We start from the raw sequence: 121,896 nt of genomic DNA on the forward strand, positions 1-121,896 counted from the left end.
CTGACAAACTACACAGCTGCACACATGAGTATCTCTTCATAGAAGAGAAAGAGTAACTCAGAGAGTGGAATCAAGAGCCCAAGGGGTAAAGTCAAAAGCCGTGGAGAATCATTCCCAGGCAGAAGTAGGACTGAGCCCTAATCAGGGCACTTCTAACACATCTCTAGAAGGATTTTTAGGACTGTTATGGAACTCCAACTCTTCTGTGCCTCCTATCTTTTCTTCTTTTTGAACAGGAGTGTCTGTACCAATTATCTGAAGCTCGTCCCACCATTGTATGTTGGGAGGCATTCAGGTGAAAAGGAGGAGTGGCACATGGGAAACACCTGGGGCTTCCTGGGTAGCTCAACCGGAAAAGAATCTGCCTGAAATGTGGGAGATCCTAGGTCAGGAAGACCCCTGGAGAAGGGCAGGGCAACCCACTCCAGTATTCTTACCTGAAGATTCCATGGACAGAGGAGCCTGCCGGGGTGTAGTCCATGGGGTCGCAGAGAGTTGGACATGACTGAAGCAACTTAGAACGCATGCATGGGGGCTCGGAGAAAAGAGAAGTTAATTTCAGCTGGAGACTGACTCACAGCCTAAAAGTGGAGAATTATATTTTAACCAGCAGACTTACTGAGGACTTAAGCAAGGGATGAATGAGTGAGTGCTAAGTCACTCAGTTGGGTCCGACTCTCTGTGACCCCATGGACTACACCCCGGCAGGCTCCTCTGTCCATGGAATCTCCAGGCAAGAATACTGGAGTGGGTTGCCATGCCCTTCTCCAGGGGTCTTCCCGACCTAGGATCTCCCACATTTCAGGCAGATTCTTTTCCGGTTGAGCTACCCAGGAGGCCCCAGGTGTTTCCCATATGCTACTCCTCCTTTTCACCTGAATGCCTCCCAACATACAATGGTGGGACGAGCTTCAGATAATTCGTACAGACACCCCTGTTCAAAAAGAAGAAAAGACAGGAGGCACAGAAGAGTTGGAGTTCCATAACAGTCCTAAAAATCCTTCTAGACATGTGTTAGAAGTGCCCTGATTAGGGCTCAGTCCTACTTCTGCCTGGGAATGATTCTCCATGGCTTTTCACTTTATACCCCTTGGGCTCTTGGTTCTACTCTCTGAGTTACCCTTTCTCTTTGAAAAGAAACTCATGTTTGCAGCTGTGTAGTTTGTCAGTCTGCTTCCTGTTGTTAGAACTTCAGGGTCCGCAGTCCAGAACCTTATCATCTAAAACAGGTCTAGGAGTGGATGAGGTTCCTAGGGGGTGTGTGTGTGTGTGTGTGTGTGTATGTGTGTATTTGTGTGCACTAGTCACTCAGAGCACACACATACACACACACACATACATGCAGGAACCTCTTCCACTCCTGGGCCTGTTTTAGATGATAAGATTCTGGACTTTGAGCTGATGATATAATGAGTTAAGAGTTTGACGCAACTTGGGAGGAAGTGAACGTATTTTGCATTTAGTTCAGTTCAGTTCAGTTCATATGTAAGAGAGACATAAATCACTAGGGGACAAAGGACAGAATATGATATCCCACCTTAAAGATGCCCCTGATTGCCACCTCTTGATATTCATGACCTGCACAAATAGTCCTCTCTATAACTAATAGTCTATGTTGGAAATGATTTTAGACATTAAATTCATGTCTGAATTTAAACGTTATAAGACATCCCAATATAAGACATTGCAGGCACTTCCCTAGAGTTCCAGTGGTTAAGACTATGCTCCCAGTGCAGCGGGCATGGTCCATCCCTGGTTGGGGAACTAATATCCTGCAAGCATGTGGTGGAGACAAAAAAGGAAAAAAAAAGACATTGTATCTTTCACCTTGTCCCCTCTTGGATTATTTGCTTTGGGAGAATTTACCTGCTATATCATGAGGACATTCAAGCAACCCAACAGAAAATGGCAAGGCTTCCTGACAACAGCCATGTGAAGGAGCCATCTTGGAAGCAAATCCTACACTTCTAGTCAAGTCTTCAAATGACTACAGCCCCAGCCAACATTTCACTGAAATCTCTTGAGATACCCTGAATTGAACCACTCAGTTAAGCCACTCCTATAATCCTGGCTCAGGAATAAGTGAAGTGATAATTGTTCATTGTTTTAAGCTGCTACATTTTGAGGCATTTTTATGCAGTAATGGATTATAGTTTATGGTTTATAATACGTTTCTGTCTCTACATACACCCAAAGTTTCCAATTCCTGTGAAATCAGACCATTCTGATTTCTGTGCAGGGGGATACAGATGGCCCATCTTGTGAGTATGCCATATTCCATCTCCAGAATTTTATGAAGTCCCTTTTTAACATTTCCATTAACTTCTGTCTCTAAGACCCTCTCACCACAGAGGACTCCAAAAAGGCTTGTCAAGTGTCAGATACTGAATTATATGATTCTTTAACTTTCTGTCAGACAAAATTAAGAACAAACAATAATGATGATAATAACAGTGAGCATGCATGCTCAGTCCTGTCCAACTCTTTGTGACCCCAAGGACTGTAGCCTGCCAGGCTCCTCGGTCCATGGAATTCTGCAGGCAAGAATACTGGAGTGGGTTGCCATGTACTTCTTCAGGAGATCTTCCCAACCCAGGGATCAAACCTACCTCTCCTGCATTGGCAGGCGAATTTTTTACCACTGTGCCACCTGGGAAGCCAAATAATGACAACAAAAGGCATAATTTCTGGAGAAATGAACTGTAAAAAAAAAAAAAGAAATGTGTATGAAATTGGAACAAAACGAACCTTTGGATTCCTCAAAGCAATTGCTTTGAGGTTAATAAAACAAAAGTTTTTTTTTCAAAATAAAATCTCTGACAAAAGCTGCACAGAAATTAAGCATACATCATAGATACAGGTGGAGAAGGCAATGGCAACCCACTCCAGTAGTCTTGCCTGGAAAATCCCATGAGCGGAGGAGCCTGGTAGGCTGCAGTCCATGGGGTTGCAAAGAGTCGGACACGACTGAGCGACTTCACTTTCATTTTTCACTTTCATGCACTGGAGAAGGAAATGGCAACCCACTCCAGTGTTCTTGCCTGGAGAATCCCAGGGACTGGGGAGCCTGGTGGGCTGCAGCCTGTGGGGTCACACAGAATCAGACACGACTGAAGCGACTTAGCAGCAGTAGCAGCAGCATAGGTATGGGTATTAAAAATTATTTTAAATGATTTTTACACCACCCCCCAATCCCCTGGCATTTTTGTGAAGATCATCGAGAACTCCTAGCTCAAATGTATCTAATTGAATCAATAAAAGACAGACACCATCCCAGTTCCCTTTTTTCTTCTCAACTATCTCTCACTTTCTCCCTGGACTAGATCAACATGTCCATTTCCACTCCCAAATAAACAAATCAAAAGCTCTTCTAAGAATGGAGAGACATATATATGAGGAAGAGGTGAGGAGTTGCTTAAAACAGCAGCCAGCCAAAATGTGTTAAGGGTCATTATGTGCACTAATTATAATTTGTGCCAATAACAGTTAAAATATAGTGAATACTTCTATAAGGCAGGTACCTTTACATTTCATCCACAAAAAAGGCCTATGAGTAGGTATTACTATTATTTCCACTTTGCATATATATATATAATGGAAAACAGAATGATCAGTTAACTTCTTCATAGTTGCAAAGCCAGTGAGTTGTAGTACCAGGATTTGTGGGTCCTTGGGCAGTGGCTCTTCCCAACTTGGCTTTTAAAGAGCCAAAAAAGATCCAGCTCAATTCCTGGCTCTTACAGTCTTTGTTCTTTCTCCAGGAACCAGTCTGAATCCAGATGGTCTCCTTACATAAAGGATAATGACGGCATGCTAGAACTCTCACTCGACAAATACTGTCTCTCCCTACCTACTTTCACTGACATCTCAGCCAAACCCAAGGCAAGCTCTCAAAAAAAGGCGCAGAGGCTACCATTCTAGAGTTTTGGAGCCCCTAAGAGAGCAAGAATGCAAACAGACTTTGCAAATAGACAAAGCATAGTATTGCTTTAGATCGAAAATGTCTGTTTGCTCATCCTGACCCCGATTCCCTGAGCCTAGAGGAACAAACACAGCCTTTCCCCCCGGTAATCCCAAGGGGTCAGGTTCAGTCTGGTAAACAACACCGTTCTGGCGCCTTGCAGAACTGGCAGCAGCGGGGGCTGAGACGGTCAGCAACAAATTCGAAGGAAGGAGGCTGAAATGCACCTGTACACCTGCCTAGTGACCTGAAAAAGTCAGGTTGACAGCTCCAGAGAGCGAGTGGAGGAGGCGGGGCGCAATTCCCGCCTCCAGAGTGAGCAGAGTGAACTGGACACCTCTTCCATCTTTCCCCTCCTTCCGGGGATGCTGAGCCCCCGCGGGAAACGCAGAAAAGGACCATCGCCACTTTAAGTGACTCAGGAAGTGAAAGGAGGCCGCCTGACTGGGGGGAGGGGGGAGGCAAAGTGGAACCGGGGCGGCGCGGAGGCCCCGCGGCTCCGCGATCTCGTCGGGGGCAGCGGGAGGCCGAGCGGGCGGCGCGGCGCGGGGAAGCCGCGCCGGAAGTGCCCCAACCTCGGGAGGAAGCGCTGCTGCCGCCGAGCTGCTGAGCCGGCGGGAAGGCCCTTCGCTCCTCCGCCGGACGCGGGCTGCCAGGAGCAGGCAGCAGCGGCCCCGAGGCTGCGGGACACGGCGCGGCCAGTCCCCGGGACGGGCCCGGGCTGGGGTGGAGGCCGCGAGGAGGCCACTCTGAGGCTAGACGGCGAGATCGGTAGCCCCGAGACCCGGGCCGCGGCAGAGCCTCCACATGGCCTCCGGAGGGGGTGCGGCCTTCGAGGAGCTGCCGCACGACGGCACGTGTGATGAGTGCGAGCCGGACGAGGCTCCGGGGGCCGAGGAAGTGTGCCGAGAATGCGGCTTCTGCTACTGCCGCCACCACGCGGAGGCGCACGGGCAGAAGTTCCCCAGACACCATCTGGCCGAGTACGTTCACTGCGCTGCCCAGGCCTGGACCCCGGGAGCCCGCGGGGATGGGGCCGGGGAGGAAGCAGTCGAGGCCCCGGTGGAGAATGAGAAAGCCCTAGAAAGCGAGGCGGGGGAAGGGAGCGAGTCCGAGGAAGACAGTGAGCCCGAAGAAGAGAGCGAGACAGAGGAAGAGAGCGAGGATGAGAGCGAGGAAGACAGTGAGGAAGAAATGGAGGACGAGCAAGAGAGCGAAGCAGAGGAGGACAACCAGGAAGAAGGAGAATCCGAGGCCGAGGGAGAAACGGAGGCGGAAAGCGAATTTGACCCGGAAATAGAAATGGAAGCAGAGAGAGTGGCCAAGAGGAAGTGTCCGGACCATGGGCTTGATTTGAGTACCTATTGCCAGGAAGACAAGCAGCTCATCTGTGTGCTCTGCCCAGTCATTGGGGCTCACCATGGCCACCATCTCTCCACCCTCGATGAAGCCTTCGAGGAACTAAGAGTAAGTATTGGTCATTCGGAGCATAGGCCCAGAGGTCAGGACACATGGGTTTCAACTCAGGTGGCCTTCCTGTGGCCACATTCACATTCACCATATCCCTAAAAAGCTGGCCTGTTCAACTTGTTGGGACCAGGGCTTAATGGCCCCTTTTTGATTGAACTCGAGAATCAGATGAAAGTTTTGGACTCTGACCTGAGAAAAATTAATGTACACGCAAAGTCTAGGGTACAGTGTCTGGAAAATGACAAGCCTCTGGTCTTTGGATGCCATTCCTTGGGATTTTGACTCCATTTAAGCCAGTTCCCACAGCACACCATTGTTGAGACGAGTGCCTTGACTTAAAGTTCTTGATAAGGCAGTCATTTTGCCTGCTTGAAAACGTGGCAAACCATAGTTTAGCCAGAGAACGGAAGCATGTGGTTCCTCTATAGTGAAGAGACTCCCTAAGGTTAGGTTTTGATGATAACTTCATGTGTATTCCTGAGGTCCATTTTAGTTCTTCATCTTTGATACTTGTTTGGAAAAAAGAATGAGTGGGTGGAGGCAAAATTTGGCTGGGAGTGGGGGTTCCCCTGTCCTTTATCTTTTGCAGGAGGGCAGGGCCTTATTTATCTTGAACCGTGCTGGTCCCCTGGAACAGTGTATGGAAATATTATAAATATTAATAAATATTTGTTGGATGAATGAATTTGAAGATGATTTGCCTTTTATTTATACTGTGGATGCTTACAAATCAGTGAGAGAGACATCTGGAGTTAACCAGGCAGGAAAGTGAGTGATCAGTTCATTAAGTGATTAATTCATTAGCTTATTGTCATTGTGACATCTTTTGTTTCTCTAAGCAACCTTGCAATTGCTGCCACTGGGATGGGAAATAACTTTGATAACGAAATCTGCTATATTAGGATTTTTCCTCTTTTTTAAAATTGTAAAATGCACACTCAAAGTGTATAAAAACATGCACAGTCTAACAACTGTAAAGCAAATACTGATGTAAATTCCACCTAGATGAAGAAATAGATTATTAGTAGCACTATTGAAGCCTAATGCCCTTTTTATAATTTTCCAGTTATAGCCATCTCCCTTTCCCTTAGGTAGCCATTATCCTGATTTTTGTGGTGGTAATTTCCTTGCTCATCTTTATAGTTTTACCACATTTATGCATTTCTAAACTTATTTGAACTTGACACAGTTGATATTGCTATTGTACTGTTATCATGCATTCTTTTGGAATTTGCTTCATTTTTTCAACATTGTGTTTGTGAGATTCATCCAGTGGGTGACTGTTCATATTCACTGTTGTGTAGAATTCCATTTTATAAATGCCACAAGTTACCTGTTCTGTTTAGGAGGAATATCTGATTTCCAAATTCTGGAGATTCTGTTTATTGTAAATAGTGTTGGTGTGAGCATTCTTGTATATATCTCCTGCTGGACATCTACATACATTTAAATGGAATATCAGCCTTTTACTATGCATATCTTCAGTAATATTCGATGTTGCCAACTGTTTTCCAAAGTTGTACCAATTTGCATTCCCATGAAGGGTGTAAGAGAGTTCCTTTTTCTCAGTATCTTCACCAATACTTGTTATTACAGAATTTTTAACTTTTGTCGGTCATATGGATGGGTCATGGTTTCTTCTTGTGGTTTAAAGTTTAAAGCTACTTTGAATGTCATTTGTGTTTTTTCTTTTTTTTGCAAACTACTCATTCAGGTCTTTTGCTCATTTTTCATTTGGGTTATCTTTTTCTCATTAATTTACAGGAATTTGTACACACACCCACCCACCCACCCACACACACACACACATATATATAACTAACTTCTTTGTTTTATGGATTACAAAAATCTTCTACCCTCTTTTTCTTTTCATTTTTTAAAAAATTATGCCTTGAACAGAGAAGTTCTTCATTATAAGTTAATAAACTTTATCATTAACTTCCTTTATCATTAGTTCTTTTTGTGTCTTGTTCCACTTAGTATTGATTCTTTGGGCAGTGGAGGTGGGGACTCAACCTCACTTTTCACCCAGTACAGATAGCCAGTTGCTCTAGCATTTATTGAAAAGCCTTTCCTTTCTGTACTGATCCGCTGTGCCACCAGTCATCTATCAAATGCCCGCCCATATGTGTGCGGTGTGTTTCTTGGCACTTCTGTTTTGTACCATTGATCTGTCAGTATATTCCTGCATGAGCAACATGTTTTCTTAGTTACCGTAAGTTAGTAACATGTCTTAATATCTGGTAGAGCAAGTCTGTCCACTTGGTTCTTCTCAAAGAGTGTCTTAACCGGTCTTGGCCTTTTACATGTCTTAGAATCATATCACGAAGTTATATATTAAAAATAAAAAGAGTCTGCAAGACTTTTTTTTTAACATTGTATTGAAATTATAAACCAATACAAGGAGAATTAATGTCACTACAAAATGTAGTCATCTGATCCATTTTTTAAAGTCCTTTACATTGCCTCACAATAAAGTTTTATAATTTTTTTTCTAGGCGATCTTATACATTACTGGGAAGTTTATTCATGAGTACTTAACAGTTTTATAGTATTGTAACAAATGTTTTTAATTTTTTCCCTAATTGTATATAGGAATATGATTAACTTTTATATACTGATTTTCATTTAAACTTACTATTTTAATAATAAATCTGTAAATTTATTTTACACACATGATCATATTATTTTCAAGAGGGACAGTTTTTGTTTCTTTTCAGTCCTTAGGCTTGTTTTTGTTTCCTCCTTGCCCTGATGCTGTGGATAGGCCTGCCAATATAATGTTGAATAAAACTGATGGTAGGTATTTTTGCCTTGTTCTTAATTGAGGGATAATTCATAACATTTTACAAGTGTGGTGTAACTTTTTTCCCACAGATACATTGCATGAGATTAAGAAAATTCCCTTCTAGTCCAAGTTGAAGGGTTTTTCTTAGTACTGAATGGATATTGAATTTTATCAAATGCTTTTTCTGCATCTGTTGCATGTCATGTGATTTTACTCTTCTGCTGTGCTGATGTGATGAATTGCATTAAGTGATATGCTTAATAATTTGAAAATCAGTATTATATTCATATGTCTCAAAAACCTCTTTTTCACCTTTGGTAACTGCTTTTATTAGTTTTTTCACTTATTGTTCAAGTGTTTGTTTCTTTTTGCAGATATAGGTGTGTACATATATATAGTCTTATTTTCATCCCTTCATTATTATTATTATATTTTTCAATTAAAACAGTCTGCCATTTCTGGGGTAAATTCAATTTGATGAAGTATCCTTATGTTTTTGAATTTAACTTATTAATAATTTATGTAGGAGTTTTCATTTATATTTATGAGAGAAATTGGCTTGTAAATTTCCTTTCTTGTAATGTCCTCTTGAGATTTTGCTATCAAGGTTATGTTGGCTTCATAGTATGAGTCAGGATGTATTGCTTCTCATATATTTTCTTCCTGTTTTAATGCTCTGGAAGTGTTTGTATAAGATTGGAATATTTCTTCCTAGAATGATTGATAAAACTGACCAGGGAAGCCATTTGCATCTGAAATGAGAGAGAGAAAGAATTTATTTTGTTATTCTTTTATGGTATTTTTGACTATGGATTCAATTTATTTGATGGTTATATGCCTGTCTAGGTTGTCTATTTTCCTTTGATTCAATTTTGATAAGTTAGATTTTCCTAGAAGTTGGTCCATTTTGTTTAAATTTTCAAATATGCTAGCATAGATTTATGAATCATATCCTCTTGCTATCTTTTTTCATACTGTTGCTATCCTCTTTATTCCTTTAAGAACAATAAGCATGTTGATTTATAATCTGTCACTGATATTTCCAGTAGGTGAAGACTTTGTAGATCTCTCTCTGCTAACTATTGTTTTTGGTGGTGATTAGCAGGTTTCATTATTTCCCCCTGTGCTTGTTATATTTGAGTAAGTTTCCATTACCATTAAAAAATTTTTTGGGGGGATTTCCCAAGCCTTGGCATGAAGCTAGATTCTTCAAAAGAGGATTTGAGTTTGCTTCTGCTAAGACCTAAGTGTACAGCTTGTTTAGGACCCCTTTGTTGTTTTCCTCCTGTCACTCAGTTCTGTCCGACTCTGTGATCCCGTGGACTGCAGTATGCAAGGCTTCACTGCAGTCACTATCTGCAGTGATTTTGGTGCCCTAGAAAATAAAATCTATCACTGTTTCCCCATCTATCTGTCATGAAGTGATGGGACCAGATGCCATGATCTTCATTTTTTGAATGTTGAGTTTTAAACCAGTTTTTCACTCTCCTCTTTTGCCTTCATCAAGAGGCTCTTTAGTTCCTCTTCGCTTTCTGCCATAGGGTGATGTCTCTTGCATATCTGAGGTTATTGATATTTCTCCCGGCAATCTTGATTCCAACTTATGCTTCATCCAGCTTGGCATTTTGCATGATGTACTTTGCATGTAATTTAAATAAGCAGGGTGACAATATACAGCCTTGACGTACTCCTTTCCCAATTTGGAACCAATTCATTGTTCCATTTCTGGTTCTAACTGTTGCTTTTTGACCTGTATACAGGTTTTGCAGGAGGCAGGTCAGGTGGTTTGTTATTCCCATCTCTTTCAGAATTTTCCGCAGTTTGTTGTGATCCACATAATCAAAGGCTTTAGCATAGTCAATGAAACAGAAGTAGATGTTTTTCTGAAACTTTCTTGCTTTTTCTATGATCCAACGGATGTTGGCAATTTGATCTCTGGTTCCTATGCCTTTTCTAAAACCAGCTTGAACTCTGAAAGTTCTCAGTTCATGTACTCTTGAAGTGGCAGCCCCCTCCCCCCAACATCACTTTCTGCCTATAATCAAATGCACATCCCAGTTTCTTGTGATCAGTAAATGTACTCAGATCAGTAGAGCTGTTTCTTATATTCTGCTTATGTTAACAGTGGAGCAGTACTACTAAACCTTATTAGAATTTTTTCATCAGTTTTTTCTCTGATGACTTCAGTACCAGGGTCCTCTTGCCATATTATATTTTTTTGTTTTTGGTCATGATAGTTTTGAGGAGTGCCAGTCAGGTATTTGGTAGACTGTCCCTCAGTTTGGATTTCTCTGATGTTTTTTTCATGGTGAAACTTGATTCTGGAGCAATAGAAATTCTCTTTAATGTTTTGCTTTCTTTCACTTAGTAGTATGTCTTGGAAGTCACTCCATAGACCTCCCTATTTATTTATTTACTTACCTATTTCAGCTGAAAATACCCTAATGAGTGTCAGTCATTAATTATTTTTAGCTTTTTGGAAAAATCTTTTTTAATTGGCAGATAATCACTTTACAATATTGTGATGGTTTCTGCCATACGTCAACATGAATCAGCCATAGGTATACATATGTCCCTTCCCTTTTAAACCTCCTGGTATCTATAAAGATGGTATGATGGTTCTATACGCAGGGCAGGAAAGGAGACACAGACATTAAATTCTTAACTTATGGTATTGTTTTTCAACTCTAGAGCACCTATTTGGCTTTTTTTTTTGAAAGGTCCATTTCTCTCCATCTTTGGGGGTCTGATTCTTGATTATATGCCATATTTTCATGATTTTTCATCTCATGATTTTTCATTCAAAGTTAGACACTCTGTTTAAAAGAACTCTAGATACTAGAGTCATATTTTAACCCCTCACAAAGGGCATACCATTTGCTCCATAAGGCAGCTAGGATGAGGGGCTGATCATTTCTACCCAGTAAAAATTTGAACTTGGTCAGAGCCGATTGCAGCATTAATTAGCTTCATTTCATGACTGGTTTCATGTATTTTGAGGACAGTGTACATTTTTCCTATTGACAAGAGAGTAGGTCTCTTAAAATATTAAAAGTGTTTTGGCATGATAATGGCTAGAGAAGAGAATCTTTTTTATGCTGCATTTATTCTTTCACCAAATATTTACTGAGCGTCAGCCGAGGGCGAGAGCTTTCTAAGCGCTGGAAATATAGCAAGATGGAAAAAGTCTACTTCTGCTGGAGTATACATTGTATTGGAAGGAAATAGAACAAATGGGCACATAAGCATGTAGTAAGTGATATAAAGAAAAAATGAAACAACACTGTGGGTTTAGAGAGGGACAGAAGTGTCCTAGTTCTGCCACTGGCTTTTAGACCCTGGACAAGTTACTTAACAGTTGGCTGTGTTTTTATATCTCTAAAATGGGTATAAAGTTAAGAAATAGTGTTTTGTGAGAGTAAAATAATCTAGTTTGTGATAAAACTTTAACAATGCTTAACACATTGTAAGTGCTCTTTAAATGTTAGCTGTTGTCTTTGTTATTATTATAGGAGGAGTCTTGCTAAATGTATGAGTTTAGAGTTAAGAGGAATTTAAACAATATATGTTTTGAGATCTCAATGCCAGACTAGACCGTGAGTGGCTTATGCTGGCAGTAGAAGATCAAATTGTTGCCAAGGGCTAGAGTGAAGCAAACTTAAGAGTAGGCAGGCCAGAATGGTCAAAAAACCAGGGTGATGGTAGAGCAAGAGGGGATCTAGGCAAAGGCAACCTGAAGGCTATGCCAGAAGGACTAAGGCAAACACCCTGAAAGGATAAGTTTAACCCTTAATCTCTGAAATGACTTTTGAAGTCTTGCCTTTCCTCCTGTGCTGTATTTCCAGTTTGGCTCCAGAGGATTTGGTCTCCAAAGGATTCTGTGGGTCCAAACTTGTATTGAGCCTGTGCTCCAGCTTAATCATAGAAATATAGTTACACAGCCCTTATTATGACCTCTCATCTGGCTCAGAACCTCTCATCTCAGATATGCACGTTTCTCTTACTGTGACCATAGTTTCTAATTCTGAAAATAGGTCATGGAGTCTAACAAAGGAGCTTGATCTGGTTCATGGATATTTTCATATGAAAATTATGTTGCCATGGGAATTTGCATTCATAGCTATAGTTAATGAATTGTTTTGGTTGAACAATGTAAGTGCAATTACATATATTCAGAACTCTAGACCAGCAGGTTAAAAAATTATTTTGAACATAACTTACAGTAGGGGAAATATAGTTTACATTGTGATCTAGTTTACACACACATACACATTTAACTAACACAAATGGAACACTGTTAACCTTACTGCATATGATATATTCTGCTCTGTTTCTCTTCTTTTCTGTCCAAAAAAAAAAAAAAATTCTGGATTCTCCCAATAAATTGATTTCATTGCACATTAGTGGGTCAAGTTCTATGGTTTGAAATGCACTTGTCTAGTTCATTCTAAGATCACCCGAAGGAAAGGTGGAGTCATAAAATGCCAAAGGGGGAAGTGATTGACAGAATCCAGCAAGTACTTACAAGCATCTGTGGGGTTTTTAATGTTGCTTTGCTATGGACAGATCCAAAGGTTTTGAAGCCACTCCCTTTGTCCTTGGACATGTCTTTAAGATGGATGGACATTAGGAGGGAAGAATGTTTGGTTAAGTGGCAGTGGGAACAACTGCAGGGGGTAGCCCGGGTGGGGACACTGGTAGCAGGTGGTTGGGGGGATTTGGGCGCACGCTCAGAACAGCTGTGACTGGCGGGGCTGGAGGTGGGGGCATGCCGCTGCTGCGTCTCCTGAAGGCCAGTAGCTCTTCCTGTGTAGTCAGCTCCTAAGAAGCAGCTCTGGGAGGGAGGCGAAAGGTTGAATTTCTGCTGTGATGTCCCTATTTATAGTTCTATTCCTGACTGAATGGATTTGGGGTATCTTCTAATAAAACCATAAAACATTGGCTATACAGTCCTTCACTCAGTGTCATTTATTTGTATGTGTGTGCTCAAGTTGTGTCCGACTCTTTGCAACCCCATGAACTGTGGCCTGCCAGGCTCCTCTGTCCATGGCATTTCCAGGCAAGAATACTGGAGTGGGTTGCCATTTCCTCCTCCAGGGATCTTCCTGACCCAGGGGATCGAACCAACGTTTCTTGCATCTTCTGCATTGGCAGGTGGATTCTTTACCACTGCACCACCTGGGAAGCCCCATTTATTTGTATAGAAGAAGACACAAGAAGACGAAAGCTAAGACTAAGGTGAAAGGGGATTCAGCCCTCACGGTGGGTGGAACTTCATTAGAGAGAGCCTAGAGAGCTTCTGTAGGGTTAAGTGCAGGGGAAAAGCCATCACATTCTGTTAAGGGTATGACTCTTCCCCCAATCTTTATTATTAAAATGACACTTATAGTCTAGGAATTAAGAAAAAAGGTAGAGGTGACCTTGGGGTACTGGAAGGACAGCAAGAAGGCCATTCTGGAATGAAAGATGAATAGGAAGTAGCTTGACAGGACGGTGTGTTCCTCACCTTGTTGCCGCATTCTGGAACCACCTGTGGAGTGGGGTTCTCCAGAAAGTACCTGTGACTGGCCTCACCCCAGCCTAAAATCAGAATCTTCGGGAATGGTCAGGTATTTTGTAGAATGTCTTTCTCTTGAGATTTGTCATCTCTTCATCTCATGGTTAGACTGGAGTTACTGGTTTGTAGAAGGAAGACCGTGGAATTAAGGGTACATACTGTCAAGGGGACTCTTGTGAGAAAAGATCCAGACTTCCCTCGCATTCTCTCCCAGGAAGTGCCCTCTTTTTCTCTGCCCCAACCTTTCAATCAGGATAGAGTGGATTAATAGACATACTGTGCTATCAGACGATTGCTTTTCAGGGTCAGTTTGCTAATGCAGTAGGTGTGTAATTCTTAAGCCACTCTGGGGATAAAGGACTATGTGCCTGTGGTGTCACCTTTTCTTGACATAGCCCACAAACGGACGTTGCCCTGTCTATCCACTGATAACATCCACCTTTTCTCTTCCCATGCATCTCACCCACGATTGAGAAGCTAGAGACCTGTTGGTGTCGGTGTGTCTTCTGCTTGAAGTTACAGTTCAGTCTGGGATACCTGGCTCAGCTTCACGCTCTTGTTTCTGTTGTGTGTTTTAATATCCAGAGCCAGAGGCTAAACCCGTCATGTGGCAGGAAGGAACACAGATGCTCATGACCTCTCGGAAGGGGAGGCAGCACAAAGAAGGGGTGAAACAAATACTCTAGTCCAGATATGTGGGGTAGAGATGAGAATCTTGATGTGTGTGTGTGTCTGTGACTATGCTAGGGATCAAGCCAATGGGTGTGTGTGTGACTATGCTAGGGATCAAGCCAACATGATATCAGGATTAAAAAAATCAATATTGATGCCCTTTACAGATCTCAGAAATTAATGAAGAATGAAAAAAATAAAACCAAGCAAGCAACAGCTTCCAGTTACACTGCGTTAAATCCATAATTTATGGCAAATAACCATATGGGCAGTGACTCTGATGTGCATTGTGTTATGCTAAATTGTTCCTGTTGAACATGTATTTATAAATTAAACTCAGGTCAGATATATTTAGCTAGTTTTTGATCAGATAGAGTAATCTGCTTTTAACTTCAATAGAATATTAGAGAAAATATATCCAGACTATAACATATAGTTAGCTTAATTGTCAAAACCTGGTGTTTTTAAGCTGGTTTTATTTGTGTGAGTTTTGGAGCACTTAGGGTGAGCCATGTGACAGATACTGAGAAAAAGAAAGGTTCCTGACATCGGAAAGCTCATACTCTCTTTCACATGCCTATTTGTGTGTAAATATTAGAAAAGAGGTACAAATTGGATGTCACGGGGGCAGAGGAGCCCGACAGACCACAGTCCATGTCGCAAAAATCGGACACAACTGAAACAGCATGCACGCATGGGGGCTCAGAGGAAAGAGAAGTTAATTTCAGCTGGAGACGTAATCAGCAATGCTTTCTTAGAGAAAGCGGTATTTGAGGTGGGTATTTGATGGGTGCGCTTTTACTGGGTAGATACCACTCAAGTGCTGGGCAGTTGACCTCTGTGTTCCCATAGCAACAGGCTGTGCACAGTATATTATATCAGTATTATTTCTTCCCAACATGCCTGTGTCCTGTGTTACCAATTCTTCTAGGGTTAGGACTGTATGTCATCTTTCTCTCCTTCCGCCTAGCACAGTGCCTGCTGGAGAGTAGATGTACATGATATGTTCTGTATATGTATGATATGAAGTATAATCTCTAATAATCACAGGGCATCAAAGAGACTTGCATAGGGATTTGCCACATCAATGTTTACATTAAGTTCAACCTCATCTAAAATGGTGAAGTAATGTGGAAAACTCCAAAATAATGGCAGCTCAAACAAGACGGATGTTTTCTCTCTTGTATATAAGGCTGTCTGAAGCTGGTATGGAGGAATCATGAAGTTACTAGGCATCTAGGCTGTTTCTACCTCTAGGGTTTAGTCCTTGTCATGGACCAAGATGACTACTGGAGGTCCAGTCAATACATCTGAATTCCAGGATGGCAGGCACAGGAACAAAAGAGAACCCTTTATTTTAAGAGAACCTTCCAGAAGTTGCACACATTGCTGTTTATATTTCAGTGGTCAGAGTTCAGCCCCATGGCATTATCTAGTTGCAAGAGAGGGTGCTAGGAAACAGTCTTTTTTTTCAGGCCAAGGTGTGTCCAGCTAAAACTGGAGTATCTTACTAAGGAGAAATGGCAGGATGAATATGAAGGACCAAGCTGTCTTGCCTTAATTGGCATTACCCTCCATGGGTTTGAATCCTGGCTCAGCTGCTTGTTACCTCTGTCATGCTGGAGAATTCATCCTCTCTCTCTCAATCTTGGTTTCATCATTTGTAACATGGCCATAATAATTACTTCTCCTTTTAGGGCTGTAGTGAAAACAAATAATACACGGAAAGATCTTAGCACAGTGCCTGGAATATTATAATCCCTCAGCCATTAGTGACTCTTCCTACACCTACGGAGCCACTATTCTGAGCTCAATTCCAGACCAGTGAGTCTGACAGAAGTAGAAGTTCGGACACCAAGTTTCTTTGGGTGGAAACTGGTCAGCCCCCTCTCCTTCTGCCTGCTCTGTTCTGGTGGGTAGAAAGGCTGGTGAAAAACCTGTCTTCAGAGAAGAGGCTCCTGTATATTTCAGTGTCCTGCTGGGGCCTTATGCACTAGCTAACCAAAACACAGCTGGTATGTCTAATTTTAGGTTCACAAGTCTTGCTGGTTGTCCTCTTTAAATTCTGTTTTACATTCTGAACTGTGGGAAATTTTTATAGAAGCAGAGAGGAGGCAGGGGCAATACACCGTTTTCTTTCTGCTTAGAAAATAGCCTCCGTTTTCTTTCCAGTAGGAAATGGGGATAAGTCGGGGAAAGCCATTATAGGCACCCCCATTGTCCTCCCCTCCACCCTTTGGGTCTGTGTGAACCCTGGTGGGGTATAACTTGTGGTGAATGATAGACTCTGACTTCATGTGTGTGAGGAATGGAAGTCATATATATCCTTTTATATTTTAACCTTTAAATTTCACTCTGTTGCCTGTGTGGAGAAGGGACTGTACGGTAGGTGAGGGGAGCGGTATTGCTTCTTGGACCTCAAACAAGCAGGGAGTAGTCGAGATGGTAAAGTGAAGTCGCTCAGTTGTGTCCGACTCTTTGCGACCCCATGGATTGTAGCCTACCAAGCTCCTCTGTCCATGGGATTTTCCAGGCAATAGTACTGGAGTGGATTGCCATTTCCTTCTCCAGAGGATCTTCCCGACCCAGGGATCGAACCCAGGTCTCCCGCATTGTAGACAGACGCTTTACCGCCTGAGCCACCAGGGAAGACTAAAAGAGTAATTGAACTTGGCCTAGGTTTTAGAGTTCGGTCTGAAAAGATTTGGTGATAGGTTTTCTCAGACCCAAAAAATGATTTGGGGTCTGAGCAACTGTGTAAAGGTGGTTACCTAACATAGGAATGGATTTGGAGTTGGAAAATCGAGTCATGTGAAGAACTTGGAAGAGAATTTTTGGACATGGTGTGGTGATACTAAATTCGGTTTAATTTAATTTTGTCAGGACTTTGCTTTATGGTTGGATTCCTTAGGAGGACTTCTTATACCGTCTATCTCTCAATCCTTTTCCATTGTTTCTCCCCAAAAAAACTTTTTGTGAAAATGATAGAAAGTTAGATTGATTTTTTTTTTCTTTTTCTTTTTGAAAGCATGGTACCAATGCAAGGCCACTGGGATAGAAAAGAAAAAAACGACAACAACAAACAGGCAGCCAATATTCTTTTGCAACCCAGCATCTTCTGATTCTTTGTAATACAGAATTTAGTATTTAGGAGCCAGTTTAAGATACTAAGTGATCTTTACATTTCTAGTGACACATGACTTTTCTTTTGGTCCCCAGGTGGTAATAGGCTTTAGACTAGACTGACTCCTCTGAAAGTATAGAGACTGGTTGTCAACAAACACTTCCTGTTCTGATGACCCCTTTACCTGCCATATTCCACCTTTTTTCTACCTCTTGCCCATTTTTCGAAGAATGTTTACATTAGAATGAACTATATTACTTCTGTGTTTTGGATGGACATGTATTTATGAGGTATTCTGAATCCCTTTGAGGAAAGACATGCCACCTTTCTTGGTGTTCAAATACAAAAACCCTTAGAGGTAAAAAACTCTCTGAGTTGCTGCTAAAGGTGGCAACTTCAGATGTCTACAGGGAACAGCAAGGTAATATAAATGAGAAGCCATCCAGGGTAACTGCGACGTACTGAAGGGAGCTTGCCTCGCCTGAAGTGGGTAGTTGCTACTCAGCTTCGGCCAGTTGCTGCTGTGTGGAAAGGGAACCCAGTACAGTCAGACCTTTCAGATTTTCAGAAGAAGCTAGCAATCTTTATGATGTCATATCTCCTTGTTTTTAAGTGTTGGCGATTAATTTTAAATTGCTAGCATGCTAGTGTGGGACAACACTCTAAAAACAAAACAAAAGTTGTGTCAGCTGTGACCTGTGAATTTGTAGGTTCTGATTTGGCCCCTTTTCCTCATTTACAAGTTGAGAAACAGAAACTCTGAGATATAAAATGACTTTTCCAAGCTCACATAGCAGTTAGTAGGAATGAAGCCTGATTCTCCCTTCTCTTTATGCAGTGCCCTTTACACTCGGAAAATTAGACTTTGGGGGATCTTTGAGGAATGCGCCAGTCCCTTTTCATAGAATAGTGCATGTACTTTCCAAACCTTGTGTATAGTTTGGGGATTTCAAACTCCCTGAAATCAATATACGAATCCTAGGTGGAGAATCTTCTCTTATACCTTTGGTTCATGTTTGCTGCAAAGGGAACAGTGCCCTGATATTTATACTTAGGCAAATTCAAAGAGAGAGACACTCAAAGCAGAAACTCTGGGTCAGTCTTCCCTTCCTCCCCCCTACTCCTTTTTGTGTATTGAATCCTAATTAGACAATAGGAATACATTTAAGTAAGTCTAAGACTCTTCCTACCAGTATTCCCATTACCAGTCGCCCCAAGTCATTGCTTTTCTAATCTTTTACATACATATGTAACCCATAGAATAGTTTTATATTTCTTTAAATAAATGATATAGTATGCCTTGTTTGGCAAGTTTTTTTTTAAAATTCAGCATTGTGCATTGCCATGTATATACCGGTCTACATCATTCTTTTTATTTGCCATATCAGACCTCATTTTTGATTCCATAGTTTATTTAGCCACCCACAATTGATGGATGCTTAGGATATTTCCAGGTTTTTACTATTAAAAACAGTGCTGCAATAATTATTTTTGGGCATACCTCCTTGACACATGTTAGTGTTTCTCAAGGGAAGAAGGTGAAAAATGAACTCCCTTGGCATGTGATTTCAAAGTAGCTTTGTTATATCAGCAACATATGAAAATTCCCTACCTCCCCAAAGTCTCTCATCGCTTGGTGTTATCAAATCAAAACTTTTTTTTTTTTGATTTGGATAAGTATGATGGATAAGAAATGATATCATAATTACAAGTAAGTTTGAGCATCTTTTAACATCTTTTCATATGTGTATTAGCCATTTCACATTTCTGTGATGTTCATATCCTGTGTTGGGATTTCTTTTGTGCTTATTTGGCTTTTTCTTATTTGTAGGAATCCCTTATGTATTTTTCCATGTGTTCCTGATACCAGCCTCTTCTCTTGTATATGTGACAAATCTTTGTCATTTGGATCTTTTTGATCCTGATTTTGCTGCTGACCAGCTCTGTAATTTGAGGGGTGGGTGTCGCAACAGAGCACTTGTCTTATTTTAATCTACACTCTTCTTGGGGGAGGAGAGAGGTTCATAAACAAGGATAGGCTCACATGTGGGAAGGAGGTGAGGAAGAGCAGCGTCAGGAGACACTCACTTCATCACCACTCACAGTGCTTGCCCCAAGGACTGACATAGTAGAATCTGGCCATTTATGGATCCACATGTGTCCAAAGTTAGAATTCTTCTGACTTCTCAGTTAGAACACAAGTTTCAGAGGTACCTCTTCCATTCCACCACAGTAGGGAAGTATGTAAGTATGACCTATTCCAGTTAGCTTTTGACTGATGGGTGCCCTCAGCAAACTATTAAAATACAATACCACGAGATGCTTTGGAGACACTCATACTCAAATACCACCTTAGGCATAGACAACCTGTGCCCCTGCCCTGTGCCTTAGAGGGCCCTTCTTTTGCCCATGCCTGCCCCCTTCTAGTGGAGAAGTAAATGGCAACCCACTCCAGTATTCTTGCCTGGAGAATCTCATGGACAGAGGAGCCTGGCGGACCACAGTCCATGGGGTTGCAAGAGTCGGACTCAACTTAGCGACTACACCACCACCACCACCCTCCCCCCGCCCTCCCACCCTTCTAGACCACTCTCCTAAGTATCCAGAATCCAAGAATTACCTAATGAAATGTCCTGACCCTGCTTTCAGGGCCTGCGGAGGCTTTTTCTGAGCCCATCCTCCAAAAGATGAATCAAACCAATAGACCCCACCCCTGATAAGTGCATTCTTACGTTCCAGGTGTGGCCCAGGGTGACTGTTTGAGAGAGATGTTCCCAGAACTTGGGGGTACTAGCCAGGGCATCTGTGTACAAGGCTTGTTGAGGTGCAGGAAGGGACCGGGGTGTGTGAAAAAAGAAAGGCAGTGGCTTTGGGGCCAGGGTAGTCCATTTTAACTCTTGCCTCAGCCCTGCAGCTGTCAGAGGAGAGTCTCCCAACTGCTTATTTGGGAGGGAGGGTAGTTGTTTTTTTTTTTTTTTTTTTTTTTAAGCCATTAGGGACTTTTTTTTTTTTCTCTCACCACTCATTTAGAGGCTGGCTCCATATAGACCCCAGTTATCTTTGAGAATATTCTCAAAGAGAGCGGGGTGGGGAGTAGTCTGGGTGAATTTCCTGAAGGAAGGGTCTCTGCCTATCCTCTATCACTTGCCTGGCAGGCAGTGCTGCTATTGCTTTGTGAAAAGGAAGAAGGATTCCGCTGACCCACTGGATTTTTATGAAAGAAGTCTAAGGGTTCCCTTATCTCCCCTCACAAGGCACATCTGCCGGCAAACAGGCTGTCTGCTTCTTAGGGATTCCTTCATCATCCTGCTTCTCTTCTGAGTGTTTTGAGACACAGCTTAGTGCATTCCTTTCTGTTCTCTAAGCTGTGGGGGGAGGCAGGACGGTGAGGAAGTCATAATACATCAGCGGTCTTGCTGAGAGCTTAAAATGGGTGCTAGCAGCTGGGATGTGGGGGAATAGAGCTTTCCAGGGACAAGTGACCTGCTTGTTCAGCCAATGAGAAGCAGGTTAGAGGAATGATATCACCAGACAGGCGTTATTGTCTGATCATCTCATAAAAGCGGGATTGTGTCTGGCAACTTAACCCTTCTTTAGGTACTTTGGGTCTCACGCACTTCTTGGTATGTGACCTCCAGAGTCCTTTTTCCACCTGTCTGCTGTGAGACCAGAGATTAAAGATTTAAATTGGTGATGAAATTTGGGAAGTGATGTCATCATCTTGAAAATATGAACTAAAGCTTAGAACCACAGTTAGGGTGGGAATGTCAGCTGCGTCTGGAGAGCACATCTAAAGCAGATATCCATCTTAGGTTACATCAGACTTTTACTGTAGACTTGGGAGAGAATGGAGGGTAGAGAGGGGGAAAAGGATTTAGGCTTTAGTCTATTTCAATCTATATGATGGAGACTTACTAAGTATGCCCTGTTTTGGAGAAATTGGAATTTTCCTCCCAAATTGGGAAAATATCACTGAGTCTGAGGCCAATTTTGAAGAACAGATATTTGTCATGTTTGATTATATTACACTTATTTATTGTTCCTTACCCATAAAAATGACTTGATTTTCTCATACCTCCTTTCCATCACTGGTGAAATGAGGGTAAAGATCCTGTCCTATCCCCAAGGAGTTGAGATAAGAAAACAAACTAATTCATGTGACTTTCCATCCCATGCTATACACATGTATTATTATTAAGGCATTTGTATCTTAAGATTGCATATTCATTCATTCATTCATTTGTTCAGCATACTTTTTAAAATGCCTTGATGCTGGACGCAGATACAGAGAAAAGATGGAGTTATTACCTTTAAGGAGTTTTAAATATTGTGAGGGAGACAGACAATAATAATAAACACGCCTCATACATCCATTGTCTTTACCACGTGCCAGGCCCTGTTCCAAGTACCTTGATGTATGTGAGCTTGCTTTATCTTACTACAGCCCTCTGAAATGGGTGCTGTTATTAGCTTCATATTAGAGAGAAAGCAGCTGAGGCTCTGAGAGGCTATGTGATTTGCCTGAGGTCACGCAGACCTAGTGGTAGATTTGGGACTTGAACCAGGCAGTGCAGCTTTAGTCTGTGCGTTCAGTCTGTGCTAACCAGTGCAGCGATCACTAGCTATACGTGGCTTTAGAGTACTTGAAACTTGGTGAGTCCAAATTGAACTGGGCTGTGTGAAATACACACTAGATTCCAAGGCTCTGGTATGAAAAAAAAAATGTATAACATTACCTCATGTTGAAACCACATGTTGTGGTGATAATATTGTGGGTATACTGAGTTAAGTAAAATGTATTCGAATTAAATTTCCGTTTTTGTTTTTTTTTATTTTGACTACTTGAAAACTTATATACGTGCCTTGCATTTTTGGCTTATATTTCTATTGGACTGTGCTAGGCTAAATCATTATAATGCAGTAACAACAACAATAATAATAGGGGACATTTATTGAGCTCTCACTTGGTGCTACATGTTATGCTCATGCCTTTACAAACACCATTTCAATTAAGCTTCAAAATAACCCTTGTTATAATCTTCATTTTGTTGAAAAGGGAAGAGGTTTTGAGAGTCAGTAACCTGCCTGAGGTTAGTTAACTAGTTAACGTAGACCCCCGAATTTGAAACGTTTTATGTCTGACTCCAAAACCTGTGTTCAACCAGCACCCTGAAATGCCATTTCCAGTTAAATCTTGGGGCATTTTTTTGGTTTGTTTTTATTTTTGTAAGAATATTTAGTATTGCATACATCTGTATTTGTGATGTAAAAGTTTAAAATCAAAATCGCTTAGTCATAAAATAGACATCTTGGATAGAAATCTCTTGCAAAGCTTTGGCCCTCAGGGGATAATGGCACGGTTGAGCCCTGAGATGAAGCAGTGAGTCACCCTATACAAATTGTGTTTAATTTTCATTCCAATTGTTCTCTCAGGTCACTGGGCAATTTATGTCCCAACCGCCTTTGTCCATAGAGAAGAGGAAAAGGGGCAACACAGCTTTCCTTAGTCGTTTAGTCTTCTTGCTGATAGGAAGGGAAAAAAATGCCTTCCGTTTCATTGTCCCTTGAAATACTGTTTGTGTTCTAGTGAGTAACAAAGTGCTGTCTAATGACCCCTGACTTTCCTTTCTTCTAGAGCAAAGACTCAGGCGGACTGAAGGCGGCTATGATAGAGTTGGTGGAAAGGTTAAAGTTCAAGAGCTCAGACCCTAAAGTAAGTATTGTTTTGGATTTAATTGGATATTGGTACCCCAAGTATTTCATTCTCCTTGGGCTAAATTCGAGGGATGTTAATGACAGTCTGTCTGAACATTGCATCAAGATTAATTAAGCCTGCCCATCAAAAGCAGTGTTCTAATGTGCCTAGAGATAAGTCATCTATTTTTCCCCTTCTCTATTTTATGACTTACAACACATAATCATTAATTGTTTTCTCTGAACTGCAGACAAGTGCATTTTTAATCTTCCTTTACTGGGCCTTTGAGACTACTGGTCCCTGTGTCCATTAAATCCAGCCACAGGCATCAGAGATACAATCAGCTTAATGCTGGGGACTGGAATAAGCTCAGGCCTATGCAGTTGGTGTTCAGTACTAGCGTCTTGTCACTCTCCCACTTACAGGAACCAGCTGCCACAGTGAATGCCTTTGTCCTCATGACCTGGAGTCTGGTCTGGGAAATGGTTTAAGCTTCCCAGCTTTCTTTGCGAGATGTTGGGGGTGCTCTAGGATTGGTGTTCCGGGAGGTGCCATACCAGGGTTTGGGGGTGGATGGGGAACTGAACATGCCTGAGGGATTATGACTCATGCAGCCTCCCTTCTCCTACCCAGACGCTTGCTGTGGCGCTCCCGGTACTGGTGCCAGTTGGCTTTGCCTGAGAGTCAGAGCCTCTCACAATTTAAGAGAGAAAGGAAGATGATTTTACTTGACTTTCTGTATTTTCTTTTTTTTTTAATTAAAAAATTTTATAAGAGGAATTAGACTAGCATTTCCTGAGCACCTACTAAGAGCCAAGCACTGTGCTAGGATCTTTACATACCTTTTTTAAAAATTGTGGTAAAATATACAAAATGAAACTTACCATTTTAACGTGTTCAGTTCCATGACGTTAAGTACATTCATTTTGTTATGCAGCATCACTACTCTCCATCTCCAGAACTTTATCCATCATCCCAAACTGAAACTGTGCCATGAAGCACTAACTTCATTCTCCCTCTCCTCTTACACACTTGTGATCATTGCAGTAACCTTGCACATTAGCTTTTATTCCCATTTTATTGATAAGAACACTGAGGTTCAGAGAGAGGGCCATTAGCCCCAACTAGAGTATAATTTAGGGCTGAGATTCAAAATCTGATTCCAGTGTTTGTGTTCTTTTTTATTATGCTGCAAGCACTGGGTTTCATCTCCATTCTCCTATATAATCACATTATGCTTCCATTTTCTATTGTGAAACACTGTATGAGGCAGAGCCGCAGACAATGACAGGCTCCTCAAAAGGTGTGCAGTCACCAGTCTACAAAATAATTTTCATTTTATACAGCATTGAAAGTTCTTGGGACATCAGTAACACCTCTTGCCTTCTGGTGTGTTTAGGGTTCCAGAGCATCTTAATACAAAAACACACCCATGGAGTAACTTTTGTCAATTTTGGTAGCTCAGAGTAGAAAGACCCCCTCAAAACTACTTACATTAGTTTTCCTTTAGTGAAAGTGAACCAATTAATTATTAAAGATAGCAGAAAGCCTTTTTTATTTTTTAACCAAATTTCTCTGGTTTCTGGGACAACAGCTATCCTGAAGGAAACAAATGTATTTCCTCTTTCTGCCATACCCACATGCTTATAGGCAGTGAAGAGCAAGAAGATGTGTACCGATTACACTGAGTGGCTTCTGTGCCTGATGACAATACAGGTGAAGTGCTTTGGGATTCTTTATGATGCATATAGTGCATCTGATGGGAAGCTTGCCAGAGCTTAAAGGACTGAGTAGTCCCCTGCGAGCAACCCACAGAAGCCTTGGGATTTTCCCACGATGCATCATAAGCTAAAGGACATTTGTTAGGACCTCGCTTGATCTTGAGGATATTTATACACACTCACCTTTATCTTCTCTTTATCTCATCCTGGATGAGTTCCCGCCAGTCTGTTTTATTGTCAAGCCCCTTTCTCGCCCACCATCTGTGTGTGCCGTTTTTTACCTGGAGCCAGCTCGAAGCAGGACCAAGGTCATTGCAGAATGACTGTCAGGTCACAAAGAGGGGATGAAAAATGGGACACTTAAATACATGATTTCTGCAACAAAGAAAAATTTCCCAGAAATAAACTGGTGCCTTCCAAAAGAATCCGTGCGTTTTTAGTCTGTTCTGTCTTCCCTCCTAACCCTACCACCCCTTTCTTATGTTGGCCTATTTAAGAAGGGCAAAATCTCTCAGGCTTTGGGACCTGTCATTTCCGGGTGTGGCAGCTTTACGTAGAAGCACTGATTAAGTCATGGAGCACTGAGCACTCTCTCTGCCTCACTTCCTCAGGAATTCCCTAAAGCCTCACAAAACTTGATTAGTCCAGACACTGAGGTCTGCTGGGGACTGAGTTAATTTTCACATCTCAGTTTTTCCAGAGAGAAGTGGAAGATGCCTAGATTAACCTTTTTTTTAAAAAAAAATAATAATATATGCTTATAGATTAAAAATACAGATATTCATAAAGGAAATTAAAATGAATTTCCCTCAAGTTAACCACTGTTAACATTTTGCTATGTAACCTTCTAGACCTTTTTTCATGTAGAAATAAACGTTTCTAGGATATTTTACAAAAATTATACCATAGCTATGGCTTAAGACACAGAATGTCTAAAACATTCTTCAGTGTCAGTAATATAGACTTCTAAATGAGATGCCTCATTTTGTCCAAAATATTAGTCAGACACCCTCTTTTCTTCCGATTAATGGTTCTTAAACTTCAGTGTGCATGAAAATCACTTGGAGGACTTATTAAAATATAGCATACTGGACCCAACCCAGAGTTTCTGATTCAGTGAATCTTGGGGGGACTAGAAACTGTGTTGGACTTTCCTTATTTTCCTGCCCTCTTGTGTTTTTTTTTTTTTTCATTCTTTTCTGCAAATAGCCAGAAGAGCCCTTGTAAATAAGTCCAAATGATTTCAAACTTGGAAAAAACGAAATACATAAAAGTCTAGGCTTAGAAAACAAACTGAGCTGAGGCAGCAAAGGAGTAAGAGAGGGGAAGGGAGGTGAGCTGAGTCATCAGCTCAGGCTCCCTGAGAGGACAGGGTTCCTTTAAACAGTTATGTCCAACAGGGAAGCAACAAAGCCAAATAAAGGGGAAAGGAGTTCTGGTCAGGAGTGAGGAAGGATGATCAAAGTGTCATGGTCTAGGAGTGGGCTGAGTTCCAAGACCAGAGGAACAGCAAGAGATATCAAATCCCAGCTACTAGGATTGAGCCTGAGCATGGGAAAGAGCACTGGTGATGGTTGGTAAAGAAGGCAGAGGTCCACGTGAGGTTGTGTGTCTGTGTGTTGCTGGGGTGAGCCTAGTTTTAAAGGGGACAGACCTCCAGGGATCCAGAACTTGTGTACAGTGGAAAGAAATTATTTTTAATAGCAATCTATATTATGTTTAATTGGAAGTTGTCTATCAAGTAATTCTCATGTGTTTGACATGATCCAGTTTGCAAACATTTTTTTGCAGCCAAACTTTTCAGAAACATCTGTTGCACAAAGCAGGATTTTAGTCTCTAGATTTCTTACATTTATTCTAGACTTTAGGGAAACTAAAAGATGTAGTTAATTAGGGGTTTGTATGTGTGTGTATGTCCAGGCTGGATTTTTAGGAAATTTAAAGCACATGAGTTCTGTCACAGCTTTCCTTTGTAGTGACTATGCAATCATCTTTCATAGTTCACCCAGGGGAAACCTGAAACTTAAAAAACACATCGATTCCTTTCCTTTCCTTCCCTCTGTTCAGTCTCCCAGAAAGCATTGAATCAAAAGTATAACATGCTAAGCTCAGTGTAACCAACCTCTCATCATGCAGTTAATGATAGCCATTTTCTCCATTATATATTGATTACTTTTCTTTCCATAGAAGAGGCACCATTGACTGCTTCCTATAGCTGGTGTGCTTGAAACAAACAGTTAAACCATGTTTGTGTATCTAGAATTTATACTAATTTATTAAGAAGTTATCCTCAAAAAAGCATCTTTAACTTGAGCCAAGTGGCTCACATTGTTCTCTCTTAATGGAGTGGAATTAAACATGGGATCTAATCATACTAAGACTGTCTAGAATACAATCAGGTTCTTTTCCTTTTTTCTCTGATCTCTAAAGTTATTCTTACTGAAGTGTGAAACCAAAGAATTGTCTAGCAACATGAAATTAAATAGAACTGAGGATTGTTTTCTTGTTTTATTTTTATTTAACATTTACAGAGCATTTTATAATTGAAAGAGGACTTTATGGTACTTTTTAATAGCTGATGTCATTGACATAGAACATAGCCCAGACCTTCACTCCAGTGCTAATCAGACTATTGTTAAAATGATAGGTTTTGCATGTACAAATGGTAATGGATAGAAGCCAAACCGAACTTGAATTCTTAGTGTCTTGTTATCAGCTGGGTCAAGCCAGGCCTTGTGCCAGTCCTTGTCCTGCCACAAGATAGAAGTATTCACTGAGGCAGTATTTAATCAACCATCTGAAGCAAATAATTAAGATGCCCCAGTTATTAAATTTCTAGACAGTCAAAAGTGTTTCCTTGGTTGGAGGGTTATTAGAATTGTTGACCTAGTTCTTCAGTTTAAATAAAAAAGTTATAAATAGTAATCTTGGAAGACATGAATTGTGTTTATCTCTGTGTCCTCAAGCCCTATGAGCATGGTACCTGGCACATGGTAATAGATTTTCTTCTTCTTGTGCTTGCTCAGTCACATCCGGCTCTCTGTGACCCCATGAACTATAGCCTACCAGGCTCCCCAACCATGGGATTTTCCAGGCAAGAACACTGGTCTGGGTTGCCATTCCCTTCTCCAGAAGAGCTTGCAGACCCAGGAACTGAAACCATGTCTCCTGCAATGGCAGGTGGATTCTTTTACCATTATCTACTACAACAACCATATGGAAAGAAATATTATTATTTCCCCTGTTTTATGGACATGCAATATAAGACTCAGAGGTGTTAAACAGCTTGCTAGTAAGTGATGGGAATATAGCTTAACTTCAGATTCATCCTGTTTCATGTTACATACCCCATACTATTGTTGAACCCATGGATGAGTTGATATTTATACACATAGCCTGTCTAGTGATATGACTCTTCACTATTTTTCCCTCACATCCTTCTTTTACCTTCTTTCCCTCTCACCCTTCTTTTAGGAAACATACCAGTGCTTTCTCAGGTCCAGTCTAGGCTCTGAGGCATAGAAATGACCCAGAAGAAAATATGGCCTCTTCTCATCACATGTAGATACTGGGGCAGTGAAAAAAAGAGAAGCAGGCTCTTTGCCATCTTTCACCAACTCCCTGCCTTTATAAAAACAAAACAGTTTCCCCTTTTCTCATCTGCTGGTTATAAAAAGTAATACATGTTCTTCGTAGAAAAATATGGAAAGTACAGACAACTGTAATGAAAAAGGGAAAAAGTCTGCCAGTCTGCTGCTGCCTGCAGTGGTTTGTAAGCTTTCAGTACTTTTTTCTAAAATTGAGGATTCTTGAGCCTCACTCAGAACATCTAATTTGGTAGTTCACAGTTCTGCTTTTTTAGTATGCAGCCTGATGCATGCCGTCAACTTCAAAACACACCAGTGAAAAAGCTGGTTAATATTGTGGTGCTTGGCCTTTTAGATAGAATAGTCCTATTATTCTATGTACAGTTGACCTCTGAACAACATGATTCGAACTGCGAGGTTCCACTTATTTAAGGATTTTTTTTTTTCAGTAGTAAATACTATAGTTCTACACAAGCTGCAGTTGGTTGGATTTGTGCCCACAGAACCCAGAATGGCGGGTATGGAAGAATCCTGTATGTGGAGGGCTGACTCTGAACCAGACAGGGACCTTCAGCCCAACTTCAACAGAGGGTTGCCCACAGCACCATTTAAGAGACAATGGTATATATACCTGTTAGAATTCTTTGTGTGTGTGTGCGTTTATATATATGTAAAACTATATAGCTGTATACACACACACATACATACCTAATTTGTATCCTGCTTTTATCTCCTGGACATTATTCCTTATAAGTACATATATTTTATCATTTGAATTCACTTCTATCTTTGAACCCCAGTTTCAAAAGCTCAAGTCCTGAATGCCAGTCTGCCTTTATTGCCAAATGGAAACTTTACCTAATAAGGCATTTCTGTTTTCTCCCTAAGAGTGTAAGCAGATTCTGTGAGTTTATTTGTTTTTTTGAGGCAAGCATAATAGTCACAGTCTAAGGTTATTCAGGCACAATGGAAACTGAGTTAGTGCAAAGCCAGATACACAGTTGGGTAGTCAGCTCCAAGCTACCTGTTTCACAGTATCTGTCTCTGCACTGGTCAGGCTGTCTCCCATCATGGGGCTGAATGAATAAATGCAGAGCACAGTGGGACATCCAAGGCCATCAGCTCCAGTCCCTCCACTCTGTAGATGAGAACACTGAGGTGCCAGGGGAATAAAGGTTCTTGTCCAAGGTCACCCAGGCAGTTACAGCAGAGTGAGAGAAGGCTGACAGCTTTTAGGACTACAGCTCTGTAGTTTTCCAATAAAGAGAAGTTTTGTCCATTTGACAAGGATGTGGAAAAATTAGAATCCTCATAACTTTGTTGAAAGTGAAATTTGCTCAGTCGTGTCCAACTCTTTGCAACCCCGTGCACTATACAGTCCATGGAATTCTCCAGGCCAGAATACTGGAGTGGGTAGCCTTTCCCTTCTCCAGGGGCTCTTCCCGACCCTGGGGTGGAACCCAGGTCTTCCGCATTGCAGGCAGATTCTTTACCAGCTGAGCCACAAAGGAAGCCCAAGAATACTGGAGTGGGTAGCCTATCCCTTCTCCAGGAGATCTTCCCGACCCAGGAATCAAACGAGGGTCTCCTGCATTGCAGGTGGATTCTTCACCAACTGAGCTTTCTGGGGGGATATAAAATGGTATAGTCACTTTGGAAAATGGTCTGGCAGTTACTCAAAAGTTAAAACCTAACAGTTGCCATGTTATCCAGCAATTCCATTCTAGGGTATAAACCCAAGAGAGATGAAAACATACATCCACACAAAAACTGCACACCAGTGTTCATAGCAACATTATTCATACTGTCCAGAATGTGAAAACAACCCAGCCAGTGCATGGGTAAATGAAATGTGGTATGTCCATACAGTGGAGTACTATTTGGCAATAAAAAGAAAGCAAGTCCTGACACGTGCTGCAACAAGGATACTCCTTGGAAACATGTGGAGTGAAAGTCAGTCACAAAAGGCCAAATACTGCATGATCACCTGATTCCATTTATATGAAATGTCTAGAATAGGCAAATTTTTAGAGAAGGAAACTAGACTTGTTGCCTGGGGCTGAGGGAGATGGAGGAATGGGGAGATAGTGATTGCTAAAGTTCTGAAATTGATTGTGGTAATGATCACACAATTCTGTGAATGTACTAAAAAGCACTGAATTATATGACATGTGAATTATATCTCAGGAAAGCTGTTGAGAGATTATTGTCTGAGTCACTCTTTTTTCAGCCCTTCACTTGAAATGTCATCAGTGAATAGTCTTTTTCTTTCCCCTTTCCTCTTCTAGCAGGAGTGAAGGTCAGAGATCTAACGTTAGCCTCTGTTAGGGGAGGCAACACTATATAGTTACTAAGAGCTCCCTGGGACAGATGCCTTGATAACTGCAGTCTTGAGTAGATCCTGTGTTCAACCTCCCCATTTCTCAGGGGTTTTATTTTGTTGTTGTTTTTTCAGCTGCAAAATAGAGAATAATAGTACATACTTCATAGGGTTGTTAGGAAAATTAAATGAGGTAATCCATTTAAAATGCACAGGACAACATCCCGTAAATGGTGGCTGCTGCGAGCTGTCTCCTAGTCTGAGAACCATCACTGTTTCCAGCGGAAAGGCAAGGGTTCACGGTGGGTGTAGATTCCTCCCTCAACCCCTCCAAGAGTTCAGAAGACCTTCTGATACTGGTGGAGAGAAATAAGCCACCTGTTTTATAACTAACTGGATTCTGCACTTACGTCAATTAACACTTCCCAGGATTAGTGACACTTACAGATTGCAGGTTTCAAAGGGCCATTGCTACCTCTTTGAGTGATAATAACATGCAAATAAATTGAGTTAAATAAATTGAGTTGAGACCGCTAGGTGTTGTTGCCTGGCTGGCTGACTCTGTGGGCTTTGCAGGGCGACCTTGCTGGTTGTTGACTCAGTGTCTATTGCCCATTCAAGTCAAGGCAAACATATCTGCCTCGGGGAGTATGTGACTGTTTGTCCATAGATTCCCAGTAGAAATAAGAAATCAATGCATAGAAGCAATTATGTTTATTGTTATGAAGCAAACTCTAGTTAGCATAACTATCTGGTGCCAAATTAAGATAGAAATAAAGAAATTAAGAGCCACGAAAGAAATCAAGTATGGCATTTGAGACATACTAGGAAATATACCCCACTTTAAAGTAAATACCCCTGGGATACTGGTTCCCTCCCTACTTCCCCTTCCCCTTCTGCCTTACCTTTTGACTGTTCTCTTTCTTATGGAGCACCCGAGCTCCTAACTGAAGCACCATACAAATCCACTCCAGGCTTTTTAAAACTAGGTGTACATGGTCTCTGAGCCGCCCAGGGGGCTGGAGCAGTGTTAGAAATCAAAGGAATTGAGCTTTAAATGGCTTAATAAAATTAACACATCATGATGTCCTTCTCCCCCCTGCTCCAGCTCCTCTGCACTGGCAGGAGCCTTGATAATATACTCTCTGCCAGAGCTTAAAAGGCCTATTACGTGGCCAATGAGAAGAAGGCAATGGAGCTGTCAGGACTCTCCCACAGCAGCCACACTTCACGTTTCCAGTGCAGGATTGTATTTGACATTTAATTTAGGAGCCTGGGTATCTAGATATAAAACTTTACTGTGATAATAGTGATAAAAAACCACCCAGAGTTTTATTTAAGGGCCTCTTCCTTTCCTGTCCCCCTCCCTCCCCTTTTCCTTTTAGTTCAACCAGGGATCGAACCTGCGTCTCCGGCACTGCAGGCAAGATTCTTTAGTGCTGAGCCAGTGAGGAAGCCCCATAGATGCTTGTTTGTATACACGAATGTAAAATTTGAAAACCGGCCTCTCCCCTGGTTGAGACCTGCATTTAGGCAAAGGGCAAAATCCATCAAGTCTCTGAGTCTCTGTGGTTTCGTGGAGAACTGTCATTCAACCCCATGATCCAATAGATGACCATCCCATGGTTGAATGGCTTTTGTTTTACTTCTTTAGTAGGTGAAATAGATTCTATGATATCACCTTAATTCCCAAGTCAATCTGATTAAATACACATTATAATCCCCATTTTACAATTGAAGAAGCAAATATGTAAGAGGTTTAATGACTTGTCCAAGGCCACAGGGCTGGGGATGGCAATCAGTTGCCTTTGTGTGATTGCTATACAGAATTAGCATTAATTATAGGAGATATTCACTTTCATGCATTGGAGAAGGAAATGGCAACCCCCTCCAGTGTTCTTGCCTGGAGAATCCCAGGGACGGGGGAGCCTGGTGGGCTGCTGTCTATGGGGTCAAACAGAGTTGGACACGACTGAAGCAACTTAGCAGCAGCAGCAGCAGCAGCAGCATTAACTTTTTGCTTATAGAAGATGGGTTGGGAATAGTATACAAATACAGTCTGAGTTTGTACAGACTTTTAGGGGAAAAGTTAAATCAACTGTGCCATGCTTTCCTTTACTTTTATGGCAAAAGAGCACAGATATTAGAACAGGATGATTTTATTCAAGCACTGGAACTTAATTACCTCCCTCATTTAATTTGACTGAACCTTCAGTTTAATTATGAAGTGAGACTAATCATAGTTCATCAGGCACCCTGTCTATCAGATCTAGTCCCTTAAATCTATTTCTCACTTCTACTATATAATCATTAAGGATTCGATTTAGGTCATATCTGAATGGTCTAGTGGTTTTCCCTACTTTCTTCAATTTAAGTCTGAATTTGGCAATAAGGAGTTCATGATCTGAGCCACAGTTAGCTGCCGGTCTTGTTTTTGCTGACTATATAGAGCTTCTCCATCTTTGGCTGCAAGGAATATAATTAGTCTGATTTCACTGTTGACCATCTGGTGATGTCCATGTGTAGAGTCTTCTCTTGTGTTTTTGGAAGAGGGTGTTTGTGACATTGTACAGGAGACAGGGAGCAAGACCATCCCCAAGAAAAAGAAAAGCAACAAAGCAAAATGGCTGTCTGAGGAGGCCTTACAAATAGCTGTGAAAAGAAGAGAGGCGAAAAGCAAAGGAGAAAAAGGAAAGATATACCCTTTTGAAAGAAGAGTTCCAAAGAATAGCAAGGAGAGAAAAGAAAGCCTTCCTTAGCGATCAGTGCAAAGAAATAGAGGAAGACAATAGAATGGGAAAGACTAGAGATCTCTTCAAGAAAATCAAAGATACCAAGGGAATATTCCATGCAAAGATGGGCTCAATAAAGGACAGATATGATATGGACCTCACAGAAGCAGAGGATATTAAGAAGAGGTGGCAAGAATACACAGAAGAACTGTACAAAAAAAGATCTTCATGACCCAGATGATCATGATGGTGTGATCACTTACCTAGAGCCAGACATCCTGGAATGTGAAGTCAAGTGGGCCTTAGGAAGCATCAGTATGAACAAAGCTAGTGGAGGTGATGGAATTCCAGTTGAGCTATTTCAAATCCTGGAAGATGATGCTGTGAAAGTGCTGTATTCAATATGCCAGCAAATTTGGAAAACTCAGCAGTGGCCACAGGACTGGAAAACATCAGTTTTCATTCCAATCCCAAAGAAAGGCAATGCCAAAGAATGCTCAGACTACCACACAATTGCACTCATCTCACACGCTAGTAAAGTAATGCTCAAAATTCTCTAAGCCAGGCTTCAACAATACATGAACCATGAACTTCCAGATGTTCAAGCTGGTTTTAGAAAAGGCAGAGAAGCCAGAGATCAAATTGCCAGCAACTACTGGATCATCGAAAAACCAAGTTCCAGAAAAACATTTATTTCTGCTTTATTGACTATCCCAAAGCCCTTGACTGTGTGGATCATAATAAACTGTGGAAAATTATGAAAGAGATGGGAATACCAGACCACCTGACCTGCTTCTTGAGAAATCTGTATGTAGATCAGGAAGCAACAGTTAGAACTGGACATGGAACAACAGACTGGTTCCAAATAGGACAAGGAGTACGTCAAGGCTGTATATTATCACCGTGGTTATTTAACTTACATGCAGAGTACATCATGAGAAACGCTAGACTGGAAGAAACACAAGTGGAATCAAGATTGCTGGGAAAAATATCAATCACCTCAGATATGTGGATGACACCACCCTTATGGCAGAAAGCAAAGAAGAACAAAGAGCCTCTTGATGAAAGTGAAAGAGGAGAGTGAAAAAGTTGGCTTAAAGCTCAACATTCAGAAAACAAAGATCATAGCATGCGGTCCCATCGCTTCTTGACAAATAGTTGGAGAAACAGTGTAAACAGTGTCAGACTTTATTTTTGGGGGCTCCAAAATCACTGCAGATCGTGACTGCAGCCATGAAATAAAAAGATACTCCTTGGAAGAAAAGTTAGGACCAACCTAGACAGCATATTCAAAAGCAGAGACATTACTTTGCCAACAAAGGTCCATCTAGTCAAGGCTATGGTTTTTCCAGTGGTCATGTATGGATGTGAGAGTTGGACTATAAAGAAAACTGAGCACTGAAGAGTTGATGCTTTTGAACTGTGATAATGGAGAAGACTCTTGAGAGTTCCTTGGGCTGCAAGGAGATCCAACCAGTCCATCCTAAAGGATATTAATCCTGAATGTTCATAGGAAGGACTGAAGCTGAAGCTGAAACTGTAATACTTTGGCCACCTCATGTGAAGAGCTGACTCATTTGAAAAGACCCTGATGCTGGGAAAGATTGAGGGCAGGAGGAGAAGGGAACGACAGAGGATGAGATGGTAGATGACATCACCGACTCAATGGACATGAGTTTAAGTAAACTCCAGGAATTGGTGATGAACAGGGAGGCCTGGCATGCTGCAGTCCATGGGGTTCAAAGAGTTGGACACAACTGACCTACTGAACTGAAACTAATCATACTATGTTTTTATTGATGCTTTTGAACTGTGGTGTTGGAGAAGACTCTTGAGAGTCCCTTGGACTGCAAGGAGATCCAACCAGTCCATTCTGAAGGAGATCAACCCTGGGATTCTTTGGAAGGAATGATGCTAAAGCTGAAACTCCAATACTTTGGCCACCTCATGCAAAGAGTTGACTCATTGGAAAAGACCTTGATGCTGGGAGGGATTGGGGGCAGGAGGAGAAGGGGACGACAGAGGATAAGATGGCTGGATGACATCACTGACTTGATGGAGGTGAATCTGAGTGAACTCTGGGAGTTGGTGATGGACAGGGAGGCCTGGCGTGCTGCGATTCATGGGGTCACAAAGAGTGGGACATGACTGAGTGACTGAACTGAACTGAACTGAACCCTGAAAACAGGAACTTTTGAGAGGCAGATAAGAAATGACGAAGTTTGGTTTCAGGGCTTTTGGCCGCCCGAAAATAATTCTCAAAACTGTAGTTATCTAACAGGCCCTGTGGTTCTTAGGTTAGCAGATTGTTAGCTGCTTGAGGAGGTGTCGTAGGGTTTGAGTCAGCCAAAGAGAGCAAACGTGATAGAGGCGAGCTGTGACCTTGAGCAGCTGACTCTACCCTCAGGCTCTGTGTAGGTGCTGAGGCACAGAGTGTGACCTGTCCTTCCTGTGCTTTCTGTGCTTTGCGTCCATGTCATGGAAGCAGATTGTATCTAATCTTATCAAACTAGAAAAGGCTCGTGACAATTTGACCATCTCCTGAAACTGAGGCAAGGAACCTCTGGCTTGACTCCATCCTCTTCAGTGCCTAGGGTCTGTGGGGAAGTCCTTCCCGGGTTCCTGTGGGAAATTAGAATCTACTCCCAAGGGTGTGGGCTCTCTTTCTCTGGGAGAACTGACTGGAGCTGTGTATCTGTGAGAGCTCAGTGGGTACCAAAGGAAAAACCCACGATAAATGTTGCCACCAGGCTCCTCTGTCCATGGGATTCTCCAGGCAAGAATACTGGAGTGGGTTGCCATGCCCTTTTCCAGGGGATCTTCCCAACCCAGGGATTGAACCCAGGTCTCTGACATTGCAGGTGGATTCTTTACCATTTGAGCTAGGCAGGAAGCCCCTACATGATCACAGTTACTGTTAACTGGGCCAGCAGAACAGTTCTGCTGGTACATCTGGGTTCCCAGAAAGTGCTAAGTTCTTCCCATGTATTATTTTGTATAAATGTCACAGAAATGTCTATGAGAGCCATATTATTAGCCCTATTTTACAAATGAAAAAACTTACCCCTTTCTGAGCTTCAGAAGCACAGAGCAGGGCCAACACTAAAAGCTTTCTTTATCATCACAGACTCCACCAGCTTTACCATTCTGACCCTCTATAGCAAAGAAGACCCAGAAAACAGGAGCCCTGCATCTCAGTGTCCTTTCCTGAGGGTTCCTGGTAGCTCGGGTTGTGTTGGTTTGTTGGTCTCTATGGCATGCGGATAGCCAGGCATTATCTTTGCAAGAAAGATGTTTGGGTAGAGAACCAGAATGGAGGTGATAGGTGGGTCTTGTTTTGAAATTGCTTTCAATCTTCAACAGATAAAATAGGCTTTATTTGTATATTTAAGTCTAAGAGGTTTAAAACTAGTATAATTTTTGTTTAGTTGCCCCTGAAACTTTCAGGGTCAGTTCCTACCTCCCATTTCCTAAACAATGACTCCTGAGACAGAAGCCATCTGTCTGGTTTCTATATACGTTAAGGTAGAAATAAAGCTGAAAACAAGGTGGAGTAGATGCTCTCACTTGTATTCACATGTGCTAAAGATCTCTGGGGACCCATTCTTCTACTTTCACATTTCTGCAGGGGGCACCCAGAATTTTTTTCTGTCCACTCAAGCCAAGTGTTCCTCAGAAGCTCATGACTGCTTTCTCTGTTGCCACCCTGGAGTCAGGCAGAGAGAAGCATCTTAAGGGCAAGCAGCAGTACCATTCAGAGAGAGCCCAGCATCCCTCTTGAATTGTTCTCTGGTGCATCCAGTTCAGTGCCATGACACCAGGTTCCACATCAAGTTCTCATGGCATGAAATTCACAGCAGCCGACAGCATGAGCAAGCAGTCCTGGGAGGAGAGAACACTTGCATTGATGCCCTAACCATGGTGGTTAGCTCTCCATCTCTCGTGTGGGGCTGCTTGTTGGTCTGCCCTAACTGTGTCCCTCAGATGACTAGAGCACACAGTTGCTGTCCATTCCACAGCTGATTAGCAGATTCAGGTGTTTATTAGGATCTTTCCAGCACCAAGCCTTTAGAAAACATAGTCCTGAGTCTCTAACATTCTGTGTATGTGTGCGCTCATGTACACGTGTGTTTATGTATGTTGAGGAAAAACCACGAAAGGGAGGATATTCAGAAGAAGCATATTGCCGGGTCTTATACATGAAGCTGATAAAGAACAATAGAGTACTTAGGCTCAAGCACCAACATTTATAATCTCAGGAAGAAGCACTCTGGCAGAAATAGAGGAAGGCTGGAGTATTCCAGCTGAAATGTGGGGCTCCTATCCATGAGAATGTGATTCTGCAAGTCAAAGATACAAGCCTAGCTGAAGATTCTGTAAGGCAAATCTAAGGTCTAAACACCCAAGAAGGAGAGCTTGAAGGACATATGTAGTTACCAAGTCTGAAAGGGTTAAGGTGGGATTTGAGGTCAAGATTAGAAAGCCAAGGATTCTGGGCCAAGTGAAAATGAGAAAGGAGAAAAAGCTGGCCGAAAACAGGTTGGAGGTAGGATTGGAATCCTAAAGAGTTTCTTCAAATCACTCAGAAGCCCTTTGTGACATAGAATTTTGTTTCAGAAAATTAGTGGTGTAAGTGAGAGTGGGGCTAGTTTACCGTAGGTAGGTCTAGGTGGGGATGGGGGTAGGTGGAGCTTAAGTGGAGTGTTTGAGTCTAGAGAGTTGGGTAGAGTTATTTAGTGGGGAGTAATGGGAGACGGTGCAAGAAAAGGGATTCCTTTGTATAGGGGCAGGCTTCTTCAGCCAGCCTGTGGTGGAGAGACAGGTGTGGGATGGTTTCTGACACTTGGTCAGAAGGATTGACTGCCATTATGTGCCAGACCCTAAGCAAAGATGTCATAATGTTTTTTCCAGATATTAAGTTCACCTATTATCTAGTGGAGAAAATAAAACCTGACTCCAGAGTTTAAAGCTGGGGTGACTGCCTAAACTTTGATATTGTTAACAGGGAGAAGGGAACAGACAAGGTTTGAATGGAAGATATGAAAGAATATTGTTGTGTTTAGAAAGCAGATTATGCAATCGAACTATGTGAGTTCAAGCTCCAAATTTGCCACCTGCTCTGTGTGTGAATTTGGGCAGGTTTCTTACCCCCACTCAACCTTAGTTTCTTCATCTATAAAACTGACATGATAAGAATTGCTACATCATGATATCATTGTGATGATTAATTGAAACAGCATGTAAAGTGTTTAAAATAGTGCCTAATATGTAAGTGCTCAAAAGGGTAGCAGTGATGAGGAGGAGGACGAGGATTCTGTTTGATGCTTGATGGTTTAAGTAATAGGAAAGTATCCAGGTAGAGATATACATCAAAAGGAATTGTGAGACTGGAGACGCAGAGAGAAAACCCAGGCTTTGGAGCCATCTCCATTTAGGTGGTAGCTGAATTGCAAAGATGAGATGAAACTAATAAGCAGGAAGTTATGGAGAGAAAGCAGTTTTGTCTCCAGAGGGCATTTCACAGTGTCTGAAGACTCTTGTTTGCATTAATTGGGGATCGGGAGCAATGTATCATCTACTACACAGAGGCCAAGGAGGCTGCTTCCTATTTTACAAAGCACAGTTCATTTCCTCCCACAGCGAATACCAACAATAGATGTAACTTGTGCCAAGGCTGAAAAACCCTTGTAGTTTCCTCAGTCACAGTCATCTGGAGAGTATGTGTAAAGTTTGTGGGGACGAAGCTGATGAACATAAAGCCAGGGCAGTCTAGGTCGCAGAAACCATGGGAGAAGAGAAATTGAAGACTGAGGGCTCTCAGCAGTGGCGTATGGTACAGAGAGGCTGATCGTGAGAGCAGAGGGAGTCAGCAGCCAGGACAGTCTTCAGCGCTGGAGGAGACCGGGGTGCAAGTTTTATGTGACTTTCCAAATAAGCTTGGTGGTTAAAGGTAGGAGAGAGAACGATCTCTTGAGAGGGCAGCGTTGCCATAGGAAAAGTGTTAATTCTGCATTCTTCTTTGCTTCTCAATTTGACTGTGTATCAGGCTAACAACTTCTAGGTCAGATTCCTACTCCTCTGATGCCCCCTCTTGTTTTAGCAACAAATGTGATTAGAGGCAAATCTGGATTAGTGAATTAGTTCCAAGAGTGTAGCATTTGTGCAGCTCTATCATTTTAGAGATAAAAGGGAGACTGAGTTTAGCTTTTCACTTTTAATAGCTCAGGAGCCTGAGGCCCTGAGAGATTCCCTGACTTATCCAAAGTCACGCAGCTGGTTAGTTCTTAAAGACACACCTGCATGCCATCCCGGCCGCTGACTTCCCATCGCAAGTGCTCTCTTCCATGCCATGTTGCTTTCCAGGGGTCTCATCCTAGTTCTCAGAGGAAGGAGGTTACTAGATAGAGTGGTTTTCAGTGTGATGACCTAGATCAGGCTGGCCTGCGGTGAATCTTTGCTCCATAGCTTACCTGCTGTGTAACACCAGATCAGTGACTTCATCAGAGGGGACTTCAATGTCCCCTCCCCATAAAATGAAAGTATTATTGCCTCCCTGAGGATTAAATCAGAAACACGTCTGAGATGGCACTTGGAACACTGCTTGCACATGGTCCCTCTTAACATCTTCATTATTATGATTCATAAGACCCTGTCTCTGTCACAGATTAAGGGGCAAGAGAATGTCCAGCGACAGAAAGCAGGCCAACATTAGACATGCTGTCTGAGTCACCCAGCCTTGCTCCTCACCCCATCTCCTTACTCTGCCATAAGAGCAGTATCGTGAGGGTTGGTGTTGCTGTAGTTATACAAGGTCTTAAAGCAGATATCTTTCCACTATATTGTGGTGATGTCTATATGTCATTGATGTGTCTGGTATTTCTTAAAAGTCAGTGACCTCACACTGCAGGCCACTCACTGAATCAGCTAATTAGACCCTGACAATTTTTAGTCTTCCTGTCTATGAACACGTACTGTCTTTACTTTTATTATTTTCTCTTTTCTTTCATCATAGATTCCCTTATACAGATTTTGTACATATTTAGTTAGATTTATACCTAAGTCTTTAATTTTGGGGGTGCTAATTTAAATGGTATTGTGTTTTAAAATTCAAGTTCCATGTTCATTGATGGTATGTATAGGAAAGTGATTGACTTTTATATATTAGCTTTTTGTCTGGCAGCGTTGTTATAACTGCCTGTTAGTTTGGGAGCTTTTTTTTTTTTTGATGATTCTTTCAGATTTTCTACATAAATAATCATGTCAGTTGTGAACAGAGGCTGCTTTATTTCTGCCTTCTCAACCTATAAACTTTTTATTTCCTTTTGTCTTTTGAAAAGGAGAAGTAAGATAAAACGTCCTTGCCTTGTTCCTGATCTTAGCTGGAAAAATCAGTTTCTCACCATACAATATGACATTGACTGTAGATTTTTTTGGTACACCTTTTTATGAAGTTGAGAAAGTTCTTCCCTATTTCTAGTCCGCTGAGGATTTTTATCATACATGGATATTAGATTTTGTCAAGTGCTTTTTTTGTATCTATTGATATGGTCATGTGATTTTTTTCTTCTTTAGCCTGTTGATTATAGATTAGATGAACTGATTTTCAAATGTTGAACCAGCCTTGCATACCTGGGGTAAATCCCTCTAAGTTGTGGTATATAATTCCTTTTATACATTTTTGGGTTTGATTTGCTAATGTCTTATTGAGGACTTAACTTTCTTTGAGCCATATTTCTTTTTAAAAATTACTCTTAAAGAAAAAGTATGATACATTATTGTAGAAAATGTGAACTTAAAAGTAAAGAAAAAGAAAGAAAAGTACTCCTAATTCCAGCACTCAGACATAACCGCCCTCCGACATTGTGATGTGTTTGGTTTGCTGTTGTAGCTTAGTCACCAAGTTGTGTCTGACTGTGACCTCATGGACTGTAGCCCGCCAAGCTCCTCTGTCCATGGAATTTCCCAAGCAAGAATCCTGGTGTGTGTTAGTCACTCAGTCGTATCCAACTCTTGGCAGCCCCGCGAACTGTAGCCTGCCAGGCTCCTCTGTCCACAGAATTCTCAAGGCAAGAATCCTGGAGTGGGTTGCAATTTCCTTCTCCAGGAGATACCAGGGATCGAACCTGCATCTCCTACACTGGCAGGCAGATTCTTTACCACTGAGCCACCAGGGAAGCCATGTTTATTCTAGTCTTTATAATACAAATAATAACTGGAACAATAAATATCATTATTATTTCGCTGAGTGGATACTTGAAATAACTAAGTGATGGCTGAGGTAGTGATCCCGTGGTACTCTTAACAAAGAGGAAAGAAGGTAAAGAAGACACTAATGACTACTTTTGTCTAGAGGCTTCTGATGATGAGAAAAATGGCTTGGGAGGAGATTAAATGTTCATTTTAATAACCTTTTCACTATGCTTCTCAATACCCCATTGTAAAATCCAAGCAATCCAAGCTTCTAACCATTGTCAGGAAAATTTTTGTCATCTCTCAGAATGTTGGTAATAGAATGTGGTTCATAGTTTGGGGGATTTTTTTTTCCATAGTTCTTATCTGCTATGCTTCTAAAAGTGAAGTGTAGTGAAAATGTTAGTCACTCAGTCGTGTCCAGCTTGTTGCCACCTCATAGACTGTAGCCCGCCAGGCCCCTCTGTCCATGAAATTCTCCAGGCAAGTGTACTAGAGTGGGTAGCCATTCCCTTCTGCAGGGGATCTTCCCAACCCAGAGAATGAACGCAGGTCTCCTACATTGCAGGCAGATTCTTTACTGTCTGAGCCACAAGGGAAGCTTCTGTTAGATAATTTCCCAAGCCTTAGGAATGGACAGTTGTTTTATTCATAAATATTGGCTATTCCCCTCATACACAAAAGACACAGGAGATGGGAGATCCAGGCATCCACTGAAAAAAGACTCTGTCCTCCTTGCTGATGAAGCTCTTCCCTTGTCTGCCCTCACTGGAGCTTGGCAGAGGTTTGCAAGGAGCTCTCTTGAGGCAAAAATGCCAGAATAAATCCACAGGCTATACTGGCAGCCTTAACTTTGAGATTGCCTACCTGAAAGTTTCCGTGGAAACTGGCATGCTGAAAGGGTACTGTGTTGTGGGAGTGAGGACAGATTACAGCATTGAAAAAGTTCCACTGAAACCTTTTTTTTTGGGGGGGGGGGAATGGGCTACTTTAAAGTTATTTGCAGAAGATTTGACTAATAGAGCAAGTACTTCTGGAAGCTTCAATCAGGGTAGAGTCAGATGTGTTGCTTTTGTGTAGCTTCCTGTTCCTGACCATGTTCCATCTTTCTCAGTTCATCTCAGCAACACTTTTCTGGAACAAATCTTTCTTAAGCCATCATGATGCTTTCTAGCTAGTATGCTTGTTGTTTTTATAATCTTCCTATAATAAAAAGTAAATAAATCCTTGGTTTCCTACAGGCCAGCTAATGAGTTAATGACTTCCAGTTCATGTCAAACCCATTGAATGGTAGTGTTTCCAAGTACAAGCTCTTAATTCAGGGTTTTATGTGTTTAATTATGTATATATAAAGTGCCAGTCTGCATACCTCTTGGGTCTGGTCTGGCTTAGAAATGTTAACTATAAGAGCATATGGAAAGTACCACGGGATGAGACTTAACTCTGCAAATGTACATCCTTCCTCCCAAGATTCACTTTGGGAAAATAATGTCCTAGTGGGGATAATAACAGAAGCAACCTGTTAACAGCAGAAATATCTCAATTAAGAAGAAATAAATATGAAGAACTTGAAGCAGGAAGAAAGGGATCCTTAGAGGCAACATGTTACGGCAGAAGGTACACCAGACCTAGACCCGAGGCAAGTTGGCTTCTAAACCATACTTTGTGACTGTACCTCTCTGGGGCTTTTTGTTTTTCCTTACCAGAAAGTTGGACTCAGCTCTAGTAAGAGCAATCAGATGTTCACTAGTTAGTTCTGACCATTCACAAATAAGCTGCTTATTCTTTGATATGCTGTGTTTAAGTAATTTTAGAAAATGCTAATTTTTTTTCACCGAATACACCTATAAGAAAGATATATCAACTTGTGTATAACCTAGGGCTTTAAAGTTTTGACAACTTAGGGAACAATCAGTTGACCAAAGAGAGCAAACTCTTTTTATGGTTTCACTTGTGTAGGGGACCCAGGCTACTCAGGTGCAATTTTCCTGGAGTGCACCTCCAGTGCCCAGGAAGCACTTCAGGGAGGAAGAGGAGGTTTTCCTTTTAACCAGAGTGATTTTACTTTGGGCTCTATTACACTTCGGGGTTCTACATTAAGACTTTGTTTGGGGCAAGGGAAGTTCTGTGGCTTTTAAAAGGTGTGACAATTACTAGTAGATTCTATAAAAAGGAAACTTCTACATCACCAGTCTTATCATTCTGTGATACATCCGGCCTTCTGTCTTCTTTGCTTATGAAGAACTTTTTCTTTTGACATAATTTGCATGTAGTATAGTCAAGAGTAGAGACTATCACTGTCATCTTTGGGAACCTGTAGGATGGAGACTACCTAAATTCTAGGAAGCCTACTCAGAAATGATGTCAGTGGCTCCCAACCATCAGTGCTGATATGAAGGGCTGGTTTCTCCTGGAGAATTGTGAAGTTTATAGCAGGATGGAGTTCTGATGATGGGGTACAATGAAACCTGAAAGGAAGTTTTGAAAGCTGTTTCATTTCTGCAATTGGTAGGGGTCCTTTCTCCAGAGTACTCAACCTGTTAACCTACCAGTGGCCTAATCCTCCGAGGAGTCTCTCCCTTGGGCTCTGGATTTAAATGCATGCCATGACCCAAAAGTTTGTTCTTGCCATTTTGAACTAGGCTGGAGAATACCTATTGTTGATTAGTAGAGAATCGGAGTGAGAAGAAGGCATAAAGGTTTTATAAAGTATTCTGCCTTCAAATCTGTGACCTAATCTGTATAAAAATTAATTGCATAAAATAAAGGTTGAAAAACCTATGTAAAGTAAAGGAAAAGAGATAATTTAAATTTAAAAACCATGATTTATTCACCTACTGTAATGTAATCCCCACCTTTCCTGACTGTGATGTCAGCTTCTCAACTTCATATCACATGTGTATGCGATGTCTAGTGAAATAGGTTCAGTTCAGTTCAGTTCAGTCACTCAGTGGTGTCCGACTCTTTGCGGCCCCATGAATCACAGCACACCAGGCCTCCCTGTCCATCACCAACTCCTGGAGTTCACCCAAACTCATGTGCATCAAGTCGGTACTGCCATCCAGCCATCTCATCCTCTATCGTCCCCTTCTCCTCCTGCCCCCAATCCCTCCCAGCATCAGGGTCTTTTCCAATGAGTCAACTCTAAGCATGAGGTGGCCAAAGTATTGGAGTTTCTGCCTCAACATCAGTCCCTCCAGTGAATACCCAGGACTAGTCTCCTTTAGGATGGACTGGTTGGATCTCCTTGCAGTCCAAGGGACTTGCAAGAGCCTTCTCTGTAGGTTACAAGTCAGTTTTTATTAGGCTCTCCATTTTTAGTCACTTGGAATAGCTGTTCTTAGGAATTCAAGAAGTTTATGCCTTAGTTAAAGATTTAGTCTCTAAAGAGAGGTCTTATAAGACTAAATTTATTTCAAGGGTAGGGATCCAGATTCACTGATAAATGATTACCATAAAGCATAACACCCTTGAAATATATTCACTAAAAATAAAAAGGAATTATATAAATAAACACATCACAGTTCTCAATCTGATAAAGAACTTGGAGGGACATTAATAACATGTAACACTCCCTCTCCCCTTTTCTTTAGCACTGGGGAGAGTTCCTGCAAAGAGTATGTGAATTCATGAGGGCTTACGTCACTTCGTCACTTGCGGTGTGAATGGATACGTGTCCTTCAGGCCTTATTTTGCCTTGACGTTTTTTATGGCAGTGTTACAAAAGCTGCTTAAAGTATCAAGCCTATTTCAGTTTTTAAGAGGCTAATAGAAAATGGCCTCTTCTTCCTCTCTCCTGTAGTCTTTTTCTCTCCTAGTCTCCTTTTTAGGTTTTCCCAGTTTGACTTCCCTTCTGACAGACAGTTATAGTGAACAGAGCACCAGACGGGGAGCGGGAAGATTGGAGAACTCAGTGTCTCCTACAAATTTACAGCTGGGTCTGCTTCCTCATCTGTGAAAGACGGGGGTTCGCTTAGATGGCAGCTACTTTCTCTCTCAGTTTTGAAATTCTCTACTGGCATTTGTCCTTTTGTCTACTGTTCTGCCTCTTCCCTATTTCCTAGCTTAGCTACTCAGTATGCATAGTTGCCTAAAAATACTCATAAAATAAACATGGTTATGAGGAAACATCAATACGTGTAGTTGCTGGCAAGATATGGCATTTAGAAGTTCAGATTTGGTAGTTTCTCATTTTCTTTGCCTTATGCCCTAGCCAAATGCAGCGGAGTCACAGTTTATTTATTCTACACAGTTGTTGCAAACTAAAACAATAATATATTTCACTCATCAGAGAGTAAAAATTTAAAGACTTGGTATTATCCACTCTTGGGGGAAGTGTAGGAAAATGCATACTTCACACACTGTGGGAATGTAATTGGTGCATTTTTTTTGGAGGACAGTTTGGCAGTGTCAGTCAGTAGTTTTAGAATATATATATAAATTGATTCAGTGTTTCCAAAGAGTGTTGCATAAAGAAATTCATATGCAAATATTAAGAGGTATGGCCATTGATGTTCATTGCTATCCTGTTCATAAAAGCAAAAGTTTGGAAATATCTTGTATTTCTATAAAGAAGGGAAATATTTAATGGATATATTTATTCTTTTATCTCTCTAAATATAGATGTCCATACCTATATATACCCGTTTCATACATGCATTAAAAATAATACAATGAATGAAGTTGCTCTGTATATACTAACTTTTTAAGCAGGAAATCAAGACACAGAACCATATGTTCACCATGATCCATTTACATAAAAGCAATGCCATTGTCTGTATGTGTACAGTAGACTTTGTTTTGCTGTGGTTCATGTCATTGTGCTTTGCAGATACCGTGTCTTACAAATGGAAGGTTTGCAGCAGCCCTGCATTGAGCAGTACTGTTTTCCCAACAGCGTATGCTCACTTTCTGTCCCTATGTCACATTGTGGTAATTCTTGCAGCATATCAAACTTTTTCATTATTATTATGTCTGTTATCTTGTTGATCTTTGATCAGTGATCTGGATGTTACCATTATAAAAAGTTTATGACTTGCTGAAGGCTCAAATGATGGTTAGCATTTTTTAGCAATGAACTATTTTTAAATTAAAGTATATATATTATTTTTGTAAACATAATGCTCTTGCATACTTCATAGACTACAGTGTAGTATAAATATAAATTTTATATGTACTGGGAAGCCAAAAAGTTTGTGTGATTCTTTATTGTAATATTTACCGTGGTGGTCTAGAGCAGAACCTGTGAGTCTCCAAGGTATGCCTGTATATATATGTATATATGTACACACACACACACATAATGACCAGAAAGGCATGTATCAGACTGTTAACAGTAATTAACCCACTGAGGAGGAAAATGGTATTGGGAAAGAGAGAGAAGAGGAATTTCTATCTTTTTAAATATACACAAAAAGTCTGTCTGCAATATAGGAGACATGGGTTCAGGCCCTGGGTGGGGAAGATCCCCTAGAGAAGGAAATGGCACCCCACTCCAGTATTCTTGCTGGAAAATCCCATGGACAGAGGAGCTTGAATGGCTACAGTCCATGGAGTCACAAAGAGTCAGACACGACTCAGCAACTAAACAAGAACAACAATATCTATTAAATTTTTAAAAAGTAATGTATTACTGGTATGAAAACAAAAAAAGTGAAAAGGAAGGACAAGGAATCACTTCCTAAAGAATGAAAAAAGCAAAAAGAGTAGCAGGAAATTCATCAACAATATCCGAGAAACATTGTTCTGAGGATATTCCCAAAACCTTGGGATCTAATAGGACCCACGGTTTGTGTTGTGGCCATGGCTACCTAGCGTTTAGAATAATAGCCCTGCTCTCCCATGTCTGTGTGTGTCCAACATATTCTTATTTGTCTCTGTTCTGTAGGTAACCCGGGACCAGATGAAGGCGTTTATACAGCAAGAATTTAAGAAAGTTCAAAAAGTGATTGCGGATGAAGAGCAGAAGGCCCTTCATTTAGTGGATATCCAGGAAGCAATGGCCACAGCTCATGTGACTGAGATACTGGCTGACATCCAGTCCCATATGGATAGATTGATGACTCAGATGGCCCAAGCCAAGGAACAACTTGATACCTCTAATGAATCAGCTGAGCCAAAGGCGGAGGTAAAGGAGAATGCCTGTAATAAACCAGTAGCATGAAAAATAGGCAGAAACTGACTGCCATGTTGGTTAATTCTGGAAATTCCCCCATTTTGGTCCCTAAACATGAATGGATTGAAAGCTTCAATAGGACATAAGTGTTTGCTGCTGCTAAGTCATGTCAGTCGTGTCCGACTCTGTGCGACCCCATAGACAGCAGCCCACCAGGCTCCCCCGTCCCTGGGATTCTCCAGGCAAGAACACTGGAGTGGGTTGCCATTTCCTTCTCCAGTGCATGAAAGTGAAAAGTGAAAGTGTTTAGACTGGTGTGTAAACCAGTTTGGAAATACTGGCTGCTCAGGTCTGCACTCAAAAACTAGGCCTAGCAAAATATGTGTACACTGTGCCTTAAAAGAGTGTAGTCAGTGGGCCAGATACTGTTCCCAGGTAATGAGGGAAGCCAGAAATCAGAGCCAAAGAAGAGGACAATTGACAGATTCCCAATTATTAAACGAGCCTATAGATAAAGTCACCATGGGGATGAGAACTGGGCTGAATGAGAATGTCAGGAAGTGAGCATAAAGCAGGCCAAAATAAAAGACTGGACTCATTTTGTGAATGGTGAAAATGTGCCTCCAGCTGGTCTTTTTATGAAGCTAATTGCATAAATTGGGGGCATGACTATTGGATTGAGGGGCGTGTGGGTTCAGGCATTGTGAGGATCAAAGATAGCAGTGAAAGACTCAAGGTAAATGTTAAATGACAGTTTTGGTCACTACATTCATTGTTATTTTGTAACAAGAATAAAAGAATCTTAAGACATTTTACCAAACAACATATTCAGCCATTTAGAATCTATTGCTAAAAAAAAAAATTAAGGTGGCCATTTTTTTAAATCCATGTGCTCAGTAGCATCTGACTCTTTGCGACCTCGTGGACTGTATCCTGCCAGGCTCCTCTGTCCATGGAACTTTCCAGGCAAGAATACTAGAGTGGGCTGCCATTTCCTACTCCAGGGGATCTTCCAGACCCAGGAATTGAACCCACATCTCTTGCAGCCCCTGCATTGGCAGATGGATTCTTTACCACTAGCGCCGCCTTGGGAAGCCCACATGTAAAACTTATATTTCAGCCACTGGAGAGAGGCTATTGTTGATGAGGTTTCATACCACTATGTTGAAAAATCTGGTTAAGCTCATGCCAGGTAGGTTTAGGGTAGGCCTTTCTAGAAGAAAACCTAGGAGAGTCCCATGAACTTTCTAGTATAGCTGCTGACTCAGTCAGCTCAGCCTTAACGAATAATTTTGCCTTGGCCCAGGAGAGCCCAGCCACAGAATAATCCAGCCAACAAAGCAGCCAGGGTCCATCTAGAAGGCGGGTACTGCTGGTGTCGTCCTGGCAGGGAACGTGGGAGACCGTTGTTTCACTCATCTAGAGTTCTTGATTAATTGTCATCAGTGTGTGAACAGAATAGAATAGCGCTTGTTCTTTTCATTTCATCCTCCCCAGAATTAACAAAGTGTGTGCCTAAATACGTTTCTAGATAGGTGAGAGAGCATGTTATATTTATCATTTCACTTAATCTTTATTTCAGTGTTCATTTTATCCATTTTACACATGGGCTGTTGAGATGCCAAGACCTGTAGACACTGACCGGGTGTCGTTTAGTTAGCAGAAAAGAGCCAGGATTCAGTCCATCCTGTTCCCGTGCCTGTGCTTTTCCCTACCATCTGCCAAATGTCCTGTTTATATCTGTGGGAAGAATAAGGAGGATCAGTGTCCTGGACTGCTTTGCATTCCTAAGACCCTTTACTCTGTGGAAATGGTCACTGTGTGTCTTTAAAAAAATTAATTATAAATAATAATACATTTATTTTAAAATTAATTTATTTAAAATTTTTCTTTAATAATGGAGTGGACTTTGTGTCCCAAGTCCAAACAAACAAAGGTTCAGCCTTAAGAGGTCATTGACATAACTCTGTCCCCAGTTCAGCTCAGATTGGACCCTTCACATTTATTCTGTGTGTCGATTATTTTTTTTTTTTTTTCAGAAATAAAGATTCCATTTTGAAGAGATACTCTCTCTCTTATTTTCATTTCAAATGAAGTTTAGCCCCTCCCCAACATTAATTGTCCTTTAACTACTTGAGTAGCTCAGTTTCACTATGCTTGTTAACTCCGATGGAATTGCTCTGAGGGGTGCAAAGATGACAAGCCCTAAGGACCAGGCGATGGACACAGTAAGCTATTAAAAATGAGAAGTAGCATACATCTGGCTAAAGCTTTTACACAAAGCTGTTATTCTCTAATAGCCGCTCATTCCAGCTAATGTGGTAACTTACTGATCAGAGCAAATTTCCAGTACCTCTCTTTCACTCAACAGAGGAATTGTTTGCTTCTCTTTGCATTGTATAGGTCTTTAAAAATTTCCTGAATTTTTATTTTGATCAGAAAATCCTACCCAACACTTTATTATGAACAATTTCCTATATATAGCAAAATTGAAAGAATTTTATAGAGAACACCCATATATTTGCACCAGGATTCTGCCGTTAACAGTTTACTGTACTTGATTCATTTTATGTATATAGCCATCTTTCCAACCTTCTAACCTCAGTTCTTCTTCACATTTAAAAACAAATTGCACATTCTGGTTCTGGACAAGATGGAGTAAATTCATTTTCACTGTACTCCTTCCCACTGATCACAGCAAAAATTCCTAGACAAAATACTGAGTCACCTACTAGAAGATTCTCAAAAGTGGAGAAAAGATGGCAGACTGACCAGGGATCTTGGGATATGAGGAGCCACATCACAAGGATTTTCTTGAGGGGAGTGGAGGCAGGGTTCTTGCTTCCTATATATCCTGGCCTGGGTGTTCTGCAAGCTAGAAATACTAATGCGCACAGACAAAAAGAACATCTCCAAGAGAAAACCTGCTCTCTAGCCAAAGGACTTGGAAAAGGGCAGTTCAATGGAAGAGAAACCCTTTAATCATTTCTGCCTATTCTGGTGTTTATAATAGTGACTTTAAAATTCTCATCTGATAATCCCTAATACTGTGTCTTCCTGGTGTGGAAGACACCATGAAAAAAGTTGCATCCCTTCCCAGCCCCAGCTGATACCACAGTAGTGGAGCCAGTGAGGGAAACCCTATTTTGCACCCTCACCCAGACTAATGGGGTGCCATTTTTTCTCCATGGAGTCTTTAGGTAAAAGTTTGCACTGTAATTACATCACAGTAATTACGTGATGCCTAATTCTTATGGAGCCTGAAGGTGGAACTCTGACTTCTACCTCTCCTCTGCAATAATAGGAAGGAAATAGCAAACTGTCCCCTGTGGGGTTCTCTGGTGGCTCAAACGGTAAAGAATCTACCTGCAATGCAGGAGACCTGGGTTCAATCCCTAGGTTGGGAAGATCCTCTGGAGAAAGGAATGGCTACCCATCCAGTGTTCTTGCCTGGAGAATTTCATGGACAGAGAAGCCTGGCAGGCTATATAGTCCATGGGGTCTCAACTGAGTGACTAACACTTTCACTTTCATATCACCCCTCCCATGTGGGCACTGTAGATGGAGCTTTAACGCCTCCCTCTCACCCTGCATTAACTAGGCAGCACCCCTCCCCAGCTGACTCAGTGGGTGCAATCATACCTTCCTTTTTACTTGGTAATGATGCATTGGTTCCCCTCCTCCTCCTGAGCTGGCACTGACGGAGACTATAGACTGGAGCTCTGTCATCTGAAGAAGGCGACCAGAATGGCACTGCAGAAGTTTAATAAACTCACATGACATGCGAACCATAAGCCGTAAAAGCGATCAAGGAAATGTGTTCTGAACCTAAATAGGTTGACAGTCTGCTAGAATAGATATAATTAGTAACTGGATCTTATCATGTTTAGGATATAGTTCTTCATTATACCAAGAACCAATGAAACCTCAATTCTAATGAGAAAGAAAATCAGGAGATGGCCACACCAGGAAGACACAGTACTAGGGATTATGAGACTAGAACTTTAAGATCCCTATTATAAAAATGTCTCAATAAGCAGTAACCAATGCTGGAAACAAATGAAAAATATTTTTAAATCTCAGGAAAGAAATATTAATATAAGATATAAAGAAGGACCAAATGAAATTTTAACCTGAAAAATACAATGACAGACATGAAAAATTCACTGGACTGGCTCAATGGCAAATAGGAAATGACAGAGGAAAGAATCAGTGAATTTAAGACACAGCAATGGACACTCAGTCTGAACAACCGAGAAAAAATATTGAAAAATAATTGAATTGAATCTCAGAGATCTATGGGATAATAAAGAAAGCTCTGATATATATGTTACTTGTCCAGCAAGGGGAGGAAAAGGGACTTCTAAAATTTGGTTGAAAATATAAACCCAAAGATTTAAGAAACCGAATGAACCCAAGAGAGATAAACCTAAGAAATCCATACCTAGACTCATCAAAATCAAACTTCCAAAAACTTACAACAAAGAAAAAATCTTGAAATGAAAGAGAAATGACATTAGACATGGGAAAAAATAATTCAGATGAACATGGTTAGATGTAAGATATTTTTTTTATCCGCTGAAATTATCAAGTGAATTTCTTCCATTATTCCAGTGTGATGGCTGATTACTTTAATTTTACAATGTTGAATCTTGCATTACAATACTAAACCTTGCATTCCTGAGATAAACTCCCACCTGGTCATTATGTATTATCTGAGTCCAATTCATTAATATTTTGTTAAAGATTTTTATGTCTGTGTTCAGAGAGAGATGTGAGGTGAAAGCGTTAGTCTCTCAGTCACGTCCAACTCTTTGTGCACCCATTGACTGTAGCCCACTGGGCTCCTCTGCCCATGGAATTCTCTAGGCAAGAATATTGGAGTGGGTAGCCATTCCTTTCCCCAGGGGATCTTCTTGACCCAAGGACTGAACCTGGATCTCCTGCATTGCAGGCCGATTCTTTACTGTCTGAGCCACCAGGGAAGCCCTCTTCAGAGAGGGATATTCATTTGTAGGTTTATATTTTTATAATGTCATTGTCAGGCTTTGGTATTAGGATAGTGCTGGCCTCAGAAAACAACCTAAGAAGTTATTTCCTCCTCATCTTTTTCTGGAAGAGTTTTTGTAAGATTGGTGTTATTTCTTCCTTAAATATTTGGTAGAATTTGTAAGCAAAACCATCTGTCATAGAGTTTCTTTATGTGAAGGTTTTTGATAGTCAATTCAAGTTCTTTGATATAGACCTAGTCAAATTTTTTCATCTTACATTGATTTGAAATGTTAAAATAGGTAATTTTCAAGGAATTTGTAATTTTCACCTAAGTTGTTTTAGTTTTTAGTATAAAGTTGTTTATATATTTTCTCATCTTTTTTAATTGTCTATAGTCTCTAGGGACAGAGGAGCCTGGTGGGCTGCCATCTATGGAGTCACACAGAGTTGGACGCAACTGAAGCAACTTAGCAGCAGCAGCAGTCTCTAGAGTAGTAACCCATCTTTCATTTCTGATACTGATAATTTGTGATTTTCCCTCTTTTATCCTTGATCAGTCTAACTTATATTTTATTAATTTTATTAGTCTTTTTAAAGACCTGACTTTTGGATATGCTAATTTTACTCTGTTTACTATTTTAAGTACATCTGCTATTTTCCTACTTGTTTTGAGGTTACCTTATTCTTTTTTCTGTCTAAATAGATTGTGGATTTTACTACTTTCTTCTTTTATGTAAATTTTTAGAGCAATACATTTTCCTCTAATCACTGTTGAATCATCAGTTCAGTTCAGTTAAGTTCAGTCGCTCAGTCATGTCCGACTCTGCAACCCCATGAATCGCAGCACACCAGGCCTCCCTGTTCATCACCATCTCCCGGAGTTCACTTACACTCACGTCCATCGAGTCCATGATGCCATCCAGCCATCTCATCCTCTGTCGTCCCCTTCTCCTCCTGCCCCCAATCCCTCCCAGCATCAGAGTCTTTTCCAATTAGTCAACTCTTCACATGAGGTGGCCAAAGTATTGGAGTTTCAGCTTTAGCATCATTCCTTCCAAAGAAATCCCAGGGCTGATCTCCTTCAGAATGGACTGGTTGGATCTCCTTGCAGTCCAAGGGACTCTCAAGAGTCTTCTCCAACACCACAGTTCAAAAGCATCAATTCTTCAGCGCTCAGCCTTCTTCACAGTCCAACTCTCACATCCATACATGACCACAGGAAAAACCATAGCCTTGACTAGATGGACCTTTGTTGGCAAAGTAATGTCTCTGCTTTTGAATATACTATCTAGGTTGGTCATAACTTTTCTTCCAAAGAGTAAGTGTCTTTTAATTTCATGGCTGCAATCACCATCTGTAGTGATTTTGGAGCCCCCAAAATAAAGTCTGACACTGTTTCCACTGTTTCCCATCTATTTCCCATGAAGTGATGGGACCGGATGCCATGATCTTCGTTTTCTGAATGTTGAGCTTTAAGCCAACTTTTTCGCTCTCCTCTTTCACTTTCATCAAGAGGCTTTTTAGCTCCTCTTCACTTTCTGCCATAAGGGTGGTGTCATCTGCATATCTGAGGTGATTGATATTTCTCCCGGCAATCTTGATTCCAGCTTGTGCTTCTTCCAGCACAGCGTTTCTCATGATGTACTCTGCATATAAGTGAAATAAGCAGGGTGACAACATACAGCCTTGACGTACTCCTTTTCCTATTTGGAACCAGTTTGTTGTTCCATGTCCAGTTCTAACTGTGGCTTCCTGACCTGCATACAGATTTCTCAAGAGGCAGGTTAGGTGGTCTGGTATTCCCATCTCTTTCAGAATTTTCCACAGTTTATTGTGATCCACACAGTCAAAGGCTTTGGCATAGTCAATAAAGCAGAAATAGATGTTTTTCTGGAACTCTCTTCCTTTTTCCATGATCCAGTGGATGTTGGCAATTTGATCTCTGGTTCCTCTGCCTTTTCTAAAACCAGCTTGAACATCAGGGAGTTCACGGTTCACGTATTGCTGAAGCCTGGCTTGGAGAATTTTGAGCATTACTTTACTAGCATGTGAGATGAGTGCAATTGTGAGGTAGTTTGAGCATTCTTTGGCATTGCCTTTCTTTGGGATTGGAATGAAAACTGACCTTTTCCAGTCCTGTGGCCACTGCTGAGTTTTCCAGATTTGCTGGCACATTGAGTGCAGCACTTTCACAGCATCATCTTTCAGGATTTGAAATAGCTCTGCTGGAATTCCATCACCTCCACTAGCTTTGTTCGTAGTGATGCTTTCTAAGTCCCACTTGACTTCACATTCCAAGATGTCTGGCTCTAGATGAGTGATCACATCATCATGATGATCTGGGTCGTGAAGATCTTTTTTGTACAGTTCTTCCGTGTATTCTTGCCACCTCTTCTTAATATCTTAATATCTTTATGAATATATATTTATGTTGAATCATACAACTTGGTTATGTTGTGGTTTCTTTATCATTCAGTTTGAAATATTTTTTCATTTACCCTGTGATTTCTTCTTTTTGTTCATTGATTATTTAGGAGAGTATTGCTTAGTTTCTAAATACAGGGTATTTTCCTACATACCTTGTTATTTCTGGTTTAGTTTCATTGTCAACAGAGAACCTATTCTGCCTGATTTCAATCATCTAACACTCATTGAGGCTTGCTTTATCACCTGTCATATGGTCTTTCTTGTTGAATGCATATCCACACCTAAAAAGAATATGTATTCTGAAGTGTGGTGTGCTTTAAATAGCAATTAGGAGTTCAGATAATTTATGTTTTTACTTATTTTTATGTCTAGTTCAACCTACTGCTGAGAGAGGGATGTTACATTTCAAGTATGATTAGGGATCATCTATTTCTTTAATTCTGTCAACTGTTCTTCAGATATTTTGAAGCTCTGTCACTAAGCAAATACATATTTATGATGGTTACATCTTCCTGATGAACTAGTCCTTTTATCATTATGAACATTCCCTTTTTCTCTGTTTATGCTCTGTCTTGATGTCTATTTTATCTAATGTTAGTAAAGCCAGTTTGGTGTTATGCTTACTGTTTTTGTGGTTTATCTCTTTCCATTCATTTGCTTTCAGTCTGTCTATATTGTTAACTTATGTCTCTCATAGACAACATGTAGCTGGGTCTTAGTCATTTATCCATTCTGGTAATCTCTGTCTTTTAATTGAAGTGTAATGTCCATTAACATTTGATGTTATTATTAATATGGTTAAATTTAGGTCTGCCATTGTACAATTTGTTTTCTGTTTTTGTTCTTCTCATTGTCTTTTCTTGCTTTCTTTTGGATTTTTGAAACATTTCCTTGAATCCCATTGTAATATATCCAATGGCCTTTTAGCTCTATTATTTTGCATTATTTTTTAGTGGTTTCTATACGGATTGTAGTATGTATCCTTAAATTTTCAGTTTACTTAAAATTAATTTTAAACCACTTCACATAAAGTGCAGATAGCTTGAAACTATATAGGTCAATTGACCCTCTTTCCATATCCTTTATGTTATAGTTGTCATATGTATATAATTTATATATGTAATAAACACTGCAAGACCTATAATTTTAGCTTAAAACTGTGCTTTTAAGGAAGTTAAGAAGGAAAAAGATAATTTCATGTCTGTGTGCTTGTGTGTATGTATGTAGAGTTTTTAAGCACATTTGTAGTAATAGTTGCTTAACTCTAAATTTAAAGTTATTTATATAAACTCTAAAGCAGTTAATTTTACAGTATTAAAAATTATACCTCAATAAAGCTGATAAAAACAATATGTCTAGGTGTCCTACCTGCCCAAGTGCTATTTGCTTTTTTTCTCATGAAGGTTATTCTAAAGCCAGTGAATTATTTGCCAGTATAATATATAGCCAGCAAAATATATAGCCAGTATATTTATTTGATTCCAAGTTAAGGCCTTTTCTTTGAGAGTATGAGTTTGCTCTTTGGAGTGGAATGTCCCATTTCTGGCATAAACCATACTCATACTGTTTCACTTATAAGGTCCAGTTTCAGTCCCTTTTTAAGTGAGGAGGATAACATTTGAAGAAAGTTGAATGTAGAATCCTTTTTTTATACCAGTTTTAAATTGAAATATAGTTAGTTTGCAGTGTTATGTTTCAGGTGTATGTCAAAGTGATTCAGTTATATAAATATATCATACTTATATATATAAATTTGATATATTTATATAACTGAGTCAGTTTGATATATATACACATATATGTTTATATATATAAATATATTCTTTTCCATTATACATTATTATAAGATATTCAATACAGTTCCCTGTGCTATAGAGTCAATCCTTATTTTTTATCTATTTTATATATAATAGTATATATCTGTTCCTGGAGTAGGAAATGACAACCCACTCTGGTATTCTTGCCTGGCAAATCCTTTGGAAAGGGAAGCCTGGGCAGGCTGTAGTCCATAGGTCACGAAGAATCAGACACTACTGAAGCAACTTAGCATGAATGCAAGTATGTATCTGTTAATTCCAGGCTTCTAATTTATGCCTTCCCACCCCTTTACCTTTTAGCAACCATAAGTTTTTTTTCTATGTCTGTGAGTCTTTTTCTGTTCTGTGAGTAAGTTCATTTGTACCGCTATTGAGGAAAATTTTCCAAGTGAGGCTTGACCTTTAAGGATGGGAATTAGCCCTCAGAATACTGCTGCTGCTGCTAAATCACTTCATTCGTGTCCGACTCTGTGCGACCCCCATAGACGGCAGCCCACCAGGCTCCCCTGTCCCTGGATTCTCCAGGCAAGAACACTGGAGTGGGCATTTCAAGTAGTGGGACGAAATGGGCTCACCTTTTACTAGCAAGATTACTAATCCTCTGAATGTCTGCTGACCGGTTCAAAATTGCCTTATATGTATGTGCATCTGTTCTCGCATTCATTTATTCATTTCTTCAAAAGTGAAACTCTCACCCTGTTTTTCCTATGCTTTGTGATAGTGATTATTGTTTTTTAAAAACAATCACCTACCTATAGGCAGCAGAAATGGATGAATGAAAGCAAAGCCCATCTTCTCTGTTCTTTGCCACTAACCCTAGAAATGTTATCAAATAACATTTCAGAGAAGTACAATAATGATCACCATTTGTTGAGCACTTACGCTAGACACTTGCTTAATGTTGTATACACATTTTCTCATTTAATGAATCTGTGTAGCCACCCTGTGAGGTAAGAATTAGGATTTCCACGTGCAGATGAGGAAACCGAACCTTGGAAAAGTTAAGTAAATTGCCAAAAGCTTCGCTGTTGGAGTTGACGAACCAGAATTCAAAGCCGTGTTTCTCTCACTTAGAAAGCCTGTCTCTTGACCATTATACCAAGTTAGGTGACTGTGAAGACTTCCTCTGAATCATTCATGGAAGGAAGTCTGGATACTTTTTTCCTTACAGTTCTCCTAGATAATTATGTTTTAACACCCAAAGATAATTGGAAAATTGTGTTGAGGTTTAAATATGTCATTGATAGTTATGTAGCTCATATTAAGTTTAAATTATGTGGATTTTTTCCCACTAGATTATAGTTCCCATAAGACATGCCAGTCAAACAAACTACAAGAGAAGGTTTCCACCACCCTGGTACCCTCCTTCCACCACTTGCCCTGCCTCTCATTGGATGATTAGCACCCTCAGCAATAGTGCAGATTCTTAACAGTCTTCTAAAAGTGTCCTTTTTTATCCAACCTCCAGTGCATAATCTGTTCAGAATCACCTTTCTGACCACAGGTGTCCTTGAGAGGCTTGTGCAGTGGCTGTGTCCCATTACCTCTGTTGCATTCCCAGCCCCCCCAGCCCCCCCACACCACTGCCACCCCGACATCTCCTGCCCAAGACACGCACATACACATCCCCATTCTCTAGTTTCACAGAGCTCAAAATTCCTTAAACCTGCATTTTATAAACCGCAGTGGCTTTGCTCTTGCTCTTCCAGTGCTCTCCCTGTTTACTTCTGTTCTCAACCTGAGAAAATCATTATTATTCCTCAAGTTCAGTTCAGTTCAGTCACTCAGTCGTGTCCAACTCTTTGCGACCCCATGAATTGCAGCACACCAGGCCTCCCTGTCCACCACCATCTCCCGGAGTTCACTCAGACTCATGTCCATCGAGTCCGTGATGCCATCCAGCCGTCTCATCCTCAGTCGTCCCCTTCTCCTCCTGCCCCCAATCCCTCCCAGCATCACAGTCTTTTCCAGTGAGTCAACTCTTCGCATGAGGTGGCCAAAGTACTGGAGTTTCAGCTTTAACATCATTCCTTCCAAAGAAATCCCAGGGTTGATCTCCTTCAGAATGGACTGGTTGGATCTCCTTGCAGTCCAAGGGACTCTCAAGAGTCTTCTCCAACACCACAGTTCAAAAGCATCAATTCTTCAGCGCTCAGCCTTCTTCACAGTCCAACTTTCACATCCATAACATGACCACTGGAAAAACCTGCAGACTCCTGGCCATCTTGATTCCAGCTTGTGTTTCTTCCAGTCCAGCGTTTCTCATGATGTACTCTGCATATAAATTAAATAAGCAGGGTGACAGTATACAGCCTTGGCATACAATGCCACATTCTCTGTGGGGCCTTTTCCTCCTTCTCCAGGAGAGGCTGTGTTTATCACTTCTCTTCTGACTCTCTGAGCCTTCTGTGTATGTCTTTGGTGGCACCCTTAAGACATTTAGGCATAGTTCACTTTCTATCTAGTTCCCCTACTCCGGAATGGGAGCTCCTAGAAGGATAGATCACGATGGGTTTTTTTGTCTATTATCTTCAGTGCCCTGAGGTAAGAGCTTCCTAATGAATCACACTGAATCGTTAGTGATGTTGATAATAACCTTTATTACATGCATTCTGTGTCTTAGGCACTGTGTTTGACATTTGTACACATTATTTCATTTAATTTCATGCTTACCTTGTATATTATAAAGACAATTTTTACCCCTATGTTACTAATTAGAAAATTGAAGTTAAGAAAGGCAAAATAATTTGACCAGGGTAAGACAGCAAGCAAGGAATGGAGTGAAGATTTGAACCAAGTATCTGACTCCAGAGCTCATTCTCCTTTATACCTATAAGATCAATCAGTCAATCTGTCCATTAATCAAATAAGTTCCTGGGGAGTTATCTCCAGCTAAGAGATACAGTCTCTATTGAAACCAATCCTGAATGACTAAAGAGGAGGACATCAAAGATACTCTGTCGCTAGAAGGATAAGTGAGGTCCCTTGGAGAAGGCTTGAGTGTCATTTGAAAAATCTTGTTTGGTCACAAAAAGAGGCTGAAAGAAATCTGCTGTGATCACTGATAAAGTTAGGCTCACAGAATACAGTACCTGGAAAAATCACCATGACACATTGCTTTTGTAAAGAGTGGATAAGTAGAGAAATGTCATTGTTTGGCTGGAGAATGGTGTGGCTCATCAAATGCCAGAACTGTCCTTTTACAAAGAAGATCAAGGTCCTGATTAATTAGCTGGCTTGCCCAAGGGCTCATAGCTAATAAATAACGGAGCTTGGACTAGAATTCCAGTTTCCCGAGCCCCAGTTTAGAGCCTTGTGCACATGGTGTGCTCTCTATTAGAGCTTCTGTGTTCATGTTTGGAGGGAAAGGATGCCAGGCTGAGGCTGAAGTGTGCCTTTGAGGGGAACAGCTTGATGCTTTTGGAGCTGGTCAGCTTTTGCCTGAGACCTGCTGCTATTTTGGGCTCTCAGTTTGCTCAAAACTAAATACTGCCAGCCATACAAATAAAAGGCAAGGCTATTATTTAGGCCCCCTAGGTCTATGCATTCACTTCTCTGCTTGCAAGGACAAATTATTAGTTCATCTCTGCTGGGCAGTTTGAACATAGGATTATATTAGCCCTTGTCTTAGCACTTAGATGTCAACTAGCTTGTCTCTGTTGCAATAAATGTACAAGCTTTGCTTTCAGATTGGGAGAGAAGAGGGAAAAAAAAAAATCTCAATCCATCTCTACTGATCCTGATTTCTTATGTTGCTTCTTTCTGTTTCTTTCAGGGCAACGAGGAAGAACCCGGGTAAGATCACGTTACTGTGGCTTGTGTGTTCTCAGAATTGAAGTAGAGTGACATTTGTGGCCTTTGAAGGCCCCGTGAAATATGACCAGCCAAGGAACAGCACAGATAAGGGATCTCCATCTTAAGCCAGGGGCTTTGAAGATCTTATTTTGTAAGATTCCCATCTCCCTCCCCATCTATGCTATTTCCTGTCTGTAACCTTCAGATAAAGATAAGCTTTAAAGCATACAATGACAATAACTCTGCTTTATTCTGTAGCACACTCCGAATACCTTGTTAAGACCAGTAGGTACTATATTTAAATGGTAATTAGGTATCAGGTGGACTGAATAGATAAACTTTTGCATTGTTCTTTCTTGATTGGAATTGGATTGCCTTTATTTTTTTGAATGGACTCTGGATCCAATATTCTTTATTTCTGACCCATAACAGCCTTGTGTCTGACTCAAGACACCAATACAGTGAACCCAACGTCATAGGTATACAACACTTTGTTTAGGAAGAAAAAAATGCTTCTTTGTGCTGTTGTTTCACCACATGAGATTTAAAAGTGCAATTTTTCATTGCCTCTGCCTCAGTGAACCTGGATTTTAGTTTGCTTACCTTTGCTTCTCTCTGCTCAGCAGTGAGAACAGGCTCTAGGCGATGCTGCACCTCTGCTATGAATACGCTCAAGGGGCATTTGTACAAAGTAAAATGCAATGTCCAGATGGCCCCCTCTGTCACATAGAATCCAGGACTGTTAAGGCTGGGAGTTGTCAGAAAGATCATCCAGGCCACTGCTATTCAAACTTTAGTTTTAGTAGAAACAGCTTTTTTTTCAGATGGGCCTTGGGTAGAGTGTATACAAAGCATTTTTTGTCTGGTTAAAGTTGGGGCCACATCTACTGGTGAAACTTCTCTCACAAACCTAGGGTTCCTGAGAACTCAGTTTGAAAGTCACTCATCTAATGCAGGCCTCTCATTGAAAGAAGCTAAGTGAGTTGCCCAAGGCTACCTGCCTGGTGCCAGGATTTGGTCCTTCTTTGTTTTTGTTTACAAATACAGTTCCTTCTTTTTCCTTTCTCCCTCCACACATCCTGAGCCCCTGTCTTAGTGCCAAATGTTATCCCACATCTGTATTTCCTGTTGCTTCCTTCCTTGGGACTCTAGTTCTCAGCCTCAGTCTCGTTCCTTGTCCTCTGTGCCCAGTGGTACAGGTGCCCCTGCTTTAAGCCCAGAGAGCTTCAGGGGATCCCTTCAGGCCCATCCTCCAGCCATCCTCAGGAACAGGCTCCCTTTGTGTTGCGGTTCATTTCTTTCCTTCCTTCCTCTCGCCCTCTCTCCCACTCTCTTTTTCTCATGAACCTACTGTGTGTCAGCCACTGTGCTATACACTGAGCATATGTGAAAACTAAGACAGACATGGTCCCTGCCCTTGGGAGTCCTAAGTCTAGTAGGAGAGACAAGCACATGATTGGGCACTTACAGTCTGGAGGAAGTGCTATGATTAAGTGAAGTTTAGGCTGCTTTAGGAAGGGCTCCTGAGACAGTCTTAGAGAATAAGGGGCGGCTCACTGTACGAAAAAGATCTTCACGACCAAGATAATCACGATGGTGTGATCACTCACCTAGAGCCAGACATCCTGGAATGTGAAGTCAAGTGGGCCTTAGAAAGCATCACTACGAACAAAGCTAGTGGAGGTGATGGAATTCCAGTTGAGCTATTTCAAATCCTGGAAGATGATTTTGTGAAAGTGCTACACTCAATATGCCAGCAAATTTGGAAAACTCAGCAGTGGCCACAAGACTGGAAAAGGTCTGTTTTCATTCCAATCCTAAAGAAAGGCAATGCCAAAGAATGCTCGAACTACTGCACAATTGCACTCATCTCACATGCTAGTAAAGTAATGCTCAAAATTCTCCAAGCCAGGCTTCAGTAGTATGTGAACCATGAACTTCCAGATGTTCAAGCTGGTTTCAGAAAAGGCAGAGGAACCAGAGATCAAATTGCCAACATCCGCTGGATCATGGAAAAAGCAAGAGAATTCCAGAAAAACATCTATTTCTGCTTTATTGACTATGCCAAAGCCTTTGACTGTGTGGATCACAATAAACTGTGGAAAATTCTGAAAGTGATGGGAATACCAGACCACCTGACCCACCTCTTGACAAACCTATATGCCTCTTGAGAAACCTATATGTAGGTCAGGAAGCAACAGTTAGAACTGGGCATGGAACAACAGACTGGTTCCAAATAGGAAAAGGAGTACATCATGGCTGTATATTGTCACCCTGCTTATGTAACTTATATGCAGAGTACATCATGAGAAACGCTGGGCTGGAAGAGGCACAAGCTGGAATCAAGATTGCCGGGAGAAATACCAATAACCTCAGATATGCAGATGACACCACCCTTATGGCAGAAAGTGAAGAGGAACTCAAAAGCCTCTTGATGAAGGTGAAAGAGGAGAGTGAAAAAGATGGCTTAAAGCTCAACATTCAGAAAATGAAGATCATGGCATCCGGTCCCATCACTTCATGGGAAATAGATGGGGAAACAGTGAAAACAGTGTCAGACTTTATTTTGGGGGGCTCCATAATCACTGCAGATGGTGACTGCAGCCATGAAATTGAAAGACGCTTACTCCTTGGAAGGAAAGTTATGACCAACCTAGAAACCATATTGAAAAGCAGAGACATTACTTTGCCAACAAATGTCCATCTAGTCAAGGCTATGGTTTTTCCAGTGGTCATGTATGGATGTGAAAGTTGGACTGTGAAGAAAGCTGAGCCCTGAAGAATTCATGCTTTTGAACTGTGGTGTTGGAGAAGACTCTTGAGAGTCCCTTGGACTGCAAGATCCAACCAATCCATTCTAAAGGAGATCAGTCCTGGGTGTTCATTGGAAGGACTGATGCTAAAGCTGAAACTCCAGTACTTTGGCCACCTCATGCGAAGAGTTGACTCGTTTTAAAAGACTCTGACTCTGGGAGGGATTGGAGACAGGAGGAGAAGGGGACGACAGAGGATGAGATGGCTGGATTGCATCACCGACTCGATGCACATGAGTTTGCGTGAACTCCGGGAGCTGGTGATGGACAGGGAGGCCTGGCGTGCTGCGATTCATGGGGTCACAAAGAGTTGGACACGACTGAGCGACTGAACTGAACTGAACCAGAAAAGATTTTGTGTAAATGCAGGTCTGAAGGATGAGGAGGCAGGCAGAGGAGAGGCGGAGACAGGGCTGTTACAGGGACGGGGAACAACTTGGGGACTAGCTCTAGACAAGAGAAGAGTGCAGGAAAGAAAGCAGAGCCCAGCTCACTAGGGGCCCTTGCAGGCCTCTTGAAGTGGGAAGGCTTAAATAATTTAAAACATGAATTAAACCTGAGTAGATTTGCATTTTGGAAGTCTCGTCTGCATGCTCGTCTGCATGCAGAAAGGGAAATGAATGAGAGGTGTTTCAGAGCCTGGGAGACTAGTTATATCAGGCTCGTGATGATGGGAGCCTATATCCACGTCTTCTCTAGTTATTGACCAATTTTTCACCATTTTACACAGACCTTTGATTTAGACACTCATGAGATTATCTGTGACCTTTGGTTTAGAGAAACTCCACCTCTTCTCTCAAACTAGCTCTAGCTCCCTAAAATCCAGACAAAGCAGAGTCCTAGAGATTTTCTTCCCCAGAGAGAGGATTCAAGCAGGACCAATATAAAGAAAACACTTCAGCCGATGTCGTGTACATATTCTGCGTATAGAAATGGCATTTCTGTGAGCGCCTGGTTAGGAGGGACACGTTCATCTTGTCTTTATGACCACATGCCAGAGTCAGGTTGACCTTATGAGGGACCTTATGAAGAGATTAACTCCCTTCAGAGATACTGTTCAGTATGAGATACTGGCTTCAGAATTTAATCGCAGATTCCTTCCTGCCATTTTGGCAAGATAGTGGTGAAGTGTTTAGAGTTTCTTTGGGCTTCCCTGGTGGGTCAGTGGTAAAGAATCCACCTGCCAATGCAGGAGATGTGAGTGTGATCCCTGGGTCTGGAAGATCCTTGAAGGAGGAAATGACAACCCCTTTCAGTATTCTTGCCTGGAGAATTCCAGGACAGAGGAGCCTGGCAGGCAGCAGCCCATGGGGGGTGGGGGTGGGGTCGCAAAAGAGTCAGACATGAGTTAGCAACTAAACGACAACAACAAATAGAGTTTCTTTACTGGCAACCAAGACAGCAAGCTTTCTCCCTCCAGCCACGCTGCCATGGACGTCAGTAGGGATCTGTTGGACTGGGACTTACTTGGTAAAATGAGCACTTGAAAAAGCGTGTTCCAGTATGGCAGAAAGAGGAGTCAAATTTTCCTTTTACCCTTTAAATTCCTACCTGGTTCCATACAGTTTGCGTTGAACTATCATTTGGCTCAATTTATTCCAATTAACACCTCAGGGCGGATTGCCTTTGATCTGAAATTTCTCACATTTATGATATACACTTTACCATCTCAGTCAGCCAGAGTTCTGTTCCAAAGGCTTCTGTATTGCTGACAGTGTTAAATGAGAGTCTGATGTGTAAGGAAGACAGAAGGAAGTGTGGGTCTTCCCGCACGGGGGATGGAAGAGACATGAATCTGGAGACGCTGTGCTCCAGGTCTGCTCGGAGTTTCACGCCTGGGTCTCCTTTGCTAGTGTTCTCACCACACAGCTCCTTCCCCACTCTGCACAGAAGTCCAGGGAGAGATGGATTCCAGCCACTCTCTATGGTGGTCGGAACAAAGGAAAATACCCTGTCCTTTTGAAACACATTTGTCTGAAATAGATCTATATTTTCCTCCATTCCTGCCAGCTAGAGCCTCCCTGCCTTCTTTTTTCTTTTCACTTTTGATTTCCCAACCTCGTTAGATTTGAGGTGGCCGAGTATTCGTGCTTTGGGTTATGTCTCTTCCTTGTTCTGAATTCTGTTGTGTACTTTTCCTGCTACTTAACAACAAGGATCATCAAAGATACCATTTTTTAAAGTTTTACTGTGCGCAAGTGTTGTTTATATATTCTCTTTTAACCCTCATGTAACGCTTAGGATGGAGCTATTATCTCACTTGTAAAAGAGAGGAAACTAACACTCAGGATGATTAACACAGCTAGCAGAAGCAGAGCTAGGATTTAAATCTAGTCTGGTTTCAGAGCTCATGCCCTCAGCCATGATGCGGACTGTCTCCCAGGGGCCAGCCCACTTCTCTCTGTGACCCTGAATGAAAGGCCTGAGGATTCACACTCACTTGTCAGAGCATCACTTTGATCTCATTCCTCTAACCTAGGAGTTCTTACTTGTGCTGACGTTCAAATGTTACGGCCTCTGTTTTCTGCAGGCTACTTTTCCTCTCCTTAGCCTCTGTCACTATGAGGAGCTATTTCTTCATCTCATCCTCACACACTGCCCCCTGAGGGTCAGCAGTAAAAGGGGTGCTTTAAGACTCCCCCGGGAGCAGGCAACCAAGCCTTCCTTTGACCCTGCAGAATCCGCTGCCTCTCACTTCTCGATAGTCCCTCTTCAAATCCATGATACAGTTATACAGATGACAAGGATTCTTGGAGGGAGTGGAGGAACAGAAGTCCTAATGTGTAGAACATGGATATTAACCACTGTGGAATCACCTTTTAAGAGGGTATCTTTAAAGCCCATAGTGGTTTTTTTTTTTCCCAAGCCAAAGGGAAAAAAAAAAAAAGCAATTTACACTTTTGGCAGCAATTTTCTGTCTTCTCTATGCTATTATGGGAGATCTTGTGTTTGCTCCCTCACAGATTGGCTCCTTCCCTACTCCTGCCGGAGCCTGCTGAGAAGTAATATATATTCAAGGAGAGGAGGCGGCAATAGGTTCTGCTGCCTTGAAAGCTGTTGTGTAGTGGGAGGAAGTCAGAGAGGGAAGGACCCTTAAACTCGTGTGTTCTGAGGAGAAAGTAGCAAGATCAATATTAAATTTTCATTTGCTATTGAGATTTTCTCTGATTTCTTTTTTTTAAACTAAAAGGAAAATGGCTTTTTAAATAGTAACAGCCATACTGAGGATTTCTGTAGAATTTTTCATCTTCAGAGCTGGCTCTTATTCAGGCAAAGAGCTCCCACTGAGATCAGTGTGAATCTGACCATGCTCATTCTGTGATCCAACAAACTTCTGAGGAAGTAGGAGCTCAAGGAGAGTTAGCAGACCTACCTTCTGTTCTTGGTAGGGGACCGACTGCGTGACCCTGGGCAAGTCATTTAACCTCTTTGTCTCTGTGTAGCTGGGTTTTATTTTCCTGTAAATCCTAGCCTTCTTTGCCCTACTCTGCCCCCAGTGTTTGGGAATATAGTGTGTGCAGGAATAGTCACATATCGAATATGAAATTAAAATAATTGCTTATAGCAGATTATAGATTCTATAATTTGGTAGAGTTTTTTTCCCCTACGTTTCTCAATGTTGTTTCTTTAAAAATTTTCTTCGTTCTGTATACTAGATACTCTTTCCCCCCACACCCTAAAATAACAACTATATGCATGTCCTCAAATCTGGCATTTGTCTTCCTAATTACTTAGTTTGTAGGGATAAGAGGGCACTAAGTCAGTGATACACTTAGGTATCTTTTATCCTCTGATGGTAAATTTGTGGTTTGGTATTTACATGGTCTTCATGCCAAAGAAAATGGCTCTGATGCTTGTGACACTGAGTGGAACTGTCAAGGTTGCCCATTATCCTCACGTGGGGTTCTAACATCTATGCTGGTCTTCAGCACAGAGAGTGTCTTTGCTCTCACATTTCCCTCTTATGGAGCCTGAGCTGACTTTGTTTTCCTCTGCTGATGTGAATTGTTCATCCTCTCCTCATCCAGATGAAGGATGAAGCCATACAATGCATTGTACTGCCGATCTTTAATAAAAAGCAAGCCTTCTTCCTAAAGTAATTGATTTTCATATATTTGCCTGTGAGAGCCACAGCTATATTTTATTTTGTGCATATTCGCCAATAACCAGAGAATCCATTCACAGCTGGAAAATTCAGCCAAGGTGACTCTAGCTTATTCTACCTACCTTACAGTGGGAATGCTAGCTAGGAGCAGCCTGCCTTTTTTGGCTTAATAATGCTAAGAAAAAAAGGCCCAGGAGGAAGAGACCTGGATGTCACTCTTCATAGCGTGGTTTTGTGCTAAATCAACTTTGGTTTGCCATCCAGCGCGTAGTTATGATGCGTGGCAGGCTTACCTTGTTTATATGTTTGACCTCAGAGCTCATCAGAATAACAGTCACTTTTAGGAACTCTGTTCTCTTATCTCTTTAGCAAGTAAAATTTCAGAGGAATTTTTTCATTCGTTTGTTCAGAAACATTTTCAATTGTCTACTCTGTTGCCAGGCCCCATGCTAGGCTGCAGAGATATGAAGATGGAGAAAGACTTTGGCTCTGTATTTGAAGATCTCAAAGTCTAGTTCAAAAGAGAGAACTAAGTAAACAATTTTAATTTCACATGTAAGGGCAATATAGTAATTATAATTATAAATTATTATAAAAAAGCATTTATTGAATGCCAACAATGTTGTTGATGCTGGGAAAGATTGAGAACTGGAGGAGAAAGCGGACGATGGAAGATGAGATGGTTGAATGGCAACACTAACTAAATGAACATGAATTTGAGCCAACTCTGGGACATAGTGGGGGACAGAGGACCCTTACTGCAGTGCTGCATCCAAGGGGTTGCAAAGAGTCGGATACGAGCAACAGTCACATCAGCAATGCTAGCCAACCATCTCATCCTCTGCTGCCCCTCTCCTTTTGCCTGCAATCTTTCCCAGCATCAGGGTCTTTTCCAATGTATCAGAAAGTACTTTAAACATTTTTTTCTTTAATTTCTCACAACAGTCCTAATAAGGGGATAATACGTTATCTTCATTTCTCATCTGAATGAGAAAACCGAGTTGCAGAAAGGTTGTATGTGCATTAACAAGGTCACTCAGCTGAAAAGTGGTAGAGCCAGTATTCAAATTCAAGTATTCTGATGTGAGACTGTGGGCTCTTGACCACTACAGCACAATGATTCTCTACAATAAAGATGTTGGATGTAGAATCAGGTACAATTAACTCAAAATAGAGAATTGGAAAAAATAGCGTTTGTGCTGGCTTTGAAGGATGGGTGTAGGGATTAGCTTTTCTGGACAGACAGGGTGGGAAGGCCATGCGAGCACAGAGATCAGCCTTTCTGAAGGCTCAGAGGGATGTGAGCTCTTGTGCTGTGTGGTAAAGGGTGAGTAACTGCATGACTGGCCTGAGGCAGGAGGTGGGACTAAAGGGTGGCTGAGTCTCCCTCGTCCAGGGTCTTGTGTGCCATTGGAGGCACCAGATGGTTTATACCACTTCCTTTGGCTTTGCTTCTTGACTACAGCAATGCCCTCCCTATTCACAGAAGAAATGGATGGACTTTTGCATCGTATGGGTCTCCTCCTGTAGTCATAGCTCATGAGTTGTTATGTGTAAATTGTTTGCTTTTTCTGTGCCTCAGTTTTTCCATCAAATTGCACATCTTAAGCTATACTGAAAGGACAAGTAGTTTATGAAGCATTGAAAGTATTCTCCTTTTAGGTTTCTTCTTTTATACAGAAAAGCAACTGAGATATAGTTCTAAAAGGAAATTGTTTGTTTTTATCTTCTTTATACCTGTTTTGACAGCTCCCACCTTCCTCTAACTTAAAGCCAAATTTGGAGACTAGATACCTGGTTCCTTCTAAATTAATGAAGACAAGGAATACTAAAGCACCAGCATTTTCCAAACAGATTTAAGGCTCTAGATGTTTCCTCATCTCAGTTCAGTTCAGTCGCTCAGTCGTGTCTGACTCTTTGCGACCCTATGAATCACAGCATGCCAGGCCTCCCTGTCCATCACCAACTCCCGGAGTTCACTCAGACTCAAGTCCATCGAGTCAGTGATGCCATCCAGCCATCTCATCCTCTGTCATCCCCTTCTTCTCCCACTCCCAATCCCTCCCAGCTCAGTCTTTTCCAATGAGTCAACTCTTCGCATGAGGTGGCCAAAGTACTGGAGTTTCAGCTTCAGCATCATTCCCTCCAAAGAAATCCCAGGGCTGATCTCCTTCAGAATGGACTGGTTGGATCTCCTTGCAGTCCAAGAAGCTAGTCAAAGAACTCAATTGATGTCACAGGTATCCCTGAGTTAGCTCCGGTGCTGAATAGTCTGGTTGGAGCCTAATTCTCTTCTTCCTTGTTTAATCTTCATAAACATTTTGGACTGGCACTAAGCCAGTGATAGATGTTAGGGAGTCACAAAACTCCAGTCTGTGTTTTAAGAATAAGTAAACTTGATGTCCTTGGTTCTGCCCCCTCCTCACCCCTGGCAGCCTCAGCCAAATGTTGTTAGTGGTGTCTTTTTCATTTTAGGAGAAACCTGCTGGTCTCTAGCATCTTCTTACTGCCTCTCAGTGAGAGGCAGGCAAGAGGTGAATAATTCTCTTTCCCCAGTAACTTCCAAGGAGCCTTCCTTTTTCTGTAAGCTCTGCATGGCTGAATTGCATTCACCTCTTTACCCAGAAACCCACAGCAGGTGTCTGTACCAGATGCTGGGAGCAGAAGCTGGTGTGTTTTTTGTTTGGGGCTTTTTCTTTTCAAGATGGGATGAAGTTTTGGAGTCGCTGCGTTCAGGTTTCTTTAAAACTAGAACTACAAGGAGGGAGCTTCAGAACATGAAGAAGGTAGCCGAAGGCTGAGCTAAGGCTGGGGTACCCTAAATGGTGACATCTTTGCCAGGCACAGTACTCTTGTGCCTGTCCTATTTGGACCTGGGACCTAACTGTGAGTGGTTATAGGTTCATTTAAAAAAAATAAAAATAAAGAGACTTCTTTAGCCAGAAGCAGGGGTATTAGGAAAGAAAAAGACTTCCTTACCTAAATGCCTCATTCCCCCACTCCTTAGTACCACTACCAATTGTTCCCTGTAGGTTGTAATGTGGTTGTAAAACAGAAAAGTGCTTTGTTTCCTTGGTGAGTACATGTCTCCTTCACCCCCCGCCCCCTGGTTCTATCAATTCTATTTAAAGGAAAGTGAGACTGAGCGTGAGAAAAACAGTAGAGAGAAGGAGGAGCTGACAGAATTACAGAGAAGGTAGGCAAAGAAGCATTTCTCAGCGGTCTGTGGCCGCTAGATGCATCGGTTCAGATGCTGTGGAGGAGAGTACCGTATTCTCCTGCTTCTCAGATACTGCCACTCAGACAAGGACCGGTTAAAACCAACCGAGCTGCCAACTTTGCCCTGACTTTCAGGTCTATTCAGGATTAGCACCTAAGCAGCTGTCATAATGATACCTGCTTATGTGTTGTACCTAAAATAGGAGTCAGACCTACATATATTATTTCAAAGCTTTAAAAAAAAAAAAAAAACCTCTGTTAAATTTAGTTATTCCCATCCCCTTTTTACAGATGAAGAAATTGATATTACAAGAAGTTCTTAGGCCACAGACACACAGTTAGAAAGGATTAGAACCCCAATCTGTTAGGCTTAAAATTCTGTGCTTTTAACCTGCACACTATACTCTCACTCTCAGGAGATGGAAGATCCGTATCTTCCAACATCTTGGCTGGCAATAAGTAAAGTTAATGGATAGAATGGTGACAAGCCACTAGGGATTTGGCATTTTTATCAGAAAATGTTGTTTTCATTTTCTGTATCGAATGCCAACAGCAGTTTGTATGAGGCAGAAGTCGAGGTGGAACTTGCCAGGAAACCGCCTAAGGTGGAATGAACAGAAACTTCTCTCCCTAGACAGGTAAACATTAGTTTACTCCCTGGCTTTTGTGGAGCCAGCAACTGCCATCGCCTCTTCTGAAAGAGCCACTGTTCACCCAGTGGCAGGTGCAGGCCAACTGTTGTCATGACAACGGCAGGAGAGGCAAGCAGTTTAATTCCAGAACTGATAATTAACTGGGGGGTGGGGTGGAGGTGGGGAGAGAAATGGGGGGATAATTGTTTCAGGAGGGAAAACTTAGCAATTACCAGCAAGCTTCACAGATAAAAAGGCCAGGCACAGATGCCCCAGCTCAGCATGCCCCTGGAACTCTGCGTTCATCCCTTCTGGTTAGGAATTTTTGATAAATGAAAATGAAGGGTCGAGTCCCCAGCCAATCGAGACTCTTAAAGTACCAAATAAAGAAAAAGGAAGTTATATAGGCTGTAAGAAAGAAATGCAGGGGGCCAGATAAATGACTACCCTAAATGACATCACCCAACCAACAGCAATCCAGAAAAGCTATCTAAACTCTGCAGGAGGAATTCATGCCTGGAGATAAAACAAGACCCACAAGGCATACCCATTGTGAGCTTCTACTTCTGTGGATGGAATCCAGGAGAGTAGCTTATTAGAAAGAAAATAAAAAGAAAACTTACAGAAGTGATGAACTTGTTAAGGTCATTGATCATCATGGCTATTCACCTATCAGCTCCCCAGAGACTGCAGTAATGGACGTGAGCTAAGCATTCCACATGGATCATCTATCTCATTTAATCCTTACAACAGCCTGGGACAATAGTGCTGTTATTATTCTCATATCAGACTTACACATGTTCAGTGCTTTACCGAAGGTCACAGAGCTAGTAAAGCAATGTACTGAATCCTATTATCCTACTGATTTTTGTTTTTAAAGTAACACCTATAGTACTCTATGGGGATGTCATGGTCCCAATCTAGAGTAAAATCAGGCTTAAGTAGATACAAACAGTTTACAATAAAAAGGAAAATATGTTTTTTCTAGTAAAATAAAGATAAGCTACAAAATAAAAATTACTAGATCAGCAGTGCTGGAGAATGTCCTGTCGTGGGTTTGAGATCTCTCGGTCTCGTGGTTCACAGATTAGCCCTGTGTCGCAAATCAGCTCTGATCAGATGACTTGAGTGTGAGTCAGGATTTCTTCCAGACTTGTTCTGTGGCTCAGGGCAGGTTAAGGCGTGGACGAGGAGGTGACATTGCATAATGAAAAGTAACTGTCCAAAACTCCTCTAATGATAGATTTTCACCAAACTTTCATGCTTTATGTATTTTTCATGGGGAAAATGCCATAGTGTATAGCAAGACCTCCCTGTATTCCAGAGTATGTGTGTGTGATGCACATACATGATAGGAGAGAGAAATAAATAAAGAGTTGGCAGGGGGGAGGGGAGAGGGAGAAAATGTGGGGAAGGGAGAGAGAAAGATTTTACTTTAAAATGGTGAGTCTCAGTGAAAGGAGAAACATGATATTCATGCAGAACTTACAGCGCCTTGTTCCAGGCATTGTTCTTTCGTGTGCAGAATATAGTTTTCAACAAAGCATTCATGGTCCACATAGCCCTCAAAGAGCTTATAGTCTGAAATCTCAAGTAAAGACTGAAGAATGTAAATGGTATATAATTTAAAAACACATCTTCAGTTCAGTTCAGTTTAGTCACTCAGTCGTGTCTGACTCTTTGCGACCCTATGAATCGCAGCACGCCAGGCCTCCCTGTCCATCACCAACTCCTGGAGTTCACTCAGACTCACGTCCATCGAGTCGGTGATGCCATCCAGCCATCTCATCCTGAGTTGTCCCCTTCTCCTCCTGCCCCCAATCCCTCCCAGCATCAGAGTCTTTTCCAACGAGTCAACTCTTCGCATGAGGTGGCCAAAGTACTGAAGTTTCAGCTTCAGCATCATTCCTTCCAAAGAAATCCCAGGGCTGATCTCCTTCAGAATGGACTGGTTGGATCTCCTTGCAGTCCAAGGGACTCTCAAGGGTCTTCTCCAACACCACAGTTCAAAAGCATCAATTCTTCGGCACTTAGCTTTCTTCACAGTCCAACTCTCACATCCAGAAAGCCATTAGTTCTTCTCTTAAAACCTATTACAAGAGCTAAAACTTGCCCAGTCCTTCTGGCTGGTAGGAAAATGTGCAAAAGATAGACTACAAGAGAGGCATAGATGGATAATCACCACTAAAAACAATGAGCTTCCCTTCAGTTTTTCAGAGGTTTGACAAACTAGTAAGTTGATGTTGCCTTTGCAAATGAAACAATTAATATCAAAATTTGGGAGCTCGACTGACACAATAATTATGCTGGAAAATGTAATTTTGTCTGCATAATGGAAGCAGGATTACTTCAAGGAGATCTCATTAATGTGTGTTCATCTACAAAAAAGCAGTGTAACCTTTCTTATTAGATTATTGCAGGGTCATGATGCAAAAGGCAGTTGGAATAATTCTCAGCCTTTTGTTCTAAGAAAATAAATTAAGCACTGTCTAGGAGTCTAGATATGGAAATCGAAATCATTGAAGACAGAAAAACAACACAGTCACTCATTCTGAAATTTATATCACCTTTTTTTAAAAATTTCTGTAGGTTTCATTCCACTTATCCATTTATTAAAATAAATTATATCCAATGTCTGTTATGTGCCAGGCAGTGCTAGATGTTGAAACTGTCATAGAAATCAAAAGCCAAAAGAGTCCCTTTTTGCATGGTGCTTCAGTTCAGTTCAGTCGCTCAGTCGTGTCCGACTCTTTGCGACCCCATGAATTGCAGCACGCCAGGCCTCCCTGTCCATCACCATCTCCCATACCTTATAGCAATTGGTCTCTCCTCCCCATTTCAGAGCCATACATCTGTTCCCTGTTCAACTCTCCAGTCTTAAAGAATCAGCACCTTACTAAAAAGATACTCATCACGTGCAGTTATAAATGGAAATCCCCTAACCCTGGGCTTCCAAGTATATTAGACTGAACACTGATTATCTGAGTTGTTGACTTAGTCTTTTAAACTAGGGTTCTAGGGTCCAATAAGTCTGGCAAATGCTGCTTGTTTACCCAGCTCTTGAAGTTCCACAAGTACCATGGCATAATAAAGGCTTTGAGCACTCCTGTAAATAGTAAGACTGACTTACTTTGTTTAACCCAGCATTCCCAAACTTCTTGACCATAAGAATCTTTTATCTCCTATCACATAAATACCCTTTAGCAGCAGTGTTCCTCAGCTGGAGGAAGGTGGCTTATCGTCCACTAGATATTAAGAACTGTTGCTGATGAATTGCCATCTAGAAAGAGGGTATAAGAAATGAAAGACAATGTAGTAGGAGTCCACATCTCTTAGGCTGAAATCTTGTTGTATTTTTAAAAACTAGGTCTTCTGAACCATTTCTCTACTATTATTAATTTATGTCCAATACAAATGGACGTGTAGCTATCAGAGGTTCAAACAATGGAAACTGATACATCTTCCTGGGAAAAGAAAGCCTGAAGAGGACCAGTGGGAATTTTTTTAATTGACATGCAAATTAAACTTGGATGTCCATGATTCCTTTCAAAAATAATTTGTCTATCAAAAATCAGTTTTTTGTTCTTCTGGTCTTAATAACATAATTCCTTTCACTCTTTAACAATAAAAAAGTTGTAATTCCTACATATCCCAAGCACCAGCATATTGTATAGTACAGAGCAGACTCTCAGATATTGGTTGAGTGAATGACTGAGACAGACAATGACAAGGAACGTTACTAAATATAGAGCAATACAGAAAAGTTCCATTTTTCCAGTTTTGGGTCAGTGTATAAAGTGAGTGTATCGTTTTGTCATATGATAGTGCCATGCTTAATCACAAGTTGAGGGAACCAAGAAAATTTATATGTATAGAAGTAGCTTTCAAGCTGTTACATGCTAGGTCTAAGGAGCGGTCGTGTTTGGAGTTTGGTGTTTTGTTTTTTTTTTAACCAGTGATCATGGAAGCGCTCAATATTCTGTGTGTCAGAAATTGCCCCAGTATGACCCAGCCCTAATGCCAAGTGAATTATTTAACAGGATTGCAGTATTCTGACTTAAAGAGAGGAAGGCCGTGAGACTAGGATGTCAGGTCTTTGATAGAACTTCTCCGTCCTTCAATTTTCTCATCAGTCGTTTAGGGCCCATAGAGCACCCATTCTGTCTGTATTAACGATTAAGTGAGAAAACATGTGAACAATGGTATATAATGAATGCAAATAAGAAATGTCAATGATGCTTCGTGCCCTTCGAAAGTATAAGCATTAAACAAGCAAAATGACATAAAGATAAGCCTTTTCATAACACTACTTAAGATGTAACCCGAGGTTCATATATGAATTATTTAAACAGACATTTATCAGAAGTAACAAAAGAAACAGGTAGGTTACCTTTGATTCAGCACCTTTACAATTTACATGATATACACAGGTGGCTCAGTGGTAAAGAATCCGCCTGCTGAACAGGAGATGTGGGTTTGCTTCCTGGCTTGGGAAGATCCCCTGGAGAAGGAAATGGCAAACCACTCTAGTACTCTTGCCCGGAAAACTCCATAGACAAGGAGCCTGGTGGGCTACAGTCCACAGGGTCACGAAAGAGTTGGACTCGACTTGGTGACTAAACAACAACATAGACTTCTTATTTCCTTATTCAAACAAACCTAAGCTGTAGTTTTGTTTACCCCCATGTTACTTAGATGAGAAAGTTCAGTGAGAGTAAGTGATCTGCTCAGGGTCGCCCAGCTAGAAGTAGAGGCACCTAGAGTCAGAACTTGCAGTAAGGCCTTCTTGCTCTCCGTCCCGTATCTTTGCCCTCACAGCTGCTTTTGTTCAGAACATTGCTCTTGCTTTTCTCCTCCCTCTCCAGCATGTTCTACCCTTGACTTCTCCTTCTCAGTAAATGGCATCATCATGTCTCAAGCCAGTAACCTAAGAGTAATACTCAATATCTCTCTTTTCTTCACATTCCACGTCCAATTAATCAGTAATTTTGTCAGATTTGCCCTCATCTATACATCAGATCCAAGGACTTCTCTCCTCCACCCACTCTGCATACTGGTGCAGGCCACGTAATTTCTCTGCAGGCATTCTACTGGCATTCCCTTATGGCCAGTCTTACTCATCTTTTCCCTCACTGTACCCCCCACCCCCGCCCAATCCATTCTCCACGTAGATACTGAAAGGTTCTCTTAGGATACAAAGGAGGTCATCTAATTATTTAGACTGCCCCAGGATGAAATATATCATGTCTAGAGTTTGCTTCAGAATCCCCTGGAGGAAGAGGACCTATAAAGTCACACAGGAGGGGGTTCTACCATCCTCACGCCTGCTGTTCACCCCCGTGCTCACTGCAGCCACACAGCTCTTTCACTGTCCTTCAGACGGAGGGGACGGTCCTTCACTTCAGGGCCTTCGTGCTTGGGTTCACTTCTGCCTGGGTGTCTAAGCCTCAGCTGAAACGTTGCCTCTTGGGACATTCCTTCCTTCCTTCCCTGCTTTGGCTTTCTGCTATACTTGCCACTATGTTAAAATGGATTATACATGTAACTTATTTTTTCCCCCACTGGAAGTAAATGTCATGAGGGCAAAAGCTTTGTCTTCTTCACCACTGTTCTCTCAGTGTCTGGAAAGTGATAGGCACACAATTAATCTGAATAAATAGCTATGCAAAATCTGTTTTTGAAGTTGTGGAGAGAACTCTGGTTTGGAATAGGAAAACCTTAGATTCACTGGATTATCTTGTCACCTCGTGCAGGTCATTTACCTTCAGCCATTATTTGCGAATCTGCTTTTGTTATCCTCAAACAGCCTGTGAGTTTCTGAATGGTGGCAGCTGTACTTGGTTTTTCTTCATCTCAGAAGGAGCCATAGCAGGTCTGTTATTCCATTCGCTAACTGTATACATGAGCAATACTTAGCCATGTTCCAGGCTTGGAAAATGACTGATTAGGACTCATGAAGCCTTGGCTATTCCTTAGATAATAATGATCATGGCCATAATAGCAAACACTGATAAAAGGGCTTACCATGGGCCAGGTGCTGTTCTAAGTGTTACGTGTCATGATTTCATTTAATCCTTTTGATAGCCCCATAGGAGTAGAGGCTGCTGCTGCTGAGTCACTTCAGTCGTGTCCGACTCTGTGTGACCCCATAGACGGCAGCCCACCAGGCTCCCCCGTCCCTGGGATTCTCCAGGCAAGAACACTGGAGTGGGTTGCCATTTCCTTCTCCAATGCATGAAGGTGAAAAGTGAAAGGGAAGTCACTCAGTCATGTCCGACTCTTCGCGACCCCATGGACTGCAGCCTACCAGGCTCCTCTGTCCATGGGATTTTCCAGGCAAGAACACTGGAGTGGGATTCTATCGCCTTCTCTGAGAGGCTGCTACTGGCCCCATTTTCCAGATGAGGACAATTAAGCACAGAAAGAGTACATACTTTGCCCAAGGTCACATAGCCAGTAAATGATAGGGAGCCAGGGTTTGAACCAAAGCCATCTGGCTGTGGAGTCTGTATTGTTAACCAACTCTTCTACCTTTGCAAATCCTCAGTGTAGGCTTACAGCAAGATAGATAGATAGATAAGTAGATGATTTAGTAAATAAATATTTAAAAAAACAAAAGCTCAGCTTGGTGCATCTGTGCTAAAGAAGGCTTTTAATCTTAAGTATTCAAGGCTAGTTTCTTGGCTCTTTTCATTTAAAGCTGCACACGTGCCCTTCTGCTCTGTGTGAGCCTTCTGAGAAGGGTAGGGATGCAGCAATGAGAGCTTTGCGTGGAGTAAACTGCGCTCTCAGGACCGTGGAGAGATTTGGGCGGTGCTCTTTCCCTGTCCTTGAAGAGCGATGGGCTGCAGAGGTGCCTTCATGTCAGTGGCCGCCCTTTTAGCTGTGGACTTGTGTGCCTTGTGATGGTGAAGTTGGAGAACAGTGGCCTCTCTGAGCCAGCATTAGTAGAGGCTGCTGTCTGGAAAAACAGGGTGTGAACTCACATGTACCCCTGTGAGATAGTTCCCCAAATAGGGGGGTTTTGTGCTGACTCTTGCTTTTCCAGCTGAAGCCTGTTTCCTCTTTCTTCTCTTAAAACAATCTTTCTAGAAGGCATTTCTCTTCCTACCTGCCTTTGAGTGACAGGGCTGACATCTGGGAAAAAGGAGAAGTGATCTACTTCTTTACAAGTTACATCTCCATCAGGCCTGAGAGTTGTTTAAAATTCAGTCTTTGCCTGTGGAGCTCTTGAGTCAAGGTGAGGAGTACTCAAGTCAGCCTTCTGACTCCATGAGAACTGGAAGTAGGAAGAGTGAACTCTTGTCCTGAATCAACCAGCATCAGTCAGTAAAGACGTCTTTAGGAGAGACTCTGCCTGCAATTAAGGGGAAATGGCAGAGGAGGTTATATGTGTGTACTCCACTATTATATATAAATAAGGGACTTGGGCATCGTGGATTTTGGTGTCTGACGGAGATCCTGGAATCAATTCCCCTGTGGATACGGAGGAATGATGTAATATATGAAATAATCAGACAGCTTTAAGACAAAACATTCATTAAAAACTGAGTGCGTGTTTTATACTCTATCACTTTAAGAGTTCAAAGAATCAATGTGATGCACTGGGTAAAGAATACACTTTGGGGTCAGAGGTTCTGGGTCAGAATTCCAACCTCATCACTACTAGCTATATAACCTTAGCCCTACTATTTCAATTCCTTAAGCTTTTTTTTTCTCATCTGCCAAATAGAGATGATAACAGTATCTATAGTTAAGATTAATGAGAGGATTAGTGAGATCATTCATTAAAAAAAAAATCTTTTGAGTGCCAAATCTGAGCTAGGCACTGTTCTGAGTGCATGGGATATGGAAAAGGCCCCTGAAGTCTTAGTGGCAACAGCAAGCCTTTACTTCTCTCACATACTGCGTGTCCCCTGTGGATCAGCTTTAGCTCTGCCCCCTTCTCCTTCATTCCAAGACCTAGGCTAAAGAGCAGACCCCGTGTAGGACATGCTGGCCGGCAAAGGGGAAAGAGCAGTGGCAAAATGGTGCAGCTCACCCCAGGAGAGCAGGGGCTCACTTTTGAGGCAAGCGACAGAGGGAGAGAAGAGTCCGGAAGGCTTGCAAGATGAGAACATTTTTGCAGTGATTCAGATGAAAGAGCCTGAAGTTCTAGGCTTGGATTAGAAGAGCGGCCATGCAGAGAAGAGAATAGGTGGGGGAAGCATGGGATGGGGACTGGCGAGAACTTAGTGAGTGGCCGCATTTGAGAATAGAGGAGGAAGACGGAGCTCGGTCAGGGGCACTGGCTTCCAAGGCTTGCTCTGCTGCTACCTAGTTACGTAAACTCAGGCAGGTCATGGAACCATTCTGGGCTTTGAGTTCAACGTTTATAAGATGAAAGACCTGAGTTTGATGTGGCCCCTGAGGTTCCCTCTAGCTCTGTCCCTTTCTGGCTCTGACTCTGAAGTCTGTGTCTTAGGAGATCACAGACCACTGGGAGTGGTGCTCATGGGAAGGAAGGCTGGCTTAGAGAGAAGGTGTTAGAGTGACTCCAGTTTGCATCTGTCTCAGCCCAATGGGTTGTGTGCCTTTCCTCTTTGATTTTGCTTAGAGCTCCCTTTCTCCTTGGCTTCATTTTGAATCCAAAAAGGAAATAGAATTTCTTTTTCATCTCCAAAATGGGGTCCTTGGAAACACATAGCACCTTGAGGTCATGGGACTAATGTAGCCTTATGGACAGTGTTTCTCCAGCATCTTTTGGCATTCTGGCATCTTTCTATCCTTCAGCATATTTCATGTTATGATAGCACCTTCACAGTGTCAGCCTGGGAGTCTGTTTAAGAGGAATCCTTATCCCCCCTGCCCCAGCCTATCACATGCCACGTATCCACAGAATTAGACATTTCTGCCACTCTTCCTCCTTCTCAAGGGCATGCTACAGCCTCTCTTATCCTGTACTCACTCCTTCCCTTGGGAAGAGGAGTAACTTGTCTGATTGGTGAGAGTCTGGCAATTATTTGACCTCTCCTCTCAGTTACACAGGGTTAATGTGTTAGCAATCACTGCCCTGAAAAGACAGCATGGCTCTGTCTTTCTCTCTTCTCTTTTGCTTTCTTCAATCGCTGGGTTCAGGCAGGATGTACCTTCCTTGCTCTTTGCTCTCCACTGAAATAAGAGGACTAGGAGGAAATTGTCTCTTTTGGATGAAGGTGGGTCTTTGTTCCAGCTTCCCCATCAATGACTAATTAAGTAAATTAAGTCACTTCTTCCCTGGAATTCAGATAACTTTAATAATTTAGTGGAGGGGCATCTTCTCTGGTAGCTCAGCTGGTAAAGAATCCACCTGCAATGCAGGAGACCCCAGTTCCATTCCTGGGTCGGGAAGATCCCCTGGAGAAGGGATAGACTACCTACTCCAGTATTCTGGCCTGGAGAATCCCATGGACTGTATAGTCCATGGGGTTGCAAAGAGTCGGACACGACTGAGCGACTTTCACTTTCACTAATTTAGTGGGAGAGGTGGCAGGAGGCACCTACTGTAGCTTTAGAAATCTCGGCACTATATTAATTGGGTCTCCACTAACAAAAGTAATACCTTGATCATAGTTTAGCTCCTGAAGTCTCTGCTCTCCTTGTTTGAAAGTGGAGAAGACGGTGAACAAGTAACATCATGGTCTTCAGCAGACCCTTTCAGCATCCCCTCACACTTGGTAGTGGCTTCTTGTCCCCCTCCCTCAGCTTTGCCCACAGGAAAATGCAGCTGTGAAAGAGGGTACTGGTTTATTGTGCGTCATAAGTATTGCATCAAAGCTGAGTTGCCATCAACCAGTGTCTGCCTGCCCTCTACACTTTGTTTCCAGGAAACTGGGTTCCCTCTTATATCCTGATATTTTTAGCCACTTCACCCAAAATGCTGGATTCAGTGCTCTTTTCATATGGTCATTTTAGTTTAATGACTGCTTTGAAATGTCAGTATTAAATTAATGGTACAGTCTAAGTTCCCAAAGATGAAAGTTGTACTGAATAGTTTGAGGTTTTTAACCTCCTTCTTATCTTCCACTACAGCCAGTGTTTTGAAATATAACCGTTTAACAAGCAGGTGTTTAAATTCTGACATGATTTTGGTACCTTTTTAAAAGCTAAAATTATAGGCCAATTCAGTTGAAATGGTTAAACGCAATTTGCGTGCGTAGTTGTAACCCCACTTGATTCTTTACAAAATTTTTAAAATCTTAATTATTGTTTCTAGGAAGTCTCCCAGGGGGCAAAGCTAATGAGCCTTGCATTATTCCATCAGTGTGTATGTCTGATACTGTGTGAGGTGCAACAGGGTTAAAGAATGAGCCACGGGCCCTACTCTTAAAGCACTTGCAGTTCGATTGAGAAATGAAGCTCATGGGCAAAGAACTATAATATACTGGCATGAGAACCCACATAGACAGATGTGCTAAGTGCTGTGGGAAGCAGAATAAAAAGTGGCTAATTCTTCCTGGGGAATTAGGGAGGATTTCACAGGTGTTGACCCATTTGAACCAGTGGCCTGAACTGAGCTATTCAATAGTAAGTTGATTGATGGAGATTAGAGAATGGGCATCGTAATTGTATGTTCACGTTCTGGTAGTGACAAGGGAATTTTGAACTGTGGCACACGAGGAGAAAGTATGTACTATATCACTATTTAAGTCCTTTGTCAGCATTGTGCTTTATTTTATAAGAAGAGAGCTTTGCCAACACTTATCCTTCTGGTTTTAGAAAGAGCATAGGCATAATGGAAATAAACTTGGCATATTTTGAGGAGCCATGATTTAGAGTTTTGAAGTTTTGAAGCTCTTTCTCTTCTTCTCGTTCTCTGCCATCTAAAAGAAAGAGATTTAATTTCCTTTTAACTATTTCCATTTTTTAAAAAATTGTTCTCTGTTATAACTATGGCTCCTGTTTCTCATTGTATTAACCAGAGACTCTTTGATTGTAAGGAACAGAAATCTACCCCAACCAGTTCAGATAACACAGTGGGATATGGAAAAGATATGGTACATTTTTCATAGGACTTGATCAAAGGAAGCGTTTCTGTACCTGGTGGGTGTAAGCATGGAAACTGGTTAAGACCAAAAGTTGCTCTCGCAGCCTCTGCTCCTTCTTTCTCTCTTTCTTCTTCCTGCTTCCCCCTCCACCCCACAGAGCAGACTTTCTGTTTGCTTTGTCTCTCCTCCTTCCCTATAATCTCAGCTTGTCCTGGCAGCACTTTGGTCCCTGCTATAGCGCAGTTTTCCGATGCAGAATTCAACATTGCTTCACCACAGTCTTGAGAGAAAATCTAGCCAATTCATGTCTATTAATTAGCTACCCTTGAGTTAGGTAGTCATGCCTGTCTCATCAGTTACTGTAGAAGGGGGGTGAGGGTGGGGGGTGAGGAGTCATCTGGTTTGTAGGGCTTTTTTTCCCCCAGGTAGGGACAGGACAGAAGGGTAAATTGAAAAAGGTAAGCAAAAATTGAACAGTATTCTGCTATGCGCCCCTAGAGAAGCCAACTGGTATGTAATCAAAGATGACAATTTAATTTTTCTTAACAGTTTTTTTATAGTTAGACAGCAGAGTGCCCTTAAGTGCCTGTCAGTTCAGTTCAGTTCAGTCACTCAGTCATGTCCGACTCTTTGCGACTCCATGAATCACAGCACGCCAGGCCTCCCTGTCCATCACCAACTCCTGGAGGTGTCTGTTGCAGAACAATTTCATTTCTTATACACTTAGCATCTCACAGATAAACGGAAGATGCACACTCAACCAACATGTGACTCTTAACAGCACCCCTGTTTCTCATTTGCTGTTGCCTCCCAAAGGTCAGGGTATATGAGAAAAACCATGAATTTTACATCACATGGAGTTACTTCCATTTCTTGCTAATTTAGTGGCCATGAACTACTTCTAAGCTCTTAGAATCTGTTTTCTGATTCACAAAATGGGGCTGACTTGTACCTCCCCAGCCACTCTAGATGCTTGTGAGAAACATATGATAATGCGCGTTGAATGATTCTGTGAATAATAAAACACTATACTGATGAGTTCAGTTATTAATCGATTATGTTAGTGGTGGCAACCAAGATAGCTTTTTGGTTGATATTTAGCATGAGTTACTGAGGGATTGGACCCTCTGGCATCTGCTCATCTAAGACAGGGCATGCACGGTCATCTAAGGCAGGGCATGCACGGTTTCTGGCAGGACTTGTAAACACACCAAGTTTCTGCTTTTCTACCTCTCTGCGCTGTCATCGTGCACTTGGAGTTCCTCGGATGAAATGCATAATGGAAGGTCATGGGTGCGCTGCTCCTCCATGAGCGTGCACGTCATCGTGACTCCTGTTCACGACAGGGAGCCTTTTGCTTTGCTCATTTGTGAGCTGGAACTATTTTAATCATCGTAATGGTATTAAGTGGGCTGTTATCTGGGTGCTTCTTTTAATTAGATGATGGTAAGAGAAAAACAAGAGTCACAAATTATTCCCTCTTGCAAATAAGTAAAAGATGCTGACTTATTTATTGAAGTTCACTCAGCTAGTAAGTCGAAGAGCTAGGATTCAACCCAGTTCTGTTTGACTCTGGTTCCCACATTTTCCCCACTATGCCTTACTGCCACCAGATCTTAAGAGTCTACATGTTTAATTTGTACCTAGGCTCTTCAGACCCCAAAAGGATCTGTGAAGATAGAAATAAAAGTCTATGAACTATTTTCAGTATTTCAAAAATTGTAGTGAGAAATCTTACATTTAACTGCAACAGAGCAGAATTATGTTAACTTTTTTCACCCCAGGGTGACCTAATTTGTCAGTTATTGATTATTTAATTCACACAAGAAAACTAATTAAATATTTAAAAATGTTGTATGTTAGACAAAGAGTTTCAAATTCTGAAGCCTTTGGAGGGTACATGGGGGTCCTTGATGGTGAAGATTATGAAATGCAGCCTAATCCCCAAACTGCAAAGTCATGGGTCATCAGCCAGCCAAATCTAGCCCAAAGGTGTTTTGTTTGCCTCATAAAGTATTTTTCCCAACTGACCAGCATTTAAAAATGGAAAGATTTCACATCAAAAAGCAGATTTTTTTTCAACTTCTTTTTGAAAATTCAGAATTTTTAGCAGTACTGAATCTGTATTTACCCATGACATTGACCAGCTGGCTCCTTAGAAGGGGTGTGTACTTTGCAGTTTACCAGACTCCACGTGGCCCAGTTTGTTTGCCTCATTCATTCATGTTACCTGTGGGGCCCCTATAAGCACTGGGATCTCTGATGCCCAGGCCCATCCAGTCTCCTTATTTTGTTGCTTAGGTATAAAGTTAAACCCATCCGCTAGTGGTAGTCACACACGCATTTTGTACCCTACAGAGTTTGTGTCTTAGGCTTCTTCTTAAGGTCTTTCATGCACACTTGTCTATTTGGCTCTGCTGTATCTTTGAGAACAGGAGTCACATTCTAATTTTTGTTTAAGGGGTTGGGAACGCAAAGAAGAGTAAGACAGAGTTCCTGAGAAGGGTCAAGTAGTCTAGCATTGTTTCTTTTTAATTCATGAAAGTATCTAGGACCTGATAAGCACCAAGTGCCTTTTTAAGACTTACTTGCTAGAGTATTGTGAAACTCTTGTCAGAAAGTATTGTCGGAAAGACCTAGGTTAAAGTTCTGGTCACCATGAATTGTCCATGAAAGCAATTTACGTAAACTCCTGGGTTTCAGCTCTCTTGTCTGTAAAATGGGTATAATTATAATGCCTGTGGGGTGAAATGAAGATCGAATGATCTGATGTTCATAAAGGTTAGGCACGGTGCTTACCATTTAATAACTGTGAGAATATGTTAACTCTTAGGGTTAAACATGCAGTTGGCACTGAGTTAATGCTTGTTGAATTAACGAATGAACAGGTAGAAAAACTTGAGTGTAAGGATTTAAATGTGTTTAAACCAGTAAACATCTATCAAAGAAGAAGTCACCAGAAGTGTGTCTAGCAGGCCTGGAGACCACAAATTTTTGATGGCTTTGAATGTCTGGTTTTGAGGAGACTGCAGTAAGCACATGCTCTGGCAGAATCAGCACCCAAAGCTCTTTAAGCAGATGGATAAGCTTACCTCTGTGCAATAACATCGGCCTCAGTTTAACGCAGGTTGATGTAAGGTTGAGAAGAGAGGAATGCATTTCTAATAAACTTGCAAAGTAGACTCATGCTCAGTGTTTTCAGAACATTCTCGGGACTTCACAGCTGGCCCGTGGGCTAGCCTCCGTGATACAGCAGGTTGGCATTATCTCCATGAAGGATTGTTGCGGTTGCTAAGGTGACTACTAGAAGGGGGAAAAGCATTAGCCGACTTTCCTGATTTTCCCAGGGCTCCTGGACTGCTTCCTCCTTTTACAGCCTCAAAGGCCAGGCAGAGGGGAACAAACTTACTCACTGCAGGCCACTGCTGTCTTATTTAATTGTTACACTGATCCGCTGAAACAGTTTACCATTCAGATGACAAAACTGAAGCTCAGCGAGATCAAGGGATATGTTCCAATTAAGACAGTAGCAGAACGAGAACTCTGGCTTTTTCCATGTCTCCACGGAGCATCCCACAGCCAACCTCTCCCTCCTAAGGATTCCTCTTGGCCCTCAACCCCATCCTCATCCTCACTCCCAAAGGGAAACTCAAGTAAAGGACACCAAAGTGGATTTCCTGGGTGAATACACGCTGCCCACTCTCTTCTTACTCATTTTCAACGCATGTTTAATAAACACCTCTATTATGCCAGACACAGCTCTTGTGAATAAAGATACATGATGAACAAGACAGGCACGATCCCTTCCCTGGTGGAATTTAATTCTAGTGAGAAGAGATAGACAAAAAAACTAGTAAACCATTAAATGAAGAAAATAATTTCAGATAGCAGTGTTAGAAAGGAAATGAAAAAGCGTGACTTGGTAGAAGGGGGTTGGGGAGAAGAAGCTGGTAAAGATAAGGTGTTCAAAGAAGGGCTAAGGAGGTCACTTTTGAGCCGAAACCTGACTGAACAAAGGGGCCAGCCAAGCAAAAATGGGCATGTGAGCATTAGGGGCAAAGGGATCGGGAGTTCAGACTTGAGGCTGGCCGCTGGTGACCGTCGCAGCAGGCCACTTCACCTTTCAGACTTTTTGAAAATATAACAGGCCTCATAATGGAACATGTTTCTGATTTATAATCTGAATCATACTATTACATTATTCGGCATTGCTCTTTTTCTCGGTATTCTGCAATGGGTTAGTAATGTGGCTTCAAGAAGGCTATGATCGCTACAAGTCATGGAGACAAGCTGGCTTTATCAACAAAGAGAGGACATGCGAGTTTACCTATATTTCCTTCTAGAGAACCACATACCTCAGGCTGAGCCTGAGGACCTCACGTTGTACGTTCGAGGGTGGCAAGGACCCAGGTATGGCAGATTCAGACAGGCGCTCCCAGAAACCCAGCCACACACAGACAGAACTCAGACACCTAGGAGGCAGGCTGCCGGGGGGTGTGAACATTTATTTTGGTGCTATATAGCATCATTCCCAGGATACCTTTGGTTATCACAGGATAACCAGGATAGCCTGGTTACCACAAGGAAGGAAATAAAATTCTTTTTGTGTAGGTAAGTATGGACTCAGTCAATACACAGCAAAAAATAGTTTAGGAGGTAGGAATAGGGGACTGTCATGAACTCAAACTAGGATCAAGTGGAGTGACTTAAAGCAATAAATCACTGCCTAGACCTAACATAGGCTGTCCCAACCCGGATACCCTTAAAGTAATAACAGGAATTAGAAAGCTATTTGCAGTATCTCAAAAGTCTGAATGGACAATGAGACTATAGGCTCTCATTTACTTCCCATGTCCTTTCAGGTCATTCTTTCGTTGGTTTGTTCAGTATTTCAATAAATCCTTAATGAATTATTTCTGTGTGCCAGGTATTAATGAGAAGCACTATGACATTTTTTAAGTGGGTAAAATAGGGATCCTTGTTGTTGAGACATCTAAAGCATCTGGTGGAGCAAAGAGACGAGGAGATGGCTCATTACAAAGCAGTGGAGCGTGTGCTGGTCCTGGTGCTATGGAGGGCTTTGAGAAGCCCAGAGGGCAGGAGAAAGGCAAGCGATAGGGCCTTGGAGAGCTTCCTAGAGGAGACATTACTAAACCTAAGTTTAAAGGACGTAGATAAATTAGCCAGATGGGTCCAAGGGAATGAAGTTCTTGGCAGAGCAAGGATCATGTACTTATATATAGGGCTTTTAATTCTCCAGAGTACTTAATGCATTGTATCAGAATTGTGTTCAGCTTTGAGTACGAGAAAACTCTGGTATCAGTAGCTTAAGCAAACAGAGGTTTATTTGTTTCACATAATAAGTTTGGAGGGAGGTGAGTGCTGGCTTTGGTTCAGTGGCTAATGATGACCGTACTGCCATCTTCCTGTGAAACTCCTTGGGCTTTTCCTTTGTGCTCGCTGCCTTATGATTGAAAAAGGGCAGCAGCTCTGGGTGTTATATCCATGTTCAAGCATGAAGAAGGGCCATGTCTGCATTAATCAGAAAAGTGAACACTTTTTTTCCAGCAAACAGCCCCCCACATACAACCGGAAGACTTATCCTTCTATGTCAGAGGCTTGAACTGGGCTCCGTGTCCCCATCCCCCACTGCAGTACAGGCTTGGTATGCAGATATTTAACCCTTCCTCACCCCAAAGTAGAAAGCAGCAGGGAGAGCGAGTTGAGAATGACTAGATTCAGCCAATCAATAGTATCTTGCCCAACTTTCCATTTCACTTGCTTTTTGTAATAAGCTCACACAGTAGGAAGAGCCAGTGTTATTAGCTCCACTTTGCAGAAGAAACTGAGATTTGGAGAGCTAGATAGTGCCTGAAATCACAGAGTTGAACATTTATTTAGTGATAACAAAAAAAGAAAACGGAGAACTAATGTTGACATATGCTTATTACACACCAGACTCTAGCTGAGCACTTAACATATGGTCTCTCCTTTCCTCCTCATGCAGTCCTTGAGGTCTATCTCCTCTTGTTAGAAATGAGTAGTCCAGGTATGGACATAATCAAGGGCATACTGATGTGCCTTGCCCAGGATCACAAAGCTAGCATACAACAGAGCCAGGATTCAGACCTCAGTTCTCCGGAGTGTCAGCCTGATGCCCTTCTTGCCTCTGCTACCTTGAAACTCTCATAACTTTCTCCCTATGAACCCAGTGAATGTGCCAGCTCACTGACATTGCCCAGAGCCCTTGAAGCCACCTCATCCCAAGCCCCTCTTACTCCTTCTAATTTATTTTTGACCCACTCCTGTTTCTTCATTATTGCTTTATGGACACAGAATCCAGCAACACATTATTTCAAATGTCCTGCCATTATGAATGCATTTCCTCTCATTGTAATAGCACCAACCATAATGAATACATTCTGGATCCGTGCAGATGTCACTGGTGTTTTCAGTGCTCCATTCTAATTTATGTTGGGAAATGAATACTTAAAGTATTGCCCAGGCTCCCATTACTCCAGAGAAATGAGGGCCGCCCTGTGTGTGTGCATATGTTTTTGCATTCATGCAGCAGATAGGATGTTTGGGTCAGAATGAATTGTGTGCCTGAAGTAGGAGTCTGGCTCTTTCCTGGAAGGGCACATTGGAAGTAATGTGCTGTGAACATCAGCAAACCTATGCAAGCAGGTTGCCTAAGGGATAGAAGGGCCTACCCAGTAGGCATAAATTATAGTCAGACATTGTTAGAAAGGCAGAGAGAGAGCCTTGCTGATTGAGGGGTCCAGTTTTGGGGGTACACTGAAGCTCTACTTGACCTCATGTGTATAGCCAGCAAGGTTGATGTGCTTGGTACCAGCCAGTCTCATCAGTCAGCACACACCGTCACAGCCTTTTTGACATTGAAGGTAAATAGTGAGACAGGCCCACCAGGGAGCAGAATGTGCTCAGTTTGGAATTAATTATGTGACCTGATCTTTATGGTGAGAGTCTGTCTATGAAATAGAGGGATGATAATAGTCACAGAGTCTGAAATGCCCAATAGTAGTAGAACGTTGCCTTTATGGAGAGAGGCTGGGGCAGGCCTCCCCTATATTTGAAACAATTTGTGGGCCAAGAAGTGCTAGACATTTAGCCTGCTGTCTTCAGGGGGTTCTTAGGGTGATATGTTTTTAGGTATATCTGAATGATGCTAAAGCTGAAACTCCAGTACTTTAGCCACCTCATGGGAAGAGTTGACTCATTGGGAAAGACTCTGATGCTGGGAGGGATTGGGGGCAGGAGGAAAAGGGGATGACAGAGGATGAGATGGCTGGATGGCATCACCGACTTGATGGACATGAGTTTGAGTGAACTCCGGGAGTTGGTGATGGACAGGGAGGCCTGGCGTGCTGCGATTCATGGGATTGCAAAGAGTTGGACACGATTGAGCGACTGAACTGAACTGAACTGAATTGATACCAAACATATCCTTTCCAAGGCTTGGGATCTCAGCAGTTAAAGGGTACCTAGAAGATAACTTGTCAGGCCCAATATTGTGAATCCCCATTCAAAGGTTCTAGGAATTTTAAAGGAGGTGATGTGGTGGTTTACAGAATGTAAGAGTATCCTAAATTTCTATAAAATCCTATGTTTTTATACTGCACCTATTTCAGCGAAATCTTTTAGATATTCAGGAGTTGCCTGTTAATAAAAATTGGCCACTCAGTGATTGCAAGGCAAATTAAAGAAGAAATAGAGGTTGCAAACTGAATTTAGAATGGGTAACGGGTGTGGGCGTGCGTGTTTGTACACACATATGCAAAATGCAAATATTGGCAGGGGTCTGGAAATGTTTGGTTTTGCCTTTAATAAAAAAGGGGCAAACATGACTCTAAAATTTGGCTTGGCGGGGGGCAAAATTTCTTTCTAGTCTCTAAGTAATCTTAAATCTCACTAGATTTTTATTGCTGAAAATCTATCAAAAAAATGAGGCCATGGAATTTCAATATCTCTCCTTTTCTGTTTCATAGGGAGCGCTTTTCCCTCTGAGTCTCTGGAGCCTTAATTTTTATACAATTCATCCCCTGACTCTTCTGTCAATACCTGAAAGACAGCCTTGAGAGAACTAGTTTCCCCAAATCTACCTTCAAGTATAAGCCCGGTTAAGACCAGGGCAGTACTCAAAGAAGTTATTGCTCTTCCCTTCCTCCATGCCACAAAGCTGCTTGAACTTGTCCTACACTGAAAAGTCTATTTTACAGGAAGTTCTGTAGAACCAAATATACTGTTTGGGGGTTTAGTTAAAACACAAATGAATCTAGCTCTGAGTTGAATCTCTTGCGTCTCAAAGTCTCCATTCTTGCAAATTCAAACAACTGGAATGGCTTGCTGTATCCTCGAAAAGAAAAGGAGTCGAACGGTAAGAGAAAGCTTGTTCACCATTTCCTCAGGGGCAGTGATATAAAGCACAGTTTATTTTTGCCCTGCGGCAGGGTTTAGTCTTGATTCAACCTGGAAAGCCTTTCTGAAAGGGGTGCAGGAATGAGGATGCAGATAGAAGCTGTCTCCTGCAGCAGTGGCTTCAGGTTTCCATGGGCTTCGAGCAAGATGCAGTTTACCACCAGCTTTGAGTCAGAAGTATCAGAGATTAAAACCCACAGAGGAATCTAGGTCTTCATGCCCCTGTTGGGGTCAGAGTGAGGAGCAGGAGATAGGACACTGTATCAGCCTGATTCTCCTTCAGTTCACTGCTCCCTGCTCGACTAAGCTGGCTGACAAGCCAGGGAAGCAGCCTAAACTGCCCTCCCGAGGAGCTGCCCATCTTACGAGAGTTCCTCAAGTAAATGTGCCTTCGGGGGACTGTATAACTAGAAGCAGAGCCACTTGCATTAATTCATCCTACACATGTCTTTTGCCTCCTGAAGTGCTCAAGGCTCCTGCCATATATATGTGTGTGTATGTGTAGCATAAGTTTCTAGTCTCTAAGTAGCTGTACTTACAGTCTGCTCTGAGATGACTGATGGGCCTCCCTGGTGGCTTAGTGGTAAAGAACCCACCTGCCAACTCAGGAGGTACAGGTTGGAGCCCTGGGTCCGGAAGATCCCCTGGAGGAGGCAATGACAACCCACTCCAGTATCCTTGCCTGAAAAATCCCACAGATAAAGGAGACTGGCAGACTACTACTGTCCATGGGGTCGCAGAGGAGTCAGACAGGACTTAGCGACTGAGCAACAAAGATGACTGAGCAGATAGGGAGAAGACCGGCGCCCAGGAGGATATGACTCTGTTCCCTGAACTCAAGTTGTCTGTGCTTCCACTGCCATTCTTTTGTAATAGTTGTTCTTGGCTATGAAACAAACTCAAGATTTAAAAAATTTTTTCAATAATAAATAGTATCTACTGAATGGGAACTAGTTGAAGCTAAACATATGTATTTTCCAAAACTGTCTGAAATAAAAACAAATTGCAATAATAGCTGTCATTAAGTATTTACCTTGTGCCAGGTATTATATTAAGGATTCTAATAAGGTGTCTTATTTAGATTTCACAACTACTCAGTTATAAAGGTTTTATTGAACACGTTTTACAGATGAGGATACTAAACTCAAAGAGGAAAGTGACCTAGGTTTCATTGTCTGCTTATCTCAGAACCTAGTCCTTCTCTTCTAGGTGGTTATTGACACCTGGATGATTGAAGAGTCTATCAGAGACTCAGTTAGCCCACTTATGATGGATAGGTTCGCTCTTCTTTTAAATGGACCCCAGGAAAGGCCACTGTGCTCTACAGACCCCACAGCACACGCTAATACCTGATTAACCCAGGAGTAACTCACAGAAGGTAGGTCAGAATGAGGCAGCCCTGGCAAGGAGTCACAGCTCACATTTCTTGTTTTTTTTTTTTGGTAGGAAGAACATTGGCTTTGCAGTCAGACAAACTTGAACTCCAAACATGATTGAGCCACTGACTTCTCTGAACGTCAGTTTACACATCTGTAAAATGGGGAATGAAAATGTCTTCTTCACAAAGATGCAGTCCAAATTGGATGAGAGACTGTATATAAATACCTATTATAATATATGCCGTTGAGTAATTTTTAAGAAATACAAAGTTGCTTAAAATTTCATCTTATTCTGTATCAGCAAAAGGTTTCCCAGGCACCCTGAAATGTTTTGGCCCTAGCAGTTCAGTAGTTGAAAAATGCAGTGTTCTGTGTTTCCCAAAGGAGGGCCCCTTCTTTAGAACCAGTTTTGCTTTTTCTGGCCTGTTTTTCCCTCCAAGGCAGGAGGTGGGCTGCTGCTTTCCTTTCTGCCCTCCTTATCCCATCCCTTCCCAATGTATTCTCTCACCTCCCACCTGTGATTTCCTTAAGTGCTTTTAACAGTCGCTTGACACTGGAAGGATATTCTCAGCAGGCAAGCAACCTGTAATCACTGCTTGTTGCTGATGTGAACTTGTGGCTGACCTCTGGGAAAGCAGTGGGGACTGGAGGAGGCAGCCAGGCTCTGCTCCGGCAAAGCAAGACGATGGGTCCCAGAGCACCTGGGAGGCAGCGGGAGGCACGGCTCCAGACGCCTTCCCACCTTGTCTCCCTCTGTCCAGCGTGTCTGGAGGTATAATCAGGAGAGAATTATGGGATGGGTAAGGTTCCTTTGTTCTTAAACAACCCCAAGCAAAATGAAAACAGAGATAAGGAGTGCAGTGCAGCGAGAAGTACATTTCCACAGGGTGCGTGTTACCCCCGTGAGAGGCGTGCAGCGCCCTTAGGAGTATCCCGCCATCACTAGAGCCCACCAGCCATCAGCCCATGGTCTGCCCCCCCACCCCAGGGTGGGGGTCTAGACTGCCTCCTACTTTTCTTAATCTTCTAATTCCTATTCTCTTCACCAAGGGGAAGGTGATTGACGTATAGGAAATGGAGGGAAAATACAAAACCGTTACCTCCATTTCACAACTCTTAGACACAAAACTGCTCATCAGATTTGTGATAAGTCGCAATATATGCCTTTGAGAGGCTGCAAGCTGTCCAGAGGAGGAAAAGGCAAGCATCCTACCAGATTAATAGCGCCGCAGGAGGTACCTGTAGTGGAGGGGGGTCGGTGCCAGGAAAGTGGATTTCACATTAAGTGCTTCATCCCCATCTTTGTGACTCTTGAACTTTTCAGGCACTTTGCCCCAACTCACACAGCCTAGATGGCCTAAAGAGGCTTCCAGTGCCCACTGTGTTCACAGCGCCCCTCCTGAACACTTGAGTCCTATTCACCTTGCACTCTACTTCCTAGCCCTCGTGGACCTTCTGAACTTTGGGCTTTATAATGAGTGATCCTGTTCATAGACATGGTTCACCGCTCCAGCTGCCACTCTGCCCCTTCAGTGCCTTGCCTCCATGGCAATTTTCGCACATGTTCTCTGAACTAGGCTGCTTCTGGCTTGCCTGGTCTTATCCACCCACCCTCAGGATCCTGTATTTCTACCACTCTGCCATGAGCTGTGGAACTGCTAAGTTCCCCCGGGCCCTACAGACAGGACCCAGACCCTGAGAGTCTGAGGGGGAATGCTGAGTAGTCTCTGTAGGCTGGCATCTCTGTAGGGCTTCCCAGGTAGCACTGTGGTAAAGAATCCACCTGCAGTGTGGGAGCCGCTCAAGATGTGGGTTTGATCCCCGGGTTAGGAAGATCCCTCGGAGGGGGAAATGGCAACCCGCTCCAGTATACTTGCCTGGACAATCCCATGGACAGAAGAGTCTGGCAGGCTACAGTCCATGGGGTCTCAAAAAGTTGGATATGACTGAGCACGCACACATGTAGGCTGGAGGGTCAGCACAGCTTCGTGGAACATGTGGACTTGAAGGCTGGTATGATTTGAGTAGGGCAAGAGAAAGGATATCGATATTCCAGGCTGGAGCAAGAGAGGGCCTTGTTATGACTTGTTAACAGCTGTTAAAACCGTCAGTGTGAAGGAGGAGTTTAGAACTGGAGCTGCCACAGAGATTTAAGGATTATCTGTGGATTTCAATGCTATTACTGTTCTTTACCAGAGGGGAGGGGAGGAGGAGTTGGAATGAAAGCGAGAAAATAAAGCCTCTCGTATGGAGTTATGTCAGATTCGTGGAGTCATTCCACTCTCCTTTTCTAGACGTGTTTCACATTCCTGTGCTTGAGGCTCATCAGAGAGTCTCATTTTTACCCTTAGCAAGAGTGCCCTTTACAGTTACCCTGCCACTATTTATGCCATTTAAAATAAATCAGAGCTAAGTGGGTGATCATGTTGTCTTCCTTGTAGACCAGTGGTTCCAGCCTTTGGTGCCGGGTTCCTGCAGTTAATCTAGCGCCATTTCTAGAGACTGGTCTTCCCATCCTCCTCCATGGGCCAGAGGTCTGAGTAGCCACCAGAGTCCTTCGTCCCACTGGGCTCTGCGCACTGTCAGAAATCAGACTTAGATCATAACAACAATAGCAAAGTCTAATTATGCGAGGCAAAGGATGTGTTAACTAACCTTACTATGGGAAACATTCCATAATATACACATGTATCAAATCGTCACGTTGTATACCTTAAATGACACAATAGCCTGTGTCTGTGATGTCTGTAATAGAGATCAGGAAAGGTGAAATGAAATCAGACTTCAGAGAGATTGGAGAAGCCATGTGAGAAGGAATAGAGCTTTCTCTTTCCATAGGTCAAGTAGTTCCATAGATTTTTCTTAAATTCTTCTATACAGAATTCTCAGCTTTTTATTCTTTTTTTTCTTTTTTGTATATATTTTAGCCCAGAGCCATAAAACTAGTTTTTAGGGAAGAGTGGCCTTATTGTCTCACAGCAAAATTTATTTTTAATTTAGAAACCACCCCTAAAGGGATTCTCTCATCTTTTCCCCAAGGTGATGAGCTGAAATATTTCTTTTGTTGGCCCTCCGACCTATCTGTGCAGGGCTGGGTGAGGACTGTGTGGCATGTTCTAAGTAGTGAGAGGGTGAGCGGGTAGGGAAAGCAGGAGATCTGTGTACTTTTGTTATTTTCTTGTGCTTACTGATATGCTTACTGTCCTGTGTAAACTTTAATTCCGACTGGGACTCCGAATGTGGAGTTTGAGAGAGCATCTGATCCAGGCAGGAGGAAGGGAGCAGAGCTGAGTGGGGAAAGTTGCAGGTACTGTCGTGCACACCATTTCCTGACAAGAACAGCCGCTTAATGAGCATTTGCCATGTGCCATGTGAACTGAACTGAACTGATATGCCTCTTAGGTTCATGAAGAACCTGTGAGCCTGTTGTACAGACTTGTTGTACAGGTGAGGAAACTGAGGCCGGGGAACTGGGCTTCCTTGGTACCTCAGTTGGTAAAGAATCCACCTATAGTGCTGGAGACCCCGGTTCGATTCCTGGGTTGGGAAGACCCACTGGAGAAGGGAAAGGCTACCCACTCCAGTATTCATGGACTTCCCTTGTGACTCAGCTGGTAAAGAATCTGCCCGCAATGCAGGAGACCTGGGTTCGATCCCTGGGTTGTGAAGATCCCCTGAAGAAGGGAAAGGCTACCCACTTCAGTATTCTGGCCTGGAGAATTCCAAGGACTGTATAGTCCATGGGGTTGCAAAGAGTTGGACCTGACTGAGCGACTCTCACTTCATGGACTGTAGCACTCCAGGCTTCCTCGTCCTTCACTATCTCTTGGAGTTTGCTCGAACTCATGTTCATTGAAGTGGTGATGCCGTCCAACCATCTCATCTTCTCTCACCCGCTTCTCCACATGCCCTCAGTCTTTCCCAGCATCAGGGTCTTTTCCAGTGAGTCAGCTCTCTGCGTCAGGTAGTCAGAGTGTTGTCTGCTCCGGCTAGCTGGGCACTATGACTGGGCCAGTGGAGAACAGTTGCCTTCTAGGTATCAGAAATCAGTCTTAAAATATCTGATATATGTTGAGACTGAGCCACAGACAGGTTCTTCTGAAAACGGATGAACCAAGTCTGAAGTGGTAGGGTTATGTCATTTGAGTGTCACGGCAGAGCTGGCTTCAGGAAAACCTAGAAGACAGAACATATATTTAATAATCTTTATCTGCTTCCTTTAGCATCCTGTACTTATACCCTAGTCCTGGCCCTTTAAGGAGTATTACTTCTTTTTCCCCAGTGAAACTTAACCGTCCATCTCAACCCATCAGCTTCTGAGATGACAGCTGACTCACCCGAAAACTGATCTGTGCTCAAGTGCTTATGGTGATCCCATGGCCTACTGTTGTCTTGTCATATCTACTGATTTTTAATTCTCGGACTTTGATAAGATCTTTAGATTTAATGGCTTATGTGGAGATCTTTTGCATGTAATGAAGGCGATGGCTGCTTTCTGCATGATGTCATGTTGGGTATCTATTCATTCCTCCAATGCCTAGGGCAGCCCTTTGAGTCAGAGCCGTGGTCTTTGTTCAGTCTTATGACTGGGCTGCTGCTGCTAAGTCGCTTCAGTCGTGTCCGACTCTGTGCGACTCCGTAGACGGCAGCCCACCAGGCTCCCCCGTCCCTGGGATTCTCCAGGCAAGAGTCCTGGAGTGGGGTGCCATCGCCTTCTGGGCAGTGGCAGGCAGAAAGATGACGGGCGTGTCGTGTTCATTCCCCTTTTCTCACTGTGCTTCGGCTCTCCTGCTGGGTGTGTTCACATGTGTGGGGTCATCCTCCCCTCTTCTGGCCAGACGAATGCTCTGTCTCCAACAAACTGAGCTGGACTCCGGGGAGAGCCTCAGGTAAGATGCATATTGGACGTGAGGTTCATCTCCTTCCTTGGCTGTCTGCTTCAAGCAGCCTTCCTCCCAGTAAGGGCAGATTCCTACAGGCCAGACCTGTTGACTGTCTCATAAGCCTTCGGAATACTGGGAACGGAGATGAGACGTTCTTAATTTCTTCTCCTTTTCCTGGGGAGACTCCTGACAGAAGAGCGTGTCCCTGCAGGGGCAGGGACAGGATGCAGTAATAAATAGGCAGGGAACCAGGCCTCTGTCTGAACGGTGCCCTTACACAGACATCTCTGCACTCATCTCAGAGAAGAAGGGCTGGCAGAGGTGCCTGAGTTACTAACTTGGCACAAGCAACCTCATTGTAGTTTCCTGTTTCCCTGTTACACACCCCTCTCATAGAAAGTTCCCCCATGGGCCTTAGACCCTTGGACAAGTGAATCTGGCTTTGGCAAAGAGGGAGTCCTTGGTTCTTCTTGGGAACAAGAGTCCATTCACTCCAGACCCCCAGCATCATTCACTGTCACCTGCATTCCTCCTCTAGGCTGAGTCTCAGGCTTGCGCTGATGATAACAGTCCTATTTGAGCAGCCCGATGCCTGCCTTCCACCGGCACGGGATTTATATTGAGTTACCACTGGGTGTTTGGTTTTCCCCCTCCTCGAAACATCTGTTTGTGCTGCTGGAGGGGGTGTCACACAGAATCCAGGCTGCACATTTTCAACATAGCCCTTGTTCACATTTTGGAGTGGAGTGCTAGCAGTGTGGTAGACGCCATATGGCGCTCTGACACACTTCTCATCTCCTGTTCTTTCCCGTCCACAGCCCCCGCCGCATCTCCTTAGGAGAGACTTCAGACCCATGAAGATAAGCATTAGGAGCCGCTGATGAGATGCTTCTCCTCTCGGCGTGCCCTCTTGCACTCGATCTCTAGCCATTCTGAGTTTTTCACAGCTCCCTGAACATGCCAAGCTGTATTGCATCCTTAAGAGCTTTTTCCAGCTGTTCTCTCCACCTGGCATGCCCTTCTTCTGGCCCCATAGTCTTCCTGGATCATACCAGTCCATCTGTCAACATTAAGTGATAGCCTTTGCTGACTCTATAGGTGGAACTTACCACTTCTTCCTTCTCTCATAACACACAGGCTACATTCTTTGCCCGACTCTGAGCTCGTATCTGATTCCGCCCTGCCTTCCCATCACCTGCCTATAGCAGGGGCTCAGCCGCTGTGAGCTGAGAGAAAAGCAGCTGACCTCAGGATGAAGTAACATGAAACAGTTGACTTTCAGCTGAGGGCTCATTTCTTGTTAGTGAGGATGCTGACTCGTTTACGTCTGTTATCTCACTTACTACTCTTCGACTCTGAGCAGTAGACCCCGATACTTTTGCCCCTCAACACACGTGCCCCCGTCATTCACTGTCTCAGAGTCCTGCTCCGTTATCTTCATAGTACTCTGCACCATCTGAAAGCATTAATTTGTGTAACTCCCTTATTTCTTTACTAGAAGTTAAGCTTCATGAAAACCAGACTTTGTCAGTCTTGCTCACTACTATCATGCTATCATGTGTTACAGAACCTAAATATATTGTGAATACTCAGTAAACATTTGCTCACTGAGAGAGTGAACGAATGAATGGCTCCCTGTTTCGCAGATAAGGAGATGAAGACTTAGAGAGGTTGTTTTGCCAGAGTCGCACAGCTCAGAAGGGCTTGGGTGGGAATTCTGGTCTTCCTCCAGAGTGGGCGATCCTAACGTGTCACACCACCTCCTGTAGGCGTTCTCCTAGCAGGTGGATCTTAGCAATCCTAGGAGGAAAATCTGCTTTCCTGCTGCACCTAGCTTCTACTTGAAGGTCAACCTTCCCCACCGCTCCCTTCACCAGCTGACTCCCTTCTCCTTGGCCGAGGCAGGTTGTGAGAAAGACTGTGTACCCATCACCAGATTCGTCATAAGTGCCAGGCATGTTGGTGAACACGGGGTAAACAGTGAATGAAAAACAGATCCAGCCTCCAAGGAGTCCAAGTAGCAAAGACTGACATTTACAATACAGCCACGGAAAGGCGTGCTGAATCCCTGAACCCCTTACAGGCTGCACAGGCCGAGCAGACATCCCTCAGACCACCTTCATCACCAGTTCCCTGAAGGCAGAGAGTGGGGCATTATCTCGACTTAACACTGATTTTCTTCTCTAGTGGGGTGGAGTGGAAATCAGCTGAAGCCTTGAAGGATATTTTCTATGCAGCCTAATTAAATAGGACCTGGGTGCCTGTCACCTCAAGACAAGTGGAATTGAAATTGAAACTGATGTCTGACCCAGAGAGACTCTATCCACGCGATGGTATCTTAGGGGTGGGCCCTTTTGTATGGCTGTTTGCTGAAGCTCACAAGAACCAAGGTGAGAATCAGAGGGAAATGGCTGACTTGCAGCTGGCTTGCTACAAGGAAGTCACAGACTGGCTGTGGTTGAAAAAACTGAAAACGTCTAGCTGTATCTTTTTTTAAAAAGAGACTCTTGGGATCCTCTAGGCAGGGCGGTGGTTTTCTAGTACTTGGTTTGGATTTGAGTTTGCCAAAGCCTTGGCAAAGTCTTTAGCAGTCAGCAAAGTTTACAACCTATGCTACTGGTATTGAGGCATTACCAGTAACCTGGCTGAATAAATGCGGCCAAGCTGACTTCACATGCCCCCGCATAGCTGCCTTCACTCAGCACTGAGTCCCCTGTCCATGGTTGAAAGCAAGGGCCAGGCCTTGGTTGTATTCCAGCTCTGCCCTTGGGATGTCATTCATTTCTCTACTTCTCACTTTTTTTCATCTGTAAATTGGAGTGGTGGTGCTGTTCTAGAGGGTTACAGTTAAGGTTAGGGTTATTAGTAGATAATGTGAAAAGTGAAAGCGTTAGTCACTCAGTCATATCTCACTCTTTGCTACCCCATAGACTGTAGCCCGCCAGACTCCTCTGTCCATGGAATTCCCCAGGCAAGAATACTGAAGTGGGTGGCCATTCTCTTCTCCAAGCCATCTTCCTAACCCAGGGATTGAACCCAGGTCTCCTGCACTGCAGGTAGATTCTTTACTATCTGAGCCACCAGGGAAGCCCATTAGTAAATACTGGTAGCATCCATTTAGTGAGTACTTACAGCTTCCCCAGTGGCGCAGAGGGTAAAGTGCCTGCCTACAATGAGGGAGACTCGGGTTCGATCCCTGGTTTGGGAAGTTCCTCTGGAGAAGGAAATGACAACCCACTCCAGTGTTCTTGCCTGAAGAATCCCATGGATGGAGGAGCCTGGTGGCCTACAGTCCTTGGGGTCGCAAAGAGTCAGACACGACTGAGCAAGCTCCCTTCTACAGGTATCATTATCCTCATTTTACAAACAAACATGGAAAATTTAAAGAGGTCTTTCACCCAGGGTCATACTGCTTTTCTTTTTTTTTCACAATTCAAAAGACTTTTACTTCAGAAATGATATTTTAATAAAATAGTTTGTTTCAAGCGTCAATAAATTTTTTAATATAGAATATAAATTTAAAATAAAAAATTTTAAATGTTGATATCAGAGTTTACAAAAGTCTTTAAAATGTTCTATGCAAATTTTGAAATACAGCTAGGAAGAAAACTATATATTAAAAGTAGCAAAACATGTAGTAATTCTGATAATTTTAGTATAATTGAATTAGTAAATGATTTCAATATGAAGTTTGCATTTGATTTCACAGCATATCACAGGGCTTAATTGAATCTTTTTATTAAACTTTCTATTTTGTGTTGGGGTATAGCCAGTTAACAATATTGTGATAGTTTCAGGTGGACAGCAAAGGGACTCAGCCATACATATTCATGTACCCGTTCCCCCCCACTGCTCAAGGTCGTACTTTAGATGCGACTGGAATGAGGTTTGAAGCCACGTCTCTGATTCTTAGTTGTGTGCTTTTGTACCGTCACTACAACCACAGGAACCACCCAGCTCTCCCACTCCTGGATCTCCACCTCAGCTGGCATCTCACCACGGGAAGGAGAGGGGCACTGAATAAACTCCCCTTTACTCCCATTTTGGCCTGGACGACTCTCCCTCCATAGACCATTAGGGTGAGGGGCAAACAGTTGAAGCCTTAGAATCCAAACCTGCCTTGAGTCAGCTCACAGCTGGATTACAGAGGGCTGGAAGTTGCCAAACATGCAGCCATTTTATAAGGAGGATAGAACATATCAATAACCTCAGATATGCAGATGACACCACCCTTATGGCAGAAAGTGAAGAAGAACTAAAGAGCCTCTTGATGAAAGTGAAAAAAGAGAGTGAAAAAGTTGGCTTAAAAACTAAGATCATGGCATCTGGTCCCATCACTTCATGGCAAATAGATGGGAAAACAGTGGAAATAGTGGCTGACTTTATTTTTCTGGGCTCCAAGATCACTGCAGATGGTGACTGCTGCCATGGAATTAAAAGACACTTACTCCTTGGAAGGAAAGTTATGACCAACCTAGATAGCATATTAAAAAGCAGAGACATCACTTTGCCAACAAAGGTCCATCTAGTCAAAGCTGTGGTTTTTCCAGTGGTCATGTATGGATGTGAGAGTTGGACTATAAAGAAAGCTGAGAGCCGAAGAATTGATACTTTTGAATTGTGGTATTGGAGAAGACTCTTGGGAGTCCCTTGGCCTGCAAGGAGATCCAACCAGTCCATCCTAAAGGAAATCAGTCCTGGGTATTTATTGGAAGGACTAATGTTGAAGCTGAAACTCCGATACTTTGGCCACCTGATGCGAAGAACTGACTCATTTGAAAAGATCCTGATGCTGGGAAAGATTGAGAGCAGGAAGAGAAGGGGACGACAGAGGATGAGATGGTTGGATGGCATCACCGACTCAACGAACCTGGGTTTGGGTGAACTCCGGGAGTTGGTGATGGACAGGGAGGCCTGGCATGCTGTGGTTCATGAGGTCGCAAAGAGTCGGACACGACTGAGCAATTGAACTGAACTGAACAGATTTCTTTGCTTGGGAGGAACTGGACATGAACTTGCTTCTGCTTTATCCTTAATGAGACAGCATTCCTTTTCCATCAGACATGCACATTCTTTACCAGTAAGGCTTAGACATTTGTAAACATAAGCATCACTCATGATACAGCATTTTAATCCACACCTGGTGTCCCCGGTGGTTATTTGTGCCTGGTGATCACAGTGAGAGTTAGGAAAGAAATGGATCCCAGGCTCACCTGTGAGTAAGCTGTCCATGAGATTCCTGGGCAGTATCTCTAAGACCAGCAAGTTGCCTGGGGAGACTTGGAATGTTTCTAGAACAGTAATTCTTTATGGGGTTGTTTTGATCATTCGCTCAGAATAACTGTGTTGAAGTTTCACTGGTGCCAGGCTCATTATCAGGTACCAGTGACATAGCAGGGGACAAAATAGTTAAGGACCTTTACATCTCGAAACAATGTTAGGTAGTGATCAGTGCTGTGAAGACAACAGGAGAATCTAATGGAACAGCACAGGGGTGGGGCTGCTACTCTAGATTGCTTGGTCAGGGAAAGTCTCAGAAAAGGTGACACTGGAGCTGAGCCCTAATCGTTAAGGAGCCAGTCATTCCAAGCTGTGAGGGGGGAAGCTTTTGAGACCTAACTGCAAATGCACAAGCCTTAGACAGGACCAAGCTCTGCTTATCTGAGGAGGCAAAGAGAGAGCTAGTGTGGCTGGCAAGTGGCATGAAATAGGTCAGAGAGGCAGGTAGGGGCCAAACCATGTAGGCCAGGGACTTTATTCCAAGGCTCTAGGAAGCCATTGATGGATTTTTAAGTGGGCAGTGACTTGATCTGTTGTGCACTTATGAACTATTACTCTGAGTGCAGTTTGAAAACCAAACAGAAGTGAAGTAAGAACAGAAATAGGAAAACCAGTCCAAAGTCAACTGCAGCCGTCCAAGCAGGAGATGGTGGCATTGGAGAAGAGGAATGGACAGCCACAGGTTAGAAGTGCAGAGGGAGTGGACAGAACTCGCTGGCGGACTCAGTGGAATAGGGAGATTTTGAGCACAGTGGTTGGCACACATAAAACACTCAATAAATTATAGTTGTTGACTGTTGTTATTAGCCAACAGCCTGTTATCAAACACCAAGAGAACAAGCTTGAGAAGCAATCTTGAACCCATTCAAGCGGCAGAATGATGCCTGTCATGCATGTGTGACAGCGGCGTTGTCTCTTCTCTCTTGTTAATAAATGCCATTCTTAGAGAAAATGAGGCTTGCAAATATGATGATATGTTCAGGAACCAGAAACTCGTGTTCAATTCATCTCATATTCAACAGAGGCCCTATTTAACTTGTGGCCTCTCTTAGCTTTGATTTCTTCATCTATAACTATACAATGTACTGTGCGCTTTCTAGGTGCCAGGTTCCATGCCCAGCTCTCTCTACATAGGTCCCGCAGTCTCTCTCTACGTTAATCCTCAGCTGATCCTTCCAGTAACTCTTCTAGGTAGCTACTAAGTTGTCTTCCCTTTCCAGGTAGGAGCACTAAACTCAAAATCCCACAACTAGTGAATGGCAAAGCTGTGACTCAAACCTAGGTGTTCCTAACTCTTAAATCCACATTCATAACCCTCTGTGACATGAGAAGTAGATTCTGAGAGTTGGTGTGCTTCCAGTTTCCAACTTTCTACAACTTCCGGACCTCAATTTAAGGTCATCTTGGGACTCAGAACTGCTGAGAACTAATATGGGACATTTGGGGAAAAAAGCCTACTATTCATACAGAGATTAGAGATTTATGTCAAGAGTGTATTTATTTATTGATCTTTTCTCCTCTCCCTTTGGTAACTTGTAAGATACAGCAGCTGAGGCAACAGGAAATTTGAAGTCCAGCATTTTATTAAATCTTATGTTTAAGATTTCTGTGGAAGGAAACTGCTTGAGAGAGATTTGGTTTCTATTATGCACTTGCCAAGAAAAGATGAGGAAACTGGGTCAGGTGGATTTCCTGAAGGTGCTGGAAGCAGGGAAGGTAAACCCTTGAGCTATTTTCTGCTTCTAAACCCCTACCCCCTGGAGTTGCCCAGGGCCTAATGGAGGCTTTGGGAAGAGTTCCTTTCAGCCCTCACGACAGGAGGTCATCAGTTATGTGAAATCCAGCAGTAGTGGAAGGGAGGGGAGGTTGGGGAAGACCAACAGATTGGCAGAGAAAAGGGAAAGCTTACAGCCCGCATGGCATTTCCCTCTTGAAGTTCAACAGAAAACCAAATAGTAACATAGAAGTTAATGCAGAGAGAAGAAGCACACACCATCTCATCCCCACAGTCACTGGAACTGCCCCACGTTGGCAAGGGTGGGGGGAAGATGGGCATTCTCATTCCTATTTGAGTAATGATTGTAAATCAGTACGGAATGACTTCTGGAGCGCATTTTGACAACAATAGATCAAATACTCTTAAAAATGCATATCCTTTGCTTGTTGGGGTAATATCTGATTCTTGGACTGGGACAGGAAATATAGAGAATGAGGCTGTAGTATTGTAATGTCAGAAAGTAAGGAAGTGTTTCTGCAAAACCTCAAAGCAAACCTCATATTGATGAGGGTATGTCAGAGGTCACAGGATTGGACTATTACTAATACAAGAGCTCCCAAAGGCCAACGCTGAACAATTTGAGCAACAAAATAAAGTAGCATTGGATTATAACCCAAACGTAAAAATAAGTATCTGTGAGTCCATACTGATGTAAACAAATGATCCATAAATAAATAAATGAAGAATGGACATATCTCATGTTCAGAAAACTTTAAATGATTTTCGATACTCTGCCTTCATCCAAGGGGAGCATAACTCCTCACTGCTTAGGTGTAGCTGCTCATCATGACTTCTTTTCAGACAGTACAGTAGGTGAAGGGGAAAAAAGAGTAACTTTCCAGTGGAAAACCTTTAACAAGTACTAGCTCAGCCAGGTGATCAAGGTCAACATCAACAGCACTGTCATATCAATAGCACGTGCCCTTGATATGACGGGATCAGAACAGCACTTTACTTCTGTGATTTTTCTTCTTAAGACCCACAACCATGAGAAGAACTTAAGACAAATCCCCAATGAGGGACTTTCTACCAAATATCTGACCAGCACTTCTTAACACTGTCAAGGTCATCAGAAACAAGAAAGTCTAAGAAACTGTCAAAGCCAAAACAAGACTTAGGAGACCTAATGACTAAATATAATGTAGTATCTTGAGTGAAATTTGGAACAGAAAAAGGACATTAGGGAAAAAGCTAAGGGTATCTGAATCAAATGCAGACATGATATATGTTTATATAAGTATTAATACCTATATCAATACTTTAATATTATATTAAATATTATATAAGTATTAATACTAGTTTATATAAGTATTAAACTAGTATACCAAATTTGTTGGTTCATTCTAACAAATGCACTAATGTAAGATAATAGTGTTAAAGGAAACTAGATATTGGAACCCTCTGTACTATCTTTGTAATTTTTCCTTTGACCCAGGAGTTTCCCTTCAGGCAGTTTTTTTCTTTGGAAATAATTAAGGGTGAACCTAAAGATTCACCAATATGAATATGGATCCCAGCGTATATAGGAAATAGTGAAAATGTAGAAATAATTTGTGTCCAATATTAGGTATGATAAATCTGTACAACTTAATCATGAATCATAACCTTATAGAACTGTATTTCTTGGTAAGGAACAGTATTCGGGATTGATAGTTGAAAGAAAAACGTAGACTATGAAAGAACTTACTGAAATATGTGATTTTACATATGCGTAGGAGGGGTATAGAGGCTTCCCAGGTGGTACTAGTGGTAAAGAACCCGCCTGCCAATTGGATCCCTGGGTCGGGAAGATGCCCTGGAGGAGGGCATGGCAACCCATTCCCATATTCTTGCCTGGAGAACGCTGTGGACAGAGGAGCCTGGTGGACTAAAGTCCAGGGAGTCTGCAAAGTGTAGGACATGACTGAAGTGACTTAGCATGCACAGAGGGATATAAATGAATATATTTCTATGTGTTAATCACCAGTGGATAACAGCATGGGTTTTTTTCCCCCCTTTTTACAAAAGCAGTACTTGTTTGCTCCAGAAAGTACAGATCAGCAAAAAACAAAAAGTTACTTTTTAATTAAAAGAAAAATGGTTGGGGTTAATCCCATTATAAACCCAGCAGCAGCAGTAGCAGAAGACTCAGTCCTGCAGAAGGGAGTTCTGAGAACAGATGGAACGCTGGCAAGCTAAGAAGCCTGCCCGGCACTTCTGTTCAGGGGTCTCCCTATCAAAGGGCACTGCCTGAACAGGCCTGCTGGTGCCTGTCCGTCCTCCATAGAAAAGGGCCACCACCCACACAGCCTCTGTGGAGTGTGAGAAGGGCAGCCACCTGTCAAACAATAAACAGGTTGCAAGGTGCATAGAGATCAAACTGAGCACTGTGGTCAGTGTGTGAATCTGTGGCCACTGGAACCCCAAGCCTCTCTCAGAGGTACCTACATCAGTCTATAGGAGCAGAGGCAGCTGTGAGGGCTGAGAGACAAACCCAGTGTCTATTTCCTTCTCCTTCCATAGTCGTCCTACCCTTAACTGGAAATTTTTCATCTTAAAAAAGAACTTGCATGTACCTTCCAATTCATTACAGCAACCCTTGAAGGTAGATAATTATCATCTCATTTTTCTGGTAAAAATTGAACCTAGAGCTCTTAAATGGCTGTCTCATACCATCTGGGGCCCCAGGGTCAGAGGATCAGGTTTATGTCTTTCCTTTTACACGAGTGCAGTTTCATATCTGAGGGTCCTGGAATCTTCATAGGCTAGATCTACCATTTACAAGCTGTGTATTTCAAGCAAGTCATGTAGCTGCTCTTGGCCTCAGTGTTTTCATCTGTAGGATGGAGATAATAATACGTATTCTAAAGTCACTATCAGGGTTTAGTGAGATTGTATATATAAATTGCTTAGCCCAGTGCCTAGAACATGAAGTCACCCATCTGCGAACAGTCATTACTATTGAAGGAGAGAAGATTCATGGGATAAAGTATAAAGGGATCTAGAGAGGAAAGTGCTCTTCTCCCTGTTCCCTGTAATTTGCAAACAAAGATGCAACAAGGCTGGTGCCACTTTAGACTTCCAGAACCACGATGAATTAGGTTACCAGAGCTCACTGAACTAGGGTCTGCCCTAGGTCTTGAGCAAGCACTACAGTTCATCAACCTGGTATTTGGGCCCAGCCAGAAAAAGAAGTGAAAGAACTTCAACACTTGAGGTCAGCCTTCAGGTTGAGTTGGAGAAGCATGAGCAAGAGGGTAGTGCACAGGAAGGAAGAGAAAAAACAGTATAAGTGAGAGCTAATTAACTAGCCCAGCAAGTGTGTAAGTCCCAAAGGAGCTTCACTTTTGTCTGGTTTGAAATTTTGTAAATTTCACTAAAGTGAAATTCACCAGATGAGGAAATGCAGTCCCACAGCAAAACTAGGACTAGAACTGTGGGGTCCTCTCATGTATTTCTCCGTTATCCCAGGATAAACTTAGGACATTTCACTTTATATGTGTATTGCTTTAAAATTTACACTTATATCTCTTAAAATTAATTTGTATTAGTCCTCAGTCAGTCAGTCAGTTCAGTCGCTTAGTCTTGTCCGGCTCTTTGCAACCCCATGGACTGTAGCACGCCAGGCTTCCCTGCTTCCCTGTCCATCACCAACTCCCAGAGCTTACTCAAACTCATGTCCATTGAGTTGGTGATGCCGTCCAACCATCTTATCCTCTGTTGTCCCCTTCTCCTCCTGCCTTCAATCTTTCCCAGCATCAGGGTCTTTTCCAATGAGTCAGCTCTGCATCAGGTGGCCAAAGTATTGGAGTTTCAGCTTCAGCATCAGTCCTTCCAATGAATATTGAGGACTGATCTCCTTTAGAATGGACTGGTTGGATCTCCTTGCTGTCCAAGGGACTCCAAGAGTCTTCTCCAACACCACAGTTCAAAAGCATCAATTCTTCAGCACTCAGCTTTTTTTATATCCAACTCTCACATCCATACATGACTACCGGAAAAACCATGGCTGCAGCTAATTATATGAGTTCTGATTCCTTCTGGCACAGTAACCCCCTCACCTGCATCCTAGGCTGTTGGGACAGGTGTGTTGGGAGACAGGAGTGGCAGCTGTCCTCTGGCTGGTGGAGGAGCATTTCTGATCTGGGTGTTTAGCCCATCCCCCAGCTGGGCTGAACACTCACTCACTGGAAGTGAGCCACTGCAGCTTTAGATGGTGAATGGAGACTTCCCATTAGTTCCTCATACAGTACCTGTGTGGCTTCATTTTTGAAGAACACCACATCTATCGTTTGGAATCCCAGCTGAGTCTAGCTTTCCTCTCTTGTTGATACCTCTTAATTTCTCCATCTTCATGAGTGAAAAATCTTTTCACAGCGATAATAATAAATAGCCAAGGACTCGGCAGTGTAAGTGATACCAAATCGAATTAAGTTGTATTATAGTCTCAGGAAAAGAAAGTAACTTGCGAGATCAGAGTACTTACCCACCTCATTTATTAACTTCCTCGTATAAGTGTCCATCTCTGGGGACGGAAGCTGAAAATCTGAACTGCCTGTCTATATGGACTGTCTAAAAGCTTGTTAGGCAGGGAAACACTCTTCCATCATAATCACTTTATCAGCGGGTGTTGAGAGGCTCAATAGGACAGGGGCTTGTGGCCTGCCTCTAACAATGCCTTCAGTTTCACAAGCACAAGACAGAAGGGATTGTTCTTGGGGAGGTGCACCCCGCTGGCAGAGGAGACACAGCGGTCTGCTGGCGGGGCTTCTTAGTCGCATTCTGTCACCTGGAGCCCTACCCCCAGCAGGTGTTAAATGTCAAATCACTCACCCAGTCACAATTTAGAAATTCTCGGTTCCTTTAGCTATTTTTTTTGTTCTTACACCCCCAAAAAATAATTTAGAAAAAAAATCATGTGTCTTCTTGCCCATTTTAACTCCTAAAATTATACATCAAGTTTAGATAGTTGAAAAGGATGTTATTTCTGACGTAGTGTGTTGCTTTATATACATTTTTGTCAAAACTTTGACACTACAGATACAGCTTTTTAAATTTATAGGCAAGATCTGCTGTATCCTCTCATGGGCAAAGATGATTTAAATGGTCAAACCATCCAGCCAAATCAGTTTTGCATTCTGTCAGATCCAAGTCTGGTTTCTTTTTTTTTTTTCAATTAAAAATGAACATATTAGTACACATTTCATGACAAGTGTCTGACTTCTGAATATGAATTCTTAGATCCGTGGATAGACAGATAAAGGCACACAGCTTTGCCAGGAGTTTACTACCCGGATGAAATAAGGGATTATATCCTTCACTATTTCCTACCCTGTTCTCATAGAAGCAAGGCTTTTTAAAATTGTACTGTGGTGAGATTCAGTAGGATGAGGGGTATGCATTTTTTTTCTGAGGTGGAGGTAAGGTGATTGTAAAAAGTGAGAGTGACTGAAGACAGAACCTGTAGATACAAGCATGTTCTGGGAGAGGTCGGTTTTAAGAAAGGGTATACATGGAAGGTACAGATCTGGACATTAATTTCCTTTGAATTAGCCGTGACCATCATGAAGAGTCGGACACGGCTGAGCGACTTTCCTTTCACTTTTCCCTTTCATGCATTGGAGAAGGAAATGGCAACCCACTCCAGTGCTCTTGCCTGGAGAATCCCAGGGATGGGGGTGCCTGGTGGGTTGCCATCTATGGGGTTGCACAGAGTCAGACACGACTGAAGTGACTTAGCAGCAGCAGCAGATAACCTCCTGGAAGATCACTAGGTACCACAGAGGCATGTGTACCCTGGTCTCAAAACCTCTGCCTTTAGAAACACCAGCACTCTCTAACTAGGCCAGTCTGTGACTGAGGCCAGTGAACTGGATTCACAGTGTCTGTCCTCACCAATGTTTTTAAGGGACTGACTTTTCTAGAGATCTGTCAAACAGAACCTGGAGGAGGGCCTGGCAGCCCCCTCCCGTCTTCTTGCATGGAGAATCCCCGTGGACAGAGGAGCCTGGCGGAGTACAGTCCACGGGGTCGCAAAGAGTCGGACACAACTGAGTCAAGCAGAAGGGTCAGAAGCAGGGCGCTCAGCCTTTCTTTCTATTCAGTATCCATAGGTCTGTCTCTGGATAGACTGTTGCACTCCAGAACTTTAGGGATGTTTTAAGGACATTTGGGGACAGGAGCGCACATGCTCTGCAATGCAGCATCTCAGATGCTAGAAGAGCAGCGTGGAAGGAAAGTTAGGCAGGTGCTGCTTCTGGAGCAGAAAGGCAGGGTGAAGAAGGGAGCCGACATTGTATTTATATGGCATAAAATGCATAGAACTCTCACAGTAAGCCCGTAAGATATATAGCATTGCCATGAGGAAACTGAGACCCAGAGAGGCTGATCAGCTCACCCCAAGTCCCACAGCTCATTAGTGCCAGAGTGGGATGTTCAACCTAGTTTGGTTTGGTGACTTCAAAGCCATTATATAGTGCTGCTTCTCTCGTGGTGAATATCCACTACAGAATGGGCTATCTACTACCCTTAGTTTATTCTCAAAACAGCAGTAACAAAACAAACACTTAAAAAATTTCTGAGTATCACTCCAATTATAAATCCAGTGTGAGGGGCAGAGGATGGTAAGTGGCTAAGATGGAAGACAATGTTTCTTCCCTTGGAGAAAGTAAAGGCTCCTACAGACTAAGTTAAAATCCTGTGAACACAGATCAGCTCATATAGAGAGTCAAGAAGGAGCATTCAGATGATATCTCACACCAGCTATACTGTGTGACTCTCCAGGAGAGATCACACGCAAGGTGAACAGAGCTCTGTGCTATAGATTCAGTTATATTTTTTTCTTCTTTATTGTTGTATAAAAGCCCGGTTATTAACTATGAAAAAGAAGATGCTTTATTTGAAGATGCTATTCTGGACAAAAATGTTTCTCTCCTTCTACCCCCCATCTCTCTCTCTCTTTCCCCTTATCCCTCCCCTCCGCTTCCCCCTCCCTCACCTACTGGACTGTAAAGTCCATGAGGGCAACTACAGTGATCTCATCTTACTCATTGCGCCTAGTGCCCTGACTAATACAGAGTATACAGTCAGATTAATCAGTGACGTGGACTTCCCTAGTGGCTCAGTGGTAAAAAATCTGCCTGCCAATGCAGGAGATGTGGGTTCAATCCCTCGATCAGGAAAATCCTCTGGAAAAGGGAATGGCAACCCACTCCAGTATTCTTGCCTGGGAGATCCCATGGAAAGAGGAGGCTGAAAGGCTACAGTCCATGGGGTCACAAAAGAGTTGGTGCTAGAATCCCAAGGTCTTATGCTTTTAAACTGTGATGTGAGCATGGTCATTCAGGCCCCGTAACAGACCTCTTTCAGGATAATGAGAAAAGATTTTATCAGTCAGGGCTTCTGATCTTCTTCTCCCCAAGTCAACTCCTCATGTCTCATAGTAAGGGACCTGGCCACTTGAAAGGAACTTAAATTTATTTATAATTTCATTATACTTAATTTTGGGAGGTTGTTGACCCCTTTTTTTTTTCAGTTTAGAAATTCACAATTCTTTATTTCTTCAAATAGTTCTGATTTATTCTATATTTTCTTTCCTTCTTGGATGCTAGTTACAAATTTTTCATTTGCTAATGTAGTAAATATCAACCATGCTCTGTTTTTTTGTTTCTTAGTCTTTTTTGTTTCTTAGTCTTTTATGTTCCATTTTGACTAGTTATTTTCTTTTTTAAAATTTTTTTTTATTTTTTAAATTTTAAAATCTTTAATTCTTACATGCGTTCCCAAACATGACCCCCCCTCCCACCTCCCTCCCCACAACATCTCTCTGGGTCATCCCCATGCACCAGCCCCAAGCATGCTGCACCCTACGTCAGACATGGACTGGCGATTCAATTCTTACATGATAGTCTACATGTTAGAATTCCCATTCTCCCAAATCATCCCACCCTCTCCCTCTCCCTCTGAGTCCAAAAGTCCTTTATACACATCTGTGTCTTTTTTCCTGTCTTGCATACAGGGTAGTCATTGCCATCTTCCTAAATTCCATATATATGTGTTAGTATACTGTATTGGTGTTTTTCTTTCTGGCTTACTTCACTCTGTATAATTGGCTCCAGTTTCATCCATCTCATCAGAACTGATTCAAATGAATTCTTTTTAATGGACCCCTTTTTGAGTATAATGAAAATTATGGCCTCTGTCCGACAAGGAACACATAGACACAATCTTGTATACAATTTCAGTAGGTTCATGAACCCTCTAAACTATGTATCTCAAGTTAAGAATGCTAAAAAGTGAGCCGCAGTTTAAGGGAAGGGCACATGCTGATGCTAGACCTCTCATATTTGAAGGAAAATGGACAAAAGAACATTGAGCTTGCTTTGGATATAATACCAGAGGGGAGACTATGGCGCCAGTTCCAACTGTGCCTTGATTATGCCAAGGCACTCTCATGAAAGACCCTTTGTTCCCTTTGGGACGGATGCCACCAAACACTGCTCCTTAATGACAGTTCACTGACCAACCCCTCCAAGCGTGCACCCTTCCTCCCAAGATTGGACAACAGGCAGAAAGAGGGAATAGAATAGGGCAAATGGAATAGGGCAGAGTTTGGATAGTGAAGTTTGCTGGGTTGGATCTTCTGGCTCCTAGAGTACACTTGCCTTAATTTCAGGCTCCGTGTCTTAAGGTGCTTTCGCCCTGAGCAGCAGTTCTACAGGTCTGTTGTTAAGGGTATTTTTCCCTTACAGTCTTTCCCAAGTGGATGCAAAACAGCCCTGATTTTATATAGACATAGATAATCTGTTGTGAGGTTAAAAAAAAAACAAAACACAAATTTCTAGGTCATAGCTGGGAGCTAAGGCACCCCAGGCCTTTCTTCTTCCTAACTCCTGTCTTGACCACAGGAAGGAGATTTTCCCTCCCTCCCAAGTATCCTAGCCTGACTCTGAGACTTTCTCCAGCCAAAACTAATCCCTAAGTTTCAAGGACATGGACCTTACTCTGTGGCCGAGGATTTTACGTCTCTCAGAGCTTTGCTTTCCTCATTTGCCAAATGGGGAACATAATAATATTAACAGTAGTCCCTGCATCCTAGGATTGTTGTGAAGAGTAATAGAAAGAATGGGCGAGGAGCACTTAGCTTGGTGCCCCGGCACACTTGATCAAGCTCTTTTTATTTTCAGGACGTTGCTGTTGTTCAGTCACTGAGTCATGTCTGACTCTCATGACCCCATGAACTGCTGCACACCAGGCTTCCCTGTCTTTCACTATTTCCCAGAGTTTGCTCAGAGTCATGTCCATTGAGACGATGATGCCATCCAACCCTTTCATACTCTGTTGCCCGCTTCTCCTCTTGCCCTCGATCTTTCCCAGCATCAGGATCTTTTCCACTGAGTCAGCTCTTCACATCCAGTGGCCAAAGTATTAAAGCTTCAGCTTCAGCATCAGTTCTTCCAGTTCTCCCAGTATTCAGGGTTGATTTCCTTTAGGATTGACTAGTTTGATCTCCTGCTTTTTTTTTTTTTTTTTTTTTGTAACTTGACAAAATAAATGGCTGGTAAAAATTGGGAGTCTGACTTCCCCTAAGCCTTAAAGCCAGGGCTTCCTCGTTGGCTCAGTGATGAAGAATCTGCCTGCTCAGTGATGAAGATCTCAAGGGACTCTCAAGAGTCTTCTCCAGCACCCCAGTTCAAACACATCAATTCGTCGGTGCTCAGCCTTCTTTATTTTCGGGATAGTGACCCCTAGAAGTGGTGGATGAGGAGAAACCAGGCAAGTTTGCTACTTTTCTAAGGCTTTTAGTGACCCTGCCTTTTTCTTGCGTTAGTATTTTATCAACAGTGTTCTCTCCAAGGACCAAGCCAGCAAGGCTCTAACCCTGAGCAGCTGAGCTTCTAGCTGTGCTTCTAAGACTCACAACTCATTTTTTGGCCCCTGACATACCACCAGCACCCAAGATGCCCTGATCAAGGCAGCTTTGAATGACTGTTCCTTTCAGCACCTTCCTTTCCTCCCTTCCCATTTTTATTTCTCACTCCCTTTTAGAAACAGCTATTTATTGAACACTTCTGTATGCGTAGCACAGTATTAGTGCCAGATAAACAGTCGTCGATAAAATAGACAGTACTGCTCCTCTTTTTATGCTCTAGCGGGGGTAGAGGGAGGCGTAAATAGCAAGCAAATGATTTATAGGACGTGATAAGGGCTATGAAAAAATAAGATGGAGATGGACGTGACCAAGGAGGCTGACTGAGATAGGGGACCTTCTCTGAGGCGGTGACACCTGAATCCAGTGACTGTCCCTGTGGCATGAATGGAAACCTTGGTTTTATTCCAAGTGAGAAGTGCCATTGGGTGTACAAAATGGCAGCTTCTTTTTGCTTTTCTCTTCTAACAATAGGTGACTTTAGGGTTTGTGTGTGTGCTCAGTGGCATCTGACTCTTTGTGACCCCACGACTGTAGCCCGCCAGGCTCCTCTGTCCATGGGATTATCCAAGCAAGAATACAGGAGTGGGTTGCATTTCCTCCTCCAGGGGATCTTCCCAGCGCAGGAATTGAACCTGCATCTCCTGTGTTTCCTACATTGGCAGGCAGATTCTTCATCACTGAGCCACCGAGGAAGCCCTGGCTTTAAGGCTTAGGGGAAGTCAGACTCCCAATTTTTACCAGCTATTTATTTTGTCAAGTTACAATTTAAAAAAAAAATACTATGACAAATCACTTGTTCCTTTAAATAGCTATTCGCCTATTGTGTACCAGGCACAGGCATTTTACCTGTATTTTCTTATTTATTCCTCCAGTAACCTGAGAAAGTAGGTTTCATTATCATCATTATCTCTGCAGCCAAATAAAGAAATCAGAACATGGAGAGGTGCAGAAGCATGCCGCTGGCCGCAGTGCCCGCAGTGGTCGGGTGAGGGCTGGAATCCAGGGGGCTCTGACGGCAGAGCCTATGCCTGCTGTCAGCAGACAGGTGCGCCTCCCGTCTTGTGATGTCTGAACTCACTGGTTCTCCTTTTCTTTGTAGTGGTGCCGATGAAGACGAGGACACATGAAGGCCTGCCCGCCCCCCCGCCCCGGTGGAACACCCCCCCGCCCCGGTGGAACACCCCCCCTTCCCTTTGTGCGTATGTGACGGCGTGTGTGCAACGGCTTCTGACCCCTGTGAAGGCTGCCCGGCAAGCAACGTGCTTCCGCCAGATGCCTCCCCAGACCCGCAGCAGGCGCAGAGCTCTCCAGGGAATGACCAGCTTCACTGCCACTGACTGTGCTTCTCATTTTCTTGTGGCAGGAAAAGGAAAAGTGCCCCCGCGCTCCACCAGGAGCAATTACAGGGTCCTCAGGTCATTCCTTCAACAGCTGCTTTGAACTTCCTCAGGAAAGCCAGTCCCTGCAATGGTGTATACCCAAACAGTATCACTTCATTAAGAAGGAGCTGAAATCATCTTGAAGGGCAGTCAGGATTTGTTTCCCTCCCTGCTAATCACCCCCCCACTTTATTCATATCGAAGCATGGAATAAATGAGGGGGAAAGTAGGGCTGAATCAACCCATGTAATTAGTCTCCACAAGTCCAATTATACATCTGTGAAAATGTGGTTTCATGAAATAAGATGGATGGCTTGAAAACCGACAGAGTTAAAAGTTAGAAATATATAAAGATATTTTTAGTACGTGAGGTTATCCTGGACTTCAGATTCATAATTCAATCCTGTGGAAATGAAAAAAAAAAAAAAAAAGATTGAAGAGGTAGAAAGGAAATGACTTTAAAAAAAAAAAAAAAAAAGAGGGAGGAACCAAAAAGATCTGATTAAAAGTTGAAATCGAAATAAATATTTCTGAACTCAAATTGCCTAGGTTTCCAAAATAGTCAGTAAAGGATCTGACGGAACCTGAATTATGTGAGTGGATTCTGAGGTTTTATGGGTCTCGTCACATCATGAAAGTCTGGAATGTGTGTCACAAATGGGAATTTGCTCTGTAGGTTTTGCTCCTCTTCCCCTAGCTTAGCCTGATTTGGCTTCAATGCAGAGTGGGGAGGATACTTGGCCCTCTGTGGTGTGTGAATTGAGCTCCACCCCCTGGCAGACAGACCTTCCTTTCACTCCAGGGGAGGACCCCTCCGGCCCCAGCACTCCCCACATCCAGGTCATTTCCCACCCACTGCCTCTCCCCTCTTACACACTGTGAGCAGAGACACACAGTGGTTGGACTCTGGCCTCTCCCCACTCCAAATCACATTTCCTTACAGCCAAGCTTTTTACTCCCAACTAAGCAGTGATGTACTAGGAAACACAGAACTGGAAACTGAGAAGCATGCATCTTCCGCAGCAGCAGTTTTGACTGAACAAATGTTTTGGAGTCAGGGCATGATGTTATTTTCGGGTAAAACAAACACTTACATTATGAAATAGAATGTTCATATACATAAACTGTAAAGATAAAACGGGAGACTTCGCAGAGGACTTTTGTTTGCAAGTGGGCTGTGCGTTCCCCCTCCTCTGCCGTCGGTGGTATTTGGGTGTTCGCTTCTGAGAAGTACAATTGGAACTGCATACATCCAAGAGCCTTGGGGCTTCTGCTGAGTCGGGACCCAGACTCCTAGTGCTTCTGAGGCAGAACCACAGGGGCCTGCATCGCGGGATCTTCCTCTTTTCCTGCCTGCCTGCCTGTGACCTGTACACCTGTCAACAAAGCTTTAGGGCCAACTGATGTGTGTATGCAGAGTGGTTTTGAGATAGAAATAGTGCTTACTGTCGGAATCCTGTTTATATCACTGTTCAGTCCTGTGCATGCTATGAAATGACTATTTCTTTGATGCCAGGAAGCTACCAGGCATATACGCTTCTCAGTTAAGAGTACCCCAGCTTACTAACTCATGAGGGACACTGGGGTCTGAGAGTAGTTTTGGCTGTTCTGTTTTTTTTTAAATTTTGTATCTTAAACTGGTGGCCAACAAATGGCTGAGACATGTTTGGTGCTTTACCTTTCTGCCCACAAAAAACTGGAGATTTTGGCAGACCACTAATTACATCCCCCAGGCACATCCAATGCAACTACCTTTAAAGGAAGACCAGTGGCCATTCTCAAAAAGAGTTTGAAAAATCGAAAGATTAAGAAGACTGTAGGATTTGGAAGCTTGTGTTGTCTTTCCCCAGTAACCATTGTTTAATCTCCAAGTAGTAGCCTTATCTTAGCGATCGACAGCTTATTGGCTCCTCCATAACTGATCATAGCTATTACTTTAAATCAGTATTTGGGAAACCCAGGCATTTATGCAATGGATATGAATGGAAATATAAAAATACATACCAGCCTGTCTCAATAAATTATCATATCTCTATAATCCTCGAGGAAAGCACTTTGGCTTTTACCTAGAAAGGATTTCAGATCTGCTTTATGGGCTCCCGCTGTCTTCAGTACCTGATAAAACTTTAACCAGGGAAGCATTAAACATGGCACAGCAGCTTCTGCCCAGGCTCCCGAGTTCCTGCTGGCAGCATCTATCAACACAAGAGCTAGGATGCTGCCTGCAGTGGCACCAGCTTCCCCAAAGCTGGAGCAGGCTGCTTGGCCTTAAGCCCCAGCATGAGGAGGCCTCCCTCCTACCAGGTCAGTAGAGTTGCTCCAAATTGTGTCCTGCCTGGCTGCAGGGTTTGCAGACATCCCTAGGGAGATGTCAGCAAGGGAGACAGGTAATGACTGTCTTCAGAATGAACTGGGTCCTCACAGCAATCCTTGGATGCCTTCCAAAGGTTGGATATCCGAGGCTACAAGGAGGTCTGACCTTTGATTTGGTGACATTACATCCAGGGCAATTCCAAGAAGTACCTGGAGTCTCTGCTCTGACAGCCCAAATAGGGAAATGATTTTAAATACTTAGGACCCTGCACCAAGGCCCCATTTCTCAGATGATAATACAGATTTGTAGGTAAGAGTTATTTGTCTTGAGTTACGCAGCTAGAAAGTATGGGAGCCAGATTTTTGTACCTGGCTCTTCCTAACTCTGCTGCTGCTGCTGCTGCTACTAAGTCGCTTCAGCTGTGTATGACTTTGGGTGACCCCGTAGATGCCAGCCCACCAGGCTCTGCTGTCCCTGGGATTCCCCAGGCAACAATACTGGAGTGGGTTGCCATTTCCTTCTCCAATGCATGCATGCATGCTAAGTTGTTTCAGTCGTGTCCGACTCTGTGTGACCCTATGGACAGCAGCCCTCCAGGCTCCTCTGTCCACAGGATTCTCTAGGCAAGAATACTGGAGTGGGTTGCCATTTCCTTCTCCCTTCCTAACTCTTATATATCCCTAAAATACAGAAAAGGCTGTGGGTTCCCCTGCTACAGTCTGACCATTCCACTCTAAGGATTCTTTTTCACAGTGACATTTCATGGCAGTAGTTTGGGCCCAGAAATGGCATCAGGGTAGCCTTATTCTTCCAGTTTAGCAGATACGTTAAGTACATGTTGCTGACTTGAGCCTGCCCCCAGGAATGGGAGAAGGCCTTTGCTCTTCGGTGCCATCCCTCATAAAGAAGGGGGAGTTGGAGCCATCTAGGCCAGTTACTGGGTTTTCCCAGTGGCTCAGCTGGTAAAGCACCTGCCTGCCAAGGCAGTAGATTCAAGAGACACAGCTTCGATCCCTGGGTGGAAAAGATCTGGAGAAGGAAATAGCAACCCACGCTAGTATTCTTACCTGGAGAATGGGCAGAAGAGTCTGGCGGGCTACAGTCCAGGCTCAGAGTCAGATACTACTGAACATGCACACAGCCCATAAATAAAGTGTTTCTAGGCCTTTAGGAGTGTGGAACGTCTCAGAAATAGTGAAAGTGAGCAGTGTTCCGCTCTCTATTTGAAAATGCCTGCTGCTGCAAAGGAAATCATATTCTAGTAAACCTAGCTCATCTGTGCCCTGTGAGGATGCAGCAATTCAAAGTCCAGTGAATATGGACGTCCCTGCAAATACCTGATGTGTATATGTACACATACACACACACTCAGTTTAACAACCAAGGGAGCTGCAGAGCAGTCCCCTCATGATCTTACATACCACGCAGAGGTTCCTGCCGGCTCTGATCACAAGCGTCACCAGGTAATGGAGCTGTGGTGCTTGCTCAAGAGATGCTTATAGGAAGAGCTGTGCCTCAGCAAAGGTTGTCAGCTCCTAAAGCTAAGCCAAGGTGACAGCCCTGAAGGAATTTACACTCCAGCCCTACTCCAGGAGGTCTAATGATACGGGAAATTTGGATACCCAGCCATTTCGGTGACCTGGGAGTCTGACCACTGCAGTCAGGCCTGAGGGCATGGCTGAAGAATTCATAACTGGTAAGAGTGGTAGGGCTTAGGAAGCTCTTTCCTCCACCTAGACAATATTCTCTTGCCCGTACCTTGGCACACTCACATAATAGCTGTTCAACACATGCTTTTCCATAAGAAAATCAGTTGCTTGTTTACTATGTGCCTAGCACATCTAAAATCTTATGATTAAAAAAACAAATCGATCTCATTATGAGTGGGCTCAGCCTAGCCCTGAGAAAAACAAACAAACAAAAAAAGGCCTATAGAGGAGACTTTAGATCTCATTAATACTGCCTTACCCAACAGTGTGTTGGAAGTCCCACGCCAGCTCATTCCAAGAGCTATAAGGCCCGAGAACACACCAGAAACAGCAGAACCGGTGCCAGAGCAGGAAAATAAAAATAAATTAATTACAACACTTGTGGTATACTGGTACAAAAATACCACAGGGCCAGGTCATATCATGCTGGGCTTGGTATGACCTTGAGGGGACAGTAGATTTATCCTTCATGGGAGTATCAGCGGCCAGTCTTTCTCCAGTGACCGGTCTTGCACCCACTTCGTGGATGGGGAGAACCAACGAATCCATCGTCCTCTGCCTGTTTTCCTGTACACTGCCACATTCCCTCCTGAGTCATCTTCCCCTTTCACCCTTTACATTAAACAAGGGAACACTCAATCTTTCAAGGGAATTATACGTTTGAGTTAATGTTGCAGTATATCATTTTCTTGCTGTAAATTATCTTGTGAGAGAGATTTACCGCTATCCCAGGATGTTTGGACTCGGTGCCCCTGTGCATTTGGAAATCAATAAACTATTCCTGGAAATACCATTTGTCTCTCAGAGTTTTGCACAAAGGACGTGCTAGGTGTTAATATTCACAGTGATCTGCACTCTTAGCCGTGATCATGCCGCAGATGATGGTGTTTTGGTTGTGAGAGACGGGATGCTGCTTCGTCCTGGCTTCTCTGGGGTTGACTTAGGAGGTCTCTGGGAGTTACAGAAGGACAGAATGAAAATCATGGTTATTTAAAGAGACGTTTTCTCCTCGAAGTGAAACGATCCATGCCTACATTAAATGTTCTCAGCAAAGTAGATTATAAAGTAAAGAATGCTTGGTCCTGAATGATGTTTTCAAATAATGTTAAAGCTTTACAATTTGGATTCGCCCAAGGGGGTGGGAAAACTTTAATCTTTACCATATTTTCTAGGGAAAAAAAAAAATTTCATAGAGCAAATTACAGTTAGGCCAGCAAAATCATCTTTGGGGAATCTTAGAAGTACACATTTGATACAACTGATGAAGAGATAGAATTAAGTTATAAATGAAGCAGTTCTCATCCAGTTTGTAATACCAGGAGCCAAGGATGCATTAAAACCAAGAGGCAAATGTGAAAACTCAAGGTAGTAGATGCTGTATGAATTAGAAAGTACAAGTCCTACCTAAAGGTATTAAAATTCAGTTTTTAAAACCTACCAGCAAGAGTGTTTGTATGAGCCCTGCTCTAAAACAGTTTTTTTTAACAGATTTGTGTCCATCAGACCCCTTCAGTTAGCTGGGGGCTGTATGAACTTTGGAGAAATTGTTCCAGTAAGGGTTCTAGAGCAAGTAAGGTCACCCAGTGAGCCAGGCCATCAGACTCTCTGTCTCCTGGAGTAACCATTAGGCCCACTTCCTCCCATCTCTCATAACCTCCCCAGCTGCTGAGGACACTTCTGCCTTGGCGAGATGGGGCTGCCAAGCACTGTGGTACTTGGGAGTCTTGGTGTTTTAACAAACCACAGTGTGTTTGGAGGTTTTCTTCCTTGCTTCCTGGTGCCAGCAACTCAATACCACAGCCCACTGCCCCAGCCTTTTCTCATTTTATCGTCTTTCCCTCTGATAGCTACAACTCTTTATTTTGTCTCATTGATCTTGGCTTGGCCAACTTACAGGTGGCCCCAGTTCCTTCACACTCATAAAAGAGTGAAATTGCAGCTGGTTTGGACTATCTCCTGGCCTTAACGAGACACCAGAGGTGGGTACACCCGGCCGAAAGTCAGGCTGCCGGTATTAGCAAGAAAAGAAGACGGCACAGAAAAGGAAACAAAGTCAATAACTGGCTGAGCAGAGTGTCTGCACTAATT

The 121,896-nt window shown here is 42.5% G+C and overlaps 1 protein-coding gene across 3 annotated transcripts; it reads left to right on the forward strand.

Moving 5' to 3' along the window:
* The first annotated feature begins 4,424 nt into the window (after positions 1-4,424).
* Positions 4,425-120,601, forward strand: TRIM44 (tripartite motif containing 44). Of its 3 annotated transcripts, XM_027979631.2 has the most exons (5): positions 4,425-5,428; positions 23,208-23,285; positions 47,705-47,944; positions 60,944-60,963; positions 115,506-120,601. In XM_027979631.2, the coding sequence occupies exons 1-5, from the start codon at positions 4,769-4,771 to the stop codon at positions 115,531-115,533; spliced, it is 1,026 nt and encodes a 341-aa protein (XP_027835432.1). In that variant the 5' UTR covers positions 4,425-4,768; the 3' UTR covers positions 115,534-120,601. The 3 variants fall into 3 exon arrangements, with proteins under 3 accessions (XP_027835432.1, XP_060256040.1, XP_042089292.1); XM_060400057.1 differs by lacking the exon at positions 60,944-60,963 and having other exon boundaries at positions 47,705-47,960; XM_042233358.2 differs by lacking the exon at positions 60,944-60,963 and having other exon boundaries at positions 115,506-116,326.
* Positions 120,602-121,896: the final 1,295 nt, after the last annotated feature.

The sequence above is a fragment of the Ovis aries genome, chromosome 15 (assembly GCF_016772045.2).
Source record: "Ovis aries strain OAR_USU_Benz2616 breed Rambouillet chromosome 15, ARS-UI_Ramb_v3.0, whole genome shotgun sequence".
Classification (NCBI taxonomy): Eukaryota; Metazoa; Chordata; class Mammalia; order Artiodactyla; family Bovidae; genus Ovis; species Ovis aries.

Bases quoted from the DNA above. Each gene is read 5' to 3' on its own strand.
- TRIM44 (XM_060400057.1), top strand. From the start codon at position 4,769: ATGGCCTCCGGAGGGGGTGCGGCCTTCGAGGAGCTGCCGCACGACGGC. The intron at 5,429-23,207 runs GTAAGTATTGGT...CCTTTCTTCTAG, and splicing joins AAGCCTTCGAGGAACTAAGA to AGCAAAGACTCAGGCGGACT. The intron at 23,286-47,704 runs GTAAGTATTGTT...TCTGTTCTGTAG, and splicing joins TCAAGAGCTCAGACCCTAAA to GTAACCCGGGACCAGATGAA.